Raw genomic sequence first — 144,179 nt, 5'->3', positions numbered from 1 at the left:
CTTGCTATATTTTCTAATTTTTTCCACAATGAACATGCATTACTCTGTAATAAATGTTTTAAATATTTATCAAAGTTATTAATGATTTATGAAATTATTAAGAAGACTGACAGGTGACCTTAAGATTAAATAACATGGAAATCACTGAGGACCTTGACAAAATCTATTTAAGTAGAGGGAGCAAAACTGAATGGAACTGTTTAGCAGTTCCACATAATGTTAAACACAGAGTTACTGTATAACCCAGCAATTACATGCCTAGGTACATACTCAAGGTAACTGAAAATATGTTCATACAAAAATTTGCACACAAACATTCATAGCAACATTTTTAGTAGCCCAAAGTGGAAATAATCCAAATATCCATAACAGATGAATGGAAAAACAAAGTGTGATACAATTGGCCCTCTTTGTCTGCAGGTTCCACAACAAACCATGCATCAAAAATTTGGATTTTTTTTTGTCTGTACTGAACACATACAGACTTTATTTTTTCAATATTTCCTAAACAATAAGGACAATTATCTACATAGAATTTACATTGTACTAGGCATTACAAGTAATATAGAAATCATTTAAAATATACAGGTGGAGATAAGTAGCCTATTAGCAAATGCTATGCCATATTATAAAATAACTTAATTATTCAAAGATTCTGATATCCCTGGGAAGGGTTCTGGAACCAATCTGTCACAGATATTGAGGGATGACTATATATTCATACAAGAAAATATATTCAGCAAAAATTAATGAAGTGCTGTTGCATCCTACCACATGGATGAAACTTGAAAATATTAGGCCAAGTAAAAACAAAACTAAACTAAACTAAAATATATTGTATGACTCCATGCAGATGAAATGTTTGCAACAGACAGTTTTACAGAAACAGTGGTACTTAGACAGGAAGGGATAATGAATGGGGTGATGGCTATGGTATAGGACTTGTTCCTGTTGTGTTCAAAGTGTATTGATGGTTGCACACCTCTGAACAGAATAAAAACCACTTTAAAAAGGGAGAATTTAATGCTATGTGAAATATATCTCAATAAAGCTATTTGTAAAAATAAAAAGGCAGCAGAGTCTAGTTGATGTACTTATTTCAATCCTATTCAGTATTTTTTGATTTACTATTTTCTCTGTTGTTGCCACGACACATTTTTAAAAATCTTATCCCCCCATATTTGCTAATCATTTTCTAATTCTTCTCTCTTCTTAATCTCTATCCCCACACTACGTTCAAACTCTCCAAAATTAAAAAAAAAAAGAAAAATGTATTCCTCTATTAAGAAAAACTACATTTCACAGTATTGATACTTTTTACACCATCTATATAACATATGTACATATTACCAAAGGGGGGAAAGGAGGAATAAAGGGAGAAGGGGGTGCTGCTGTCTAAAGACACATCACTTTAAGCCAACAATATATCAAATAGCCTGAATTCCAAATATTATTTTGGATTATATAAAATAACTGACAAATTACAAAACAGGTGTCCTTCCCTCTTGAAAAATGGTTAAATACTTAAATGATGCTGCTATACTATATTTTTAATGAAATTTTAAAAATCAACAATGGTAGGTAGAAGTTATCGTTATTTTACAGGTAAAGAGACCAAGAGAGTACTTTTAAAGTCAAAGGTAAATTTAGGTTTACTGCTAATTTCCTCTCTTGGACTGTAAAATTTTAATAGTACACACTAATTATCTATTGTTGGAGTAACACCTGAGCAATTTAGCTAAAGATACAACAATAACAAAAACCTTATATACAAATATTCAAACTTGGGAAGTTTTCAGTTAAAATAATAGAAAAATATAAATTTTTTCCTTCCAGAAAAAGGTATCTAAGAAAATGGTTCAGACAACTCATGTATATTATTCACAAGTCATACATGAATCACCCTCTTCTGTATTTCTTAAATTCTATAACCAACTGATAAAAAAACAGGTTTCATTGTCAAAGAATATGAACAGGTTTCATTTTCAGAATACATCTATAATTTAACAATATTGGATGTGTAACTGATGTGATTCTGCAATCTGTATATGGGGTAAAAATGGGAGTTCATAACCCACTTGAATCAAAGTGTGAAATATGATTTATCAAGAACTATGTAATGTTTTGAACAACCAACAATAAAAAATTTAAAAAAAATAAATTAGAAAATCAATCCAAAAAAAAAAAACAAAAAAAAAACAAACAATAGTCCCGCTGTTTATCTGCAGTTTTGCTTTCTGTGATTTTAGTTATCCACCATCAACTGCTATCCAGAAATATTAAAGCAGAACATTCCAGAAAGAAATAATTTATAACTTTTTAAAAAATTCTGTCATTTTGAGTAGTGTGATGAAATCTTACACTCCCCTGGCTCAAGACATAAATCCTCCCTTTGTCCAGGGTATCCACTCTATATCTGCTACTTGACCATTATTCACTTATGTAACTGTTATCAGAGTGACTGTCAACAGTATTACAGTGCTTGTATACAGGGTTCAGTACTATCTCCACTTTTGAACCTTCCATTTGAAAAGCATTCCTGGTAGATAAGGGTGGAATAATATACTAATACAAAAGTCTATTTAAAAAACACAGTTATTTCATATTAAAGTCTTTCAGTACATAACATTTTTATTATTTTTGGTGCATCTTCTTACGCATTTCTTCAAGAGCTGCTTCTTTCTCTCTTAGCACTTGTTTAAGTCTTCTTATTTTTTCATCTCGGACGGTTTCTTCTAATTCTGGTGGTGTCACTGGGAAAATATCTTCAGTATATTTTTTATTAAAGAAATTACTTTGTTCAAAAGCTGCATATGAACTCAATGCACCTTTCTCCTCCTTCTTGTGGGAATAGTGTTCTACTTCAGTTATCTTTTCTTCTCTGGTTTTGCTGCAGCTTGTGGGAATGTTATTTTTTGATAAGTCTGAAGTCGGTAAAACACTGCAGAGGGGTTGGGAACTGGTGACAATAGTTACCCCATTTATGACTGTGTTGCAGGTACTCTCGGTTTTTCTCTTCTTTGTGTGATCCATCTTCTTCATGTTTTTTGCTTTTCTTTTCTTATTAAAACCCTGTTTTCTCTCTTGTTCCTTCACCACCTTCTCTGTGTTAGTACTACTCTTCATCACACTGCTAAAGGAATCAAAACTTTTTCCAGAGTGCAAATGATCAGGAATTCGAGTAAGGCACACTCGCAAATCTTTAGTGAGACCAAATATCTTTTTAAATTCAGCATCGCTCTTCAGACATGATGCCTTAACACTATTTCCTTGAGAGACTTTCTTGTCATTTCTTCCTTGAGAGACTTTTCCTAATGTTGATGCCATCTCATTCTGTATCTTTGATTCTTGGTCTCTGAAAACATACTGTTGTGAAGTAACAGTTGTTGCATCAACAGAGGAATTTATTTTCTCTATGCTCTGGATCGTATTTCCTTTTCTGGGGGCATTCTGTCCTGTACTAAATCCATCTGGAAAGACTGGCTTTGTGAATAAAGTCTTACTCTGTTTTAGGTAGTTACTGGATTGATTCATGTTATGTGGGTTTGTGGTAGAAAGAGATGATTTTTCGAACATTTTATTCTTCTCTGCACTTAGATTAATCATGGAAGCAAGCTGGGTATTTGAAAGTGATTTTGTCTCCATCTGTAAAGATTTACTTTTAGCCAAAACAATATTTACAACCTCTCTGGATATTTCTGTGACTGGACTTGAACTCACTACCTGTGATGTGTTTTTTCTTAGTGGAATATCAGGAGAAACAGAATTCTGATGGTCAATTTGTGATGGCAAAATATCTGCCCCCTTTTTAGCCAACAGATAGACTTTCCCATTAAACATAACCAAAGCATTATCTTTAATTGGCACACTTATGGATTGTGTCCCACTAGGACTGATGGTACTCAATGGTGGCATATTTACAGTATTATCTCCCAAACTTTTCCTATCTACGAAAGTTTTTAAAATCTTTGAAGCCACATTATTTGAAGATTTAACAGGAACAAGAGATGGAGTACAAGGCCGTAGATTTTCTTGAAAAATCCATTTCACTGGAGCAGCTTGAGAATGCTGACCACCTTTTAATTGTGTCTCTGCAGCAACTTTCGATGGAATTTGGGTGGTATTTAGTATCAGTGGCTTTGCTATTTCTTTAACAGGTTTTGGATAGATATTTTGAAAGTTCTTGGTAACTATATTTTTCACTGTATTTACAGGAGATACATAAATAACTGTTGGTATTTGGGAGGACTCAACTGCTCCTGAGGTACTTGTGGTTGCAGCTGCAAGTATCTTTTGCTGAACTGAAGGAGGCAATGATGATGCAGGTACGGATTTCACTTCAGCATGGGCTGGAATTTGTAAATGATGCCCGGAAGGCAAAACTGGAGACTTCACAGTCATTGGAAGATTCGGGGTTTTGACTACAATATAAGATGAATCATTTTGTGTTGAGGGAGGAACAGCAAATGTTTGCATGGTGAGTCCATCAATTTTCACACCATGACTCTTAACTTTAGAAACTGATGAGGTAAAATTTTCAGTTCCCACAGAAGTAACTCTACCTTTTTCTGCTGTATCTACTGTTCTTGTAAGAAAATACTTTGAAGAACTGGCTGGCTGAAAAATGGGCAATTGAACTGATGCACTTGTGGAAGAGCTGGAAATCTGAGTCTGAAAAGTAACTTGAACTGGTTTTCCTGTATTCCCTTTCAAAGCATCAGACATGACTGAAGATTGAACTAGTGGGATAAGATTTCCAGAAGAATTAGGAATTGGAAGTAATTGCAGAAGATTTTTTCCATCCGAGCCAATCGTCTGAACTACTTGATACATGCAGCCTGAAACACAAAAGGCCTATTAAGCAGGGCACTGTGGTGCACAACCTATCCCAGCTAATTTGGGAAGTTGAAATGGGAGGATCACTTGAGCCAAGTTCAAGACCATCCTGAGCAACTGAGTGCGACTCCATCAATGTGAGGCGTTGCCTGAATTTTCCTCTGCGGGTTTCAGGAAGACCCTCTGTAGATTATTGGACATTTTAGAGGGTGGGGAAGGGACAGATCATCCAGTAAAGTGGGGAATGTGGGGCCGAGGTTCTCAAGGAAGCGAAAATCAGAACGAGAGAATATTGGGCTTCAGTTGCCCTGCAGCAATTGTGAGGGGTTAGATGCGGAACGGAGGGAGACCTCAGGCTCTCGAGAGGGCGTATCCCCAAGCTTCCGAGGGAGGTGGAGCAGCCACCCACAAACCGGAAGGCTCCGCGCTGCGCCTGATATTTCAAGTTTTAAAAGAGAATAATTGCTAGCCAAAATTGCCATACCAAGCAAAACTTTCTTTCATATTTGATGGGGGAATAAAAAATTTCCATGACAAAAATAAAACTAAAAGAATACATCAAAATCATACCACACCAAAGAATTCTCAAAGATAAATTATAGTACGAGGAATCACAATACAAAACCCAAAACTCTCAAATAAGTGAAGAGCAATCAAAGACTAATCAGCTGAATGAGAATCAAGAAAAAATTAAATATAACAAAAATCCAAAATATCCATATCCAAACACATATCCATAATCACACTGAATATAAATTGTCTCAACTCTCCAATTAAAAGACATAGAGTAGCAGAATGAATCAAGGTCAAACTATATGCTGTTTTCTCTGAGAAACTCACCTCATAAGCAAGAGCACACACAGGCTGAAGGTAAATGGATAGGAAAAAATATTCCATGCAAATAGAGTTTGAAAACAAGACAGAGAAACTATCCATTAATTTGACAATGCTGATTTCAAGCAAAAATTAATCAGAAGAGACAAAGAAAGCCATTGCATCCTGGCAAAGTGAGTAATCCAATAAGAAGATATAATGATAGTAAATATTTATGCTCCAAATTTTAGCACACACAATTGCGCATGCACGTGCTCACACACACACACACACACACACACACACACATACACACACGATAATCCTTGATGTTAAATCCAAGATAAACCCCAATATAATTTCACTTGGTGATTTCTTTTTTTTTAAAATTTTTTTTATTGTTGGCTGTTCAAAACATTACATAGTTCTTGATATATCATATTTCACCATTTGATTCAAGTGGGTTATGAGCTCCCATTTTTACCCCATATACAGATTGCAGAATCACATCAGTTACACATCCATTGATTTACATATTGCCATACTAGTGTCTGTTGTATTCTGCTGCCTTTCCTATCCTCTACTATCCCCCCTCCCCTCCCCTCCCCTTCCCTCCCCTCCCCTCTTCTCTCTCTGCTCCCTCTACTGACATTCGTTTGTCCCCCTTATATTATTTTTCCCCTTCCCCTGACTTCCTCTTGTATGTACTTTTGTATAACTCTGAGGGTCTCCTTCCATTTCCATGCATTTTCCCTTCTCTCTCCCTTTCCCTCCCACCTCTCATCCCTGTTTAATGTTAATCTTCTTCTCATGCTCTTTGACCCTACTCTGTTCCTAGTTACTCTCCTTATATCAAAGAAGACATTTGGCATTTGTTTTTTAGGGATTGGCTAGCTTCACTTAGCATAATCTGCTCTAATGCCATCCATTTCCCTGTAAATTCTATGATTTTGTCATTTTTTAATGCAGAGTAATACTCCATTGTGTATAAATGCCACATTTTTTAATCCATTCATCCATTGAAGGGCATCTAGGTTGGTTCCACAGTCTAGCTATTGTGAATTGTGCTGCTATGAACATCGATGTAGCAGTGTCCCTGTAGCATGCTCTTTTTAGGTCTTTAGGGAATAGACCGGGAAGGGGAATAGCTGGGTCAAATGGTGGCTCCATTCCCAGCTTTCCAAGAAATCTCCATACTGCTTTCCAAATTGGCTGCACCAATTTGCAGTCCCACCAGCAATGTACAAGTGTACCCTTTTCCCCACATCCTCGCCAGCACTTGTTGTTGTTTGACTTCATAATGGCTGCCAATCTAACTGGAGTGAGATGGTATCTTAGGGTGGTTTTGATTTGCATTTCTCTGACTGCTAGAGATGGTGAGCATTTTTTCATGTACTTGTTGATTGATTGTATGTCCTCCTCTGAGAAGTGTCTGTTCAGGTCCTTGGCCCATTTGTTGATTGGGTTGTTTGTTCTCTTATTGTCTAATTTTTTGAGTTCTTTGTATACTCTGGATATTAGGGCTCTATCTGAAGTGTGAGGAGTAAAGATTTGTTCCCAGGATGTAGGCTCTCTATTTACCTCTCTTATTGTATCTTTTGCTGAGAAAAAACTTTTTAGTTTGAGTAAGTCCCATTTGTTGATTCTAGTTATTAACTTTTGTGCTATGGGTGTCCTATTGAGGAATTTGGAGCCCGACCCCACCGACTGTAGATCGTAGCCAACTTTTTCTTCTATCAGACGGCGTGTCTCTGATTTGATATCAAGCTCCTTGATCCATTTTGAATTAACTTTTGTGCATGGCGAGAGAAAGGGATTCAGTTTCATTTTGTTGCATATGGATTTCCAGTTTTCCCAGCACCATTTGTTGAAGATGCTATCCTTCCTCCATTGCATGCTTTTAGCCCCTTTATCAAATATAAGGTAGTTGTAGTTTTGTGGATTGGTTTCTGTGTCCTCTATTCTGTACCATTGGTCCACCCGCCTGTTTTGGTACCAGTACCATGCTGTTTTTGTTACTATTGCTCTGTAGTATAGTTTGAAGTCTGGTATCGCTATACTGCCTGATTCACACTTCCTGCTTAGCATTGTTTTTGCTATTCTGGGTCTTTTGTTTTTCCATATGAATTTCATGATTGCTTTCTCTATTTCTACAAGAAATGCCGTTGGGATTTTGATTGGCATTGCATTAAACCTATAGAGAACTTTTGGTAATATCGCCATTTTGATGATGTTAGTTCTGCCTATCCATGAACAGGGTATATTTTTCCATCTCCTAAGATCTTCTTCTATTTCTCTCTTTAGGGTTCTGTAGTTTTCATTGTATAAGTCTTTCACCTCTTTTGTTAGGTTGATTCCCAAGTATTTTATTTTTTTTGAAGATACTGTGAATGGAGTGGTTGTCCTCATTTCCATTTCAGAGGATTTGTCGCTGATATACAGGAATGCCTTTGATTTATGCGTGTTGATTTTATATCCTGCCACTTTGCTGAATTCATTTATTAGCTCTAATAGTTTCTTTGTAGACCCTTTTGGGTCTGCTAGGTATAGAATCATGTCATCTGCAAATAGTGATAATTTAAGTTCTTCTTTTCCTATTTTGATGCCTTTAATTTCTTTCGTCTAATTGCTCTGGCCAGTGTTTCGAGAACTATGTTGAACAGAAGTGGTGAGAGAGGGCATCCCTGTCTTGTTCCAGATTTTAGAGGGAATGCCTTCAATTTTTCTCCATTGAGAATGATGCTAGCCTGAGGCTTAGCATAGATTGCTTTTACAATATTGAGGTATGTTCCTGTTATCCCTAGTTTTTCTAGAGTTTTGAACATAAAGGGATGCTGTACTTTGTCGAATGCTTTTTCCGCATCTATCGAGATGATCATATGATTCTTATTTTTAAGTCTATTGATGTGGTGAATAACATTTATTGATTTCCGTATATTGAACCAGCCTTGCATCCCAGGGATGAATCCTACTTGATCATGGTGCACAATTTTTTTGATAAGTTTTTGTATCCGAGTGGCCAGAATTTTATTGAGGATTTTTGCATCTAGGTTCATTAGAGATATTGGTCTGTAGTTTTCTTTCTTTGAAGTGTCTTTGTCTGGTTTAGGTATCAGGGTGATGTTGGCCTCGTAGAATGAATTTGGAAGTTCTCCCTCTTTTTCTATTTCCCGAAGTAGCTTGAAAAGTATTGGTATTAGTTCCTCTTTAAAGGTTTTGTAAAACTCTGCTGTATACCCATCTGGTCCTGGGCTTTTCTTAGTTGGTAGTCTTTTGATGGTTTCTTCTATTTCCTCAATTGATATTGGTCTGTTTAGGTTGTCTATATCCTCCTGACTCAATCTGGGCAGATCATATGACTTAAGAAATTTATCTATGCCTTCACTATCTTCTAATTTATTGGAGTATAAGGATTCAAAATAATTTTTGATTATCTTCTGTATTTCTGAAGTGTCTGTTGTGATATTGCCTCTTTCATCCCGTATGTTAGTAATTTGAGTTCTCTCTCTTCTTCTCTTCGCTAGCATGGCTAAGGGTCTGTCGATTTTGTTTATTTTTTCAAAGAACCAACTTTTAGTTTTGTCAATTTTTTCAATTGTTTCTTTTGTTTCAATTTCATTAATTTCAGCTCTGATTTTAATTATTTCTTGCCTTCTACTTCTTTTGCTGTTGTTTTGCTCTTCTTTTTCTAGGATTTTGAGATGAAGTATGAGATCATTTATTTGTTGGTTTTTTCTTTTTTTAAGGAATGAACTCCAAGCAATGAATTTTCCTCTTAGAACTGCTTTCAATGTGTCCCATAGATTCCGATATGTTGTGTCTGTGTTTTCATTAATCTCTAAGAATTTTTTAATTTCTTCCTTGATGTCTTCTATAACCCATTGATCATTCAGTAACCTATTGTTCATTCTCCAAGTGATGTATTCTTTTCCCTTCCTTCTTTTATCGTTGATTTTCAGTTCCATTCCATTATGATCAGATAGGATGCATGGTATTATCTCTACTCCTTTATATTGTCTAAGAGTTTCCCTGTGACATAATATATGATCTATTTTTGAGAAGGATCCATGTGCTGCTGAGAAAAAAGTGTAACTGCTTGATGTTGGGTGGTATATTCTATATATGTCAATTAAGTCTAGGCTATTAATTGTGTTATTGAGTTCTATAGTTTCCTTATTCAACTTTTGTTTGGAAGATCTGTCCAGTGGTGATAGAGGTGTGTTGAAGTCTCCCATGATTATTGTATGGTGGTCTATTAGACTCTTGAACTTGAGAAGAGTTTGTTTGATGAACATAGCTGCACCATTGTTTGGGGCATATATATTTATGATTGTTATGTCTTGTTGGTGTATGGTTCCCTTGAGCAGTATGTAGTGTCCCTCTTTATCCCTTTTGATTAACTTTGGCTTGAAATCTATTTTATTTGATATGAGTATGGATACTCCTGCTTGTTTCCGAAGTCCATATGAGTGATATGATTTTTCCCAACCTTTCCCCTTCAGCCTATGTATGTCTTTTCCTATCAAATGCGTCTCCTGTAGGCAGCATATTGTTGGGTCTTGTTTTGTGATCCATTCTACTAGCCTGTGTCTCTTGATTGGTGAGTTTAAGCCATTAACATTTAGGGTTATTATTGAGATATGGGTTGTTCTTCCAGCCATATTTGTTTATTTCTGTTACTAAACATGGTTTGTTTTCCTCTTTGATTATTTTCCCCCCTTTAGTGTCCTACCTCCCACTGTTGGTTTTCATTGTTATTTTCCATTTCCTCTTCCTGTAATGTTTTGCCAAGGATGTTTTGAAGAGCTGGTTTTCTAGCTGCAAATTCTTTTAACTTTTGTTTATCGTGGAAGGTTTTAATTTCATCTACCATCCTGAAGCTTAATTTCGCTGGAAACACAATTCTTGGTTGGAACCCATTTTCTTTCAGTGTTTGAAATATGTTATTCCAGGATCTTCTAGCTTTCAGAGTCTGTGTTGAAAGATCAGCTGTTATCCTGATTGGCTTACCCCTAAATGTGATCTGCTTCCTTTCTCTTGTAGCTTTTAAAATTCTCTCCTTATTCTGTATGTTGGGCATCTTCATTATAATGTGTCTAGGTGTGGGTCTCTTATGATTTTGCACATTTGGCGTCCTGTAGGCTTCTAGGATTTGGGGTTCTGTCTCATTCTTCAAGTCTGGGAAGTTTTCTCTTATTATTTCATTGAATAGATTGCTCATTCCTTTGGTTTGAAACTCTGTCCCTTCCTGTATCCCAATGACTCTTAAATTTGGTCTCTTGATGTTATCCCATATTTCTTGGATGTTCTGCTCATGGTTTCTTAAGTCTTGCTGAGCTGTCTATGTTCTTTTCAAGTTGAAATACTTTATCTTCATTGTCTGATGTTCTGTCTTCTAAGTGTTCTACTCTGCTGGTAGTATTCTCAATTGAGTTTTTAAGTTGGCTTATTGCTTCCTGCATTTCTAGGATTTCTGTTTGTTTGTTTTTTATAACCTCTATTTCCCTGTATAGTTGATCTTTTGCTTCTTGGATTTGTTTATGTAATTCATTGTTGAAGTGATCTTTCATTGTCCGATTTTGCTGTCTGATGTCTTCCTTGAGACTCCAGATCATCTGAAGCATGTATATCCTGAATTCTTTATCTGACATTCCATCTGCTGCAGCTATTACCTCTTCTAACGTTGAGTTGACCTGCAATGCTTGTGGTCCTTTCTTTCCTTGTCTCTTCATACTGTTCACGTTCCTTTCTACTTGGTGAAACTGTTGTGCTATTGAATTTTCCCCCTATATATTTATATTGGTCTTGTATAGTTGCAAAGTGTCCCTCACAGGCGCGGGCGGCGGCTCTGCCCCTCCTCCAATTGGGGCAATGTGCCTACCACGCCGGCAGGCCACTGGGCCTGCTCTGCCGGTCGGTAGCAGGTCCGCCGACCTTGCAGGCGCGGGCGGCGGCTTTGTCCCTCTGCGGGCCGCTAGGCTTGTTCTGTTGGTGGTCGCAGTTCTGTCTACTTTGCAGGCGCAGGCAGCAGCACTGCCCCTCTGCAGGCCTCTGGGGCTGTACTGCCAGTGGGTCGCAGGTCCGCCTACCTTGCAGGCGTGGGGGGGTGCGGCTCTACCCTTCCTCAGGCCACTGAACCTGTTCTGTCTCTCGGTTGCAGGTCTGGCCTGTTCTGATGATGGTCACAGTTCCCTCTACCTTGCCGGCGCAGGGGGAGGGGGCGGCTCTGCCTCTCAGCAGGCCGCTGCTCCTCTTCTGCCGGTGGGTCGCAGGCCCGCCTACCTTGCAGGAGTGATTGGAAGCTCTGTCCCGCCGCGGGCCACTGGGCCTTTTCTGTCGGTGGTCACCGTTCCACCTACCTGGGAGGCGCGGGGGGTGGGGGCGGCTCTGCCCCTCAGCAGGCCGCTGGGCCTGCTCTGTGCGTGGTCACAGTTCCCTCTACTTTTCACTTGGTGATTTCAACACACTCTAATCACCAATACACAGGTCAATGAAGCACAAAATCAGTAAATATATTTCCAACATAAATTATTCTATAAATCAAATGGATCTAATAAACATTTATAAAATATTTATCCTCAAACAGCTGAATTCACTATCTTCTCAACAGCTCATAGAATGTATTACCAAATAGACCACACTCTAGGTCACAATATAAGTCTCAGCAAATCCAAAAAGATCAATGTAATCACATGTATTCTATCTGATAATAATGGAATGAAACTAGAAATCACCAGAAAGTAAATAATAATAAACCACAAAACAGATGGAGATTAAGCAATACTATTTTAAATGAAGAATGGATCAAAGAAGAAAACAAAGAAGAAATCAATAAATTCTTAGAAAAAAATAAAACAAGAATGCAACATATCAAAATATTTGGGATTGTATGGAAGTAGCACTAAGAGGAAAATTCACTGCTTTGAGTGCCTATTTAAAAACTAGGGAGATTCCCCCCAAATTAGCTAATGATCCACCTCAAAATCTTAGAATAAGAATAACAAAAGAATTCCAAAGTCAGTAAAAGAAATAATAAGAATCAGAACTGATATTAATGAAATTGAAAATAAAAATAAATACACAGAATCAACAACAAAGAGTTGGTTCTTCAAAAAGATAAATATGATTGATAAACCCTTAGCCAAACTAAGAAGACAGAGAGAGAGAATGAAAGAAAACTTAAATCAGCAAAATTAGAGATGAAAAAGATATAACCACAGTCCCTTCTGAATGCCAGAGAATAATTAGAAATTATTTTGAAAAGTTATACTTCCATAACTGCAAAATTGACATATTTCTAGACACATATGGCTTGCTCTATATTAGGAAGATATAGAAAACTTAAACATACAAATATCAAGTAATGAATTTGAAAACAATTAAAAGAACTACCAACAAAAAACAGCCAAGGACCAGATGGATTCTCAGCAGATTTCTACCAGACCTTTAATGAAGAATTAACTTCGAGTCTTTGCAAATTATTCCAAGAATTTGAAGGGAAAGGAAAACTCCCAAACACAGTATATGAAGCTTGTATAACCCCAATTCCAAAGCCAGAGAAAGACCCATCTAGAAAACTACAGACCAATGTCTCTGATAAACATAGATTAAAAAATACTTAAAATATTATCAAACTGCATTCAAAAAATATACTAAGAAGCTAATACTCCATGACCAAGTGGATTTCTCCCACTTGGATGCAAGGTTGGTTCAACATATGCAAATCAATTCACCAATTAAATAGAATTAAGAAGAATCACATGATCCATCTCAATAGATGCAGAAAAAGACCTTTGATAAAATACAGAAACCACACATGTTAAAAACACTGGAGAAAATAGGAATAGAAGAAACTTACCTCAATATTACAAAGGCTGTATAAAGAAATCCAAAGCTGACATAAAACTGAAAAAGAGAAAACTTGAAAGCTTTTTCTCTAAAATTGGAAACAAGGCAAGGATTTCCACTCTTGCCATGTCTATTCAATATAGTTTTGAAACTCTAGCCATGGAAATAGGTAAAGGAAATAAATTGGAGGAAATAAAAATAGCAAAATAAGAAGTCAAATTATTACTAATTGATGATGACATGATCCTATATCCAGATGACCCAAATATTTCCTCCAGGAGATACCTTGAATTATAAATAAATTGAGCAAAATATTATAATATAATATTAACACTGATAAGTTAGTAGCTTTTCTATACTCCAACAATGATTCAACTGGGGATGAAATCAGGAAAACCACCCCCTTCATAAAACGTTTTTTTAAATGCCCAATAATTAATTAACCCACAAGGTGAATGATCTCCATCATGAAAGGTATAGAACACTTAAGTAAGAAATAGAAGACCTCAAAAGATGGAAAGACCTCCTATGTAATTAGATGGGCAGACTTAATATGGTCAAAATGGCCATACCACCAAAAGCAATATACAAATTCAATGCAATCCCATAAATATACCAATGACATTCTTCACATAACTAAATGAACCAGGACTAAAATTTATTTGGAAGAATAAAAGACCCAGAATAGCCAAAATAATTCTGAATAAGAAAAGTAATTAAAAAGACATCAAAAAACATGATTCTAAATCATTGTACAGAGCTATAAATACCAAAAATATCATGGTATTGGCATAGAAGTATACATGAAGACCAGTTAAATAGAATAGAAGACACAAAGATAAACCACTTTTACAACCATCTTATACTTGCCAAAGATACCAAAAATATATTGCTGGGAGCCATCCGTGAACTGTGTGTGAACTAAAATCAGCATGGAAGCCTTTGGGTAGAAAAGTTTGGTATTTGAGAACTCTCAGCAGCATTCTTTCTAGTGAGACTTCCCAGTACACCTTAAATTTCTATCTAGCTCTGCCAGGTTAAGCACTGCACTGGAGTTAGAGTAACCTATGGGAGCCACATAGACACACAGCCTCTAAGAGATGGGCATGGTTTGCCAAGATGCCAATCAACCACTTGTCTGCAAAACACCATGAATCAAGACTCCACCTGCTGAAACCTTATACCTGCCTTTGATGTACTCTCCCTTAAATAAAGGACTAAAGCCATTTTTTTAGTCGTTTGCTTCCAGCTCCTACCAAGGCTGGAAAACATATCAGGAACTTCCTAAAAACTATTTTTCTGACTGGTCAGGCATGGTGGTGCACTCCTATAAGGCTGAGGCAGGAGGATCACAAGTTCAAAACCAGCCTCAGCAACCTAGTGAGGCCCTAAGCAACTCAGTGAGATCTTATCTCTAAATAAAATATAAAAAGGGCTGTGGATGTGGCTCAGTGGTTAAGCATCCCTGGTGCCCAAACAAAACAAAACAAGCAAGCAGCAAACAAACAAACAAACCCTCAAAGATCTATTTTCTGGTCTGTCTCTTAATTCTTCACTAACTATTTTGACTGTGTTTTTTCTCAGGTGGTTTATTACATCCTAAGCAGGAAACTAATTACATCCTAAGCAGGAAGCCCCACAATAATATATGTTGGATCAGGAAGAGGAAGACAGTGAACTAGAGGTCACTTCCCTGGCAGCTCTGTCGCTTGAAACCAAGAAATGCAGACAGTCAGCTTTCTTTTCAGCAAGGTAGATAAATGAACAAAAATCAGGAGGGACTTTCCTAGAATTTAATACTGGACAATCAAAACAGGTTGGGGACTCAGAAGATCAAATATAATAAAACAAGGAAGAAATTCCCAGTGCTACTGCCATGACAGCAGCTGGAGGCACAAGCAAGAATTCCCTCCATGAATGCAGTAAAGCAACAAGGGAATTAAAGGAACCTCCACTCTCAGGATGATTGAGACATGTTGGGGTACGGAGAGTTTAGAGACCAAAGAATAAAGATAAAGAGGCACTGAATAAAGAGTAAGAGGTATTGCACAATACCCTTGAATGGGAAAGAAACTGAATCTTTCCTGGTGGCATGTGGAGGACAGCAGAAGGAACAATTTTACAGCCACTGCATGGAGTCCAGCAGCTGAGGAAGCCAATTTATGGTAGGCCCAAGTCTGGCTCAATAAACAAGCCAGGCAAACCCATGCTGCATGATAGAGTGTGTGTCTAAGTGACCAGGAGAAAATCAAGCATGGAGAGAGTTTTATACAGGAAATATGGTGGTGGAAACCCAACCAACTTCCCCTTTCCTTGCAGGACTGGTAGGAAAAAAAATTCCTGTCTGGGAATTCAAAAGGACAGGGGCAGGTTTGAGTCTGGAAACTGAATCAAAGACAGGAATCATGAGGTCTGCAGGAAACATAGTGGGATAAGAAGTAGCTCCTACACCACATGAATGGAACCCAAAGAGATTCCTGGGGTGACATCTTCCAGTGTGGACCAGCAATTTTTGGGCCCTGGAGGTGTGCCAATTTAAAATCACCAGATAAATTGGATGCTCCAGATTAGAGAATACCTAAGCCTAAACCTGCCTCCAGGAGTTCCACCTTTGTAGAGGTTCTGTGTTTGGGATTGAGGTCTCTGATAGCTTCATGATTGTGGATTGCTTTGCAGCTAGGAGGTTTCTGTGCAAAGACACAGAATGCCTATCTACTGTAGCTATGTCCTTCGTAAGGAGGCTCTGTGTTAGAGTCTTATCAGCCTCAACCTTGATCTCAGGCACACAGTTCCTGGGAATAAAGGAACTCTCTTGTTAGGCAACCACAATATTTCACTGAACCTAAACCTTCCCATATAACAGTAACTTTATACAATGGAATTTCTTGAGAGCTACACAAAGCTCCTAACATTGCACATTGCAACTCAGTATGTAATTGAGGAATAAGCTGCATAATGTTGCTAAGTCTGTAACCTACCTAGTAATACAATGACCAATATGTACTAATGTTGCCAATGACCTAAAGTATCTTTTGAACTACATGGAACAATTGATTAACTTTTCATTGAGAAATTTCCTTCACTTTTTCTTATTCTCTCACATTTCTACCATTGTTGAAAGTTTGTTAAGGACTAGGATGTCTGACTAGTATATTTCAGTTTTATTTTGTATTATTTAATTTCTAATTTTTTCTATTTTTAATTTTTTAAAATTTTTACTTTATATTTATTCTCTCACTTATCTGTTTCCATGATTATTTTTCTATCTTTTGCTCTGCTAACAGTCAAGATTTATTATTCTCATCTTTTACCCTTCTTTTAATTGTTTACTCCTACCTTCTCTCCTCCCTCTTCATAATCATCACATCATACACCACTCCTGTTCTTTCTTTATTCATCATTTGAAATTGTAAAACCCTTTGGCAAACTTACTCTTTTTATTGTAAGCAATAACTGAAAGTGTCATTTCTGTTTATTGGGATGGAACTGTAGATGTCTTAGAGCTATTTGGCTAAAGGCTGTATATTGTTTGCTATTATTATTTGTCTCCACACTAATGGCAAGTTACTGGAAACCTTCAAGGACAATATAAGTCTACAGAGTAGACACTGTACTGCCTGAGATCTACAATGCTTGATGGGTAGACACAAAAACAACATGAAAACACAATGAAACATATTGCCCTAAACAAACCAAAATACTCCAATAATAGAATCAATTGACACCACAGAGGAAGAAATATCAGAGTAGGAGTTTAAAATATACATAATTAAACTCATTCAAGAGGTAAAGGACAATGTATGAAGTGAAATCAGATAAATTTCAGGAGGTGAAAGATCACTTCAATAAAGAGATAAGATTCTAAAAGAGACCAAGCAAATTATCAAAAGGAAGTAATTAATAAACAAAATTAAAAATTTAGTGGAAAGCATGACCAACAGATTAGACCACTTAGAAGACAGAGTTTGGGCAATAAAGAGAAAATAAATTTGTCCATGGAGAAAGATGTTAAGAGATTAGGAACTGAACTTCCAAGACACATGGAATAACATAAAAAGACCAAATTTAAGATTTATTGAGATAAATGAAGGCTTGGGAATATAAACCAAAGGAATACATACAAACTTCTCAATGAAATAATATCAGAAATTTCCCAAACCTAAAGAATAAAATGGAAAAATCAAATACAGGAGTCTTACGACTCAAATATACAAAATCACAACAGACCCACACCAAGTCACATTATTATGAACATGACTAAGAGAGAATAAGGAAAGAATTTTAAAGGCTTCCAAAGAAAACTGTTAGATTATGTTTAGAAGAAAACTAGGCCAAATCTCAACTGATTTCCTAAACCAGACCCTCAAAGTTAGAAGGTCTTGGAATAATATGTACAAAGCTCTGAAAGCAAATGAATGCTGGCCAAGAATGCCACACCCAGCAAAATTAATCTTCAGATTTAAAGATGAAATAAAAACCTTCCATGATAAACAAAAGTTAAAAGAATTCACAACTTGAAAGCCTGCACTAGAAAATATTCTCAGCAAATTATTCCATGATGAAGAAATGAAAAATAAAAGTGAAAACCAGCAAAAGGAGGAACTACACTAAAGGAATAGTTAATCAAAGGAGAAACTAATTCAAATTAAAAAACAAGAAATAACCCCAAATGACTGGGAATATAAATCATATCTCAATAATAACTTTGAATTTGAATCATATCTCAATAATATCTTTGAATTTGAATCATATCTCAATAATAACTTTGAATTTGAATCATATCTCAATAATAACTTTGAATGTGAATGACCTAAACTCATCAATTAAAAGATATAGAATGACTGGGATGAGAGGTGGGAGGGAAAGGGAGAGAGAAGGGAAATTGCATGGAAAGAAGAAGACCCTCAGGGTTATACAAAATTACATACAAGAGGAAGTGAGGGGAAAGGGGAAAATAATACAAGGGGGAGAAATGAATGACAGTAGAGGGGGTAGAGAGAGAAGAGGGGAGGGGAGAGGAGGGGAGGGGGGATAGTAGAGGATAGGAAAGGCAGCAGAATACAACAGACACTAGTATGGCAATATGTAAATCAATGGATGTGTAACTGATGTGATTCTGCAATCTGTATACGGGGTAAAAATGGGAGTTCATAACCCACTTGAATCAAAGTGTGAAATATGATATATCAAGAACTATGTAATGTTTTGAACAACCAACAATAAAAAAATTTAAAAAAAAGATATAGGATGACAGATTGGATAAAAAAATAAGACTCAACAATGTGCTGTCTCCAAGAGACTCACCTCATAGGCAAAGACTACCACATACTGAAAGTGAAAGGCTGGGAAAAAACATATCACTCACATAGATCTCATAAGCAATCAGAGTTTTTAGCCTCATATCAGATAAAGTGTACTTCAATACAAAGTTAATCAGAAGGGACAAAGAAGGACATTTCATACTACTTAAAAGAATTATATATCACCAAGACATAGCAATCATAAATATTTAAGCCCAAACAGTGGAGCATCTACATACATCAAACAAACCCTTCTTGATTTCAAGAATCAAGTAACCACAACCCAATAATACTAGGTGACATTAACAAACCCCTCTCACCACTGGATAAACCTTCCAAACAAAAACTAAACAAAGAAATTATAGAACTAAGTAACACAACCAATAATTTAGACTTAACAGACAAATGTAGAGTATTTCATCCATCAATTGTCAAATACACTTTCTTCTCAGCAGCACATGGATCATTCTCTAAAATAGAACATATTTTATGACACAAAGCAACTCTTAGCAAATACAAAAAGATAGAAATAATATCTTGTATTCTATCAGATCATAATGAAATAAAATTAGAAATCAATAATAAAAATAAAAATGGAAGCCACTCTAACACCTGGAGACTAAATAATACACTGTTGAATGACAAATGGATAGCAGAAGAAATCAAGCATGAAAAAAAATACTTAGAGGTAAATGAGTAAAACAACACAAAATATCAAAACCTCTGGGACACTATGAAGGCAGTTTTAAGAGAAAAGTTAATTGCATTGAGCTCATGCATTAAGAGAATAGAAAATTGCCAAATAAATAACCTAACATTATATCTCAAATCCCCAGGAAAAAGAAGAACAAATCAACGCCAAAAATCAGTAGAAGACAGGAAGTAATTAAAATCAGAGCTGAAATGAATGAATTTGAAACAAAAGCAACAAAAATAAAACCCCCCAAAGCTGTTTCTCTTAAAATATAAATAAAATTGACAAATACTTAGCCATACTAATGAAGAGAAATAGAGAGAAAACTCAAATTACTAATGTTTATAAAGAAAAAGGAAATATAATAATGGACACTACTAAAATACAGAAGATAATCAGTCATACTCCAACAAAATAGAAAATCTTGAAGACAGACAAATTTGTAGAGTCACATGACCTATTCAAACTAACTAAGGAGGACATCCACAATTTAAACAGATCAATTTCAATCACTGAAAATTTCTAACAAATAAGAAAGGTCCTGGATCAAATTGATTCTCAGCCAAGTTCTACAAGACCTTCAATAATAATTAACACCAATACTCCTCAAATTATTCCACAAAGTATAAAAGGAGAAAACCCTTCCAAATTCATTCTATGAAGCTAGTATCACCCTGACACCAAAATTAGACAAAGTCACATCAAGAAAAGAAAACTTCAGACCAATATTCATGATAAACATAGGTGCAAAACTTCACAAAAAATTCTGGCAAATTTCATACAAAAACACTACAAAGATAGTGGACCATGACCAAGGGGGTTCACTCCAGGGATGCAAGGTTGGTTTAACATACAGAAATCAATAAACATTATTCATCACATCAATAGACTTAAAGACAAGAATCATATGATTATCTCAATAGATGTAGAAAAAGCATTTGACAAAATACAGCATCTCTTCATGTTCAAAACACTAGAAAAACTAATGACAGTGGGAACACACCTCAACATTGTAAAATCTATATATGCTAAATCAAAGGCCAACATCATTCAAAATGGAGAAAAAGTGAAAAATTTACCTCTAAAAACAGAAACAAGACAAGGGCATCCTTTTCCCCACTTTTATTCAAAATCATCCTTGACACTCTAGCAGAACAATTAAACAGAAGAAAGAAATTAAAGGGACATAACTAGGAAAATAAGAGCTCAAACTATCCCTATTTGCTGACATAATTCTATATTTAGAAGACCCAAAAATTCCTCCAGAAAACTTCTAGAACTAATAAATTAATTCAGGAAAGTAACAGGATATATAACTAACATTCATAAATCAATTGCATTCCTAAACATCAGTGATAAACCCTCTGAAAGAGAAATTAGGAAAACCACCCCATTCATAATAACCTCAAAAAAAAATAAATAAAATAATAAAATGTTTTGGATCAATCTTACAAAAGAGGTGAAAGACCTCTAGAATGAAAACTACAGGACACTAAAGAAAGAAAATGAAGAACACCTTAGAAGATGGAAAGATCTACCATGCTCTTGAATACGAAGAGTTAATATTGTTAAAATGGCCATACTACCAAAAGTGATAGAGATTTAATAAAATTTCTATTAAAATTCCAATGATGTTCTTCATAGAAATAGAAAATCAGTCATGAAATTCATTTGGAAAAATAAGAAGCCCAGAATAACAAAAGCAATACTTAGCAAGAAAAGTGAAGTAGGAGGCATCACAATATCAGAATTTAAATTAAACTACAGAGCTATAGTAACAAAAACAGTATGGTATTAGGCACCAAAACTGATAAATAGACCAATGGTACAAATACAAAAACACTACAAAGATAGAAAACACAGAGACAAATTCACATACTCATACTAAAAAAGGTGCTAAAATCCTACATTGGAGAAAGATAGCCTCTTCAACAAAGAGTGCTGGAAAAACTGTATTTAGTAAAATGAAATTAAACTACTATCTCTCACCCTGCACAAAATTCAATTTAAATTGCATCAAGGACTTAGGCATTAGGCCAGAGACCCTGCATGTACTAGATAAATAAAAAATAAAAACTAGGCCTAAATCTACATCATGTTGGCTTAGGAACTTACTTCCTCAACAAGACTCCTAAAGGGCAAGAAAAACAAATCAAGAATCAATAAATGGAATGGAATCACACTAAAAATCTTCTTCATAGCAAAGGAAAAAAATTAAAAAACATAAAGAGAGAGCCTACAGAATAGGAGAAAATCTTTTCTGCCTGCCCCTCAGATATAGCATTAATTTCCAGGATGTATAAAGAATTCAAAATACTTAACATCCCCAAAACAAATAGCCCAATTAACAAATGGGCAAAGGAACTGAACAGGCATTCCATAGAGGAAGAAACAAATATATGAAAAAATGTTCAACATCTCCAACAATTAGAGAAATGCAAATTAAAGCTACACTGAGATTTCATCTTACTCCAGTCAGAACACAATTATCAAGAATACAAGTGACAATAAATGCTGTCAAGGATGTGGGGAAAGGGTATACTCATACACTGCTAGTGGGACTGCAAATTGGTGCAACCACTCTGGAAAGCAGTATGGAGATACCTCAGAAAAGTTGTAATGGATCCACAAATTACCCAGCTCTCCAGTCCTCTGTATATAGCCAGAGGACTTAAAAATCAACATACTACAGTGACACAGCCACATGTTTATAGCAGTTCAATTCACAATAGCTAAACCATGGAACCAACCCAGACGCCCTTAAACAGATGAATGGGTAAAGAAAATGTGGTATATATACACAATAGAATATTACTCAGCCATAAAGAAGAATTAAATGATGGCATTTGCTGGTAAATGGATGGAAGTGGAGAATATCATGCTATGTGAAATATACCAATCCCCAAAACCAAAGGCTGCATGTTTTCTCTGATATGCAAATGCTAACTCACAATAAGGGGAAAGTGGAGGGAAGAATAGAAGTATTTTAAATTAGACAAAGGGGAATGAAGGGGAGGGAGGGGAAATGGGAATAGGAAAGATACAGAATGAATCGGACATTACTATTTTTTGTGCATATATGATTACAGGAGCAATGTAATTCTACATCATGTACAACCAGAAGAATAAGAAGAATAATATATGTATAATATGTATATGTATATATGTATAATATGTCAAAATACATTCTACTATCATGTATAACTAATAAGAACAAATAAAATATATAATAAAAAAGAAAAAATATATTATAGAAAAGACAGTCTTTTTAATAAGTGGTGCTGGTAAACTGTACATCCTTTTGTAGAAGAATGAAATTAGATCACTATCTTTCACCCTGCATAAAGTCAAACAAAAATGGATTGAAAACTTAGAAATTGGACCAGAATTTTACAACTGCTAGAAGAAAACACAGGGTCAACACCCTATCAGGTGCAGGTGACAACTTCCTCAACAACAAATAAAACCAAGAATCAATAAGTGGATGCCATCAAATTTAAATGCTCTGCACAGCAAAGGAAACAAGAGACTAAAGCAAGAATCTATGGAATGGGAGAAAATCTTTTCCAGATACCCCTTATATCCAGAATATATAAAGAACTGAAAAAAAAAACTCAGGTGCAAAAAAAAATAGCCCAACCATTAAATGGTCAAAATAATTAAACAAAAACTTTTCAAAAGATGAAACACAAGAAATTCACGGATTCTGAGATGGAGTTCTGTGTTTCTTTTTTTCTAAAAAAGCAATAAAACTTATTTTTCTTTTCCCAATAATCTTATTTTCATTATTGTATTGATATTGAGGAAAAGCATCAAGCTCTCATTATAACAAATTGGTGAACCAGGTTGGACCCAAGAGTAGCTCCTGCTCTGGATTTCTTGGAAAAGCCTCGCACTCTAAGAAATCCCACTTCTATACCAAGGATGTAATGTGTCTTATGAACTTGTTGAGAGCCAACTAATTGGAAGATGAGTGAGTTTGCTTGATGTCAACCTGGAGGAGCTATACTTGTGAGTAAATGAAGGCACTGAGCTACTATCCCAGCAGCTGCTGAAGCTCCTTTTCCTTTGAGGATTTACTGCCTTCTCTCCCTGAATGGTACAGGTTGCTACATCTTGATTCAGTTTGAGAAAAAGGAAACTGAATACAGTAAAGTCACAACACCTTGACCAGCTGGTAAGTCCCCTGGGGTGCACACCAAGATCCTTGATTCTATACATCTGGTTCCTCTTTGTGTGGACATCTGGACCCACTTAATCATGAATCTAGAACCTAGGAATTTTCCTCCCCTCTGTATGTTTTATGTTCTCATCTGTTTTTTGGCCTTGAGTTCAGAAATTTCTCTGGTTTTCAGTTGCTGTCTGTGTATTTTTATTTGTGTCTATTACTAGCCCTTTTAAGACATGAGAAATACTCTGTTGACCCTGTAGGTAGTCTCTTGGGAAAGATCTTGACTGAAAAAGGCATATATATTCATAAGCCTGTCTAAGAAAATGATGTTTTACTGTAACACAATCTGACCTTTGTGTGTTTTTCTCAATTATTCAATATTGCATTTGGAGTTTTTCTGTCAGAGGTAAAGTAAGTGGAAGCAATTCTGTGTGTACAGGTATTTATGCAGTTGTATGATACAGAGTCTGAATAGTCAGAAACTAAGTTGAGAGTGCAAAAAGGCACTGCTTCTGCTGTGCAAGGGTAGCAGAACACCATAAAAATAGTTTAAAAAAATTTAAATTCTTTCAATCCAGTACTGGCAGTCTTAGCACTAGCACTGCTTCTCAGCCTGGCCCTGGGAAGACACAGATCATCTCACTGGGGATCAGGGACACCATCAGTGGTCTGGAATAAAATACTAGTAAAGGTACCTGAGGCAAGAAGGACCTGGCCTCTGCCCTGTCCTCCAGCCCCTTTCTCCCATGGGGGATGGAGGCTACTGGCCACAAAAGATGTGGCAGTACGTTCCAGCACTGTTAGTTTATAACCTGGAGATAAAAATGGTCTCCCCAGAAAAGTAAAACACCTGAAGACAACTCATGTGTTTTGTTGGCAGCCTATAGAAAGGGATCTTCAAGGAAGCCTAAAGAAAAGAATGGAAAATGCCTCCTCCATTGAATATTGATAGATCTATTTTAAGAAAGAGGTCCCAAAAGAGTCTCTGGGTACAACTGACAGTGAAGAACTTACCTAAAGGTAATGGCATTGTGATAATAAGGGAGACAACTCAAGTTTAACAGTATCCTGTGCTTCAACCCCTTGAATGCACACTGGAAAAAATGATTAAGGTACCATTTTTTTGTATATGTCAAATTTTCAATTCCTTCCTGGAATGCGCAAGTTAAATGCAGAGATAACATTCATGCAGTTGAATTTAAGAAAGGGTCTGAAACTAGAAAAGATATAAAAGTTAGAGGTGTGGAAAATCAGAAAAAAAAGACATGCTTCTGGATGAGAAAGTATTTTGTATGGTAGAACAATATTTTTGTGCTAACATCAAAATGAAATGAAGAATAAAGATAAGGACAAAAACGAGTTGCAGAATGTCTAAGTAAGTTGCAGAAGGTAAACCTCAAAATGTTTGTGTATGTTATTAAGTTGTCTATAATTAACACAGTTAAAGTTATTTGAGGGTCTTTCTATGGTGGAATTTCAATGTACTGATATGAAGCAAAGACTAAAACATTGATCTTCTCTTATCTATCAAGATAATTTGTTGTGTCTGTTAAGTTTTATTGGGAAACTGTCTCAAAAGAATTAGGGCTTGTTCCTGTTTTAATGTCCTTTAAATGATAACTTTATAACTGGTTAAGTAAACAACTGTTATTTTTAGGTTATTGCAATATAGTTAACACCCTATATATGTGACTAGAGATATGTATCATATGAGAACTATGATTGTCTGAGCTTTTCTGATTGTTATGTTAAAATTTCTAAAGTGAAGGATCAAGTAATTTTCCTGGCAAGATAATCAATAAGTGCTCTCTTTTATACATTTTATCTGACATAGAAGAGCCACACTGCCATTTGAAGACCTGTCTCATGTCTGTTTGTTTTGACTAAATTTTTGACCATTAACACTGTTTCCTAAATGTACAAGATGTTTAAGGCTATTCTTTGATTTTTACTAACAGTCCTAAGTATGCAAAACTGTTATTATAGTTATTGTAAAGTATGCATTCTAAATTTTACCTTAAACATTAAAACTAGGTTAATGTAAGGATATCTGTATAGTCGTGATGCTACCAATTACTGACTTCTTTGTATATCTGAGGTACTCCTGTTATTTAGTATGCAAGACTTTTAAAATGTAAAGGTTTAAGAGAGCACTTTACCAAGTTGATTTTTTTCCAAACTAAAATCATCTGTAGCAAGTCTTCTTCAGATTTATATAGAAATAACAATTGTGGTTGGTGTTTTTTTTTCATTTAATGTTTTGTAACTAGATAAAGACATATTTTGTCAATAAGTTATGTATAAAATTTTGTTACTCTTTGCATTGGGAATTTGAATGTATTTTTGGAAAGTAGTAAAGAGAGCCTGATTTGTTCAAAGGTTGGTTTCTAAAAGAATTTCAAAAGAAAGTAAAACCTATATGCAATTAATTTGGTAAAAACATGGGACCTTTTTAGAGATACCAAAGATACATTAATGTTAATTTTGTGTTTTCTTTTTAAAAGGTTATAACTTTTGCTTATTAGTGTTTTGCAGAAATACTACTTCTAACAGAACAACCTGAGTTAATCCGAAACAATAACCCATCATTGAAACTTGATGGGAGTTTTCTTGAATCTGAATAGCACTTTTGGTAATAAGGCCACTTTGACAATATTGATTCTACCATATCATGAGAGGATTTTCATTCTTTTAAGGATAGATAGGATATAATGCTGAATTCCAGCACTAACGCCAACCATAATCAAATGAAAGAAGTAAGTAAAAATTATAGATATTAAAGTTTTCACCCATTACTCTCATTTTAAGACTGGTAAAACTGGCCTGCTGATTAAATCCCAAATCTTGGATACCAAGGTAAAGGAAGTTAAAAGGTCAAGGAAAAATCAGCTAATATTTTTGTCCTTGCCCTCTAATGTCAGCCAGAACCCAAATAATGATGGGACCCCCTCTAAGGGCTCCACAACTCTGGTGAGTCACCCAACCTCCCTATCAGGGGGATCAAGAGGACCTCAGATAACAGGAAGACAATCAGTGCACATTCTTCAAAGAAAAGGGTAATTATAGAGGGAAATGTCCCTGGTGGTTCCAAAAGAAGCCCTGTTTGCTCAACAAGACCCAGACCTATCCTGGCAGATGGCATTACTCTTATAGGAAGACTAAAGTATCCAGGGTGTTCCTCACATGTTCCCAAGAGTAATCTCTGAGGAATCCCTTCTGACCATAAGAACAGACAAGGTCAATTTTGACCAACTTAGTTTTAAACACCTTGCCAGGAGAGTATAATCAACCATAGCACTGTCATATATGGACATTTAAAGGAAAGACAATGGTTTTTCAAATGTAGCTTAAGATATACATGTGTGTCAGTCATACCAAAAGAAGTAAAGTTGGAGACTATAAAGGAAGGGTTTTTGTGTGCGAATGCCTAATAATAACTATCTCAAAGGACTCTAGAGTCACAAGATTGTCCTGAGTCAATGTAAGCATGATCTCATAAACCTACAAATCTTCCTAACCTCCTACATAGATAACCTAGGTGTTTTTCGCTGGTATGTTTACCTAACCCTGATACTTAGTCCTAAGATTGGTCTAAAATATACAATGTGGCACCCAAAAGCCCTAACTTAACTAAGATATCTCTAAATGACAAAGTTAAAGGGATAACTTTACTAAACATAGAGGTCATGCCAATGAGAAAGCTATATTAGAGAAATGAGATGACATTAGATATCTTAACTACAGATCAAGGAGACACCTCTACCATTATATTATCTAGATGTTATGTATGTTTCCAAAAGTTTGATGCTATTCCACTGATCCACTTTAAATTGAGTTTTGTGCAGAGTGAGAGTTAGGGGTTTAACTTCATTCTACTATGTATTGTTTTCCAGTTTCTCCAGCACCACTTGTTGAAGGGGATTTTTCCAATGTATGTTTTTGGTGATATTGTCTAGTATGAGATAATTATATTTATGTGGGTTTGTCTCTGTGTATTCTATTCTATTCCATTGATCTTATGCCTGTTTGGTGGCACTACAATGCTGTTTTTGTTACTATAGCTTTGTAGTATAATTTCAGGTCTTGTATTTTATGCCTCCTGCTTCATTTTTCTCCCTAAGAATTGCTTTGGCTATTCTGGGCTTCTTATTTTTCCTAATGGACTTCATGACTGTTTTTCCTATTATTGTGAAAAATGTCATTGAAATTTTGATGGGAGTTGCCTTGAATCTGTATAGCACTTTTGGTAATAAGGCCATTTTGACAATATTGATTCTACCTATACCAAATCATGAGAGGATTTTCATTCTTTTAAGGTCTTCCTCAATTCCTTTCTTTAGTCTTCTATAGCTTTTATTGTAAATGTTTTTCACCTCTTTTATTTAGATTGATTTCCAAGTATTTTATTTTTTGAGGCTATTGTGAATGGATAGTGTTCCTAATTTATTTTTCAGAAGATTCATCATTATAATATTGGAATGTGGTTGATTTATGGATGTTAATTTTGTATCCTGCTACTTTGCTGAATGCATTTGTGGGTTCTAGAAGTTTTCCATTTTGAGTTTTTTGATCTTCTAAATATAGGATCATGTCATCAGCAAACAGAAATAGTTTGAGCTCTCTCTTTTTCTATTCATATCCCTTTAATTTCCCTCCCTTGCCTAATTGCTCTGACTAGAGTTTCAAGAACTATGTTTAATAGGAGTGGTGAAAGTGGGTTTTCCTGTATTATTCCTGTTTTTAGAGGGATTTGTTTCAGTGTTTCTCTGTTTAGAATGATTTTGGCCTTGGATTTGTTGAATATAGTTTTTACAATGTTGAGATATGTTCCCTCTAGTTCTAATTTTTCTATTGTTTTAAACATGAATGGATGCTATATTTTGTCAAATTCCTTTTCTGCAACTATGGACATAATCTTCTATTTATTGTCATTAAGTATATTGAGGTAGTGAATTACATTTATTGATTTCCATATAATTAACCAAACTTGCATCCCTGAAATAAAACCTATTTGATCATGGTGCACTATCTTTTTAATGTGTTTTTATATGCAAATTGTCAGCATTTAATTCAGAATTTTTGCATTTATATTTATCAAGGATCTTGGTCTGAATTTTCTTTCTTTACTGTGTCTTTTTCTGGTTTTGGTATTATGGTGATACTGGCTTCATGGAATGAGTTTGGCAGTGTTCCCTCCTTTTCTATTTTGTGGAATAATTTGAGGAGAATTGGTATAAGTTCTTCTTTAAAGGTCTGATAGAATTTGGCTCAGAGTCCATCCAGTCCTGTTTTTTTTTTTTAACTTTTGATTGCTTCTTATATTTCATTACTTGAAATGGATCTATTTAAATTTTTCTATACCTTCATGGTTCAATTTGAGTAAGTCTGTGTCTCTAGGAATTTGTCAATATCTTCAAGATTTTTCTCTTATTGGAGTATAAGTTTTCAAAATAGTTTCTGGATTTCAGTAGTTTCTGTGGTGATATGTCATTTTTCATTTTGAATTTTATTAATATGAGTTTTTTTTCTCTTTTTGTTTTGATTAGTTTGGCTAAGGATTTATCAATCTTCTTTTTCTTTCAAAAAACCAACACTTTGTTTCATTAATCTTTTGAATTTTCTTATTCTAAATTTTATTGATTTCAGCTCTGATTTTAATTACTTTCTGTCTTCTACTGATTTTGGTGTTGGTTGGTTTTTCTTTTTCTAGGGTATTGAAATGTAATGTTAGAGTATTTATTATCTTTATATTCCCTAGTTGTGTAAACTCAATGATATAAAGTTTTCTCTTAGAACTTCCTTCATACTTTCCCAGAGATTTTAATATGTTGTATCACTCTTCTCATTCATAAGCATATTATTTAAAATGCAGATGTTGGAGTGATTTCTGTTTTTATCTTGTCATTGATTTCCAATTTCACTCCATAATGATCTGATAGAATACAAGGACTTATCTCTATTTTTTGTATTTGATAAGATTTACTTTGTAACCTAAAATATGCTTTATTTTAGAAAATGTTCCACATGCTTCTGAGAACAAAGTAAATTCAATGTTTGATGGATGAAATATTCTATAGATGCCTATTAGTTCCATATTATTAATTGTATTTTTTAGCTCTGTAGAATCTTTTCTTAGTTTATATTTGAATTATCTATTTAGAGGTAAGAGAGTTGTGTTAATGTCACCCAGTATTATAATCTTGTAATCTATTTGGTTCTTAATATTAAGAAGGGTTTGATTTATGTACATAGATGCACCATTGTTTGGGATGTAAGTACTCACAATCAATATATCTTGTCATTGGATCATTCTCTTAACCAATATGAAGTAGCTTTCTTTGTGTCTTCTGATTAATCTTGGCTCAAAGTCCACTTTATCTGATACTAGAATAGCTACCTCTGCTTGTTTACAAGTCCCATTTGAATGGTATGTCTTTTCTCATCCTTTCACCTTAAGTCTGCACATGTATTTGCCTGTGAGGTCTCTTGCAGACAGCATATTGTTGGGTCTTGTTTTTTATTATTACAATCTGCTAACCTACATCTTTTGAATGAAGAGTTCAAACCATTTAATTCAATGCTGTTACAGAGAGATAGTTTTTATTTCCTGCCATTTTGATTTATTTCCAATGTTTAAACTAGACTTGATTGTTTTTTGATTGACTATTCTTCTGGTGTAATTCCTCCATAAGCAGGCTTTCATTTTATTTTAATTTCTTCTTTATGAAATGTTTTATTGAGTATGTTTTGTAGTGTATGATTCTGTTTATGAACTACTTCAACTTCTGTTTGTCATGGAAAGTTTTTATTTCATCTTCAATTCAGAAGCTTAATTTTGTTGAGTATAATACTCTTGCTTGGCATCCATTTTCTTTCACATTTTGATATATATTATTCCAAGTACTCTTGGATTTTAGGGTCTGGGTTGAGAAATCAATCGAAATCCAGTTTATTTTACCTGTAAATGTGACCAGTTATTTTTCATTTGCAGCTCTAAAAATTCTATACTTATTCTGTTAAAAATTTTCATTATAAAGTGTCCTAAAGTAAACCTGTTCTGATTTTGTATATTTGGAGTAATATATGCCTCTTATATTTGAATTTTCATCTCATTATTAAGGTTTGGAAAAAATTCTGATATTATCTCATTGAAAACATTGTGCATCCCCTTAGCTTATATTTTTGATCCTTTCTCTACTCTAATGATTTTCATATTTAGCCTTCTGATGTCCAGATTTCTCAAACATTCTGTTCAGGGTCTTTTAACATCTTTTATTTATGGTCAACTTTATTTTCAAGTTTATATACTTTGTTTTTCAGGCCTCAAACTCTATCTTTAAAGTGATCAAATTCATTGGTGAAGCTTTGCATTGAATTTTTAATTTTGTTTATTTATTCTTTTATTTTTGGGATTTCCTTTAGTTCTTATTTAGAATCTCTATCTCTTTATTGTGTTCTCTTACTTCCTGTATTTTCTCTCTAATTCCACATCTTACCTCTTATTTTAGCTCATAGAACATTTTAACTATAAACTTTCTAAAATTTTTCCTCTAAAATTTCTTCCACTGTGTCATCAATGGAGTCAGTTGTTGAATCATTATGGGCTGTTTGGGTGTTTTTTTCCTTGCTTTTTCATATTATTTGTATGTCTACCCAACTAATGGGACAGTTTCTTTTAAGCCAAGGACAACTTTATGAGCTTCTTTCTCTTAAGTGCCCTGGATTGAGCAGATATCTATGTACTGATAAAATAAGTCAATGTGTGACTCTGATGGTTCCAATATCAGCAACACTTTGAGAGATGCCACTTTGCCCTATTTAATATATTTATTTCAGAGCCAAACTTCACACAATTCAACCTATGAGAACCAAAACCTATGGTTAACCAAGAACTAGACAAAGTGTCTGTAAATAAAGGCTGCTGTCATTCATTTAGTCCAAAAATTTATTGAGTGGCTAAGACATTCTAGGAACATTGAATGTCAAAATGAATGAAATACCAAACATGAGGAACACACAATGGGAATCTTCAAGAAGACAAGAAAATTCCAGGGACTCAAGATTATCTATTTTCTAAATGATTTGAACCTTGGCCCTCCCTAGTGGGCTAATACTACTTTTCTAAGGCTTTTGCTTCACAGAGCAAATACCCAGGACAAGACTCCATCAAATTTCCATTCCCAGCTTTTGTGTGTTCATCGGTGTTTCAGATTAATATTTCTTATAGTAGGAAAAACTTGAGAAGGATATGATGAGCAATGTTTTCTTTTTTTAAAAAAAAAGATGAGGAGTTCAGATATGGTTGGAATAGAGACATTAAAACTCTAAAAATAGTATTAATTGATCACAAACAATGTGGACAAACTGATTCTACTTGAGACAGACTTGCATCAGACACCATAGGACTTCTGTTTCTTGGTCTGATTTTTATGAATATGACTGAACCAACTTTCCTTCTTTCCTTTCACCTAATATGTACAGGTGAAAGTATTACATTGGCTTCAATATATAAGTTAATGGCAAAATAATGATTTTTCCTTCAGCTATCCTATAATTAATTACACATATACATGTTTATCCAACCGGGCAAATTTTACAACTATCTGGTTTCCCTTCAATGCCACAGAATGAGACTGAATGGAGGTAAAGATTGCAGCCGTGGTGAGTCTACAGCAGAAGATAGGACTCAGGCAAAGTATGCATGGCAAAAGACAGCTACAGCTAGCAGGATGATGCCGTTGATGTTCACTACTGTCCTCCACAAAGGCTTCTCAGAGGTGTCTGTCAGCTTCATCTTCATAGCTGCCTCTTCTTCCTTGGTCATCTTAGGTCCCTGGTCCAGCCCACAGAACAGGTCATAGGCCCACCTGAAGCACCCTTTTCTCTCCTCTGGAACTTCTGTATCAAGGGAAAGGCATAAAAGAATTATTGGATACAGAAACAGGAGAGATGAGAAGGGGCTTCCAGGAAGATGCTATACCATGAAGCATCTACATTCTGAAGAAATTTCCCAATTTTCTTGTTTTCGGGAATGGGAGTAGTATACAATTTTCAAATAAAGTTAAGTACAAGACAATGTTACTGAATGGATTCTACATCATCACAATCAACTAGCCTGAACTGCATATCAGACAAATGAAATGTATTTTGATTTAGAAAATTTAGATCAAGTGATAGTTTATGAGAGAGAAATGTTAACAATTGGCTGGTAAACTGTGGTGTGAAGAACATGGAAAACCCATCTGTGAAATATATAAACTCATAGCTCTCTGCTGTGTTACTGGAAAGCAACAAGGCTGGCATGACAGGAGTGAATTGGCTACATCTGTGAATTCTAAGCTTCCACATCAGATCCACCTGGATGGCAAAGAAAGGTCTGAACTGTTCCTGATGCAAAGTAGCAGTGATCAATAGTTTTGGGCCTTAAGATCTGATATTGCATATCAATACTGATGAATCAAACCATCCAACTGCCCCTTACACCCAAAGTGGATGCCTACCAAGGGAACTGATTCCCTTCTGAGCTCAGGTGTAGCACCAGAAGTAGACGGACCCAGTTTACAATCTCTCTCTTCCACTCACTAATATGAGATCAAACACACTATATTTTTGGCACCATCTTCAGAGAACACTCTTTTGCACTTTCTCATTTTCACAAATCTCAGACATTTTAAAAAGAGGCACAGAATTTTAGAAATGAGTGATCTAGGACATAAATGTATCACAATTGGTACCAAGTCCAGTCTCATGGCCTTGTTAATTCACTTCTCTTATCTTTTGGGTATCTGTAAAAGTGGATAAATATTGACTTCTTTATTGTATTAATGAAAATTTAATGAGATATTTAATTTAATGATTTAATGAGAGGGAACCCAGCACATAGTACATATTAGTAAGTAAAATCTCTTCCCCCTCTCTATCTTTTCTCTCATACAAGAGACATACCCTTTTGTACCTCTCCCATCTGTTGTATTCCAATGACATAGGGTCACTGACTAGCTCAGGTGACAAATAAGTACATGGTTATCTGAGTTAACATAAAGTTAAGTGGTCTTGGGAAACTCTCTATCTTATTTTTCTCATCTATAAAATTAGAAGACGTATGTTTGCATTATCTGCCTTAAACTATGATATGGATATGGATACAAAATGTATCATTAAATGAGTAAGTTATTTATAATTAAATGTTATGATCATGTCATTATCAATCATATGATAATGGTGGTGGTGATGACGATAAGGGGATGGTGATGCAATTTTATTCTCTTAATGTTACTAGAATCTTCCCCATAATGCTGTTTCTCAGAGAATGGTGCTTGTGACACTCAGTCCTTTTTCTTTTCTATTTTGAGACAGCATCTTATTTAATTGCCCACGATGGTCTCATATTTGCAATCCTCTTGCCCCAGCCTTTTGAATCACTGTGATTACATGTATGCATCACCAAACCCAGACCCATAAACTAGATGTGCAATAGTCTACTTTCTTACTCTGAGTTAAAATTAGATGGATCCTTGAGTTCATCAGTTTCATATCTCTTCTCTCATGCAAAAATTATCTCTTCTTCCATATTAACACTTCTTGATACTCAAGGCTCCTCATTCATGCCCTTCTAAAATCTGATATTCTCACACAGTAGGTAAACACGTTTTAAAGTAGAAGAGGAAAGAGGGCATGCTCACGGGCTAAGGTGTAGTTTTGTTGTACAGCAATGGTCTAGTAGGTGCAAGTCCTTGTTTTAATTCCCAGTACTACACAAAGGAAGAGAAAAAGAACAAGTATATGGGGGCATGCTCATGCCTGGCTGCTCCAGGAAAGCAGGAAGGAACTGCCTGATGTCAGCATCATGGACAGCTGCCTGTGGCTCCATGTTCCTCCAGACCCACAGAGATGCTGGTTTCAGAACTAAAACGTTCTTGGAGATTAAGAGCATATTGTATCAGGGCCAAGACCATTAACAGTCTCTCCCTCTCAGTGCCTCAATTTGTATCTGTAAAGTGAGATAAAAAAAATCATAAGACCTTTATGGCCCTTTCCAGAGCTAGAATTCTATGACATTCCTAATGGCCAGATTCAAAATTTGCTCTGCTTCATCTGGTGCTCTACTTCACAAGGAGTGATGAGCACTCCAGTCCAGTACCAGCAAAAGCATCGGATCTTGAGCTCCCCTACTTCTACACACCACATACATCCATTCTTCATGTGTGTATCTTACCCATATGGTGAGGAAAACTTCCAATATTGAAGCTAAAGAACACATTAATTTAAAGGGAAAGCTTCTAGGCACTAACTAAGCATCATCTCAGGCTTCCAGAGAAATTTGATTTTTTAAGTCATGTATGGTAAGACATAAAATCCCAATAGTCTCTATTTTTTTATTCTCTTTATGTTACTAGAATCAAACAAAGCTTCCTCCCCCATCTGTTCTGTTTCCAAACTATGTCAGAAGAGCCTGGCCCTTCTTTTACCTATGACTATGCCCCAAAAGCATGGTCAAGTCAAGGTGGCAAATTTCTCATGCACTGATTCACTGAGCACTGTAAATTTGAGGGGTAAGGCAGCTGAAATGGCCCTGTACCTGCCTCCCTGACCTCAACCAAGCCTCATAGTAAACTTTCCAAAATACACTTATCCATCTCATCTTTCCGCATTCCTCCTAGGGAAGGGATCTGAGCTCTGATGAAGGCATTTAGTGAGAGCTTTACATAGTCTTGCTGTTGTAAGAGTAACTTTTTTTTGGTACCAGGGATTGAACTCAGGGGCACTCGACTACTAAGCCATATCCTCAGCCCTACTTTGTATTTTATTTAGAGACAGGGTCTCACTGAGTTGCTTAGTGCCTTGCTTTTGCAAGGCACTTTGGCTTTGAACTCATGATTCTCCTGCCTCAGTTTCCTGAACTTCTGGGATTACAGGTGCGCACCACCACACCCAGCAAGAGTAAGTTTTTTATGGCTTGGAAATCAGTTTTGACTCATAAATCACCTATTTCAATGGTATCCTTCTGTGTTTCTTGGAGGTCCTCCTCTTCTGCATCCAAGTCAATACGTTCCTCTGTGCTGTTGCGCAGACTCCAACAGAGACGATAGAGCTGTGGGAAAACAGAGAAAAAGTTAACATAAAAATCCAGTGTCTTCGGCCAAGCAGTAGGAGAGCAAAGAGATAACCATCAAGAAAGGAAAAGGAATGTGGACTCTTAGTACCAACAAAGAACATAGATTACATTTCTCACCCACAGCATAATCTCTCAATATGTTGGAAATTTAGATGTAAATCATACCCGTGTATACAGAAGTTAAAGACTGCCTCAAATAAAGAAATATTTATTCAGTGATTGTTTTTACACATGATAAATGAATTGTTCCTTTTGGCACTGATACTAGGAAGTAAGATAGACAAAACAACCATTTGTCCAGATCAGCAGTGTGAGGTCATAATTTTATACTATGTCATATTACGAGGATAAGAATATGCAGAGGTATACATCAAGTTGGTAGAATAGAGACAGCCAGCACTAGTTTGCTCCTCCATGGGATGAAAACAAAGAAAAACATTGTGTAACTGCTCACAGAAGTAAGGAACTATGAGTGAACACTGGAAATTGATAGCACAGAAAATTAAACCTGATGAATTCCAGAGACAACAGAGAATAACAAAGCAAAGGAGGTAGAATACCTCAGCTCCTGGTGCCTGACACCCTGGTCAGGGGAAGGCACTGATTCCTGCAAGGAGGTAAAATCTACAGAGAAAGAGTCATGGCATGGCATAGAAGGATGCACCCTAAAGACTAACAGTTTATATAAATAGATGAACTGAAGTCTGCTTAGCAAGCTAGCTTTAAAGAAGGAACTCAACCGTATCTCTCAGCAAACCCTCAGGATGCTATGGCAAGGATCCATCTTGAGTAGGGTCCTATTGTGAGGGACTAAACAGCTCTGGGATCAGAAAACTCAGAAAAATCACATTTTAGTGTCCCTATGAACGTTCCTATGCACTGACTGGGTAGGCAGTGGCCAGTATAACTTGGGGGAGTATCCCTGACAAAAGTTTCTGAGAAATTTATGCAGGGGTTTATTTATGCTTTACTTATGCAGGGAACATAGACTACAATACATTCACGAGAATGGAGGAAACAGTAATTCAGCAGTTCTCCCTTCTGTTACTTGAAGTTACCCCAGAAGTATATTATTTTGTGTGGGAGCCAGGTCTGAAGTCATGAGGATAGAGGTCGGCAAATCGTTTGGTTTCCGTAACCAAAAGTACAGAACAAAGAATATTAAAGGCTGCAATAGAGCAGTGCAAACTCACATGTAAAGGCAAACCTATTAGAACAAAAGCAGATTTCTTGGTGGAAAATATTATCACCAGGAGGGTATGGACTGATGTATACTGAAAGAAAGTAAATGCCAATCTATATTAGTATACCCAGCGAAGTTATTCTTCACATTTGAATGATAAATAAGCACTTTCCATGATAATCACAAACAAAGGGAGTTTATAGCCATGAAGCCAGCACTGCAGAAGATACTTAAGGGACTTCTATACCTAGAAGAGGAAAAATGATAACCACAATCATGAGAACACAGGAAAGAATAAATCTCACTAAAAGAGTTGATAAGCAAATGAGAATTAGGAAAAAACTAAATATTATTAATATGTAAAACTACCAATCTTCTAAGATGAATAAGAAAAACAAATATAGAATATCCAAAACTACCAGAAGATAAACAAAAAATTTAGAAACCTGTACACACTTCTCAACAAAAATAATGAATGTAAATGAATCCTCCAATTAAAAAATACATACTGGCCAACTGGATTAAAAAACAAGATGTAACAATCTGCTGCATACAAGAAACTCATGTCATAATTAAGGGCATGAACAGACTGAAAATGAAAGGATAGAGAATGAAATTTCATGAAAATGAAATATGAAAGCAAATAGCAGTATTTATTTATGATTTACTTTTAGCAAGATTTGCAGAAGAGACAAGGAAGATCACTACAGACTTATAAAGGGAAAAATTCATCAAGAAGATATAATGATTATAAATATATATGCACAAAATGTCAGGGTTTCCAGTTTTGTTAAACAAAGACAATTGAATATAAACAAAGAGATAAGCTTAAATACAATAATAGTAGATGATTTCAATATCACACTCTCAGCAAGTGATAGATCATCCAGACAATAAACCATTAAAGAAACATCAGAGTTAAATTATACTACATATCAGGTGGACTTAATATACAACCACAGAAATTTCACACCAAAACTGTATAACACGTATTTTCATAAGTACATGGAAGATTTTCCAAAATAGATCATATATTAGGCCATAAATCAAGTCTTACAAATGATAAAAAGTTGAAATAATTTGTTATATCTAATCAGATCATAATTTGGTGAAACTAGAATTAAGAGGAAGAGGAACTACAGAAATTATATGAACACATGGAGATTGAACAATATACTTTTTTTGGTGGTATGGGGTTACTCTACCACTGAGCTACATCCCCAGCTCTATCTTTAATTTTATTTTGAGACAGTATCTCACTAAGTTGCCCAGGTTAACTTCAAACTTGTGATCCTTCCTGACAAGTATCTGGGATTATAGGTGTCCACCACCACACCAAGCTGATAATACACTTTTGAATAAACAGTGGGTCATTGAAGAATCTGGAAGGAAATCTAAAAATTTCTAGAATCAAGTGAAAATGGAAATATAACATACCCTTATCTTGCAGGATACAATGAAAACAGTATGAAGAGGAAAATTTAGAGCTATGAGTGTTTGCATTAACAACAACAACAAAACCATAGAGATCATAAATAAATAACCTAAACATGGCAAGGCCAAGAACAAACTAAACCCCCAATCAGTAGAGTACAGAAATAATAAAGATTAGGGCAAAAATAAATAAATTAGAGACAATATGAATGATACAAAGGATTGATGAAACAAAGAGTTGGTCCTATGAAAAGCTAAAATTCACAAGCCCTTGACTAAATCTACCAAAGATTATAAGATTAAAAAATACATACTGGCCAACTGGATTAAAAAATAAGACCCAAATAAATAGAAAGAGATAAGAAGGGGGATATACAACTGATACCATTGAAATTCACTGGATCATTTGGGAATATTTTTAAAAACTTTATGTAAAACAAATTAAAAAATATCTAATGGACAAATTTCTGGACACATATGACATTCCATAATGAACCAAAATAGAAAATAAAAGATAAAATTAAAATAAACAGCTAAATAGATCAATAAGAAATGAGATTGAAATAGTCATAAAAAGTATTACAACAAAGATAAGCTCAGAATAGATTCACTGCTGAATTTTACCAGACTTTTAAAGAAGAAATAATATCAACTACCAAAGCTCCTCAAAATATTTCATAACTTAGAAAGGGAAGGACCCTTTTAAACTCATTCTACAAAGCCAGTATCACTCTACTATCATAACATGATAAGGACACAACACATATACTCATAAGGAAACTATAGGTCAATAACCCTGTCATCATAGTGCATAAAATCTCAATAAAATACTTGAAAATTGAATCAACAGCACATTAAAAGATCATACAGCATGAGCAAGTTAGTTTTATTCCAGTGATGTAAGTCTGATTCAACACACACAAATCAATAAATGCAATACAGCACACAAATAGAACCAAAGACACATATCACATAATCATCTCAATAGATTCAGAAAGGACCTTTGAGAAAATTGTGTATCTCTTCATGATAAAAACTCTGATTACTTTAGGGATAGAAATATCATATGTCAATACAATAAAGGCTATATATCACAAGCCCATAGCTAACATCATACTGAAAGGAGAAAAATAAAATCATTTCCTCTAAAACTAGAAAAATACAAGAATGTCCACTCTTATTCAATATAGTATTTTTTTTAAAGAAAGAGTGGGGGAGAGAGAGAGAATTTTTTAATATTTATCCCCCAGTTCTCGGTGGACACAACATCTTTGTTTGTACGTGGTGCTGAGGATCGAACCTGGGCCGCACGCATGCCAGGCGAGCTTGCTACCGCCTGAGCCACATCCCCAGCCCATCAATATAGTATTTGAAATTTCATCCAGAGCAATCAGGCAAGAAAAACAAATAAAAGAGATACAAAGAAAAAAATGAGGAAGTCAGATTTTCCCTCTTTGCAGATGGTGCAATTCTATATTTAGAGAACCCTAAACCCTAAAAGCTTTTAGAACTGATAAACAAATTTAACAAAGTAGCAGATACAAAATCAAACATACAAAAGTCAATAACTTTTTTATACATCAAAAATGAACTTCCTGAGAAACAAATTAGGAAAAAAAATCTCTCACTTTATAATAAGTGAGAAAAAACAAATAAATAATATACCTAGGAATAAACTTGACCAAGATGATAAAAAACCTACAATGAAAATTTCAAAGCCCTGAAGAAAAAACTGAAAAAGACACTAGAATGTGGAAAAACACCACTGTACATGGATTGGAGAATGAATATTGTTTAAATGAGTATACTACAAAAAGTGATCTACAGATTCAATATAGTCCTCATAAAAATACCAATGACATTCTTCACAGAACTAGGAAAAACAATCCTAAAATTCATATGAAAGCACAAAAGACCCCTAACAGCCAAAGCAATCCTTGGCAACAGGGCAACACTAAGGGATGATAATTCCTGGTTTCAAAACATACTACAGAGCAATAATAATAAAAACAGAATGGCAATGACATACAAATAGAAAGGTAGTTTGATTAAATAGAATAGAGGACACAGAAATAAACTCATGCATCTTTAGCTAATTGATTCTCAACAAAAGTACCAAAAAATATGTTGGAGAAAAGACAGTCTCTTCAACAAATGATGTTGAGAAAACTGAATACCCACATGGAGAAGATTGAAACTAGGGTCCTATCTCTCATCCTGTATAAAAAATAAACTCAAATAAATAAATAAATAAATCCAAAATGAATCAAAGATATTAATGTAAGACCTGAAGCTTTGAAATGACTAGAAGAAAGCATAGATATTGCTACAAGCAACAATTTCCTTGAATAGGATTCCAATAGCCCAGGAAACAAAAGAAATAATTGAAAAAAAGGATCACATCATATTAAAAAGTTTCTGCACAATAAGAGAAACAATCATCAGAGTGAAGAGATAACCTACAATATTGGAGGAAACAAAATCTTTGCTAGCTATTCATTTGACAAAGAATTAATATCAAGAATATATAATTTTTAAAAGTTAACAAAAGAATAAGCAATCTAATCAAGAAATGAGCAAATGGTGTGAAAAGATACTTCTCAAGAGAAGAGTATGGATGGCCAATAAATATATTTTTAAATGATATATAATCTTTATTCATCAGGCAAGTGCAAATCAAAACTATACTGAGATTCCATCTGACTGAAATATAGTCAGAATGGCTATTATAAAAATTAATAAATAAATAACAAATGTAGGCAAAGATGTGGAGAAAAAAGAACCCTTTTACAATTTTGGTGGGAGTGTAAATTAGCTCTGTCACTATAGCAATCAGTATGGAGTTTCCTTAAAAAATTAAAAATAGAATTACCAAACAATCCAGCTATATCAATCCTGGGTATATATCCAGAGGAAATAAGTCAGTGTACCAAAGAGGTACCTGTACACCCATGTTTATTACAGCACCATTCATAATTGTAAAGATACTGAATCAGTCCAGGTGCTCATCAACAGATGAATGAATTTTAAAAATGGTATATATACACTATGAATATCATTCAGTCATAAAGAATAATGAAATCATGTCATTTTCAGGAAAATTGATGGAATTGGAGGATATGTTAAGTGAAATCAGCCAAAAAAAACACAAAAAACAAGTAGGGCATGTTTTCTTCTGTCCATTGGTAACTACCTTGCTTTCTCTACTTTAAAAGGAAACACAGAACTAAATGTGTTTGGGGCCACAAGTTTGAGGCATGGGGAAGCAGGTGATAGCTCTATGAAAGAAAGCCTGTGACAGATACAGTCAATAAACATCATGCTGATTTTGCAGTAATGAAATCAGTTTTTATTTGACATATAGATTTGTCACGGCTTTTGGAAATTTGGCAATGATGTTGAAGGTCTCTAATGGTCCTATAGTTCTTGTATTCAGGTATGCATAAATAAAGTATTAATAAAAACTTTTCTCTTTTTGTATGGGCATATATGATCTTGGGTTAATTTCTTATCTCTGTTCCCTTGGAAACCTGAAAAAGGTGGAATGCCATTTGAATTGGTTTTTCAGGCTTATATTGCTTATAGGCCCATAATTACTCATTTTTTCTAGATTGGGAGGGATACGAATGAACCCTAAACCAATGGAAGCATCTTTATTTAGAGAAGAGTACTTTTAATTTATGAAGTATTAAATCAATTGGACCTTGATATTGTGTTATGGTTTGAATGTCCCCTAGAAAACTTATGTTGAAATTTAACTGCCATTGTGTCAGTATTAACAGGTGTCAGCATACTACAATGATACAGGCACATCACAGTCTATAGCAGTGCAATTAACAATAGTCAAATTATGGAACAATCCCAGGTGCCCATTAACAGATGAATCAATAAAGAATATGTGGCATTGCTACAGGGCCTGACTCGGGCCTACCTGAAGGAATGTTTATCTTGCTCATTTTGCGGCAGGGAAGTCCTACCATAGAATGCTATGTTTTGGGACAGAGTGCTGTCACAACTCTGGCAAGTACCATTTCCTTGCTCCTTTGACAAGGAGTTTTTCCCCTGTTGGTTCAAGGTAAGCCTACATGGCAGTTTCTAACCTCTTGGTGTCTGGACTCCTGTAAGATGATATGTTGTGCATCACTTCTGGACTATTATTACTGTTATATGTAAATTGGCACACACCCACTATAAAAGCTATTTTTTCTGTGCAATAAAACAGACACTGTTTTCTGAAACCATCTCTGGAGGGGTTTCTCCATGCTCTCAAGCTCCCCACAGTTGACACTGGAAGGGCAGGACCCTCAGCATGGCATGTATACACAATAGCTTTTTAATTTTTTTTAGTTGTTGATAGACTTTTATTTTTTATTTATTTATATGCAGTGCTGAGAATTGAACCCAGGGCCTCACACATGCCAAGCAAGTATGCTACTGCCAGGCCCCAGCCCCAGACCCACAATGGCTTTATACTGAGCTATAAAGGAGAATAGAATAATGTCATTTGCTGGTAAATGGATGTAATTGGAGAACATCAGGCTAAGTGAAATAAGTCAGACTCACAAAGTCAAAGGTCAATTGTCTTTGCACACAAGCAGAAGTTAGAAACAAGGGGAGAAGAGGGTTGAGGAATCCCATGAAGACAGAAAGGAGATCAGTAAGGAAAAAGAAGGGGATTAAGGGTGACAGAGGATGGAAGGGAAAAGGGAGGAACTGCAGAATGAAATTGATCAAGTTATGCTATGTAAATATATGAGTATTCTACATTCAATTCCACCTTCATGTATATCTATGAAGCACCAATTAAAATCAATGAATAAACAGAAGTAAGTCCAGTAGAGTAGAGGAAGAAAATGGGCAGGGAGGAGACAAGGAAAAATGGAAGTACTGGGGATTGAAATGAAACAAATTATATTCCATGTATGTAGGCATATGTCAAAATAAACCCCACTAATATTTATAACTATAATGCAAAAATAAGAACATTTTTTTAAAAAGGGATAATTAGATAATGAGGAATCTGTTCTTATGAGTGGATTGAATCCACTATTATGGGAGCAATTTTCTGATAAAAGGATGAAGTTTGCCTTCGATTAATTCATATCCCTCTCTCATTCTTTATTGCCAAATAATACCTTCCATTAGGTTATGATGTGGCAAGAGGGTCCTCACCAGATGCACCCATAAATCTTAGACTTGAGGCTTCAAGGACAGAAAATGAAATAAACTTTTATTACTTATAATCTACCCAATCTGTGGCATTCTGTTATAGCAGCAGAAAACAGACTAAGATATATTGTTAGAAATATCTTAAATTTTATAAAAAACTCTTTGGCAGCTTAAGTGGAAAATATCAAAAGGTAAAACATACTTCTGATTTCCCTGAGTTTAGAAATTTTTGTAACCAGGTCTCAGAAGCTTCAACTATGGGACTGTTATAAGAAACACCAGATCCTATTTTGAACATAGGTTTCTGAGCCATGGTAGCCCCATGCTTGCTCATGTGATCTCATTTCCCTTGCACATGTACTATCACTCAGGGAGCAGGATCCAGAGACAACCCCCCTGGACTGAAGTGTGGACTGTCAAAAGATTCCCATTAAAAATGCACTCTTGAAACTTCCTAGCTGGCATACCATGTTTCCTGTCCTGCGTCCTTCTACACAAAACTAAGGGCAAATACAAATCATTTTATTCATGCAGGTGGGAGATGTCTAGTTGAGCTGAGGTCAATTGAGAGTGTTGCAACATGAATGTGAAACAAGGACAGACGAGGTCTTCTGAATGGATACTCACATGCACATCTGGAATGGGCTTAGTGAAGAGGGAGATGACCACGATGGTGATGATAGAAATGAAAAAGAGGAGAATGGCAAAATATAAGTAGTGGACCCCACAGATAATGGTGGGACAGTTGCTGGGCTCCACGCAGCTCCCAGTTCCATAGGCAAACTCAGTAATCATACGGGAAATCCCAATCAGAAATCCTAGGATGAGTCCCCAAAAGGCTCCCTGTGAAAGAAAATCCTGAATTAATGAGTACTGAACCCTCAAAACAGAATTCTAACATTCCAAGAGCTGAGTGGGCAGAGGCAAAGGAATAAAGCTGAGAGAAATGGTAGCTCTAGACCATCTGAAGCCAGACCATCATGGTGCAGGACAGGGCTGGGACTGTTAAGTCAGGCTTCCAGGGGGTCTCTCTATCTTGTTTCAGCAGCATGATTTCACCTGCATCATTAAACAAGGACTCATAATATAATGGGGTAAAGTGATTAATAACTCATATGGAATTTTAATCTCCTCTAAATTCCAAAAATTCCTTTTAACTTAAAAAAAAAATATTTGAACTCTCCACCTCAACTATTGTCACCACCTGCATCCAGATTTAGGTCAGTTCAGATATAAAGTGATCACTTGTAAAGCATTTTGTCTACCTTGAAGACACCAAAAAATTAATTAGGTATCTGCGGGGTAGAAAAAGTAACTTTTCCATATATAAATAGAATAAACTGGAGAGAATTGGGTGGGTTCACCCTCGTTGTTGTGGCCACAGCACTGTGAACACATGTCCACGTCAGACCAATTTTACTGCCATGCAATCACTCGTTCATTTCTCTGCCTCTACATTTTAACTGGGAATTTTTCCAGAGAAGGAACCAAATTTCATTCACTTAATGTAGCTAGTGCCTGGCATCTGAAATTGTCTATTAAATCAATAAATGAGAAAGAAAAAAAATTTCCCATAATGTATTCCTTTAAAAAATACTTTTATTTTAGTTACTATGAATAATGCTTCTTTTTTGGCAATTAATTTCTATTCCATTACTTTTAGTCTCAAGTGGCTTTTAAAAAATTGATAGCCATTGACCTTTTATTGTGCATTTTAGGATGTTTAGCATATCCTTGACCTCTAACCACTAGGTGTATGCAGGGTTCTCTGAAGCAGAATTATCAAAAATGTTTACAAACATTGCTCTTAAAGGGAGTGAAAAAACACCTCCAATATAGTATGACTATGGTCTATCTCAATTCATATTTTTATTTTTAAAAGTGCTGCCATTGCCAAATAGGATATTCTTGTGGCCTGTTGCAGTACCAACCTGGGCTTAGACATAAGTTTAAAATTTTATTTTATAATATTCTAGGGAACCAGCTTTCTGCTAATCCCTATTGTCCAAAGAAGTATGTGTATATATATATATATATATATATATATATATATATATATATATCCTGTTTTATTAATTTCTGGTTTAATTATGATCTTTCCAAGGTATCTGCGTGCCCAGTTTTGTGTAACTAGAAAATCTAGATTATCTTAAAGTAACAATGTTGATCTGCTCTTACAGAATTTAAAAAGAACTGGTTTAAGGATCAACATTATTGCTTTAAGATAATTGTCAACTTTTGTGTTTTATCAGGGTAATTTATTGTGTCTATTAGATTTTCATTACTTAGGGACACTAAGTCTTAAAAGAATTATGGTTTGTTTAAGTTCCTGACTGTTGAACACCTTTTAAATGATTGCTTCATAACTCTGTTTAAATAAACAACTGCTATTTTAGGTTATTTTATTACATCTAATACCCTAAATATATGTGACTAGAAATGTGCCTACATCTGAGGCTTAATATGTTTGTCTAAATTTTGTATAAATCTTATAGAGAAAAGCTTGTAGAATTAAAGCTATGTAGGTTTAATATAGGAAAGGTGACCAATAAGTGTTCTCCTCTATAAAATATATGTTGTATCTAGAAATTAAACATAAATGGTCAATGAAACTTTTGTATTTGGTCTGCATCTGCTTGCTTTACTAAATATATTTTTTGTTATTCTAAAAAAAGACTATACCTGTTGTGTTTTATGCACCTCAAAACTGGGTTACTCCACTGAGGTACATTCCTGATGCAGTATACATCTGTTTCTCTCCTTTTGAAATGAGGAAATGTCTCCAATGAAAACTATGTTATCAATTTTATTCTTTTGGATGGTAAGCTACATGGTCAGCACTGCTGCTCTTTCTCAGCCCTTCCCAGGTAGATAGATGGTTGGAAAGAGAGACAGCTGAGCAACACCCCAGTTGTTCAGCATATCCAAATACATCTTTCTCATTGTGCTTTAAAATCAGCAATGGCACACTACTGTTGGCTTATATTCTTTAACCTGGCTTTCAAAGTGACTATTCCTATTCTTTGACCTGCTTTTCCAGCTGCATCTTCCATTATCCACAGACTCTCTCTCTCCAGCCAGGTAAGATTCCTTGCAAGTCCCTTGCCTTCTCCTTCTCCTTTCCTTTCCACATTTGGGCAAGGCTCTTCTCTCTGTCTTAAATTCTCTCTCTGTCTTTTTAAATACCCCCCAGTCCCACAGTTTCCAAGGCACCTTCCCTGACCATTTTAGCATGTGTCGATTGATATAGCCTTTCCTGAATTTCTTCCTACTTAAATTTTAAAAAAATTTGTTTGTAGCTGTAGATGGACAGAATGCCTTTATTTTATTTGTTTATTTTTATGTGGTGCTGAGAATCGAACCCAGCACACTGCACATGCTCCCAAGTACTCCATCACTGAGCTACAGCCCTATCCCCTCTTTGTACCTACATTTTGAACCACATTTTTAAAATGCTTCAATTCTTATCTATCTCACATTGTTTTTCAGATAAAATGTTTGAGTAACAGGACCTTTTCCTTCACTGGGTCCTGAAGAGTGCTGGCTGAAAAACCAAGTTCACACCACAGCCACTGGAAGTAACTTGTGCTAGGATTTCCTGTGGAGCTGCTCACCCAGAGACTACAAACTTCATAGGAGGCACCAAGGTTGGATAGAAAATGTACAATATGAGTTGAGACCTTGTACCAAGAAGGACAGGGTTTTTAGAGAGAAAGAAGACCCAGTACTAACTCCTAAGGAGTTTATTCCAACTCTTAGAGAGTCCCCATGATCCATAGAGACTTTCCCATATAAACCTTTAGAGGTAAATTCATTTCTTCTTAAGATCTCTGGGAAATAGAATCCCTTCCACAGAGAATATACCCATAGAAAATTCTGTGGCAGACTGGCTTTTCTGAACACGTCAAAGCAATACCTACAGGTTCAGTGATTCTCTTCCAGAAAACAGCAAGCAGGAAGACAGCTGCAATGGGTGGTCCCAAGTAACTGGTAATGGACTGGATATAATCGAAGAGCTGCCCACTTTGCGCTGACTGCACAATGGGCACCCAGGCAATGCTGATGGCAATCAGAAAGAGAATGAACAACCTGAAATCAAATTCCACACAACAGAATGTTAATATAAAAATATATATTATTTTATATACCACACATATATATATATAAACATCATTAGCAAAAAAATATATATACATATATATATACATATATATGTATATATATACATATATATATACACACACATACACATATGAACAAATACACACATATATAACATGACCACAGCAAGAAAAATTAATAAACAAATTCATTCTTGAGTATTTTTTCCTCCCTCTTCATCTGTGGCTATGGGTAAATGAAACACACTTGGTTTTCAATAGTTATTTATTGAAATCATTCCCATACAAAAATCCCACTTAGGGAGGCAGTAGAGTACAGGGACAAGGTTATATACTTTGGAGCAAGACAGTCCTGGATTAAAATTTTTTCTATCCTTGTGTGATATAGGACACATTGCTGAGCTTCTCTCTAAATCTCAAATTTTCCAACTCTAGACATAGAAAAATGTGACTGACCACGAAAAATTGGAATAAGCATTAGTGAGAGTAAAATGCCTCACAAATAGTAGGAATTCAATAAATAGTTAAAAAAACCTAGTGTTATTATTTTCTCCTCCTTCTTCCTCATAATAAAATTTAAAATAAGCCAAAGAAAGTTTATAAAGGAATAGTCTAGATAGGAAGGGACACAATTAGGTATTTCCAGCTCTCTTCCTCTTGAGTTTTACCATGTCCTAAAAAGATTGGAGATTCTTTTATAAGCTCTTATTACTTGACTCTTTATTTAATTATAAATTAAAGGGATCTTGTGAAAAATAGAAGGAAGAACAGCAGAATAGAGAAAGAGGATTGAGGAGAGGAAGGAGGGATGGGAAAGGGGAAGAACAGCAGAATGAAATTGACCAAATTAAGAATATACCACAATGAAATTAATTTTGTGTATAACTGTAATGCTTCTCTTGAAAAAAAAAGAACAAGGGCTGGAGTTGTGGCTCAGTGATAGAACACTTGCCTGGCATGTGTGAGGCCCTGGGTTCAATCCTCAGCACCACATATAAATAAATAAAATAAAAGAGCCATTGACAACTAAAAAATGTTTTTAAAAAATCCAACAAAACAAATAAATGGAAAAAGAGCACTAGAATAGGAGAAGGGAATCAGGAAGAGGGAGAAGAGGAGGGAAAGGGAAAGAACTGGGGATTGAAATGCAGCAAATTATGTTATATGCCTCTAAGAATATGTTCCACTATTATCTAAAACTATAATACACTAGTAAAAGCATTTTTTTAAAAGCTTTGATTCACTTATCTCACATGTATTTAAGGCAAAAGAGTCTTAAACTGATATTCTTAAATTTGTGTTTTTATATATTTCTCACTCTGAAATTTCCTCCCATTGCCCCCTATTTACCCCAATTCTACCTACCACTTTGAACCCAGTTAAGGTTCTTCCTCCTCCAGGGCCCTTTCCCAAGTATGCCATACTATGCTCACTTTTCCCTTATCTGAGTCCCTGATTGCTCTTACAGTCCACACAGCAGAGTTTCAAACTGTTTCACATCACTGTGAGCTTGTACAGGAGACTGAGATAAGCCACAAGATAGTAGTTATGGGATGTAAGGAAGTGTGAGACCCAACATACTCTTAGGACTAGGGGATCCAGACCTGTACAAAGAAACAAAGTGATCTTCTTTTCCATTTTGCACTTGAGTCTTACAAATACCAAGGAAAGTTAGTAAGTGCCTTTTTAAGGGAAAGCCAGTCAAGGTAGTAGTACTATTTTCTATGATACAGAGTAATAGATTCTGAGCTGGTCATATCTCCCTTGGCTGCCTTTCTTTAGCCCAGAGACCTATGAAGAGACAGCCCATATCCCTCCTGAACTCATTGGGAATCTTTTATTTAACTAACATCCCAGGGTTTGTTCCACCTGACCTGACAAGAGTGCTTTAGCCCCATGAAGAGATATATCAGCAGTCAGGCACATACTGTAATCCCAGTAACTCAAGAGGTTGATTTATAGAATCGCATTTGAGGCCAGCCTGGACAATAGAGCAAGACACTGTTGCAAAATTTAAAAAAAACAAAAATGGTTGTGATAGTAGGTCATTGGTAGAGCACCCCTTGGCAACATTCCCAGTACTAGGGAGATTAAGGAGAGAGGGAGCTGGAGAGAAAGAGAAGAGACACATTTCTATGAACCCTCTGTCCAGAGCATTTGCTTAATGGCTAATCATGATAATGAACACACCTGATCCATTTGACAATTTTTGATATTTTCAGAGTCCTGTTGTGTTTATTAACTCATTTATGACAGTAAATGGGCTCAATCTTTATCACATATAAATAAATAAATAAATAAATAAATAAATAAATAAATAAAATAAAAGACCCATTGACAACTGGTTTGATGACCAGAGCAATTTATGACCTCCAATTCTCCAATTTAAAGTTAAATACCATTGAAGGGCAAATATAACAAGCCACCAATGTCACTCTACCAGCACCATCCAATCTTTCCTAACTGATCATTCTCTGATCATTTAAGCTTTTACATGATGGATGACTCTGCATTTACCTTCCTGCAATCATGAGCTCTTTCTCAGATGCTTGCTTCCGGATCTTCGTGTAGATGTCCATGGTGAAGAGGGTGCTGGCACTGTTGAAGATGGAAGTTAGGGAGCTCATGAGAGAAGCCATCATAACCGACAGCATCAGGCCTCGCAATCCTGGAAGACAAGGAAGTTCTGAGTGGCACATCTAGTACTTCAGCAGGACTCAACTTTTGTTTGCTTCTGAAACTGTGCCATCTTCTCCAGTTCATTTTTCCAGAAAGAATAAATGTTTTAATTTGGGCATAGTGGTGCACACCTATAATCCCAGTGGATCAGGAAGCTGAGGCAGTGAGGATCACAAGTTCAAAGCCAGTCTCAGGAATTCAGCGAGAACCTAAGCAAGTTGGAGAGATCCTGACTCTAAATAAAATATTTTTTAAAAGGGGTGGGAATGTGGCTCATTGGTTAAATACCCCTGATTAAATACCTGCTACCAAAACAAAATAAAACAAAAAGAATAAATGTTTTAAGAAATGGGCCATGGCTTTAAATTGTAATCCCATGACAACCTACAAAGCTCTAAATAAAAACCATATCTGAGGTAAATACTTTGCAATTGAATAATAATGATGGTGATGATGGTGGTGCTGGTACTTCCACTTGGGGTTTTATATGACCTCTCAATCTCAAAAGATTAATGATACAGCACACATATATTTAAATAAGGATTCAAAAGATAAGGTTATCAAGAAAATGAAAAGTCAGCAACAGAATGGGAATAAATATATACAAATCATCTATTTGGTAAGGACCTACTATACAGATCATATAATGAACTATCATCCAGATTCTCCTCCCCCAACCTGTGTGGGCCCAGGCCCAGGGTAGACACAGGTTCACCCCTGGCCACCTGGGAGCCCAGGCCTAACCCACTTCAATCTTGGGACACTGCAGCCAATTACATAGCCTTCTCCATGCAGTAGTCTCTACTTTGCTACAACAGACAAGGTCTAGAAGTGGCTGCATCTTGGAGCAGGCCTCCCAAAGCCAGTGTAAGGCCCACCCTTTCAGCCCTATTTCTGAAAGTCATAGCATCCATCTAGGGGCACTTCCATTGCTATCTTGAGTTTCCTCCATTATTGCTGCCACCACCTTTAGTTGCAGTGACATTTATCCTGGGACACCAGCAGGGTCTGGAAGCCCAACATCAAGGTGAGGTAAAGATAATCTGCATGGATACTATAAAATTATAGGATAGAAACTGTAATACCTCAGATTAACACTGCAAGAAAGGAAGACACATAGACAACATGAAAATACAACAGAGGAAAGTGCCCCAAACAAACCAACACACTACAATAACAGAACCCATGGACAGCGTAGTTGGTGAAATGTCAGAGAAGAGAGTTCAAAATGTTCATAATTAAAATGATCTGTGAATTAAAGAATAACATAAATGAGCAAATATAGGCAAAAATTGATTACTTCAACAAAGAGACAAGACAGCAAATATAGGCAATCATTGATAACACCAACAAAGAGACAATGGAACAAATATAGCCATCCATTGATCATACCAACAAAGAGATAACGGAGCAAATACAGGTAGAAAAAGATTACTTCAAGAAAGAGATAGAGATTCTGAAAAACAAAAAGAATTAAAAATCCCTAAAATGAAGGAAACAATAAACCAAATTAAATAACTCAACAGTAAGCATCACCAATAGACTAAATCACTTAGAAGACAGAATATCAGATAATGAAGACAAAATATTCAATCTGGAAAATAAAGTTGAACACACAGTGAAGATGGCAAGAAACCATGATCAGAATATCCAAGAATTATGGGATAGCACCAAAAGAGCAAATCTAAGAGTTATTGGGATAGAGGAAGAAGGCACAGAGTTTCAAACCAAAGAAATGCACAATCTCTTCAATGAGATAATATCAGAAAATTGCCCAAACATGAAGTATGAAATGGAAAAATCAAATAGAAGAGGCTTGTAGGACATCAAATGTACAAAATTATAACAGATCTACACCAAAGTACATTATAATGAAAATGCCTAGCATACAGAATAATGATAGAATATTAAAGGCCAAATGAGAGAGAAATCAGATCACATATAGGGGGATACCAATTCGTATCTCAGCAGATTTTTCAACCCAGACCCTCAAAACTAGGAGATCACGAAAAAACACAGCAAGAATTCTGAAAGAAATGAATGCCAACCAAGAATATTATATCCAGCAAAATTAAGCTTCAATTTTAATGAGGAAATAAAAACCTTCCATGATAAACAAAAGTTAAAAGAATTTACAACTAGAAAGCCTGCCCAACAGAACATCCTCAGCAAAATATTCAATGAGGAAGAAATTAAAAACAACAATGAAAATCAGCAGAGGAAGGTATTACACTAAAGGAAAAAACTAATCAAAAGAGAAACCAAGTCAAGTTAAATAACAAAAATAAACAAAAATGAGCAGGAATACAAATCATGTCTCAATAATAACCCTGAATGTTAATGGCCTAAACTCACCAATTCAAAGACACAGACTGTCAGATTGGATTTAAAAAAAAAAGACCCAACAATACACTGCCTTCAAGAGATTCATCTCATAGGAAAAGGTATCCACAGACTGAAAGTGCAAGATTAGGAAAAATCATATCACTCATATGGACTGTGGAAACAAGCAGGGTTTTCTATCCTCATATAAAATAAAGTAGACTTCAAGCTAAAGATAATCAAAAGAGATAAAGAAGGACAATACATACTGCTCAAGGGAGCCATACATCAATAAGACATAACAATTATAAATATATATGCCCCAAACAATAGAGCATCTACGTTCATCAAACAAACTCTTCTCAAGTTCAAGCATCAGATAGACCACAACACAATTATTCTGGGTGACTTTAACACACATCTTTCATCACTTGATAGATCTTCCAAACAAAAGCTGAAAAAAGAAATTATAGAACTCAATAATATAACCAAAAACTTAGCTTCAGAGACATAAGTAGAATATTTCATTTATCAATGAGTGAATACACTTTCTTAGCAGCACATGGATCCTTCTCTAAAATAGACCATATATTATGCCACAAACCAGCTCTTAGCAAATACAAATAATTAGAGATATTACTTTGCATCCTATCAGATCATAATGGAATGAAATTAGAAATCAGTGATAAAATAAAAAATAATAGCTACTCCAATACCTGGAGACCAAACAATATGCTATTGAGTAAACAATGGATAACAAGAGACATCAAAGAGAGATTAAAAAATTCTTAGAGGTAAATGAGAACATTGTTACAAGATATCAAAATCTCTGGGACACTATGAAGGCAGTATTAAGGGGAAAGAAAGTTCATTGCATGGAGTTCATTTCTTAAAAGAAGAAAAAGTCAACAAATAAATGACTTAATGTTACATCTCAAAACCTTAGAAAAAGAAGAACAAATCAACACCAAAAGCAGTAGGAGACAGGAAATAATTAAAATCAGAGCTGAAATCAGTGAAATTGAAACAAAAGAAACTATTGAAATAATTGACAAAACAAAAAGTTGGTTCTTTGAAAAAATAATAAAATTTATAAACCCTTAGTCATGCTAATGAAGAGAAGGAAAGAGAAAACTCAAATTACTAATCTCCATTATGAAAAAGGAAATATCACAACAAACACTACAGAAATACAGAAGATAATTAGAAACTATTTTGAAAATTTGTACTTCAATAAATAGTACATATCAAAGGCATTGACAAATTTTTAGAGTCATATAATTTGCCCAAATAGAATCAGGATGATCTACACAAGTTAATCAGATCAATTTCAAGCAAGGAAATAGAAGATGCCATCAGAAGCCTACCAATCATGAAAAGCCCAGGACCAGATTAATACACAGCTGAGTTATACAAGACCTTCAAAGATGAACTATCAATACTCCTCAAATTATTCCATGAAATAAGGAGGGAATACTTCCAAATACATCCTATGAGGCTAATACCACCCTGATTCCAAAACAAGACAAAAGCATATCAAAGAAAAAAAAGACATAAGACCAATATCTCTAATGAACATAGATGCTAAAATTCTGGCAAATTCAATACAAAAAACATATAAAAAATAATGCACCACAATCAAGTGGGGTTCATCCCAGGTATGCAAGGTTGGTTCAACATACAGAAATCAATAAATGTAATTCATCACATCAATAGACTTAAAGATAAGAACCATCTCAATAGATGCAGAAAAAGCATTTGACAAAATATAGCACTCCTTCATGCTCAAAACACTAGAAAAATTAGGGATAACAAGAACATATCTCAATGTTGTAAAGGCTATCTATGCTAAACCACAGGCCAACATCATTCTTAATGGAAAAAAAAATTGTTCGCATTCCCTCTAAAAACTGGAAAAAGACAGGGATGCCTTCTTTCACCACTTCTATTTAACATAGTTCTTGAAACACTAGCAGGGCAATTAGATGAAAGAAATTAAAGGGATATGTTTAGGAAAAGAAGAACTTAAGTTAGGACTATTTGCTGATGATATGGTTCTATACCTAGAAGACCCAACAAATTCCACCAGAAAACTTCTAGAACTAGTGAATGAATTCAGCAAAGTAGCAGGATATAAAAATCAACAACCATAAATCAAAGGCATTTCTGTATATCAGTGACAAATCCCCTGAAAGTGAAACAAGGGAAACTACTCCATTTACAATAGCATCAAAAGAAAAAATAAAATACTTGGGAATCAACTTAATGAAAGAGGTGAACGACCTCTACAATGAAAACTACAGAATGCTAAAGAAAAAAATCAAAGAAGACCTTAGAAGATGGAAAGATCTACCTTGTTCTTGAATAGGCAGAATTAATATTGTCAAAATGACCATACTACCAAAAATACTATGCAGATTTAATGCAATTTCAATCAAAATTCCAATGGAATTCTTATAAAAATAGAAAAACCAGTCATGAAATTCATCTGGAAAAATAAGAGACCCAGAATAGCTAAAGCAATCCTTAGCAAGAAGAGTGAAGGAGGTGGTATCGCTATACCAGATCTTAAACTATACTACAGAGCAATAATAACAAAAACAGCATGGTATTGGCACCAAAATAGACTTGTAGACCAATGGTACAGAATAGAGGACATAGAGACAAACCCACATAACCACATTTATCTTATATTAGACAAAGGTGTAGGGATTCTGATTGTGAAAATGTACAGGGAAGTGTTACCCTGGTGAGTAAACTCCCAGAGGGGTAACAGATACTCTCTTTCCCACCCATATATTGCCCTGAAATTTCTCCTAGGAACTAGTAAAATAACTAAATATATGTTCAATGTTTAGCTGGTATGGCAATATCCTGCTTGAAAATCTCTGTGTAGAAAGAGCCTCATTAGCCTTGACCTTGATCTCAGGCACACAGCTCCTAGGAATAAAGGAACTCTCTTGTTAGACAACTACAATGTTTCACTGAGTCTAAACCTGTACTCATAACAATAACTTTATACATTGGACTTTTTTGAGAGCTACACAAAGCTCCTAACATTGCGCATTGCAATTTAGCATGTAACTGAGGAATAAGCTGCATAATGTTGCTAAGTCTGTAACCTGCCTAGTAATACAATGAACAATATGTATTAATGATGCCAATGACTTAAAGTAACCTATTGATATAAATAAAGCTGGCAGTTTGGTCATTCTGCCATCTTTTTTTTTCTGCCTCTGCATCTTATCTCCGTCTCTCCCTCTTTATTTTCCTTACACAAAGGTGCCAAAAACATATATTGGAGAAAAGATAGCCTCTTCAACAAATGGTGCCGAGAAAATTGGAAATCCATATGCAACAAAATTAAATTAAACCCCTATCTCTCACCAGGCACAAAACTGAACTCAAAGTGGATCAAGGACCTAGGAATTAAACCAGAGACACTGTTCCTATTAGAAAAAAAAGTAGGCCCAAATCTCCATAATGTTGGATTAGGCCCTGACTTCCTTAATAAGCCTCCTATACTTCAAGAATTAAAATAAAGAATTAATAAATGGGGTGGATTCAAACTGAAAAGCTACTTCTCAGCAAAAGAAACAGTCAGTGAGGTGAATAGAGAGCCTACAGAATGGGAGAATTTTTTTTTTTTAACCACAGGCACATCAGATAGAGCACTAATCTCTGGGATATATAAAGAACTCAAAAATCTTAACATCATAAAAACAAATAACCCAATCAATAAATGGGCCAAGGAACTGAACAGACACTTCTCAGAAGATGATATACAATCAATCTACAAATATACAAAAAAATGTTCATCATCTCTAGCAATTAGAAAAATGCAAATCAACCTGGTTCATAGTGGTATAGGGAGCGGGAGCATGGAAGGAATAGATGGACTCTAGATAAGGCAGAGGGGTGGGAGGGGAAGGGAAGGAACATGAGGTTACAAGTAATGGTGGAATATGGTGAATATTATTATCCAAATACATGTATGAAGACATGAATGTGAATATACTTTGTATACAACCAGAGATATGAAAAAATTAAGCTCAATATTTGTAATATGAATTGTAATGCATTCCACTGTCATATATAAATACAAAAAATTAATTAAAAAAAGAATCAACAACAACAAAAAAGAAAAACGCAAATCTCATTCCAGTCAAAATGGCAGCTATTATGAATACAAACAACAATCAGTGTCAGCGAGGATGTTGCGGAAAAGGTACACTCATACACTGCTAGTGGGACTGCAAAGTGGTGCAGCCAATATGGTAAGCAATATGGAGAATCCTTGGAAAACTGGGAATGGAATCACCATTTGACCTAGCTATCCCTTGGTCTATACCCAATGGACTTAAAAATAGCATATTACAGGGACACAGCCACATCAATGTTTATAGCAGCATAATTCACAATAGCTAAACTGTGGAACCAACCTAGATGGCCCTCAGTAGATGAATGGATAAAAGATATGGTAAATATACACAATGAAATATTATTCAGCATTAAAAGAGAATAAAATCATGGCATTTTCAGGTAAATGGTTGGAGTTGGAGAATATAATGCTAAGTGAAGTTAGCCAATCCCCAAAAAACAAATGTCGAATGTTTTGATTTAAGGATGCTGATTCATAATGGGATTGGGGGGTGGGGTGGGAGGATTAGATGAATACTAGATAGTGCAAAGGGGAGGGAATAGAAGGGAGTGGGAATGGGGGTAGGAAAGATGGTGGAATGAGATGGACATCATTACTCTAAATACATGTATGAAGACATGAATGGTATGACTCTACTTTGTGCACAACCAGAGGTATGAAAAATTGTGCTGTATATATCTAATATGAACTTTAATGCATTCTTCTATCTTATATAACAAATTAAAATTTTAAATATCTGAGAAAAATAACTATCATAGGTCTATAATAAAAATACAAATAACCAAATAAAAGTTGCAAATGATCTGAATAGCCATTTTATATTTATATATGACAGTGGAATGAATAGCCATTCCTCCAAAGGTATGCAATGGTTAATAATGACATTAAAAAGATGCTTGACATCAAGAAAATTCAAAATGATTACTATTTCACACCAACTAGGATGGTACTTTAAATATATAACAAGTAGAGAAATGGAGACCTTCTGTTGTTGGTAGAAATGTAATATGACAAAGTTACTATGGAAAATTGGCAGGTCTGCAAACAGTTAAACATTTTGTGATTCATCATTTCCACTCCTAAATGTCTACCCAAGAGAAGTAAAAATGTACACCCACAGAAACTCATGTGCATGAATGTTCATGGCACCATTACTTATATCACCCAAAAAGTAGAAACAACTCAAATGTTCATCAACTAATCAATGATTAAACAAAGTAAACAACTGATAAGTGGATTATCATGCAATGAAATATTATTCATTAATGAAAAGAAATAATGTGCAAATACATGCTAAAACACAAACCAACCTTGAAAACATCATGCTATTTTTAAAAAGACAGTCACAAAGAACCATATTTATTATATGATTCCTTTTATATGAAAGGTCTGGAACAGGCAAATCTATAGACATAAAGTGTATCTCCGGTTATTTAGAACTGGGAGGTTGGGTTGAAATAAGAATGGACTGCTAATTTCTTCAACAGGTGCAGGATTTCTTTATTGGGTGATGAAAATTTTCTAAAATTGATTGGGATGATGGGCACTACTCTATGAACACACTAAAAACCACTCAGTTGGACACCTTGAATGGGCAAATTGTATGGTATGTTAGTTACCGCTCAATGAAGTATTTATTGAAAGAAGACAAAGCTCTATTTCCAACTCTGACCTTAAGCAAGTTATACAAACTATAGGCTTCATTTCTTGAGGTGTTAAATAGGGATACTATGACATCCACTCATGTCAGAATAAGAGGTGTTGTTTTAAAAGTTTTCCCAATCACAGAAAGCATGGTTGGCTATAATCTCTGTCATTCTTTTTATACCTCTGTGGGCACACAATTGCACCTGCTGAGGCCAGAAGGCCAGGGCGAGCTGAGGGCCCACCATCACAGCACAGATTTACGGTCTCAGAAGCAAAGTGACCTTAGGGATTACCTAGGTTTATCATCTACCTGCTACTTGGGTCCCTTCCACAACGCTTCCTGTTCCCAAAACTTCAGTAAGAGGAAATCTGCTACACTACAGGAAGTCTTCTCCCTCTTGGACTGTTCTGACCATGATGAAATATGCCTCTCTACAGCTTCAGTCCTTATGCAACTCAGTGAGAGAGGTCTTACCTTTCACCTCCATTACCTCTTTCATATATTTAAAGATAACTTGTGTCCCCTTGAGTTCTGTATTCTCTAAGCTAAATATCTTCAGTATTCCTACATAATTTAGGAACCCAACTATATAGAACTTGACTCATATTTATATTAACTTTGGTTTACTTATTTGCATCAACATTCATGCCTGTTATGATTTGGATCTGAAATGTCCCCGAACAGCTCATGTGTTGAAGGCTCAGTCTCTAATACAACTTTGTTCATATGTGGGGCTTTTGGGAAGTGATTGGATCATAAAGGCTCAAACCTCATCAGTGGATTCATCCATTGGTGGATGCATAATTTGGTAGCACTACTGGGAAGTGTTAGAAACTATAGGAGGTGGGTCCTCATTAAAGAGAGTGAGCCCTTGAGGCAATGCCCTTATGGTGGATCTTATCTCAGGCTGTTATGTACTTAAGTTCTCTGTTGGCTTACTAGTTGTCTGTCTGTGAGTACACTCACCACAGGAATGAAGTAGTTCACGCTTTTCTCTCCTTCTGACTGTATGAGGTAACTTTCCTCTGCCACACCTTCCCCACCAGGAAGTTCTGCCTCACCAAGGCCTAGAATCAATGGAATGAAACCTCTAGTGACTGAAACCTCTGAAACTATGAGCCAAAACAAATCTTTCCTCCCTCAGGTTGATTTTCTCAGGTGTTTGGCCACAGACACAAAGCTAATAAACACAATGTAACAGGCGTTTAACTCATGCTTTAAATATAGCCCTTGCTCCTCTGCAGTTGTGACTTATTTTTAAATGGACATGTTTTTTCTCTTCTTACCCTGCCTCTCCCTAATCTCTCCACTTCTCTAATCTTGGGGAAACAGGATTACCCTTCTTCCCTATACTAAGCCTAGTTGTCTGTCTGTAAGTACACACTCATCAATGGAATGAAGTAATTCACACTTCAGAGATGATACTAGATCTAAGAAATCCTTCACGTGAGCAAATGAATTCTGATACCCATCAGGGCACACCTGGAATGTAGCCTTTGAATCACCTATTTCAGAGCTCTCCATTCTTCCTGATGGGAAGAACCACAGCCTCTGGGACAGGAGTTCTGTGTTTCTTTTTTTTGCTTGCAAAGTATTAAATCTTCTTTTTCCTTTTTCTCAAAACCTTGTCTACTTTATTGAATTGTCATCAGGGACAAGAACTGAGCTTTTGGTAACAATAATGCCTCTTGAGATCTTTTAGGAGCATGATTCTCTTATTCCTTATTTGGCATCTATAAACAATTTTATGGTTTCATATAAATTGTCTAGCAATATGGACTATAAAGTCTGCCCATTCCAATCTCTTTATTTTTTAGAAGGATTAAAAAACATATTTTCTCCTGAGTTTATATAATATAGATCATAGACTATACTGGAGCTATAGGAGTTAGAAAGACTGCTTAGTCTGATTCTCTCATTTTTCAGTTAATAACTCTATTTCAAGGAGTTATTAGGTAGGGCCTTCAGCAATTGGCTCAGGGTTATTTCATCAGTTAATTGCTTAACTAGGACAGAACTCTATCCTCTCTTTCACACTCATTTCAAACTCTCATTCATTTATTCACTCAACAAATATTCATTGAACATAATTATATAGCAGTGTGGACAAAAAGTAATGTTATATCAGACCAAAATTTTAGAGGGAGAGGAAGATAAGAGCTATTTAGGAGACACAGTGATAGCATTTGATGTGGACTGCCAGGAAAACAATTTACTTGTGAGATGATACATAAAGAAGCTACGTAAGAATATGGAAAATGAGAAACAGGAAGAGTGGACAGGAGTAGGTGTGTCAATCTAAAGAAATAGCACACTCACCCCCACAGAGACCAGTGTAAAACACAGGAAGAGCCATTGTGACTCTTACTCCTCACAACCTTAATAAGCAGCCTGGCTCCCTGGGTAGTTAACTATTACTTTCTTATTTATGTCATTTGAATGCAAATAGTTTGCCCAAGGTCATGCATGAATTCTGTGGTTTAAAAGAAAAAGGACCTTCCCAAATTCCTCAATTCCAGCCTTGAGCAGAGTTAAGCAAGCCAGATGGCAGACAGAGTTGCTGTGTGCCTTGAAAAGGTCACTTTCTTACTGGAGGCCTCAGTTTTCCCAACTGTGAAAAGAGATTAACCAAGAAGCCTCTAAGTTTCTTTTCAATAATAAAATTTTTAAGTTTATTCTACATTAAGATATTAATATTTATAAATTTTTTATTTCCTAAGACCCTCCCTGTAAGATATGGAAAATGACAAACTCCAAAATAGTGTGGACTGGGAAGGGGGAGTGAAAAAGAAGGCAATGCACTGATAAAATTGATCCTTTCCCAATATACCCTTTTCTAGAGATAGGACACTCCCTGGAAAGGAAGCAAACATCATCCAGTGACAAGACAATCCCTGGGAAGGAGATGTCCATCAGGCCTAGAATGACAGTCTCTGGGAGGAAGCCAAAGCATTGATCCTTCCCCCAGATAAATCCTTTCCCAGTGAGAGTAAATGGGACCCTGAAGGGAAAGAGATAAGCATTGAACAGTGACCCAGGCCCTCCATTCTTCCCCAAGTAAAAATATTGCCCAGTAAAAACAAACTTCAAATTCTCCCAAACCTGTTTCCTGAGTGCCCAAACCGTCATGCTCTGTCAATAATTAAGTCATCGTTCAGTGTAGCACATATAAGCACAGACTCCCCCTTGGTCATTGATTCATTTTCTATTAGGAAAGCGGGTCCATCAGATGCAAGATTTCATCACTGAATAAAGGCTGTGCTGATCCATGAAGTTTGCACCCAGCTCGGTTATTTTGTGCTAACATTCCTAACCTAACCAGATTTTCAGATCTTAAGCCATAATTATGAGAATTTTTTTTCTCCAACATGAAACATGAACTACAATCTCACAGGTCAATCCCCAAACTTTAGCTATTGTAAATTCAGGATTCAATCTTCTAGGATAACATATTCTTTTTTTTTTTTTTTTTGTACTGGGGATTGGACTCTCAGGGATGCCTAAATACTTATCAACAGCTCTTTTAAAAAATATTTATTTTTTAGTTATAGGTGGATACAATATATTTTTTTTTAATGTGGTGCTGAGGATCCAACCCAGTGCCTCACAAATGCTAGGCCAGCGCTCTACTGCTGAGCCACAACTGCCCTGTCAGTATCAACAGCTCTTTTTAATTATTTTTATATTGATACCCTGTATCAATATAAAAATAATTGCTTAGGGGCCTACTAAATTGCTAAGGCTGGCCTTGAACTTGTGATCCTCCTGCCTTTCCTCCAGAGTTGCTGGAAATATTGGCATGTACCACCATGCCCAGCAGGGTGGGGCTCACCTGTAATTCTATAAGTTTGAGATAACATATCCTATATGATAAGAAGCCACACTGAAATCTATCCATCTACAAATTATCTATGATTTCAAACTCTTTCCTTCTAGCACTAAAATTCTGGACTTTTTCCTCCTAACATATGTCCTTGAAATGATTTAAAAGTAAATTCATTCCCCAGGTAAAATTCTCTTATACTTCGGAGGCTTAGTTAAGCCTTCATTTTAATTTGTTGGAGAGCTTTATTTATTTTTAATGGATAGAAAAAATATTTATATTTATCATGTACACCATGATTTTTGAAATATGTGTAGATTGTGGAATGGCTAAATCTAGCTAATTATCATATCAATGACCTCACATACTTACCTTTTTTTGTGATAATTTACTCTTAGCAATTTTCAAGCACATATTGTTAATGACTATAGTCACCACATTGTACAATAGACCTCTTGAACTTATTCCTCCCAACTGAAATTTTGTAGCCTGTTAACAAGACTTCTCCAATCCATGCCAACCTTTATCTCACTCCCTGGTAACCACCATTCTATCTGCTGCTATAATTTTAACTTTTTAGGTTCTGTATTTAAATGAGATGTTGCAGTATTCATCTTTCTGAGTCCGGCTTATTTCACTTAAAATAATGATTTCCAAGTTCATCCAAGTTGTCATAAATGACAGAATTTCCTTCTCTTTTAAGGCAAAACAGTATTTCTTTGTGCATATATACCCCTTTTTCTTTATCCATTAAAGTGTTGAGCTCATGAATTGATTTCATACTTTGTCTGTTGTGAGCCATGTTGCAATGAACATGGGAGTGCTTCTATTTCTTCCACATACCGATTTCATTTCCTTCAGATATATATACCCAGTAGTGGGATTGTTAGGTCATATGGTAGTTCTATTTTTTTTCAAGAACCTCCATAGTGTTTTCCACAATGATTGTACTAGTTTGTATTGCCTGTGTTGAAGATTTTAGAAAGATTTTCTAGATGATTATGGAAGAGCCATGGTTTTACTAATAAATTTTCAGGTCATCTCTTTTCCAAGCCTGACTGATGGACAAGTTCCAGGACTCATAGAGCCTAACCAAGTCATATGTCTTATAGACATGTGTAAAACCTGAAAACACTTAGAATGAAACTTTCCCTACTGACCTACTAGATTCAGAAACTGCTTAGGCTCAGAAGGCACCCAGGAATTTAAAGGGAGTCTAAACCCAATCAGCCTCTCAAGAAAGACTCACCATCAGGCATGAGCTCCACTACCAAGGTTGGGTAAGCGATGTTAGTGCAGCCAACTGGGGTGCCAAATACTTTTTACATTCTGAGGGAAGGACACAGGCAATTTTTTCTGGGGAGAGACAAAGAATCATGTCAGCAAACACACATTGGGGGAATACTTCTAAAATCCACCTTCTTAAAACAAGGTGTCAAATATAACATTTATGCCCAGGGCCCGGAAATGGTTCCACAATGAATGTAGATTGCAGTGAGCATCTCCATCCCATGCTCCTATACTTCTTGTCCTGATATACCCCCAACCTCTGACTGGGGAGGAAGGATGGTTCTTAAGTAGAGGAAGATGGGGAAAAAAAGAGGGATCGGGAAGTTAAGAACTTTAGAAGTGGTCCAGAGGTAGAGAAATGAGTATGGCCTGTGAGCCTGCCAGACATTATGCTTAGGGTGAGATGGGGAGGAAGCACTTCAGCTAACAGTAGTGATAATTACCTTGTTTTCTCCTGAAAAAGCACAGTTGTTTGTGGTTCCTAATTTTTAGGTTTATTTGAAACAGCTCTTAGATGTAGAGTCAAATGTCTAAATAACTGAGGAAATTTCCTCAATGACAGGATTGTTGAATACCACTTCCAAAATATGGGAAATCTGGGTTACAGATAAAAAGTAAATAGCCTTGGAGGGGAAGGAACATAATCTAGAGCTTAGAAAGAATTCAAGAAATGTGTATAGGATTCAGATCAAGAAACATTTGTTTAATACTTGCTATATGAATATCTCATTTAGTGCTGCTCTATATTCAACCATAGCACTATTTTGTAAACAAGTATGTATAACATGCATTAGAATATAAACTATTCAGTTAGTTATACAGCCTTCTCACAGTGTCCGTGGAGGGAACTGGTTCCAGGACACTACCTGACACCCAGTGGATACAAAACCCTGCAGGTGCTCAAGTACCTTATATAGCATAGTATAGAATTTGCATAACACATGCATATCTTCCTGAATACTTTAAATAACCTCTACATTACTTATAATACCTAATATGATATAAATGCTGTGTAAACATTTATGGTAACATGTTGAATAATAGCAAGGCAAGAAAGGCTACACATGTTCAATAGAGAAAATTTTTTTCTGAATATTTTCAAATCATAGTTGGTTGAATGCATGGACATGCAAGTCATGAATATAAAAGACTGACTGTATTTTTTTTCACGACAGACAAGCCTGGGGTGAGTGTGGGAGCTATAATTGAGCACATGTTATTAAATTGAAGAGGCAAGTTGGATGCATATTGTGACTTTAAAAGATCTGAAAAATAAAATGAGAAAACAATTGACAGCATAAGAAATCAGGGAACACAACCCCAAACGTCTTTGCCCTCAAGTTGCTCATTGTTGATAAGAGGGGAAAATGATGCTTGGTAATCATGGCAAGAAGAGGGCAGACTACAGGGAGCAGGAAGTTAGGGACTTTAGAAATGATCCAGAGGTAGAGAAATGAGTATGGTCTGTGAGTCTCACAGAAGGTATTACCTGTGTAGAGAATGCGGCTGATCATCCCTGGCATCACCATGAGGAACATGGGCAGCAGCTTCATGTACCCACACAGGGTACAACCAGCCTTCACATGAGACATATTCTTGGCTGAGAGGCAGCGCTGCACAATCACCTGCCATGGAAAGCCCAGTGAGAGAGGGGTGCAGCCCAGAATTCTCATGACACTTTACAGTTATCCCAGCTTCCCCATCCTGGGTCCTTGGCCTGAGACTCCCATATCATAAGGGCTCAGCCACTCAAGACCATGTGAGGCCTCCCCTATGTTTCCCTGCCCCACAAGCCACAGGTAGGCAGGAATCTCTGCAGTGCCCTGGGGATATTTTATTTACCCTGCATATCCAGCTTGAGTACCTGATCTGTGCACCAGTACCACAAGGCGAGGATGGCCAGCCCAAAGATGAGCCCAGGCCATGGGAGGTCTCCCTTCAGGGGATCTCGGAAGATGTGGAAGGAGTCTTCCCTTGGGGTGTAGCATTCTTCCTTGATGGTGGTGTTTCCATCAGAAATTAAGGTTGGAATGGCTTTCATATACTTTTCCATGAAGGCTTCATACCCTCCCACTTCACTGAAAGCTGGAAAACATTGGTACAAAACAGTCTGAAATTTCCAACTCTTCATAGAGATTTCATCTCTGGGGCCTGAGAATTTGAGAGGACACCACCACCAGAGACAGCCCTTACTGTGTGGTCTTGGGCAAGTTATTTTCCCATTCTGTGCGTCAGCTTTCTCAACCGTAGAATGGAATTATTAACCCTGCCCAGCCCCCTTGGGGGCTACTAGGAGGATCCAAAGCAAAAACTGTGAGAGTGTTCTAATCACAAACTTCTTTACAAAATGAAAGATATTTCAATAATTTAAAGGAAGTTCATAGTATTGGATCACATGCAAAGACTTCTTCCCTCACTCCCTGTTGTTTGCCATGGTCCTTGGAACTCAGATCACAGGCTTATAGACTCTCAGTGACCAGTAGGAACCTGGACAGAGACCTACCACCTCTGGTCTCAGCAGTGTAATTCAATAACCAAGAAAATGAGGAATCTGGAACCCTGCCACCTTTCAGCTATGGGTTCTTTACAAGTCATTCCAGCCCTTATCTTGCTGACCCACAGGGTCTACTTGGGAGCTTTTATACCAAATGAAAGTTCATGGAAAACTGAACACTACAGAGAACATAAGAGTCTTTGCAGGACACATAGAAGTTCTTGTGCACCTAAAAATGAAGTGCATTTTACGTCCTCTCTGAACAAGTGTCAATAGACATAAGTTTCCACTGTTGTCTTTAGGATTTTCTAGGCAAGTAAAAACCTCAAGAAATGAGAGGGGCCCAACATTAAGTGGCCAATTTAGTTTTTTTTTTCCATTGAGAGGAAAATTGTCACATACTGTCAACAACTCATGAAAGTGGACATTTAACTTCAAAATGTAAGGAACATATAAGCTAAAATTGAAAACACAAAACTTGGATATATTTAACTTAATGGGTATTAAGTCTCATCTTTTCATCTTTTTCCCCCCTCAATTTCTCTGCAGACAAGAGGCCCACAGGGGGGTCAACTGACTGAGGCTATCAAGGGAGAACAGGAGCCCTAACATGAGTCCTCCTCAGTGATGGCCAATGTGGGTTGGACCACTGCCCTTCAAAGGACACTGACTGCCCCAAACTTTCTTTGCCTGGCTCTGTATATCTTCCCCCACCCCCTCCTCAGCCTGCCCTTCCCCCACTTACCAAACCCAGTCAGGATAAAAGACCCCACCAGCATAATTGCTGTCTGCAAGGTGTCCGTGTAGATCACAGCTGCCAGGCCCCCTAAGCAGGCAAGAAGACAATATAGGTGACCTCATGTGGAAGATAGCCTATCTGCCTGCTTCCTCTTCCTATTGCCCATCATGACCTCTACTTCTTATACACAATCTGAGAAGCAACCCCATCCCCAGTCACCAACCTGCCTTTTCTACCCCCCGCCCCTGCTTTTCAGTATTCTGCTATTTAAAAGTGTGTTCTCAACCTCCGCTTTTCACAGAAATGTTCTCAAAGCCTTAGGGAAAGGAGAATGTTTCTAAAGAACCTGATTTGACCATGTTAAGCCAAGGGATGGCTCAAAGGAGATGGCTGCTCTATGGTAAGAAAAAGCAGCTTCCAAATGAAGGCAAAGAAGAGCAAATTGCTGATAAGGAGATGCCTAGGAACATTACCAAATTGCCACATTTCAGAAGGCCACTTCTATGTCCATTCACTATTTCTCAGACTATCTGAGTAACTTTAGTCCTCAAAGATATGGAGCCCCAATTCAGCTGTAAGTTTCATTGCTGGTCCTGACCTTCCCAAACTAGGCAAAGTATCACCTCTGCATCCCTTTCTCCCTCCTGCAGTAGCTCTCAGTCCCCAGAATATCAAATCCAAGGCCTTTGAATTATCAAGCCTATGGCCCACACTCACCCTCATTACTCCTCAGTTGCCACTCTCCTTCAGCCAAGTGCATCCTCTTGCTTACCTTGCCTCCACCTCATGGCCTACCATTCCTACCTCCATTCTCAGCTCGCACATTCTTGCACCTGAAACTCCTCTGATCTTCCCAATTTAGTCACATTGTTTCTACAATTTGCAGGGCCAAGCTCTCCCTGAGGTCCTGTAAGAAGTTGCCCTATCCCAGCCTCTACTGGAGATTTCTGAGACCACTCAGGTAACTACTAGTAGATACCCAGAAAATGCCCATTCTCAAACTGTTTCTTGGGTGCATCTCTCTTCTTCAAGAAATGCCTAATACTGAGCTGAACTTGAGATGCTGGTTCACTTGAACAGACTCACCTGTGATTGTGTAAAGCCCAGTGATTGCTAATAAGAGAAAGATGGCCAGGTATATATCCAGGCCCAAAGCCAGATTGATGAATATGGCTCCAGCAAAGATGGATGCCTAGAAGAAGAGGAAAGGCAGAGTTAGAAGTGACAGAAGCCTGTTAGCCACAGGATGCATACTGTATTCCCATGTTTCCAAACTAGCTTTATTCAGGATGATAATTTGTATTCCAGAAAAAGGATTCCATGGTTAAAAATGCCTGGAAAATGCTGAATTAAAAAGGTTAAGGCAATTACTTTGCCACACAACTTCTCTGAATCTTTAGTATATACCATCCTCTGTGAAGGTGAACATGAGCACAGAACACAAACTTCACCAACTTATTTAACTTTGAAACTTTTTTTGCCAAGGAATAACTATTAACACCTTGATGTTCCTCCTAACCCACCTGTAGACTGCTGTTCTTAGCTATTATCCATAATTTATACCTCAATGTACACAAGTCTGTCAGCTCTATTCCCAACCACAAGTTTTAGTGCTACAGAATCCATGAGTGGAAATCCCAAACCCAACCAAATAATGAAGAGAACTTTAGAAAGATTATAATTTTATCTCTCTTATTTGGCTCTATTATTTGGTCTAATGTCAATTTCATGCTTACTTGTTAATGTTTGAGCCCTGGAGAATGAATTAACCCCCAATACCCAAGATGGGCTTCTGAGGACCCCATGAATTAGCTCCAGTCCTCCCAGATCTTCCCTGAAGATTCTCATTCCAGAGATCTAATGCCATCATCATTCTTGGTGAAGGCGGATAGGCAGAGCTAGGAGGTTGGAAGAGAGAGGGTGATTTAGAAAGAGACCCCATCACTGGAAGCTGGTGGTCAGAGGACCTGAGTTTTAGATACCATCACTAAGTACCCTTAGGCAAAACATTTTGCTTTTCCACTTCTCAGTGTCTTCATCTTTAAAGCAGGAAGTCCTGACTCCAGGTGCTTATCTCAGGGGCTGGAAATGGGAAAAGCCTGCAGCCAAGAAAAACATTCCCCAACCAGGTCCTGGATGGATTCATCCTGCCCTCTGCAGCAGCCCAAGAGGAGGAAAGAACCCCTGCTGTACTCTATGCTTGCTAAATGCAAATGACCACTTTTTCCTGACTGCACATGAAGCCACTTGAAATTGTGCTGAATACTCATAATGCCATCTCATGCCTCCAAACAGTTACACAAAGTTATACAAATTAAAAGGGCCCCATTCATGATTACAGCAGGATGCTGTCAAATTCATACACTTTTGATTTGGTGGAATAACTAACAAACACAAATGAGTTATAAAAAGAGTTCAAGGCTGCTACTATTTCCTTAGAAATGCTCACAATTGGCTTATTTTCCAAGGAAAGGTAATTTTTAGTGTTTTATGATAACATGTCATGGTAGACTGTGATTCTCTTATTAATATTTGCCTTACTGTCAACAAGCTCAGATAAAGTATTACACAACCCCAAGATAATTCTATAAATGAAGCTTATAAAGACTTCTTGAAATGTTGATCTCATATAAATCTTGTTTTATGACATTCTATTTCCGTCTAGTACAGATAAAGAATTCTAAGCAAATCTCCCTGGCAAATAAATTCTTCCTCCCATGAGTCATTCCTACCTCCAAGATAAATTCTGCCCTTGAAACCCCAAATGCCAGCAGAAACAACTGGGGATATGATAGCTGAGTTCATGAAAGTGACTGTATCTGAGTGAATTCACTTTAGCCTGGGGTTTCTGGCATTAGTCTTTGGGTCTCTCTCAATGAACCAATTTTTCATTCTTCACTGCTGGATTGTTGTTGTTGTTGTTTTAAAAATACCTTTATTTTATTTATTTATTTTTATGTGGTGCAGAGGATCGAAACCAGTGCCTTGCACGTGCTAGGCAAGTGCTGTGCCACTGAGCCACAACCCCAGCCCCTGGCTTTTTTTTCTTTCTCCCTTCAATTATAGGAATTTTATAGTTTACTAAGGGCTTTCAGATGCACATGTTATTTTGATCCTTAAAACAACATTGAAAAGTAAAGAATCACTTTTCTGTAACATTTTCTGCTAAGTCATTTTAACCAATTTTTAAAATTGACTTTAAAACAAAATTTTGAATAAAATAATGGGTGTGGTTTTAAAACAAACAGCATGGAAAGTTATATATTGAAAAGTAAAATGTTAAATGCTGAAAAATCATCACTCTTCCCAAAGGCAAACACTGTTGAGAGTTTTTTTGTCTACTAGTTATTTTTAAATAGTTTGCTGAAACTTAGATATCAACAGTTATGTTCTCCATCCCCTAAAAGTAATGATGCTGAAGTTAAAAATCAAAAAATGTGTAAAATTTTTGCTAAGAGCAGGGGGAAATGAAACAAAATGGTGTGGGTACTTTTTGTGTGTGTATGTGCACGAGGTGTTTGCTGGGGATCAAAACCTGGGCCTTGCACTAGCTAAAAAGTGCTCTGTTTCTGACTAAATCCCAGCCAGTGTGCACATTCTGATTGAAATTTTATAATAAAAGAATACACAAAATATATAAAAGATTGAAATATGGAAATGAAAATGTTTGTATTAGAGGATTATCGATGTTTCTTCACCCTAAGATTTTCTTAAATGCCTTGAAGTTTCAAAAGTAGAGCAGAAATTTTTAAAATGTTCTTTAAGGATAAATGGGTGTGTGGGGGTATAGCAAAAATATAAAAATAAAGATGGGAGGCTGGGGTTGTGGCTCAGTAGTAGAGGGCTTGCCTCCCAGGCATGGGGCACTGGGTTCAATCCTCAGCAACACATAAATAAATAAAATAAAGATATTGTGTCCATCTACAACTAAAAAAAATTTAAAAAACAAAGATGGTAAGAATACATATGAAATTAAAGTTAGCATTTACCTCTTAGGAAGGAGGGAACTAGGATCAAGAGGAAGTACGGAGAAAAGGGTGCAGATACGTTATGTTTTGTTTCTTTTTAAAAATGTTAAATTGTGTTAGTTGTGTTGGCACACACTTGTAATCTCAGTGACTCAGAGAATTGCAAATTCAAAGCCAGTTTCAGCAATTTAACAAGACTTTGTCTCAAAATAAAAAGAAGAGCTAAGAGCAGGGGAGAAGATGTAGCCCAGTGGTAATGCTCCCTTCCATTCAATCCCTAATACCACAATAAATTAATAATAAATAGTTAGATCTACAAAATTTGAGTGGATAGATATCAAGGTGTTTGCAATATTATTATTCTTTGTTCTTTTCTGTATGTTTTAAATATTTCATTGAATTATTTTTATTTAGAAAAGCAGGGGACTATATAGGAAATACACCATGATAGTGGTATAATAGCCCTGAGAACAATGGTGATAATAGCACCAGGAAAAACTTTGCTGTCTACCACAAATTTCATGCATGCCAGATTTCTGTCTTCTTAAAACATTCCTGACAAGTCTCTGGTTATTCCCTGTCTGTACATGGATCTCGCAAGGCCTTCTCTCCTCTCTTCTTATCTATCATAAACCATCTGTGCACACACACACACACACACACAACGCTCACTTATCATGTGTAATTCATAAAACTCAGGCTTTATCTCAAGTGATCATGCTTATTTGAATAATATTTAGCTTTGATATAAAAGGAGTTTTCTATAATCCTCTGTTTTACAGTAATCATCCCAAATTGCTCCTTTCCTAAACTACTGTTAAATGCCTTAAGAAAAAAAGGGATAGAGAAAAAGAGAAAGAAGGAAGGGAAGGAGGAAAAATGAAAGGAAGAAGGAAAGGAAAGAAGCAAGCAAAGAAAAAAGGGAGAGAGATGGAAATTTCCCTGATGTTGCTAAAAAAAAATCAACTCAAAGTGAAATAGAAAAGTATGGTCCTCTAGGTTCAAGGATTGGCAATTTTTTCCCATAAAGTCAGGTAAGAAACATTTTCAGCTTTGCAAGCCATACCATCATTCCAACTCTACAGGTAAAACATGAAAGCATCATAGACAACATAAACAAATGGGCTTCTCTGTGTTCCAAGAAAATGTTATTTACCCAAGCAAATAGTAGGTTGGTTTCTCCCAAGGGCTTTGAAAGTTTAGTTGATCAGTTTCCATGGGACTCTTAGGAAACAATAAAAATTCAGACCCCAGCTAGAAAATCTTTAAGAGAACTGAGTCTCTGATTTTGATGAGTCTTGTGTGGGTTGTTTGGCTTCAGTGCAGAGGTTTTTAGGATGCTGTGATTTGATATGTGTGTTTGCTGTCCATTCTGGTTCTAAGATGTATCTGAGCACCCAGTAAATCCTACCTGGCAATGAGGTTTCAGATACAGAAGCATTATTATTCAAATTTCTCTTTCCATTTGTGAAAGTGAATAGCCCAGGTAATAAGCATTCAAATCTTAAGCAAAAGCCAAAGTTTTTATTTTTACCCAAGGATCCCAAATGGACAGCAGAGTCACTGTTTATTGCAGTCATGATCTGTGATAATAGCCACGGGAAATACAAACAAGGACATTCAGTTATCACATGTAATTCATAAAATCTGATGCTTTATCTCAAGTGATTGCACACATTTGAATAAGATGCACCATGCCAGGAAACCTTACATAACAAAATGCTTCTCGGAGTTTGATAAGGCAGGTGCTCAAAGGAACCAATAAAATGGAGGAGTTCATGGAGAGACATCAGTTCAGGGTCTCTGATCTGGAAAGAATATAACCTCAAGATGGCAGTCATAGCAAAGGCTCCTCGCCACCACTACCCACACACCTGCAATATGCTTTGCTGTCTACCTCAAATTACATGCATGCCAGATTTCTGTCTTCTTAAAACATTCCTGACAAGTCTCTGGTTATTCCCTGTCTGTACATGGATCTCACAAGACCTTCTCTCCTTTCTTCTTATCTATCATAAACCATCTGTGCACACACACACACACACACACAAATTGGTTAATCTTTGTTTGTGATACACACTATACTTACCTAGTCACTTTGTTAACTAATAGTTCTTTTCTTTTATCCATGATCCCTGCACTCCTGTGTACTGGGCTCCTAGCAGGTACAATTGACATCAAGGTATTTCTTTTGTTTTCATGTCTGAATTCTGTGTATGTATTTCTTTATAAATTTTCAAGTTCTACACCCCATGGTAAACCTGAAGCCAGCCAAATGTACAGCGAAAGCCTTGTCTCTCTCCACACACCTCCCTCCTTCAGGACCTCCAGACACCCAGCGTACAATTGATGTTCTTCACAGTCCTTTCAGATCTTTCTCTCACCAACTCGTTTATATTATGAGATTCATTTAACTGCTTCCCTTAATTTTTCAAGCAGTCTTAAGTTTTAACGCTCTCTGTACTAGAGGAATGAAAGATAGAAGACACATAAGGTCAAAATATTTAGATTAGTGTCAGGAAACCTGCTTTTCATCCTGGTTCTGCTCCTCTTTAACCCCCCAAAGTCTCTTTCCCTCCCTAAACCTTATTTGCCCATATATAAAATGAGAGCTTAGGACATACTACTAGCTGATTTATCCCATTTCATCATTCTACACCTTCATCTTACCTAAGCATAAGACAAAAGTGTGAAACCACAGACTTTGAGACTAGAGAGACCCAGATTTCAATCCTGCCTTTGCCTTATGCTAGCTGGGGAAAATTACCTAACTTCTCTGAGGCTTCATTTTCTCTTCCATAAAGTGAAAAGTAAAAACAGAAACCCCTACCCGTGCCATTCACTTATGAGAACAAGAGATAATGGAAGTAAAGCCCCTGACACTGAATATACTGGCACTAAGTGGAGCTATCATCCTTCTTCAACATTTGTCAAGCGATCATGTTTGGGCAATGGATGGAACAAATATGATGTTTATTAGGGCCTCTAGTAGGGAGTACAAGAAATCATACAGAGAGGCAACAGACAATGCCATATATGATTCAAAAGCAAAATTTAGAAAAAGCTGATGCTAGGAAACATTCCTCATCAAGATCTGAGCAGGAAGAAGATGCCCCTCACCTACCTGGGGACTCTCAATCCAAGGAGGTTTAATCAGTAACCTGAAAAATAGGTGGGATGATAGGGAAGGTAGGAAGAGAGGTTGGACATTTATTTATATGACTACCCCTATACCAGCTCCAAGGGCAAAGAGTGCCCTTTCCATGGCAACTGCAATCAACAGACTTTCACCAGCTTGAACTGTGGACTTGGAGAATGTTTGCCTCTGAAAAGGGGAAACCCATTACCCTTCTCTATGTGCTCAAGAGACTGGTACCACCTCACAAACTGAAATCTAAGGGACAGTTCCGTCACCAGCTTCCTGCTACTTTTAGAGTGACCTTCCCACCCTCTTGCTTATCTACAGTAAAGGCTCACTTCAATTTCAACCCATCTCAGATATTAGCCAGGGCAGATCTTTTACAAAATTCTAAAACTGGTTTAATCTCTCCTTTGGTGTTGGAAAAGGTAGAATTTAAAAAAAAAGGAGAAAAACTTGCTAAGCCAATCACATGCTTTTTTGATAGAGCAATAAGTACTTTGTATCTGCTGGAAAGGGGAAAAGCCAGAGCCACTCCTAGGTGATATCAGAAAATGCCAATTCTCTCTCTGCCCTGCTGTATGAGAGCTGAAGCCTCTGTCAATCAGTTATGTTTATCATCGTCTCTTACATTTCAGTAACTTTATGCTTTCAAATGAATTCACTGAATCCTAACTACCCACCACTCAGTGAGGTCAACAAGGCAATTATTATTCCCAGTTTCTTCATGAAGAAGGGACATCTAAAGGGTTTATGCCATTTGCTCCCAGATCACCTGTTAGTGAGCAATGAATGGACCAGGAGTCCAGCTTCCTCCGATTATACTGCTAGGTGGTTTGTCACCAAGGTCATACTGGTCCTATTTTCATTCTCTTATTCTTTATTATTCAACCACTGACCCACCCTTCCTTCCTTCTTTTTGTTCTTTCCTTTCTTCCTTCCTTCCACTATTGCTTTAACCTTTATCAGGTAATTACTTTGGAGATAGAAAAATGCCAAGCAAAACCTATAAGCAAGTTTTCCTATCTTTTTTGGACTGTCAGTATCTTAGAACTCAGAGGTTTCCGAGGTTGGTTTGGAAGAGTTGTTTTGTTTTATTTTTGGATTTTTGCTTGGTTTTGTTTTACCATCATGGCGAATGGACTTGAACGCTTCCAAGAAAGGAAAAGTGAAGTGAGGAAGGAAGAGGAGGCTTGTTCCGGTAGGCCAGTCAAAAGATCTTCTCAGCTTTCAAATGTGCCCAGTGGCCAGCCAATCCCTGAGAAATCTCAGCCTACAAACTGGAGCCTGCAGTTCTAGGCTGGCAGGGAGGGTAGGATAAAGGGCCACTACTGGGAGCATCCCAGTGGTTGGGTTTAGAGAGAATAAAAGTCCCCCAGAGGTTTAGCAATGAAAGGTCCAGGGAACTGATTCCAAGTGAATACTAGGAGCCTCATGCAGTGAAAAGGACAGTGAACTAAGGCACACAGAGCTGGTTTTTATTCCCGATATAGGATTCTGAGAAGTACTTTACATCCCCAGGTTTTTTCATTCCCCTTTTGCAGAGGATTGCATATCTCCCCTTCAAAACTCATGTTAAAACAGTCCTCAAAACCATGTTATAGTATTTGATAGTATTTGGAGGTAGAGCCTTTGGGAGTAAATTGGGATTAGATAAGGTCATCAGGGCCAGCCACTATGACCAGGGAAGGGAGATATGAGCTGACTCATACTTGCTCTGTTTTGTTCTGTAATACCTCCTGTCCTGTTAAAGAGGTCTTCATCAAATGAAGGTCTTTTGATATTAGGCTTTCCAGTCTCCATATTCATGAGCCAAACAAACTTCTATTTTTATAATTAACCAAGTCTGTGGTATTCAGTTATAGCACAGAAAATAGAACTATCAATTAACAAAGAATGTCACTGTTCCCTTTCAAAATTGGTATTGACTGTCTATGTTGAACAGTCTCAGAAATATCACATGGAGTCAGATTTTAACTTGATAGGACACAAATTTTCATGGCTGCCTCAGGTTGAGGCCAGTCCTTAGATGTTCTTAACTCCCTTTTTAAAAAAAATTGAGTAATAAATATTTAACATGTTTATCCTGTAAACCATGATGTTTTGAAATGGGTATATATTACTTAATGGTTCAATAGAGGCAGAGAGTAAGGGTTCAAGATCACTTTATTTTAATTCAAGGGACAGGGAATGATGAATCATCACCAGTTAGTCCTTATCTAGCCCCATGGAAGTGTTGGTCTTCTCAAGAGAATACCTCCCATCCAAGGAGCCTTGGGGCTGCCTTAATTCTACACAGGCCTGTTTGGTGCCTGCTAATCCCTACCCTCCAGCACCAGCCTCCTTACCATCATTCCATTGGGGTATAGCCAGGATTCTCTTACAAAAAGAGTCAGTCTCCCCTCTTACCTCTGCTTCCTATTCTGGGGGTGGGGAGGGAATCAGTGATATTGGAGATGACTAGTTGCTGTTTTGGGTTTGAGTTGCATTTGGATATAAAACAATCTTGTTGGAAAATATGTGGGGAGGAGGGGAATGGGGGAAGGCCTCTTCCCTTACATGTCAAGATACATCCCAGTTGGTCTCTGATCTTGTTTGTAAGGAAGAGTTTAGGCCAGGTGTGGTGGACATACCCGTAGTTCCAGCCACTAGGGAGGCTGACTTAAGAGGACTCCAAGTTTAAGGTCAGCATCAGCAACTTAGTGAGGTCAGAAGCAACTTAATAGGACCCTGTCTCAAAACTAAAAAAAAAAAGGGGGGGGGGAGGGGGTTGCCGCTGGAGATGTAGCTCTGTGGTAAAGCACCCCAGGATTCTACGTCCAGTAAATACCCACCCCCAAAAAGAAACTGTTCAGGATTTGACAATAAGCACATTAGAAACAGAGGGCATTATACTACTAGACAAAAATAGCTTTAAAAATTGGGTGGGACAAGGTATACTTCAGCCTCTTGTGAAATGTGGTCCCTTGAGAAGCTGTTTTCATTTGATTTGAGCCTCACATATGTATAACCTCCCAAATATGTGTGTATGTGAGAACAGTCAAAATCAGTTCTCTTAGCAATTCTCAAGTATATACAACATGTTGTCATTGACTGTAGTCACCATGCTGTACAATAGATCTCTTGAAATTATTTCTCCTGTTTACCTGAACTTTTCCATCCTTTGACCAAGATTCCCCCTTCCCACCAGCCTCTGGTAACATTATTTCAGATTAGGTGGTTTTTGTTTTTCTGTGTTCAGCTTATTTCACTTAACACAGTATCCTCCAGGTTCATCCATATTGTCACAATTAAAAGTTTCTTTCATTATTTAAAGAGCTAAATAGGATGTATTCTGCTGTCATATAAATAAAAAACATTAAAATAGAGCTAAATAGTACTATATTGAGTGTACATATACCAAATTTACTGTACCCATTCATTGGTTGATGGTCACTTAGGTTGATTCCATGTCTTGACTATTGTGAATCATGCTGCAATTAATGTGGGAGTACAGGTATTTTTTTAAACATATTCATTTCATTTCCTTTAAATATATACCCAGAAGTGAAATTGCTGGATCATATGGTATTTTAATTCTTTAACTCCCTCTCAATCTTCTAATAAGAACAGCTTTTACTGAAACTTTGTAAACCAGTTATGTTTCCAACCTGTGCCACAGTGGGGAACAAGAAGTTCCACTAAACTTCACTGGCTCTTTGATGCATGAAACAGGACTTTACCCTGAGAAGCAAGAAAGCTTATGGAACCAAGTTCATAGAGACACATAGAGCTGCCTCTTGGTGAATGACAGCTTCTGAGGAAGCTTCTGAGGCATCCAGGGCCCAATCCACAGTGCAGCATACTCACTGAGATCTTAGTAAATATATAGAGCAGCAAGGACAGAACAGAAAGGTAAATCTGGATCCGCTTGCCTCCAAACCTCTTCCGCAGGTACTCTGGCATTGTCACCACCTGCATGAAATGTAAGAGAGGTCATCACCAGCTAGAGTGACCAGAGAGCCCAGAGGACACAGAAAAATGAGAGCCACAATAGTATGGTCAAGGATTCATTATCCTTGTTGGCCTGGGAAGTTTGCAAAGTGGCCAGGTGACCACAGACATTCAGCCATTTGCTCAATTCAATCTCACCTGCCCTACCACTATAGGAGTAGCTAGGCATTATTCCAGTACATAGAAAGTGCCAAATAAACACCTGTTTTTGAATGAATACATAATTGGACTTAACTAAGGAAGCAGATCCTTGTCCTGGAGAGGAGGGGAAATGTATATAGATATATCTATATATAGGGAGATATATTCCTATATAGAGCACCTACTGAAAAACAAGACATCATAACATTGATGGCATATTGCCAGTGTACCAAACTAGTCAAGTAGGCTGGATGTGACCTTCAACATGCTCTTCACATAGGCAGTGCCAAGGATCATAGCTATAAGTCTGCCCAAATATTTCTGATATTATTTCCTCTACCCCAAGATTGTTGTCCTCTGGGACAAAACATGTGTCACCATCAATCTGTGAGTATCCAGAAGATGTAGCACCTTCCCTGTTTTTCCCATATTGCTTTTAGCTCCCAATATGCAAATTTACACATAGGAGGTGCTCAGTATATCTCACTAAACAGGTGATACTAAAGCTAGCCTATGTAAAATATCAGAGAGACACAGTCAGGATACCAAGCATGCATTTGATAGTTGAGTACCAGCTACATGCTCAGCAAACAAGAACTACTGATGTACATAAATAAAGAGAAAATACAGTTCTTTTTCTCAATCTGCTTCCTTTCTGAAGGCAGAAACTTGACATAGTTGTACATCAAGAGCAAATGCATGGCCATTTAGTAAAGGGAGAAACCCAGAGCGAGAGGACAGGATGTTTCAGAGGGGTTTGAATAGTGTGGGATTTCTTAGGAAATCTTCTTAGAGGGAAGAGTCATGAGTCTTGACAGAAAAGAACCAGGGGTGCTGTTCAGTGCCACAACAGGGAGCCAGGAACTATTTTACAACCAAGAACTAAAAGCAAACACAGGTTATCTTTGCCATTTATTCCACAGAGTCTCCTCTGTCCCCCAGAAGGATCAAAGTCACATATATATTTGTCAGCAGGGAATGGAATAACAGAATGAGTACTTACCCCAGCTTTAATATAAATGGGAACAAACACCCAGCCCAGCACAACCACTAAAAACAGGGCCTGAAACCAAAACAAGAGGTGGATTCAAATCAGGAGGAACCTTAACCCATCCCTACTTACCTGAAGGACCCCTCAGCTGCTGCTGCAAAAAGTCACCCAGCACTTTCTTTTTTGAACTGAAGAACAACTCTTAGGTGGCCATTAGAGACTGTAGGATGCCTTAGTTGCCCAATTGGCCCAAAGAAACAGAAACTGGGCAACAGCAGAGGAATCCCAGGAAGCTACTGCTATCATCACAACCTTGGGCCACAACCAGAGGACTGAGATCTCTTTTGACTCTTCCCTATATTTTACAGGGGGTAAAATACCATTTAGAGAATAATAATAATAGATGGTGCAATGGGTTAGACATCATTACCCTGAGTACATGTATGAAGACATGAATGGTGTGAAAATACTTTGTGTATAATCAGTGACTTGAAAAATTATGTTCTATATGTGTAGTATGAAATGAATTGCATTCTGCCATCATGTATAACAAATTAGAATAGATAAATAATTTAATAAGAAAGAGAATAATAACAATAATAATAATTGGTGATAAGCATTTCCAAACTTGTAACATGGCTAGAAAGGTCTGGGGCCTCATCTTTTTAACACCAAAGGGAAAGAGAAAAAATACTCTTACCATCCTTCCAGTGTTATCTCCCATGCTACTCTGGTGGAAGGAACGCTTGGGCTCCTAAAACCATGCTCCTCCATCTGCATCCCAGGATGGCTATGAGCAGTCAGGTACTCTCTCAAGCTCCTCTGGACACAGACTGGCCCGGCTAAGTGCTAATATTCTGCTATAGTTTGGGTATTGTTTAGCATGTCCCCTAAAGGTTCATGTATTAGAGGCTTAGTCCTCAGCATAGTGGGAGGTGGTAGAACATAGAATGAGGTGGAGCATAGTATAAGGTTCTTAGGTCACTGTGGGTGCTGTTCATGGAGGAGATTAAGGTAGTTCTGAAGTGACCCCCTGGAAGTTACAGAAAGTGTTTACCTGACTCTGGCCCCACCCATCTCTCTGACTTCTTATTTTGGGTGATATTACCTCTCACATACAATGCTGCTATTGTCTTTCACCAGGAGATGCCACAGTCAAGTGGGTCCCTCACAAGGACCTGCAACATGCTGCTTGGACTTTTGACTTTCAAAAACATGAGCTAAATAAACCTCATCTTCAGCTGACATCTGGTATTTCATAATAGTCACTCAAAACAGACTTGTACAGGCTCTTTTCCACTTCTATAACCCAGTAACACTGATGCTACTCACATTCCATTCAAAAGCCCCAGTGGCAATCCCTGAAGCTGCTCCAGTCCCAGCTAGCCCCACAAAGTGGTCACTTCCAATGTTACTGGCAAAGAGAGAGGCTCCAACCTGGAAACATAAAGTCAGGAGAGAAGTCAGGAGCAACCCAGTGACATGATTCATGTTCTTCTCTGTAATTTCCTCCCATGTCCCTTCTGAATTTGAGATTGTAGACTTTATCTAAAATTTCTCCATTTTGACCTTGCTTGTGACTCATAGCCCTCTTCATCCCCTGATGGGGTGCAAAAGGCTGTTATAAACACTTACACAGTTTTACTGCCACTACGCTTGAGGATCTGCATCAGACCAAACTAAGCAGGTTTGATTAGATGGTAATTGGGGAAATAACATGATGTCATACCACAAAAGGCAAAAAGACCATGTGCGTCCTTTTCCCTTTAGGCAGTTTGTGATCACATTTGGCTGCTTACATTTCCTGTCCAACAAGGTTGGCAAAAGAGAATATAGAAAAATTAGAGAATTTCAGGCTAGGGATGTAACTCAGTTTCTAGAGTGCTTGCCTCACATGCACAAGGCCCTGGGTTCAATCCCCGGCACCACAAAAAAAGGAGAGTGAAATTAGAGAATCTTGCAGAATTTGATGGATCCAAGCATATCAGCTTGAGGCCCTCTTGCAATACCTGTGCATACACAACTCTAACAAGAACTTCCCACCTTTCCAGGCAGCTGAATCTATGGTAGAACATTTAATTTTTAAAAATTAAGACCCTCTTTACCTTGAGCTGAAACCAACCAATGTCCTACTTTCACCCTAGTGATATAGAACAAATCTCTCTTCCACAAGCTCTTACTATATCTAAAGACAGAGGTAATGCACTCCCCTCTTATTCCCCAATCCAAACTTCCTCTTATTGTATGTTTGCTTCTCCTTAGCCATGGACTTGAATCTCATCACCCTGTTCTTCTCTGCTTCCCTTAGCCCCATCTTTCTCCCCAAGTGGGTCTCAAAACCAAGTAGATTAATCTATACACGAGCTGTCCAGAATGAGACAGGATGCCCTTCTTGCCTTTCCATCTGGCTTTAACATCCTCCAGCTCCAAATTCTTTTTTAAAGCTTCATGATTCTTGGCAGTACTGAAGATTGAGCCAGTTCCTCTAATTTCTAGCACTATTGGAGGATCAGCCTCTAAATTATTTGGAAAATTTAACATGATCATTTTTTTTCTCCCAACATTTGTGGGGAGAAATGATTTGCCTGGACGTTTTCTTTTGTGATTTAATTAGTTTTCCCTTTAGAGAAGGCTCACAGGAAGCCATCCAAACTAGTGGGGATTGCATCTATCTTTTGAACCAAAGATAGACATTACTCTATTTAATAACTCCTTCAGTGCTTAACTCAGTCGTAGAGATGTGTTCCCAGAACTTGTACTATTCACAGTGCTCTGCAAACCAGGGACATGGCTTCCCTTTGGAGCTTGTGAGAAATGCAACCCCTCAATTGCCTCCCAGAGACTTAGTGAATGAGAGTTATACCTCTCCACTCCACATGATTCATATGCACTTTTAGGCTTAAGGAGTCTTCCCTAATCTGTATTAGAAGTCATCATTCTCTCCTTAATGTTGTTTTGCTCTCTCTTGGGAAGCAGAAGTGCAGTCCCTAGCTATACAATTACAATGCTAAGATCTGGAGGACAAAAAGTTTGGGGTGAAAGAGGCTGTCTCCAAAGTCTCCTGTTTTACCTCCAGAATTTTAAAGGTCTGTTACCAGGGCATTTATCCTTCCCAGTGGGAGATACTATAACTCAAACCACGTGTCAAGATATGGCATGAGGACTGAACAAAACTTTAGCCATCTCACCTCTAAAATCCCAGAGTTGACAGACTCAAATTAAGACTCCAAGGATATCCTATGTCACAGTAAAGTTACTGAGATATCCAAATGGAAAAGTCAAAGACTTTGTGGGAAATACTTCCACAAACAATTTAGCTCAAGAAATAGGATCATTAGGAGCTTCCAGATGGTGATCCCAACCACCAGAAACAACAAAAATGGGCTCTGATATGACATGGAATTCACAAGAGGAATAATAGGCACTGAAGCCTCTTCACAATCAGGACAATCCTACTTTCTCCAACCCCAGCAGCCCTGCCATGTCCTGTCACATCCTCTACCTTTTGGCAAAATCACACCAACTCAGTCTCTTAGACATGCTCTGTGTGCTTTCCTGACTCCTGTGTTAATGTGTTTTCCTTTCCTGAAACTCCCTCTCTGTTGAGCTCTGCCTTCCAAAACACTGTGTCAGTCATCAAAATGAGGCATAATCCCATCTCTCCACTGATACCATGCAGAGCTGATCTCTCCCCCCTCTGATCTCTTGTCCCACATGCTGTCTGTTCCACTCTCCTGGTGCATTGCCCACCCTATGCTGGTACAGTAGTGCCCCCTTATTCATGGTTTCACTGATAGCAAATGTTTGAATGTTCCTCTTGGGAAAACAACAGGAAGCATTGCAACCAAATGCCTTGCAGTTGCATTTTTTTCCTACTGGCTACATGAAATTGGGACTTTTCACAGGAATATGCCAAGGTACTCAATCCTGAAGGAGAGGCAATAAACTTGGCCTGCCAGGCTTACACGGGGCTCATAAGGCCAGCAGGGCATACTAGAGAAATGTCTCTATGAGATGTCAATCTGGCAACCTGTTTACCAGTAATAAGAACAATACCACAAGTGGGGTGGGGGAGATCTGATATTATGAGTTATTTTCTATCAAACAGACAAAATATTTTCAATGATAATATTTGGTATTGGTAAGTAATTTTTTTCCTTATATTTCTGGTATAATTCATCTTCTTATACTATATGAGGACTTATACTATTTGGGGGACTCTATCTTAAGCAAATTATCTGACATGCAAAGATTTATTTAGACAGATTTCATTAGTATGTTCATTGCCATGCAACCTATACACCATATGATCCCTGAAATTTTAAAATATATGCATGTGTGCATATTTGTACATAAATTGACAGAAATATCCAATTTAACAATGGCTACCTTTGGAAAAGAAAATAACAAATACATTGTTTTACTTCTTTATACTTTTCCAATTTTTTTCATGATGAGTTTCTGTAATTTTATAATCATAACACAATTCTTTAAACCTCTGACAATGAAACACTACAATTCCAAGGCTTCTATCCTAGACTCACTGGCAGAGTCTAAGAACTAAAAACAAAGTTATGTATTTGGAGGGATATAGAAAAAGATATGAAATGTCACTAAATACTAACTATGATAAAGTTTTCTGTGACAGGAAATAGAAGATTTACATCTTAAACCAACTTATCTGATGTTAGAGATGGAATTACCTTGGAAAAGACTACAGTCAACATTATTTTCAAATGAAAATAAAATTATAGCCCAGAAAAAGAACATGGTTTAAGTTTACACATGAATGTTATGTTTACTTCTAACCTAGGGGCCAAGAATTACCCAAGGAAATGGACAGGATTATGTTTGTCTTCCTATCTTAAAAATTAGGAGCATTAGTGGCTTGGGATGCTGGGGCAGGAGGATCGTGAGTTCAAATCCAGCCTCAGCAAAAGCGAGGCACTAAGCAACTCAGTGAGACCCTGTCTCTAAATAAAATACAAAATAGGGTTGGGGATGTGGCTCAGTGATTGAGTGCTCCTGAGTTCAGTCCTTAGTACCAAAAAAAAAAAAGTGTTGGGACAAGTGCATGGAGTACTGTATACATGGCATACTTTAAGGGCATGTGATGGCAAACCACTTACCCTGTAGGTACAGCCCTGAGTATGGGCTGCATATTGCAGTCCCTGTGCTTGCTCCATGGCCCACTCCTCTATTGGTTGCTGCAAGGACAGTTGGCCAGAAATTGTATTGGTGGCTGCCTGTAATCTGCTTAGCTACTACTTGAGTATATATACATGGTACCTGCGCAATAAAATCAGACCTGCTTCCTGCTTTGTCTCCAGAAATCTTGATTAGCGACTATACAGCCACACTCTCTTCTACCCTATACTGTGGACCTCCTTGCTGGACAAGAGAGAGCCCACACAAATAGAAGCATTCAATGGATTTGGGAAAGTATGCTAAATGTTTCAAAAAAGTGAGTAGAAAGGATTTTGAATGTTCCCACACAAAGAAATGATAAGTGTTTGAAGTGATGGACATCACAATTACTCTGTTCTGATTATTATACATTTTATGTATTTATTAAAATGTCACACACTGTGCCCTATAAATATGCATAATTATTCCATGTCAATTAAAAATAATAAAAATATATATCTTTTAAACTACCCTGTATCAAAACTCATGTTTGAATGCATTAAAGGCTTCCCCTTCCCCTTCTTCTAAGCACACTGGGAACCTTTCAACCAGGTTCTAATCTTGGCTCTGCCATCACAAATTATGTGACCTGACCAGTCACTTTTGTGCTTTGAACCTTAGTTTCCTCCATTATAAACCAAGAATAAGACTCTTCCTTCCCCTAACCCACAAGGGTATTGTTGTGCTTAAATGAGATGACAAATGTAAGAGACCTTTAAGAAACATTTGCCCACAAAGCCATACTACTCTGAAAGAATACATGACCTGTGTTTTTATGGAGTGCCCCGAGTTTCATCAAAGAGCAAGAGTTGTCGGTTTCTCTTTGAGGGAAAAAGATCATAGTTCAAATGGAATTGCTCTCAACAAATTTCAAGAAACTACTTTCTTCATTAATTAAGCTTGTAATTTCAAGAATATCCAGGACACTGAGATGGCACCCTGCTCCCTGCTTCTGTCCTCCTCTTTAAGGACAGGACTGCTTCTCCATTCCTTGTCTGGGCTGTGCTAGACACATCCATTGGGATGTCCTCCCAAAAGTGATTCTCAAACTTTAGCACACATCACCATATGAGATTCCAAATTAAATATGCATTTCACATAAGTAATGAATATGGTTTTTAAAGTATAAGTACATCCTGTGCAATATTTGGGATAACTTATCCTACAAATGCATTCATTGTTTGTCTGAAATTCACATTTAACTGAACTTCCTGTATATTTATTTGTTAAATTTGGCAATCCTAATTAAAATCACCTGGAAGCTTTCATTGCTCTGCCTGATTGTCTAGAGTTTTTGATGCAGTAGGTCTAGGTTAGGGCTGGACAACTAACAAGATCTGGGTACCTCACTTAGAGAGTCCCACCCTGGGAAAATAAGAAAATGAAAGAGGAACACCAACTTTAACAGTGCCTCCAAGTGTTAGGTCATGAACTTAGTTCACTTTATCTTATTTAATGCCCACAAAGTTTGGTAAGGTTGGTATTATTTATCTTAATTTTACAGATGAGATTAAAGATCAGAGGAGTGGAGTGACTTGCCCAAGGTCCCATAGCCAAAAGTTCTTAAAGTCCAGGAGGCAAAAGAAATGCTTCAGTCCTCCACTGACTTCCCCCTTTTCTAACAGTTTCTTCTAATTTCCATGAAGGGGCACCATGGGAAGAGACCCTCCTCTCTACCATCTCACAGTAAACTCAGGAGCAACATGTGCTCCACTGCATCATCTTTTATTTCCTCCTTCACCTTCTCAGGAACTGTTAATATCTCTGTCCCTTTAGTAGCTCTCTTTTCAATAAGGGGAATTTGAAAAAGTTTAACCTTTGACACTGGCCATCTCTCAGGAATCACACTTCCTGGATTGAAACAAAAGAAATGTTTCAGCCCTCCACTGACTTCCCCCTTTTCTGACAGTTTCTTCTAATTTCCATGCAGGGGCACCATGGGAAGAGACCCTCCTCCCCATATCTCACTGTAAACTCAGGAGCAACATGTGCTCTGCTGCATTTTATTTCCTCCTTCACCTTCTCAGGAACTGTTAATATTTCTCTCCATTTAGAAACTCTCTTTTCAACAAGGGGAATTTGAAAAGGTTTAACACTGGACAGTGGCCATCTTTCAAGAATCAAACTTCCTGGATTGAAACAGGAAAAAAAGGTGGGGTTTGTATATTCAGAATATTTTATTTCTGAGTCTCTGGTAAATATTTAGACACAAGCTTTGCTCCAGAGTCATCATAACCTCTGTTTACTCTACATCAGCTCATGTGCCCACAGACAATGGTTGTCTTTCATTCATTACATGCATGCACATCTCTCCCCTGACCAACAAATCAAAGTGATGAGAAGTCAGGAAGCCACTGCCAAAATTGGTGTTTTCCCACCAGTTTTTGACACAAAATGCAGGTGAGGTCTTCTGCTGGCATTTAGAGGTTGAGGGGACTGGACACCAACCCACCCACCAACAGATAGACCCATCTTCAGAACTGTCAACAATTCAAGAGGCCTGATCTAAATGTACCATATCTCTCCCATGCTGCCACTTTTCAGTCCTTTATATACCCCCACCTTCCTTTCTATCACAGTGCCTTTGGCCATCTGTTTTTTTTTGTTGTTGTTTGTTTGTTTAGATTGCTCATCCCCCAATTTTCCTTACTTTATATTTTTAAAATTTTGATTAATACATAAATGTACATATACTTATATGAAAAAAATGTGGTTTGTCAATCCATGTATACAATGTGTAATGATCAAACCACAGTAATCATTTCAATCATTTCTTGTTTCTGAATGAGTTCTTCTGATCCTTTAGGTCTTAGCCTAATTGCCCAGTCCTCAGAAATTTCCACCCTATGTAGGCAAGGAAGACCCTTCTTCTTCCCACCTACCCTTAATTCAAATTCTATTATTTCTAAATACTTAACCATTACTTATAATTTCATATAAAATATCTTGTGGAAATATGAGTGACATACACACACATACATGCATATATATGGACACCTATCCCCCAGAATCTGGCACATAGTAATCACAAGTAGTTGTGGGAAAAAAAGAATAAAAAAGCATAAATAGATAAATGAATAAGTAAATAAATGAATTCATAGCTAAAGGGAGAGGTTCTGCAAATTTGATAAAATAATGATGATAATGATGGTAGACAACCCTTGATTAGTACTGACAGTATCCTATCATAAGATATTCACATGCACTAACTAATTTAATCTTCACAATAACTCTACAAGGTAGGTACAATTATCTCTATTTTGCATTTGAGAAATTGGGGCACGGAGAGAGTCACTCACCCACAGCCATGTAAGTATGAATGCATGGAGCTGGGGTTTTAACCAAGACTTCTAACTCCAGAGTCTGTATTTTTTTAAGAGAGAGAGAGAGAGAGAGAGAGAGAGAGAGAGAGAGAGAGAGAGAGAGGATTTTTTAATATTTATTTTTCAGTTTTTGGTGGACACAACATCTTTATTTTATTTTTATGTGGTGCTGAGGATCCAACCCAGTGCCCCGTGCATGCCAGGTGAGCACGTTACTGCTTGAGCCACATCCCCAGCCCTGTATTCTTAACTATAACTTTAAATCACCTCCTTAATATAAAGTTTGCCCAAAAATATTGATATAGTTCCCTCTGACTCACTTTGCCACATGCCAAGATAAACAAGGAAAGCCCAGATATATTTCTTAATGCAAAATCCAAAGACTTCAACTTAGCTAATAGTTTTAGCACTCTTCTGGATTTGACCAACTGGAAACATTGATTGAAATTTGGTTTGTCCTTTCTGTCTACAGAAATGTTAATTTGTTAAAAAATACTTGGAAGGTATCCAGTGGGAAATCTGGGAGCTTAGGTACTAACTAGATGACAGAAACTTGGCTACATACTAGTTGACTGATGCCTAGGAACACAAAGAGTACATGGGGAGGTGATTAGCAATACATTTCTCAAAGAAGCTCCTCAGCAGAGACTGAGATAAGAAGAATGGGAGGCAAATTTCTCTACCAGAAAAAAACAGTGAAGAAGAATGAGAAGGAGAGAAGGAAGATGAGAGGAAAAAATAGGAAGAGCAGGAAAAGGAGAAAGCAAGAGGAAGAGAATAAAGGAGGAGAAGTCAGTGGAGGAAGAAGAAAATGAGAAGCAGCAAAAAAAAAAGAAGAAAGGAAGAAGAGAAGGAGGATGAGAACAAAGGAACCAGGTTATTTAAGAGCAAAGCAGGAGTTGATAAAAATTTTCACTGAAAAGGAGATACATATTATGAGAACTTTCAAATTTTACAAAAACGACTCAAACTGACAAACAACCAAAGTCTTGAGACAGAGAGGAAGCATGGTCCTACCAGACTTTACCAAGCTGTCCAATGTGGGCTGAAATTAGATACTCCACCACAGGCTCATGCCACTGCACCTGGCATCAGACTGCACCTGTGGGAGACCTTGAGTGAGTGATTGCTGGTGGCTTGGCTTAGTTCACAGAGAAGTTCATGGAGGAAGCTTCATTAAGGAAGCGGATGGGCAAAGGACCCTGCTGACATTCATTGTTTATTAATTATTAAGTTTCTAATGAGAAAAATAACAGAACCAATGAATGGCAGAACTATCAAAATGACAAAACCATTAGATATAAGGAGGACCATTGTAGTTTCCTCATTTAGAAATGGTCAGAATAATAATAATAATAATAATAATAATAATAATAATAATAATAAATGTAGAAATGAATATCTGTGAATGTACCACAAAAAGGGAAGCCTCAGCAGGAAGAGTCACCTCATCAGGTATCAGAGAGTTTATTCTAAAATATCTATTGTTTCACTTAATCTTATAAAAATAGTTTCCTTTAGAAATAACTTTAAGGAAAATTATTTTGTAGATGTTCCAAGTTTGATGAAAAGATTAGAGAAAATACTCAACTTTAAATGATAATAGAATATAAAAGTTTTTTAGTGTATAAATAAATTTAATCATGGCTTCAATGGAGTCTACTCTGCCAATGTATCATTATGACTAAACTCCTCTCCAAAATGAGAGTTCTCCCTGGGATGTGCCTCTGGAGGCCTACTTCTCTGAGTAATTTCTGCTTCCTCTAGCCAGGGAGTAGGAAGTTCTCTTTCAAAACTCAGTCCATGAGTTTCCTAGCCTTCCTGCTTTCATATCTTCCATGTCCCTCAAATGATCATCACAATACAGCACACAGGCAGCTGCTAGTTAAAAGTGCCAAAACAAGGACTATATTGACTAGAAGTGGTGAAAGAGGGCATTTCCTCTTTAATGTTAGGGATCAGATGCGGGGACTCAAATATCAGTTCTCCCAAAGACATTATTACAGAAGCCAGGTTTTGGCTTGTTATTTTGCTCTGGGAGTTTCCTCTTTAATGTTAGGGGACTTCATGGGAGCATGGAGCACAACAAGGCTGGGCCATCCCCTTGGGAACTCTTTCTACTCAGAAGTAAGGATTCCAAAGGGCAGGGAGTGAGAACTGCACAAGGAACCAAAGGACCTGTCTTATCCAAGCCTTGTGACATTGGGAAATTCATTAAACTTCTCTTAGGCTCTAGGAGTTTCCTCTTTAATATTAAGGGTCATATGAAGCATCTCAAATATCGGTTCTCAAATGTGCTGGCCCAAAGACATCATTACAGAAGCCAGAGGCTCTTCAGAGCTGGCATCTCTCTTCGCCTGCTGGCCACAGCAAAAACATTCATTGAGTCTCAAAGGCTCTTTCAGGATTGAAATTCTATGTATGCCAAAGAGGAGGGGGAAAGTACAGTTTTTAGAGTTTTTGTTCCAGTTTTAGAGGGAATGCTTCCAATTTTTCTCTGTTTAGAATGATGTTGGCCTTGGGTTTAGCATAGATAGCTTTTACAATGTTGAGATATATTCCTACTATACCTAGATTTTTTCTAGTGTTTTGAACATGAAAGAATGCTATATTTTTGTGATAAGTTTTCTCTGCATCAATTGATATAAATATATGTTTCTTATCTTTAAGTCTATTGATGTGAGGAATTATATTCATTGATTTCCATATGTTGAACCAAACTTGCATCCCTGGAATGAACCTCCGCTTGATCATGGTGCATTATTTTTTAAATATGTTTTTGTATGTGATTTGCCAGAATTTTATTGAGAATTTTTGCATCAATATTCATCAAGAATATCGGTATAAAATTTCCTTTCTTTATGTGTCACTGCCTGGTTTTGGTATCAGGATGATACTTGCTTCATAGAATGAGTTTGGAAGGGTTCCTTACTTTTCGGTTTCATGGAATAATTTGAGGAGTATTGGCATTAATTCTTATTTGTAGGTCTCGTAGAACTCAGCTGTGAATCCGTCTGGTTCTGGGCTTTTCTTGGTTGATAGGGTTTTATGGTGTCTTCTATTTCCTTGCTTGGAATTGATCTGTTTAAATTGTGTATGTCCTCTTGTCTCAATTTGGGTTAATCATATGGCTCTAGAAATTTGTCAATGTCTTCGACATTTTGTATTTTACTGGAGTATAAATTTTCAAAACTGTTTCTAATTGTATTTTGTATTTCAATAGTGTCTGTTGTGATATTTCCTTTTTCATCACAAATTTTAGTAATTTGAGTTTCTCCTTCCTTCTTTTCATTAGGGTAGCTAAAGGTTTGTCAATTTTATTTATTTTTTCAAAGAACCAACTTTTTGTTTTGTCAATTTTTTGAATTGTTTCTTTTATTTCAATTTCATTGATTTCCACCCTGATTTTAATTATTTTCTGTCTTCTACTACTTTTGGTGTTGGTTTGTTAGTCTCTTTCTATGGCTTTGAGATATAATGTCAGGTCATTTATTTGTTGACTTTTTCTTCTTTTAATGAATGAGCTTAATGCGATGAACTTTCCTCTTAGCACTGCCTTCATAGTGTCCCAGAGATTTTGATTTGTTGCATCAGTGCTCTTCTTTACCTATAAGAATTTTTTAATCTCCATTCTGATGCCTTCTGCTATCCACTGTTCATTCAATAACATGTTATTTAGTCTTGAGGTGTTGGAGTAGCTTCTATTATTTATTTTATCATTGATTTCTAATTTAAAACCATTATAATCTGATAGAATGCAGGGTCGTAGCTCTATTTTTTTGTATTTGCTAAGACTTGCTTTGTGGCATAATATATGATCTATTTTAGAGAAGGATCCATAATGGGGGGGCATGGAAAAAATGGAGGAACTTTAATTGGGCAAAGGGGAGGGAGAAGTGGGAAGGAGGTATGCGGGCAGAAAAGATGGTGGAATGAGATGGACATTATTACCCTAGATACATGTATGACTGCACATGTGATACAATGATACATTGTGTACAACCAGAGAAATGAAAGATTGTGCTGCAATTGTGTAAAATGAATCAAAATGCATTCTGCTGTCATATATGCTTAATTAAAATAAGTAAATTATTTAGTAAAAAAAGTTTTAAAAAAGTGCCAAAACAAGGTGCCACCATAAAAGGGAATCCTGTGCTACAATTACATAAACACAACTTTATGGTTTATGTTACTCAGTTGAGTTGGCTTGGGTTGCTTTAAGAGTGATTTAGGCTCCTGCAGGACCCCCTGGCTGTGTCTCTGTGAAAGCTACTCTTCATGTAATGTAATTTTGGCCCTGGAGTCCTTGCTGTTTCCCCTCTAACTGTCCCTCACTTCTATCCTTATCCCAAGGTACAAATTCATTTCCTCTTTGACTTTTTTTCTCTATGGGACTCACCAACTTTTTAAGAATAAGGCTTGTTTTTGGAGTTCTTAGATTTTTGCTTGTTGTACATCATAGCCACTCTTTCCAAAGCTTCCTTAAGTCTTAGGAATGCCCAAACCACCCTCTACTATACCCAGTCTCCTTTCAGACTTTATGAGCTGATCTCCTTCAACTTTTCTTGTGGGTGACACTTGAGCCCTCCATGCCTCAGGTACCAACCCAGGGTCAACACAAGTCTCCCTTCCTAAAATCTCCCTGGACTATCTTTCAGAAGCTCATCTGGCTGTATTCTCTTTATGCAGCACAAAACAACAGGGCAAAAGGCAGAAGGAAGGGGCACAGGGCCCCATTGAAAGTTTTTGCCACAGCCACCAGGCCAAGAGAGACATCACCTCTGGAGAGCCTTTGATTCTTTGGGCCAGCACATTTGAGAATTGATATTCTGGTTATGGACTGATTGATGATGTTGGAAAATTTTCAATTTTGGAAGGAAAGTTCTTAAGTGTGAATTTTCTTGTATTCTGTGTTTTCCTTTAATTTCTTCTTATAGGTTTATATTGCTATGTGTTTTAAAAAAAAGCATTTTTAGTTCTAAGATGAAAATCATTGCACTTTGTTTTTCCAAAGTAGCAGTTTTTAAACTTTGCTAGGTCAGCAGAGTATTGTTTTTTTAAAAAAAAATGTTAGTGGATCCCCCCTATATAAAATAAATAAAAACCAAGTTTCTGGAGAGTAGAGAGGAGAAAAGCAGCTCCTGAAGCATTTCTGCAAAGCCCAAGTGTTGTACTGAACTTAGTATAAAAACACTTTTTCAGAATGCAACCATATTTTTTATTTGTTAGTTATACATGATGGTAGAGTATATCTTGACATATTTACACAAACATGTAGTACATCTTAAAGAATGTGACCATCTTTGTGTTAATCAGCTTTGATTGCTGACTAATACCTAAGAATAATAACTTAGAGGAGGAAGGATGTATTTTGGCTCATGGTTTCAGAGATTTCAAGAGATGTTCAGCTGGCTTCATTGTTTTAGGTGAGATAGAACATCATGGCAGAAGAGCAGGGTGGAGGAAAGCTGTTCAGTTAATGGCAACCAGGAATCAGAGAGAGAAGGACAAGAAATGCCCTGCTAGGGCACACCCTCAACCACACCCACAGCCTACAGTTTCTACCACCTCCCAGTAGTTCATTCAGTTAACAATGGATTAATCCACTGGTGAGGTCAGAGCCATCATGATCAAATCAATTCCCAAAGCCACCATCTCTGAACATTGTTATACTGAGAATCAAGCCTTCAACACATGAACTTTTGGGATACACTTTAGATCCAAACCATAACACCATATTTTAATGCATCTAAGATACCAACTATCAAAAATGTATTATATAATACAAAGAGAGAAAACAAACATTGTCACCTAACCTATAGAATGCCACTGATTGGCTTTGAGACAAAGCCCAACACAAATTAACATAATTCATCTGTATGTATTTATTTTTATTTATACTCCTGCCAATCATCAAATCATTTTAAAATACAGTCAATGTGTACCTGGAATTGATAATTTGCAGGAGTATAAGTAAATATGCATATAAATCATTTCAATTTATTCACACAATGAACCTAAAAGTTAAATTTAAGGCATCAGTAGCAATAATTTCAGGGAAACACTAAGCTTCCCTTTACAGAGCACTACTAAATACCATGCACCAGACAGATGCCAACTGAGGGAGTTGCCTCAACACTCTGGATCTTTCTTCTATTTCTTAATGTTCCCTTCTTACCTTTTTGCTACCCCCCCCCCCCAGTGCTGGAGATTGAGTCCAGGGGCACTCTACCACTGAGATGCATCCACAGCCCATTTTATTTTTTGAGACAAGGTCTTGCTCAGGCTGGCCTCAAATTTGCAATCCTCTTGCCTCGATCTCCTGAGTAGCTATGGCACCTGGCTAATATTCTCATTGACTAATCTCTGGAAAGGCACAGTGTTGAGTGCTAACTTGCAATAGTTCATGTGGTTCTGATACATGGACAGGTTTAGAAACCATTTACATAATCAGTGTTAGATGAAAAGTGGTTGGGAGAAGAAGACTCGAATGAGAGCCTCATCATTGAAGCAGTGGATTCTGCACAAAACTATGATGCCATGCATCTCTTCGGTTATAATAATCCAGTTCTGAGATATGCAGATATGTTCTTAAGGAAAAGAACACCCATGGGAAACACCATATGAACCATTGAACCCTACCTGCTTAGGGTGGGGCTAATTCCTCTAATTAATCAACCATCAGCCCAGATCCAGACTCAGACAATATCAGGAAGAAAGAAATAATTGCTGGCCAAGATGTGAAGTATTCCCAGACCCAGGCCAAACTAAAATGCAAATCTCCTATGGGTGATTGTGCCCCATGCATTCCCTCTCATTGGCTTCTCCAAGTCCCAGAAATTGGAAACTGAGGTATCACACCAAATAAAACAGTCCTAGAGGTACAAAAATTCATCTTGATTACAATCAATAGAAGGGAAAATAGCTGTATAAAAAGGCAATGATTTATCTTAAAAGTGGTGAGTTTTCTATCATGGGGGGTATGTATAGGAGAAAGAGGAACTGGGAACAAACTGAGACTGGATGAGTATTTGGCAGGCTTGCTATAGGTAGCATTGAGGCATTCGATGGAGTGAGGAATACACTGTTTTTAAAATACTTAAACAAACTTCTAAGTCCTGTTTAGCTCTCTAGTTTGGTAAATCTCAAATCCACTAAGATTTCATGCTAGTTTGCATATGAAATCCATAGTGTGGTAGCGTCCAATAGGAATGTCTATGATTTTGGAAATGTTCTATATCTGTACTATTTTATATGACAGCCTTTTCCACAAATGGTAATTAAGCACTTGAAATATGGCTAAGTGACCAAGAGATGATAATTTTATCTAATCTTAGTTTTATAAATTGACTATTGATTAGTGGTTACCACATTTGTCAGGACAGCTTCAGAAAGGATACCCAAACCTTGTCTTGAACTTTGGGATTTGAGCTGCCTCTTTAATGCTTGATTTTAGGAAAGTACTAAATTCTAAACATGAAAAGATTAAAAAGCATTGACACAGACCTGAAAGGAAGCTTTAGAATAGGTGTGCTTCTGCCCACTAAGGAGTAAAAGAAAGACCACCATGAGGGACTCATCACAAAGTCAGCATCTACCCAGTATTTTGGCCAGTATAAGGATAAAATTCACATTCCCACTTACATTCAGAATCTAAAAGGGTTGGGCTAATAGAAACAGAGAATAGGATGGTAGTTGCCAGGGGATGATGCATAAGAAATTGGGAATGGATGGGAAGATGTTGGTTAAAGGGTAAAAACATTTCAGTTGGTTTGAATCAATTCCAGAGATCCATGATACAGCATGGTGATCATAGTTAATAATAATGGATTGTCTACTTAAAAATTGCTAGGAGGGGCTGGGATTGTGACTCAGTGGCAGAGCTTTGCTTTGCACTTATGAGGCAAAAACAAAAAGCAATCCATCTACAAAAATAATTTTTTTAATTGCTAGGAGATTAGATCTTTTTTTAAATTTTTTATTGTTGGTTGTTCAAAACATTACAAATTTCTTGATATATCATATTTCACACTTTGATTCAAGTGGGTTATGAACTCCCATTTTTACCCCATATACAGATTGCAGAATCACATCAGTTACACATCCATTGATTTACATATTGCCATACTAGTGTCTGTTGTGTTCTGCTGCCTTTCCTATCCTCTACTATCCCCCCTCCCCTCCCCTCCCCTCCCCTCTTCTCTCTCTACCCCCTCTACTGTCATTCATTTCTCCCCCTTGTATTATTTTTCCCTTTCCCCTCACTTCCTCTTGTATGTACTTTTGTATAACCCTGAGGGTCTCCTTCCATTTCCATGCAATTTCCCTTCTCTCTCCCTTTCCCTCCCACCTCTCATCCCTGTTTAATGTTAATCTTCTTCTCCTGCTCTTCGTCCCTACTCTGTTCTTAGTTACTCTCCTTATATCAAAGAAGACATTTGGCATTTGTTTTTTAGGGATTGGCTAGCTTCACTTAGCATAATCTGCTCTAATGCCAACCATTTCCCTGCAAATTCTATGATTTTGTCATTTTTTAATGCAGAGTAATACTCCATTGTGTATAAATGCCACATTTTTTTATCCATTCGTCTATTGAAGGGCATCTAGGTTGGTTCCACAGTCTTGCTATTGTGAATTGTGCTGCTATGAACATCGATGTAGCAGTGTCCCTGTAGCACGCTCTTTTTAGGTCTTTAGGGAATAGACCGAGAAGGGGAATAGCTGGGTCAAATGGTGGCTCCATTCCCAGCTTTCCAAGAAATCTCCATACTGCTTTCCAAATTGGCTGCACCAATTTGCAGTCCCACCAGCAATGTACAAGTGTACCCTTTTCCCCACATCCTCGCCAGCACTTGTTGCTGTTTGACTTCATAATGGCTGCCAATCTTACTGGAGTGAGATGGTATCTTAGGGTTGTTTTGATTTGCATTTCTCTGACTGCTAGAGATGGTGAGAATTTTTTCATGTACTTGTTGATTGACTGTATGTCCTCCTCTGAGAAGTGTCTGTTCAGGTCCTTGGCCCATTTGTTGATTGGGTTATTTGTTATCTTATTGTTTAATTTTTTGAGTTCTTTGTATACTCTGGATATTAGGGCTCTATCTGAAGTGTGAGGAGTAAAGATTTGTTCCCAGGATGTAGGCTCCCTATTTACCTCTCTTACTGTTTCTTTTGCTGAGAAAAAAACTTTTTAGTTTGAGTAAGTCCCATTTGTTGATTGTAGTTATTAACTTTTGTGCTATGGGTGTCCTATTGAGGAATTTGGAGCCCGACCCCACCGACTGTAGATCGTAGCCAACTTTTTCTTCTATCAGACGGCGCGTCTCTGATTTGATATCAAGCTCCTTGATCCATTTTGAATTAACTTTTGTGCATGGCGAGAGAAAGGGATTCAGTTTCATTTTGTTGCATATGGATTTCCAGTTTTCCCAGCACCATTTGTTGAAGATGCTATCCTTCCTCCATTGCATGCTTTTAGCCCCTTTATCAAATATAAGATAGTTGTAGTTTTGTGGATTGGTTTCTGTGTCCTCTATTCTGTACCATTGGTCCACCTGCCTGTTTTGGTACCAGTACCATGTTGTTTTTGTTACTGTTGCTCTGTAGTATAGTTTGAAGTCTGGTATCGCTATACCGCCTGATTCACAATTCCTGATTAGCATTGTTTTTGCTATTCTGGGTCTTTTATTTTTCCATATGAATTTCATGACTGCTTTCTCTATTTCTACAAGAAATGCCGTTGGGATTTTGATTGGCATTGCATTAAACCTATAGAGAACTTTTGGTAATATCGCCATTTTGATGATGTTAGTTCTGCCTATCCATGAGCAGGGTATATTTTTCCATCTTCTAAGATCTTCTTCTATTTCTCTCTTTAGGGTTCTGTAGTTTTCATTGTAGAAGTCTTTCACCTCTTTTGTTAGGTTGATTCCCAAGTATTTTATTTTTTTTGAGGATATTGTGAATGGAGTGGTTGTCCTCATTTCCATTTCAGAGGATTTGTCACTGATATACAGGAATGCCTTTGATTTATGCCTGTTGATTTTATAGCCTGCCACTTTGCTGAATTCATTTATTAGCTCTAATAGTTTCTTTGTAGACCCTTTTGGGTCTGCTAGGTATAGAATCATGTCACCTGCAAATAGTGATAATTTAAGTTCTTCTTTTCCTATTTTTGTGCCTTTAATTTCTTTCGTCTGTCTAATTGCTCTGGCCAGTGTTTCGAGAACTATGTTGAACAGAAGTGGAGAGAGAGGGCATCCCTGTCTTGTTCCAGATTTTAGAGGGAATGCCTTCAGTTTTTCTCCATTCAGAATGATGCTAGCCTGAGGCTTAGCATAGATTGCTTTTACAATATTGAGGTATGTTCCTGTTATCCCTAGTTTTTCTAGAGTTTTGAACATAAAGGGATGCTGTAATTTGTCGAATGCTTTTTCCGCATCTATCGAGATGATCATATGGTTCTTATTTTTAAGTCTATTGATGTGGTGAATAACAGTTATTGATTTCCGTATATTGAAACAGCCTTGCATCCCAGGGATGAATCCTACTTGATCATGGTGCACAATTTTTTTGATATGTTTTTGTATCCGAGTGGCCAGAATTTTATTGAGGATTTTTGCATCTAGATTCATTAGAGATATTGGTCTGTAGTTTTCTTTCTTTGAAGTGTCTTTGTCTGGTTTAGGTATCAGGGTGATGTTGGCCTCGTAGAATGAATTTGGAAGTTCTCCCTCTTTTTCTATTTCCTGAAGTAGCTTGAAAAGTATTGGTATTAGTTCCTCTGCTGTATACCCATCCGGTCCTGGGCTTTTCATAGTTGGTAGTCTTTTGATGGTTTCTTCTATTTCCTCAATTGATATTGATCTGTTTAGGTTGTCTATATCCTCCTGACTCAATCTGGGCAGATCATATGACTTAAGAAATTTATCGATGCCTTCACTATCTTCTAATTTATTGGAGTATAAGGATTCAAAATAATTTTTGATTATCTTCTGTATATCTGAAGTGTCTGTTGTGATATTGCCTTTTTCATCCCGTATAATGTAATTTGAGTTCTCTCGCTTCTTCTCTTCGTTAGCATGGCTAAGGGTCTGTCGATTTTGTTTATTTTTTCAAAGAACCAACTTTTAGTTTTGTCAATTTTTTCAATTGTTTCTTTTGTTTCGATTTCATTAATTTCAGCTCTGATTTTAATTATTTCTTGCCTTCTACTTCTTTTGTTGTTGTTTTGCTCTTCTTTTTCTAGGATTTTGAGATGAAGTATGAGATCATTTATTTGTTGGTTTTTTCTTTTTTTAAGGAATGAACTCCAAGCAATGAATTTTCCTCTTAGAACTGCTTTCAATGTGTCCCATAGATTCCGATATGTTGTGTCTGTGTTTTCATTTATCTCTAAGAATTTTTTAATTTCCTCCTTGATGTCTTCTATAACCCATTGATCACTCAGTAACCTATTGTTCATTCTCCAAGTGATGCATGATTTTTCCTTCCTTCTTTTATCGTTGATTTTCAGTTTCATTCCATTATGATCAGATAAGATGCATGGTATTATCTCTACTCCTTTATATTGTCTAAGAGTTGCCCTGTGACATAATATATGATCTATTTTTGAGAAGGATCCATGTGCTGCTGAGAAAAAAGTGTAACTGCTTGATGTTGGGTGGTATACTCTATATATGTCAATTAGGTCTAGGTTATTAATAGTGTTATTGAGTTCTATAGTTTCCTTATTCAACTTTTGTTTGGAAGATCTGTCCAGTGGCGAGAGAGGTGTGTTGAAGTCTCCCATGATTATGGTATGGTGGTCTATTAGACTCTTGAACTTGAGAAGAGTTTGTTTGACGAACATAGCTGCACCATTGTTTGGGGCATAAATATTTATGATTGTTATGTCTTGTTGGTGTATGGTTCCCTTAAGCAGTATGTAGTGTCCCTCTTTATCCCTTTTGATTAACTTTGGCTTGAAATCTATTTTATTTGATATGAGTATGGACACTCCTGCTTGTTTCCGAAGTCCATATGAGTGATAAGATTTTTCCCAACCTGTCACCTTCAGCCTATGTATGTCTTTTCCTATCAAATGCATCTCCTGTAGGCAGCATATTGTTGGGTCTTGTTTTGTGATCCATTCTACTAGCCTGTGTCTCTTAATTGGTGAGTTTAAGCCATTAACATTTAGGGTTATTATTGAGATATGGGTTGTTCTTCCAGCCATATTTGTTTATTTATGTTACTAAACATGGTTTGTTTTCCTCTTTGATTATTTCCCCCCTCCTTTAGTGTCCTACCTCCCACTGTTGGTTTTCATTGTTATTTTCCATTTCCTCTTCCTGTAATGTTTTGCCGAGGACGTTTTGAAGAGCTGGTTTTCTAGCTGCAAATTCTTTTAACTTTTGTTTATCGTGGAAGGTTTTAATTTCATCTTCCATCCTGAAGCTTAATTTCACTGGATACACAATTCTTGGTTGGAACCCATTTTCTTTCAGTGTTTGAAATATGTTATTCCAGGATCTTCTAGCTTTCAGAGTCTGTGTTGAAAGATCAGCTGTTATCCTGATTGGCTTACCCCTAAATGTAATCTGCTTCCTTTCTCTTGTAGCTTTTAAAATTCTCTCCTTATTCTGTATGTTGGGCATCTTCATTATAATGTGTCTAGGTGTGGATCTCGTATGATTTTGCACATTCGGCGTCCTGTAGGCTTCTAGGATTTGGGATTCTGTCTCATTCTTCAAGTCTGGGAAGTTTTCTCGTATTATTTCATTGAATAGATTGCTCATTCCTTTGGTTTGGAGCTCTGTACCTTCCTGTATCCCAATGACTCTTAAGTTTGGTCTCTTAATGTTATCCCATATTTCTTGCATGTTCTGCTCATGGTTTCTTAACAGTCTTGCTGAGCTGTCTATGTTCTTTTCAAGTTGAAATACTTTGTCTTCATTGTCTGATGTTCTATCTTCTAAGTGTTCTACTCTGCTGGTAGTATTCTCCATTGAGTTTTTAAGTTGGTTTATTGCTTCCTGCATTTCTAGGATTTCTGTTTGTTTGTTTTTTATAACCTCTATCTCCCTGTATAGTTGATCCTTTGCTTCCTGGATTTGTTTGTGTAATTCATTGTCGAAGTGATCTTTCATTGTCTGATTTTGCTGTCTAATGTCTTCCTTGATACTCCAGATCATCTGAAGCATGTATATCCTGAATTCTTTATCTGACATTCCATCTGCTGCAGCTGTTACCTCTTCTAAAGTTGAGTTGACCTGCATTGCTTGTGGTCCTTTCTTTCCTTGTCTTTTCATACTGCTTGCGTTTCTTTCTGCTTGGTGAAACTGTTGTGTTTTTGAAATGTTTTTTCCCCTATATATTTATATTGCTCTTGTATAGTTGAAAAGTCTCCCTTGCAGGGTCGGGCGGCGGTCTGCCTACCTTGCAGGCGCGGGCAGCGGCTCTGCTCTGCCCGTCCTCCAATTGGTGTGAGGTATCTATCATGCCCGCTGACCCCTGGGCCTGTCCTGCTGGTCAGTCGCAGGTCTGCCTACCTTGCAGGCGCGGGCGGCGGCTCTGCTCTGCCCTTACTCCAATTGGGGTGTCGTGACTACCACGCCGGCAGGTCACTGGGCTTGTTCCGGGCACGGGCGGCAGCTCTGCTCTGCCCCTACTCCAATTGGGGTGACGAGTGTACCACGCCGGCAGGCCACTGGGCTTGATCCGCTGGTCGGTTGCAGGTCTGCCTACCCTGCAGGCGTGGGCAGCGGCTCTGCTCTGCCCCCCCTCCAATTGGTGTGACTTGTCTACCACACCCGCGGACCGCTGGGCCTGTTCTGGGCGCAGGTGAAGGCTCTGTTCTGCTCCTACTCCAATTGGGGTGACATGCCTACCACCCCGGCCGGCCACTGGGCCTGTCCCGCTGGTCGGTCGCAGGTCTGCCCACCTTTCGGGCACGGGTGGCGGCTCTGCTCTGCCCCTACTCCAATTGGGGTGTCGTGACTGCCACGCCGGCAGATCGCTGGGCCTGTTCCTGGCATGGGTGGCGACTTTGCTTTGCCCCTACTCCAATTGGGGTGACGTGTGTACCATGCTGGCAGGCCGCTGGGCCTGACCTGCCAGTCTGTCGCAGGTCTGCCTACCTTGCAGGCGCGGGCGGCGGCTCTGCCCTGCCCCACCTACCATGCCCGCAGACCGCTGGGCGTGATCTGCAGGTTGGTCGCAGGTCTGCCCACCCTGCAGGCACGGGTGGCGGTTCCGCTCTGCCCCCACTCCAATTTGGGTCATGTGACCACCACACCGGCGGGGCCTGATCCAGGCGCGGGCGAAGGCTCTGCTCTGCCCCTACTCCAGTTGGGGTGACTGTGTACCATGCTGGCAGGCCGCTGGGCCTAACCTGCCAGTCTGTCGCAGGTCTGCTTACCTTGCAGACGCGGGCGGCGGCTCTGCCCTGCCCCTCCTACCACGCCCATGTACCACTGGGTCGCAGGTCTGCCCACCTTGCGGGCGCGGGCGTCGGCCCGGCTCCTCCCCTCTGGCTCGACGACAAAGCGAGAGAGACTCGGATGTCTGTGACTCACCCTCCCTACCAGGAGACCAACTGTTTCTGTCGCCACTGGTATTGATGAAGTTCTCTCCTCCGCCGCTTTCTGATGACATCAGATCTCTGCCATGTTGGTATCCTATGGGAATGGCAGCATTTTGTTCCCTTTGCCGGGTGACCAAAGCAATGGGTGAGTCCTGACCGGCCCTCACAGGCCCCTTCTCCATCCTGTTGATACTGCCCACGAAGGCTTGGTTGGTATTTACCTCCACAGTACTCAGCAGGACCCGGACCGAGAAGCAGTTTCTGCGGGCTCCTTAGCCCTGGGCCAGAGCAGTTCCGGGAGCCAGAACTCGGCCGCTCCATGCTTGGTGTATGCTCTGATAAGAGCAGGCTCCAAAAAGCAGTTTCCGCGGGTTATTTAGCACTGAGCCTGAGTAATCTGTCTGCAAGCCGCAGGCGAATGGCAGCCTGAAATTACCTGTTCTATGGCTGAATGAGCTGAGGTCAGTCGAAAACAGGGATGGTGACGTCCGCTCTCCAAGATGGTGGCCGCTGGCCTCCTCTGTGGTCTGACCGGTGTGGAAAACCGAATTGGACTGCTTCCTTCCCCCGTCTCGAACCCAGAATTCAGCACTGAGTACGGTGCTTGCACGGCTGGCAGAAACTACAGCGCTGTATCCCTGTGTCGCTATCTCCTCGTTTCCCAGTGCACGCTGCAGACTCTAGCCGCGGGGCGATTTGCTGAATAAGCAGCGTTACCCTCCATGCGACAAATCTCTCGCGTTTGAGTCCCTGTAGCCGATCCTCGTGTGATGGAAATCCTTCCTCCAGGTTCCGGAGCACCCCACTATTGCTGGAAATTCCTAAAAAGATAGCCTTTAGCCGTCCTGACTCGTCATACTCCCACACAGTGACGCGGCACATGGGGGCAATGCACTCCCCTCGCCGCCATCTTCCTGTCCGAGATTAGATCTTAAATGTACTTATCACAAAAAAGTAAGGTGATGGGTTTATTAGCATGTTCGATTTATTTATATGTGTGTGCATATATATATATATGCATATATATATATATACATATATATGTATATGTATATATTATTTATCCCTTGATGAATTCCAAGCATTACTTATTTAAATGCTATTCCATTAAAACGAGATTATAAATGCCTAGGAGACCTGGTGAGCATGTGACTCATACCAAGAATTTAGGGAAGAAGGAAGAATCACCACCAACAAAAGCCAAGAAGAAAATACCTAAAAGAAATACCCCAGCAAACAGAATTTTAGAGAAAACTTACCGGCCACCACACCATACTTCGGCCTGCCAGGAAAAAACCTCCAACTGTCCCACGATTGGTGGAAAACATAGCCTAAGGAAGAAAGGTCCAAAATTTAATAGAAAACTAGAAGAGTGACCTTACCAGCCTAATGACACACCTCCTCATATTGGCACTTTCATTAGCCACTCCACTTTTTGACCTTCTTCTTTCACTTTCCTATTCCCCTGGACTCTCAAAATATTAAATGATGGAGGCAGGGCCCTACAGTTAACAGACAAGGAAACTGAGGCTCAGAAGGCTTAAACAATTCCCCTAGTGCCAGTGAAACAAACTGAAATTAAGGACAACTTCCTGATAAGTGGTTTTTTTTTTTCCATTGTGTATTTCCTCATACTGGGAATAAAGTCTCTAACCTGGGGAATGCCAAAGATGCTGAGAATGGAGATCACCCCCTGCCCCAGTCTGTCTAGTACAGGTAACTAAATATACATATGTATGCCATCTGGCTTTTGTTTCTACAAACTATAACCATTTCTGTGGGACCTGCAGATAAACAACCTCATTGCTTCTCCCTAGTTTGACCAAACTGCAAAAAATTCATTTTCATTTTCCATCTTTTGCCTATTGTGTGGGTGGGTGGTCAGATCCAGCCAGTCAGGATCCAGGCAGGATCTCTGGGCTAGGCTGCCAGTAACACTAGCTCACTCTGCAATTGGTTCTGAACAAGCCCCTCCACCTTTTGTGTTTGCTTTTGTGTTAAATTGGAGGAAATGCAACTCTTTTAAAATTTTTATTGGTGCATTATAATTATACATAATAATTTTACTATTATATACACACATGCACAAAATATACCAAGATAATTTGGTCAATTTTATTTCCCAGTACATCTCTTCCCTCCTTTCCCTGATCCCTTTTGGAAATGGAACTTTTTATGTGTTTCTTACAAGAATATCAGAGTACCTAATGACATATACTTTTGAAAAGTACTATATGGTACTTGTATGGAATTGTATCTCAAAAAAGCTATTGTCAAGAAAAAGAAAATACCATAATAGTTCAAAATGCTAATACTACATATTACATTTAAAAACAGATGTTCAAACTCAATACAAATTTATCCCTCCCTGAAGATGTAAGTAGGATCTTGCTGGAATTGTTTTTTGGCAATATATTGTGACTAACGTAAATACACAGGAAGGGTGCAATTTCTTCTAAAAAGAGGACAAGATAGAAGGCTTCCCAGAATGAGCAGCATTTCAGCAAATCTTAGAGGAAAAGTGAGGTTAGATTAAAGGACAAAAAGGGAGGGGGATTTCAGGAGTTCAGTAATCCAGAGGTGGAACTATACCCAGGCTGGGGAGGGAAGGAATGGCAAACAGTGTTAGTTGTTGAACTTGACTGAGGCATATGAATGGGGAGAGTGGTGAGAGGTGAGCCAAGATCTCAAATGCCAGGCTAAAAGTTACAGGCTGTATTCATAAGCAATAAGCAGTCACTGAAGTCTTAGGAGGAGAAATATGACATGTATGTTTAATGAATGATGACCAGCTCTTCTCAAGCCTTCTTTGGAATGTTGTTTCTGAGACTGCAGCTTATTTCTGTTTGAGCTCAGGCCCAGGCCCAGGTCCAGGCTTTTAGCGTAAAATGGGGCAGTGTTTCTGCTCTTGTCCCTGGACCTCCTCCCCCTTCCTCTTTTCTGTCACTGGCTTTCTCTCAATAGATGCTTGTTAATTTCCCTGAAAATGTTAATGGCTGACAGGGGCTTATCCCTATAAGATGTGTTTGTGTTTTCATAGTTGACCATGAGGCTAAAAGGCATCACTGGTCTAAAGAAATTAACCTCTGATGATGACATTTCAGGCATTTATGAACTTGCCATTCATTCAGCAAACAAGTCTGCAGTGGATGACGCATTGCTAGGTTGTCACACTGCAAAGAAGTATTGAATAAAGTTCTTTAAGAAGCAGGATCATTTATGCATCTAATTAAATAATATAGATTTGTTGAGCATCCCTGTGTGCTTTGCAGTACCAGGGAGAGTGCATCAGGGCTTTCTGGACTCCTAGCAGTGTCTTCCATCCCATTGGACATACTCTGAGGACTCTATAGTGGATTTTTTGAGAATAACAGGACAGTCAACAGATCTAAAAAGAACCAATAGAGAGAGAGAGAGAGAGAGAGAGAGAGAGAGAGAGAGAGAGAGAGAGAGAGAGAGAGAGAACACCAACAGACCTAAAACATATGAAGGTCACTAGGGCTGAAATAGAAATAAATCCAAATGACTTAGCCTCCAGCAATGGGCTGGAAAATGATCATTCTGAAATCAAAGAAGGTGATATTCCCCAGCCTGATTAGGGAGACAGGAAAAGTGGGTTGAGGTCCAGACACAAATATTTCTCGGTTGGTCACAAAAATGAAGAGCTTTGAGGAAGAATATGAGTGTAGGGTCTAGAGTGGGGAGCTATAGTAATTCAGAAAAGATATTGATGTACCAAAGGTAAAGAGAGGTGCACCTCTGCAAGGCCTTTCCTCTCCAGCATGGTTATCCTCTCCTCATCTCTGCTTACCCATCCCTCAAGGCCTCTCAAATGTCATCTTCCCTGTGAAACCTTACCTGACACTCTCCCCATGGAAATCTCTTCTATGAACTCTTCCCTTCCCCAAACAAAAATAATCTCTCCCTCCTCTGAACACCTAGAGAACTCTATTTTTACCGTGTTCAAAGTCCTTACATGTTTTTTTACTTTGTGTTAACATATTACAAATTTTTAATCCCTATAGAACCTAGTAAATGCCTTATGCATAGAAAGGCACAAAGGAAACTTCAAGGTCCCAAGGTTCACTTTGTAAACCATAGTGTTAAATTCACACATCTACCCTACAACTAGAAGAGAATGAACTCACAAGAGCAAAAGAAGAACAATTAACTCACAATGGTTTTGTTTTTGTTTTGTTGTGTTGTGTGTGTGTTTTTTTTCTCATTGAAATAAAAATATCATTGAACAAAAGGAAGGAAGTTTAGGCCTCAGTTTAAATGAGAAACAGATTAAGAGACTGGAGATGTTGGGCCTGGGGAGAAGACTCAGGTGTGGCCTATTATCTTCTGATATGTAAAACAGGACAGTCACACTCAGTGCATCCTGCATATGGCATAACAAAAAATGGGAGAAGCCCCAGGATGTCAGGTTGAAGCTGGGTTCCAGCTCCTTTTTATCAGAGCTGTTCAGAGATGGCAATGGGGCCACTGGGAAGATTTTCTGCTGAAAGTATTCAAGTCAAGGCTGTTGACAACTGGCCAAAGTGATTTTGACAAATGGCTTAAAGAAGAGATGTAAATATAAGATGAAGAAGATTGAAGTCAATAAATTTAGGTCTCATCTTTATGAAGATATACACAGAAAAAAGAAATTCAGAACCACTGGGACACTGTCCAGCAATGCTTTGGTTGAAAGGTCAAAGGAGAGAGTATTCCAAAAAAGAACAGTGTCTTAGAGGGGGCAAGAAAGAATATTGGACCTGGGTCCTAATCCCAGTTCTATATTGATTCACCTGATTGACTTCTAGCAACCCTCTCTGATCTTAATCTGTAAAATGGAAAGCTAGGGTTCACCCATTTCAGCTCAGGCAGTCAATGATGCTGTTGGTTCAACTTAGTACTGTAAGGGTAAAAGAAATTGAAGTTAAAGAGTAAAAGTTAAAGGGTAAAAGACCGGGCATTGTAAAATTTCTAAGCTGCAAGGTCTGAGTTAAAATGTAAAGGATTAGGTATTGTTAGGTTTCTATGCTACCTGCAAAACCTGAAATTCCTGAGGCAGTTAAGACAATGCCCTACTGGCTATTTAGTTGATTTATAGCATTCAAGACCCTGTGCAGCTTGTCACGTAGGCATTGCAGGGCCTGGACCAATCAGTTTGAATGTAACCCCCTCCTTAGGAATGACCTATCACTCCAGCCTGACCTGTTCCCGCCAATGAATGAACTAATCATGTTTAGGAGTTGTTGTTTGATTTTCCCACGGTGTATAATGATTTGTTAAAGGAGACTGTGATGTATGTAAAATCCCCACCCTCCCAAAAAAAGTGTACTTAAGCAGTGCTCAGCCCCTGCTCGGGGGTCTGGGCTGTTCTCCCTTCTTGAGTGGGCATGGAGCCCTAGCATGCTAGATCAATAAATCCCCTTCTGCCAATTGCATGAGTGGTCACTTGGTGGTGTCTTTCTCCGACGTTTTGCCGGACCCTTACAGTGCATAACACAGGGGTTGTTAAATTTATTCTGTAAGGGGAAGACTCTGATAATAAATACTTCATATTTTGTGGGATACATGCTGCCTCACTGTTTTTTTTCTTGTTTTGTGTTTATGACAATTTAAAAGTGTGAAAAGCAGCTGGGTGTGGTGGTGTATACCTATAATCGCAGTGGCTCTAGAGGCTGAGGCAGGACAATCACAGGTTTAAAGTCAGCCTTAGCAACTTGGTGAGGCTGTAAGCAACCTAGTAAGATCTTGTCTCAAAGTAAAAAAAAAAAGGTAATAAATAAAAAAGGCTGGGGATGTTGCTTGGTGATTAAGCACCTATGGGTTCAATCCCTGATGCACAATTAAATGAATAAATAAATAAAAGCATGAAAAAGCATTTTTAGTTTGTGCATCATACAAAATCAGAGTGTGGGTCAGATTTGGCCCATGGACCATAATTTTAACAAACCCTGGCTTGAGAGGATTACAGGATAGTAGAAATGTTTCAGGATAACAAGGATAGAGATTCATTTTCAGAAGATATAAATCCCCCAAGAAGTCACCTGGGAGGAAATAAAAGTGGAAATAAATACCAAAGAAGCCACAATCCAAAGCTCAAATATGATCGAAAGAGACACAGACGGAAGAATATGAAACTACTGAAGAATACTGGAAGTGACAGGATAGTGACAGAGGGATGCTGCTAAAATGGGCCTGGACCCTTGTATCTGTGCAATCCAGGGATTAGGCATGAGTCAGAAGCCTATCCCAAAGTCACTCTTAACCCTTTCATAGCAAAAAGGGGAGTCTTGACTGGAAAAAAATTCAGCATGTTAAATGATCAGGGTCCAGGGGCACTGCTAATGGGGGAAGATTAAATGTGTCGACAAATACTAGTAGGCTCATTAACCAGCATTTAAAAGGACAAGTGGTACTGATTCACAGATATTTCAGAAGTGCAAATACCATAAAAAATGTAAACATCTGTAGTACTGGCAGGGCTAAAGAGATTGGTTTACAAAACTGAGATTATCGGGATTGTCAGGGAAATGGGCAGTATAGCATGGCTACCAAATGATAGATTCACATCTTGGCTATAGTGTATATAAGCTGGGGAGGAGTGGGAGGTATTAAGGCAGACACAGTGACAGTGTGCCTGATACCTTGAGAAACCAGGAGTCATGATAACCTGAGTTCCAGGAACAACCCCATGTATTGCAAAATCTTAGGCAAATCACAACCACATGGGGTTTCAACTTCCTCTTTTGTAAATTGGGGATTAGCATTTCCGTCTTGTGGCTTTTTGTAAAGATGTTCTACCCAGCTGACCATTTTTCCCATTTTACTTAACAGGACCAAATTATTCAGAGTCTGGGTGACACCCTGCAGGGAAAATGAGATTCAAAAAAAATTCCTAAAGACTGTAAAAGTTTTCAGATTCATCTCTGCAGATCCTTACAATATCTTTGAGAAGTCATAAGATTAGATGCAACTGTACTTGTCTTATTCTTGGGTAAACTGAGGCTGCAGGAAGCTATCCTACCTGGTCATTTGATTCTAACCATGAGAAAGCCAGTACCAAACTTGAGTATTCTGATTCCTACTTGAATATTTCCCACTGTTTGGAGGAAGCTAAGAATATTGAGAAAGAGTAAGCCACACCAACCCCATGTGACACTTGAGGAGTCTTTCTATTAAGAAATTTCTATTTCCCCCCCAAATCCACACTTCCTTTTACTCCTGAAAGTTTCAGTGCCCACACTTCCCTCTAAGTCTAAAGAGTTCAACACAACCAGGTACCATTGGCACAGTAGCCCCCTCTGTCATCCCCACCCAGGACAACACTTGAAAGTGGTTGGAATATTTGCATGCTTTTAAAACACTTTCTCTTTTAGTGTTAGGTGTGTCAGAGTCTGTCACAAAAGAACTTTCCAAGTTCCAGGATGCAGAGAACACGTTTCTCTAGTTTGGTGTGTCACCAGAGTCCCAAGGGGAGACACATGCACTTCCCTCTCTGCAGCACCAGGACACCCTCTGGTCTTCCTCCTCTTCTTCCACATAACTTCCCCATTCCTGATTAGCTCCAGCCACTGGAATTCCCTGGCAAAGGCCTCTTGTTTAATCTTCCGCAGGAGCAGTGACATTGGTCAGCCACACTCACAGATTGCCCCAAGCACCTGAGCCTGACAGGGTTTGTGACTTTCTGGCTTGAAACCATTTCTTTCCCATTTAAAGTTGGTTAACTAAGGTAGGAAAGTAGTCACCTGCCAGGGGACCCTCTCTACCTCTTGGCTTTTTCTTTCTTTCTCTCAGCAATCCTCCACCTTCCTTCTTTGCTCCCAGGTCCCAGGAATCTCCCTTGGCTTTCCTGATGCTCCCCTGGGAACCCGTCTGACAGAAGTTCATGCTTGCTTTCCTGCCACACATTGTGCTCCTCAAAACCTCTCAAGGGTTTCCAACTTTCCCACTTGCCTCAATAGACAGATAAACCCATCCGCCTCTTGGCAGCTCATGGACACCATCCCTTTGTGCGCCCCTCTTGTCCCGTCCTCTTCAGCTCCGGTCCCAGGACTCCTACATACCCATAACCCAACGCCATCACAACCACAAAGTAGATGACAATGACAGAGATGTCTGCAGCATTTTTGATGCGCTCCTAGGATTCCACTGGAGCAGCAGTGGTGGTGGGTGATGGGCTCCAGGTGCTACTGTCCATGGTGATGATGGCAAATCCCTCCCCCACACCCGGACTGCTCACTTCTTATTCAGCCTCTGAGTTAATTATCAGCCTTAGGGGTGGGGATCCGCGATGGAGGGGCAGCAGGGCAGTGAATTAAAGCTTCTGCACTGCTGTTGCTGCTGCTGCTGCTGTTGCAGGTGCTCTGCACTGTCGGCCAGCAGCACCAAGATTGGAGTGCTGAATGAGGAGTCAGCCGAGCTGTTGGCGGGGCGGTGTCCTCCAGAACAGATAAAGGCTGTCCCTCGAGCAGGGAGGGGCCGGCCAGGAGGTGGTGTCCCCGTGGCACAAAGGCCAAGGTCCTCTAGCTGCGGGAAACCACCAGGCTGCCACGCCTGGCCTGCCATGGGATTCCACCTGGGACAGAGCAGGAGTGGCTTAATAGAGGGATCACCGCCTGGGGCCAGGGACCTAGAGACAGTTAAGAGCACCTGCCAACTGCTGCTCGTGGACAAGTCCCAGCCCCTCTCTGGACCTGGCTTCTCCATGTGTAAAATGGGCACAGAGCTCTTCTAAGAAACTCAGCTAAATTCTTGGTCTTGTGGAGAACATTCTGGGAAAATGGGAACTTGCTGGATGCATAATCATAATCCCTGGCCACAGGCATAGCCAGTCACTCACATTCCTGATTCCACCTCCACAGCCCCCAAGGACACTGTTACCCTCCTATAGGAGGAAGACACTGAGACTTGAAGAAGGGAAGCATTTCCTTACTCTGTGTCTCACCAGGTACAGTTAGCCCTGCATATCCCAGGATTTGGCATCCAGAGTACAGAATTTTTGCTTGCCATTATTCCCTAAACAATACAGTATAACAACTGTTTACATAGAATTTACATTTTATTAGGTATTATAAATAATATAGTATTTAATACATATGTGAGGATATACATAGGTTATGTGCAAACCCTGAGACTTCCTGGGTACTCAGCCTGCTCATTAGGAGACACATATCTAAGCCACACCCTGGGCTCAGAAAAGAGATGGTTGAGAAAGGAAGCATGACTTATCCAAGGTCACACAGTAAGGGAGTGGCCCTGCAACCCAAGTCAGGTCAGGGACTCTTTCAGAGGGATTCTTGGAAAGATATTCTCAAGGGGTGACCCTGAAGGCTTAGAGCAACCAAAAGTGGCTGTTCTGGGAGAGGAGAGCCTTGATCCAATGAGAAAGTACAAGGAGGAGAAAGGACCACATAAATTCTACCAGGACTCTGTTCTTCCCTGGGTCCTCCCTGCCCTCAACTAAAAACCATTCACTGCTAATATGTAAACAGACTGCAAATTCCATGTCATTTTATATAAGGGATTTGAAAATCTGCACATTTTGGTATCTACAGGGAATAGTGGAAACAATCTACCACCCAGGTACTTAGGGATAACTGCCCTGTGTTCCTTTGCACCTTGCTGTCTCCAAGTTCTGCTTCCTCTCCTCCCTTATCAGCACTTTTTCTTCCCACCTTAGTTGCAATCAGAAAATCATTATTTAGACAGCATCCATGTAGCTCATCTTTTCCCCAGGACTGTAAACTGAATAAGACTATGTCCAGGGCCCTGCTTAGTGCCAGTTCAGAAAGATCAGGAATTCCTCTTCTAAGAAATTTGCAAGTAGAAACTTTCTCCATGGATGCCTCCAACACTTAGAGTTTAGCTGTCAATCACAGCAAGAAGGAACTCTCCTTTTATCCATACTCCTTTGTTAATTCATTCATGCATTTAGCAAAGCTTTTCCACTTGGCTCTGTGCCAGGCAAAGTCCCTGCCTTCTCCTGACAGTCTAGGAGCTCCTCCTCAGCAGTTCTCAAATATGCAGTGTCTGGGGCTGGGGTTGTAGCTTAGCAGTAGAGTGCTTGCCTAGCATGTGTGATGCACTAGGTTCAATCCTCAGCACCACATAAAAGTAAATAAACAAAATAAACAAGTCCATCTACAACTAAAAAATTTTTAAAAATATGCAGTATCTATCTTTCACTCTAAATTGTGCTTCTGGGTAAGGCACACAAAGGTGGAATAATCATGAAACACTGAACTCTTAGGGCACAATAAAATCAATAGCATAAGTACAGAGACAGTGGATTTAGGGAAGAGGGGTGGAGGAGGGACTTACATGGTCAGTTTGAATCTGAGCTCAGTCACCAACCAGTAGACCATGGAAAGCTCACTAGACATGGTGACCCCCATCAAAATGTCTATACTATGGCATAGAAAGTACTGACTGTTTCAAACAATGGGTCTCACTGACAGAGAGACACCAGCAAATGTGAGGAGAATAGAAGGACACTATGATATTTTTTCTCCCTTTCCTTTTCTTTCTTCTGAGTTCAGGTATGGAAAGTCCAGGGAAGCAGGGTGTTGATCAGCATATAATTTTTCTGTGGCTGCTGTAACACATTACCACAAATTTGGTAGCTGGAAACAACCGATTTTGTTTTTCCTCAAAGTTCTGGAACACAGGAGTCCAAAATCGGTTTCACTGAGCTAAAAATCAAGGAGTCAGGAGGATCAGACACCTGAGATTCTAGGGAAGAATTCTTCTTTCTCTTTTCCAGTTTCTAATGGCCATGGCATTCTTTGACTTGTATCACATCACATTACTCTAATCCATAGATGTATTGTGTGTGTATATATATTAAAATATCCATAGCATAAAATTTACCACCATAACCATTTTTAAGTGTGCAGCTCAGAAGCATTAAATACAATCGCGTTGTTGGGTAACCAACATCAGCATCCAACTCAGCCAGCATACCCCCTCCCACTCCCACTCCGCCGCTTCCTCCATTGTCTCCTCCTCCTCCTCCTCCTCCTCCTCCTCCTCCTCCTCCTCCTCCTCCTTCTTCTCTCTCTCTCTCTCTCTCTCTCTCTCTCTCTCTCTCTCTCTCTCTCTCTCTCTTTCTCTCTCATCTTTCTTTTTTTCTACCTGATATATTTTCCAGAGAAAGCAGCATTCAAGATGATTTGTGAGGTTGGCGTAGGGAGAAGGTGCTGCTGAAGGTGATTCCAGGCCTAAGGATAAAAACCAAAATATTGTCAGGAAAAGAGGAAATAGAGAAGAGTGAGAAGGGTCAGGATAGAAGACTATTGAGTTCACCTGAGCCTACCCCTAGACTGTGGGTGAAGAAGGTGAAATAGAAGGAAAGATAAAAAGCAATAAAGGTAAAGTGTCCCTGACCTTCCCTCTAAAACTGTAATCAGGGAGGGATTGACCCCTGGTGGGCTTCATCTAAGGATCTGAGCATCAGTTCAGCCCTTGACTTGCTGGGTTAGCTTGGATACACCCTTTAAATTCTCTGAATATCAGCTCTAAAGTAGAGAGAGACCCAATTCTTTTTCAAAATCTTTTATTGGTGCATTATAGTTATGTATAATGGTAAGATTCATTGTTAATATTAGTTCATGTACACAATAATAATATAATTTAGCCAATATCCCTCCCCAGCGTTTTCCCCCTTCTTCCCCTCCTCCCACCCCCTAGTCCCTTTCCTCTATTGTATTGATCTCCCTTTGCTTTTCACGAGATACCTCCCTTTCTTTTCCTTTCTACTCTCTTGCTTCTACATATGATAAAAACATGACCTTCTGCATTTGGCTTATTTCACTTAACATCATAGTCTAGAGACAAGACTCAATTTGATCTAACAGATTTGCTGAGTGCCCACCATTCATGCCAGCTTCAGGTTGAGTCCAGAACTCAGGTTGCTTGATGGAGGGCTATAGCTCTTTCTTCTGGATACTAAACATCTGACTGGCTTCAGAGAGGAGTTACAGAACAAAGAAGGAGCTGCAAGACACTCAGCCTGCCTTCCCCAGAGCTCTTCACAGGACATTGCCTCAACTTTGACCTCAGCCTGGTGGAGCAGGAAGAGTGCATGGCTGGGAGTCAGGACCCTCAGTTCAGATACTAGTTCCTCTGTCAAGTGACCTTACAAATCACTTCCCCATCTGAGATTGTTTCCTCTCCAGTCTTATTGCCAGAATTTGACTAGTTGGTCTCTTAAGAAGGCTCCTGGTGCCCATTATAACTCTAGCCAGGCTCCTGAAACTCCCTGGGCCTCCAACTCTTCTCCATCCAGTGGTAACAAGCCCTGAATAGTTGCATGACAGAGGTGTGTCACCCTCACTTCATCCTGAGTTTCATCTCCTGCTACATCTGCCAGATTCAGAGATGATATTTTCTATTGCTCACCAGCATTTCTAAAGTAGAAGTGGGGAACATGACCATTGTTTATAAAGCATCAAGCTCCTCCTTGGATGTTCCTCACCCAGTGAGCTCAGAAGTGGCTGTATAGTCAGTGCATACCTGATTAGAATTCTAGCTCCTTCTCTCATTAGTGAGGAAACCTCAGAACAAGTTATCCAGCTTTGGTGTGGGAGCTTGTTTTCCTCACTTGCAAAATGTGGATAATAAGATTTAAGATATATCAAAGAACATATGGAAAACACTTCAGCATACTGCCACATACATATTTAGTGTTCAATTAAACAGCTGACTTTGGGGTTAATAAGGGTGTAGCTGAATGATACATGCACAAGGTCCTGGGTTCAATTCCAAGCATGGCAAACACTGGGGTGGAGGGCGGTTAACTTTTATCTTCTTAATCCTGGTCACCTTATCTGGACTCAAAGATGAGTGGTCCTTATCAGGCCCCTTCCCTCCCAGGACAGGAGACAGATATGAAAAAAATACTAAGCCTAGAGGTTGTGACAAATTGTACAACTTCAATTTTCTTCATAATGATCCTACTGTTTTCCCCATTTTATGGGCAAGTACACTGAGACTTAAAAGGGTTAAGTAACTTGCCCCATGGTCCATCAGCTGGTAGATGGCCAAACTGGCATTCAGCCCCATGTACCCAGTGGTACAGTGTCACGTTTTTCACGACTAAAACACTTAGGGTCACTCCAGGGGAACTGGGCTGCACAAAATAACCACACAAGAGTCAGAGATACCTTTTTCTTTGGGGTCCTGTGATGGCTCCTCTGACCTTAAGGGTCCACAGAAAGAGAGAGTGAGTGCGTGCTCAACCCTTTTGTTGAGGAGAAGCCATTCAAATGAGGCAAGGGGTCAGGTTTCAGGGGGTTGAGTCTTGCTTTGTAATGTCTGCTGTCAGCAGGTTGACTAACATCTAGGAAGGCCACACCCAAAGGTAGAGCAAGAGAAGGGGACACACAAAGGGTGTTTCCATGGAGCATTCTATCCCAAACAGGGCAAAGGGGTAATATCACAAAGGAACAGGTGAGCATAGCTCAATTTATGGGGTGAAACACCTATGTCTGAAGACATGTCCTCAAACTTCCAGGACCAGGGCAATGTCCAGGTCACTAGGAGATGTAGTGACGGCCAAAGCCTCTCCATTCTGGGAAGGAGAATGTGAATTATTCAGACTGGCTCCCCACATATTATATATATATATATATATATATATATATATATATATATATATATATATATATATATATATATATATATATATTTAAAAACTGGTGAATTATATTTTTCAGTCACTGGATTCTTGGTCCAAGGTCATCATGATTTACAATTGAAACACAAAAGGAATTAGTAGAAAACATATAATTTCAATAACACAATCAACTTGGAAGATCCAAGTTATTGTTATTATTCTGCTAAACGCTCATCAGAAGATTCCTAGTATTTTCCAGATTTTATTGGGATGCATTGAGTTTGGCCATAGTAATATAAACATTTTCATTGACATGGCATTTAAGCCTTTCCATAAACCATAGAGCAGAGGGAGGGCTCATTCACATTATTTATTACAGTGTCTTTTTAAAATTTTTTTATTTGTTTTAATTAGTTATACAATGCAATGGAATACACTTATATACTTTGATATATCATACATAGATGGGATATAATTTCTCATTTTTCTGAGTGTACATATTGTAGAATTACATTGGTCATAAAGTCACATACACACATAAAGTAATAATGTCTGTTTCATCCTACTATCTTTCTTATCCCCACATCCCCTGCTTTCCCCTCCTTTCACTTCCCTCTACCTAATCTAAGGTAATGCTATTATTATTTTTTTTGCATTGCAATTCTTAATTCACATATATACCACAGTTTTTGTATCTCTGTTTGTATATAAAGTATGTTGACACCCAATTCAAGTCTTCATACACGTACTTTGTATAATGATGTCCATCAAATTCCACCATTCTTGCTAATCCCCTGCCCCCTCCCTTTCCCTCCCACCCCTCTTTCCTATCTAGAATTCATGTATTCCTCCCATGCTCTCCCTCCCAATCCCACTATGAGTCAACCTCCTTATATCAGAGAAAACCTTCAGTATTTGTTTCCTGGGGATTGGCTGACTTCACTTAGCATTATCTTCTCCAACACCATCCATTTACCTGCAAATGTCATGGTTTTGTTCTTTTTTAATGCTAAGTAAAATTCCATTGTGCATATATGCCACATTTTTTTATCCATTCATACACTGAAGGACATCTAGTTTGGCTCCACAGTTTAGCTATTGTGAATTGTGCTGCTATAAACATTGATGTGGCTGTGTCCCTGTAGTATGCTGTTTTTAAGTCCTTTGGGTATACTCCAAGGAGAGGAATAGCTGGGTCAAATAGTGGTTCCATACCAAGTTTTCCAAGGAATCTCCACACTGCTTTCCATTTTGACTGCACCAATGTTCAGTCCCACCAGCAATGTATGAGTGTTCCTTTTCCCCCACATCCTCGCCAATATTTATTGTTGTTTGCCTTCATAATAGCTGCCATTCTGAGTGGAGTAAGATGGTATCTTAGAGTGGTTTTGATTTGCATTTCTCTGATTGCTACAGATAATGAGGTTTTTTCAAATATTTATTGATTGACTGTATATTGTCTTTTGAGAAGTTTCTGTTCACGTCCTTAGCCCATTTGTTGATTGGGTTATTTGTGTTTTCAGTGCTTAGCTTTTTGAGTTCTTTATATACCCTAGAGATTAGTGCTCTATCTGATGTGTGAGGGGTAAAAATTTGAATCCAGGATTTAGGCTCTTTGTTCACCTCACAGACTGTTTCTTTTGCTGAAAAGAAACTTTTTGGTTTGATTCCATCTAATTTATTGATTCTTGGTTTTAATTCTTATGCTATAGGAGTCTTATTAAGGAAGTTGGGGCCTAACCCCACATGATGAAGATTAGGGCCTACTTTTTCTTCTGTTAGACACAGAGTCTCTGGTTTAATTTCGAGGTCCAAGTTCCATTTTGAGTTAAGTTTTGTGCATGGTGAGAGATAGGGGTTTAATTTCATTTTGTTGCATGTGGATTTCCAGTTTTCCCAGCACCATGTGTTGAAGAGGCTATCTTTTCTCTGGTGCATGTTTTTGGCACCTTTGTCTAATATAAGATAATTGTAATTTTGAGGGTTATTCTCTGTGCCCTCTATTCTGTACCATTGGTCTACCAGCCTGTTTTGGTGCCAATACCATGCTGTTTTTGTTACTATTGCCCTGTAGTATATTTTAAGGTCTGTTATAGTGATACTACCTGCTTCACTCTTCCTGCTTAGAATTGCGTTAGCTATTCTGTGTCTCTTATTTTTTACAGATGAATTTCATGATTGTTTTTTCTATTTCTATGAGGAATGCCATTGGGATTTTTATCGGAATTGCATTAAATCTGTATAGTGCTTTTGGTAGTATGGTCATTTTGATAATATTAATTCTGCCTATCCAAGAGCAAGATAGATCCTTCCATCTTCTAAGGTCTTCCTTGATTTCTTTCTTTAGGGTTCTGTAGTTTTCATTGTTTAGATCTTTCATTTTTTTTGTTAAGTTGATTCCCAAGTATCTTATTTTTTTTTGAGGATATTGTGAATGGAGTAGTTTCCTCATTTCCTTCTCAGATGTTTTTTTGTCACTGATATACAGAAATGCCTTTGATTTATGGGTGTTAATTTTATATCCTGCTACTTTGCTGAATTCATTTACTAGTTCTCAAAGTTTTCTGATGGAGTTTTTTTGGTCTTCTAGATATAGAATCATATCATCAGCAAATAGAGCTAATTTAAGTTCTTCTTTTTCTATACATATTCCTTGAATTTCTTTTGTCTAATTGTCTGGCCAGTATTTCAAGAACTATGTTGGATAGAAGTGGTGAAAGAGAGCATCCCTGTCTTGTTCCAAATTTTAGAGGGAATGCCTTCAATTTTTCTCCATTTATAATGATGTTGGCCTGAGGCTTAGCATAGATTGCCTTTACAGTGTTGAGATATGTTCCTGTTATCCCTAGTTTTTTTGTGTTTTGAACATAAAAGCGTTCTGTATTTTGTCAAATGCTTTTTCTGCATCTATTTAAATGATCATATGATTCTTATCTTTAAATCTATTGATGTGATGAATTACATTTATCGATTTCTGTATGTTGAACCAAACTTGCATCCCTGGGATGAATCCCACTTGATCATGGTGCACAATTTTTTTGATATGTTTTTGTATTTGGTTTGCCAGAATTTTATTGAGAATTTTTGCATCCATGTTCATTAGAGACATTGGTCTGAAGTTTTCTTTCTTTGAAGTGCCTTTGTCTGGTTTTGGAATCAGGGTGCTATTGGTCTCATAGAATGAGTCTGGAAGTACTTCCTCTTTTTCTATTTCCTGAAATAAATTTAAGAGTATTGGTATTAGTTGTTCTTTAAAGAACAACTAATTAGTTGTTCTTTAAAGTTCTTGTAGAACTCAGCTGTGTATCCATCCGGTCCTGGGCTTTTCTTCATTGGTAATCTTTTGATAGCTTCTTCAATTTCCTCATTTGATATTGGTGTTTAAGTTGTGTATATCTTCCTGACTCAATCTGGGAAGATCATATGACTTAAGACATTTTTTGATGCCTTCACTGTCTTCTAGTTTATTGGAGTATAAATTTTCAAAATAATTTCTAATTATCTTCTGTATTTCTGTAGTGTCTGTTGTGATATTGCTTTTTTCATCATGTATGCAGGTAATTTGAGTTCTCTCTCTCCTTCTCTTCATTAGCGTGGCTAAGGGTCTGTCAATTTTATTTATTTTTTCAAAGAACCAACTTTTAGTTTTGTCAATTTTTTCAATTGTTTCTTTTGTTTCAATTTCATTAATTTCCACTCTAATTTTAATTATTTCTTGCCTTCCATTGCTTTTACTGCTGATTTGTTCTTCTTCTAGGGCTTTGAGATGTAGTGTGAGGTCATTTAATTGTTGACATTTTCTTCTTTCGAGGATTGAACTCAATGCAATGAATTTTCCTCTTAGTACTGCTTTCATAGTGTCCCAGGGATTTCTATATGTTGTGTCTGTATTCTCATTTACCTCTAAGAAAATTTTAATCTCCTCCTTTATGTCTTTTGTAACCCATTGTTCATTTAATAGCATAGTGTTCAGTCTCCAGGTGATGCATAAATTTTTATTTTGTCATTAATTTCCAATTTCATTCCATTATAATCTGATAAAATACATGGCAGTATCTCTACTTTTTTGTATTTGCTAAGAGTTGCTTTGTGGCATAGTATATGGTCTATTTTAGAGAAGGATCCATGTGCTGCTGAGAAGAAAGTGTATCTGCTTGATGCAGGTTGAAATGTTCTATATATGTCAGTTAAGTTTATGTTATTAGTTGTGTTATTGAGCTCTATAGTTTCTTTATTCAACTTTTGTTTGGAAGATCTATCCAGTGGTGAGAGAGGTATGTTAAAGTCATCCAGGATTATTGTGTTGTGATCCATTTGACTCTTGAACTTGAGAAGAATTTGTTTGATGAACATAGCTGCACCATTGTTTGGGGAATATATATTTATGATTGTTATGTCTTGTTGGTGTATTTTCCCTTGAGCAGTATGTAATATACATCTTTATCTCTTTTGATTAACTTTGGCTTGAATTCTACTTTATTTGATATGGGGATAGAAACCTCTTCTTGCTTCTGTGGTCCATGTTAGTGGTATGATTTTTCCCAACCTGTCACCTTTAATCTGTGTGTGTCTTTTTCTATCAGATGAGTCTCCTGATAGAAAAAGCATATTGTTGGGTCTTTTTTAAAATTCAATCTGCTAGCCTGTGTTTTTTGATTGGTGTGTTTACGCCATTAACATTCAGAGTTATTATTGACACATGGTTTGTATTCCCAGGCATATTTGTTTATTTTTATTATTTAACTTGACTTGAGTTTCTTCTTCGATTAGTTTGCTTTTAGGGTACTATCTCCTTCTGATGATTTTCATTGTTGTTTTTCATTTCCTCTTCATGGAATATTTTGCCAAGGATGTTTTGAAGTGCTGGTTTTCTAGCTATAAATTCTTTAACTTTTGTTTATTGTGGAAGGTTTTTATTTCATATTCAAATCTAAAGTTAATTTTGCTAGATACAAGATTCTTGGTTGGCACCCATTTTCTTTCAGAGCTTGATATATGTCTTTCCAGGATCTTCCAGCTTTTAGGATCTGTGTTGAAAAAATTGACATTATCCTAATTAAATTTCCCCTATATGTAATCTGATTCCTTTCTCTCATGGCTTTAAAAATTCTCTTCTTATTCTATATGTTGGGCATTTTTATTATAATGTGGATCTGTTGTGATTTTGTACATTCGGTGTTCTGTATGCTTCTTCAATATGGATTTTCAAGTCATTCTTCATGTTTGGAAAGTTTTCTGATATTATTTCATTGAACAGATTCTTCATGCCTTTGGTTTTGACCTCTATACCTTCCTCTATCACAATAACTCTTAAATTTGGTCTTTTTATGCTATCCCATATTTCTTGAATGTTCTGCTTATGGTTTCTTACCATTATCACTGTGTGGTCTATGTTTTTTTCAAGATTATATATTTTATCTTCATTGTCCAATGTCCTATCTTCCAATTGGTCTACTCTGTTGGTGATGTTTTCATTTGAGCTTTTAATTTGGTTTATTGTTTCTTTCATTTCAAGGATTTCTGTTTGGTTTTTCTTTAGAAACTGTATCTTCCTGTTGAGGTCATCTTTTGCTTACTGGATTTGTTTATGTAGCTCCTGGTCAAAGTGATATTTCACTGCCTTTATTTGCTCTTTCCTATCTTCCTTGAATTCACAGAACATTTTAACCATGTACATCCTGAACTCTTTCTCTGTAATTTTTTTCTACTGTGGCTTCCAATGATTCTAATGATGTGGTGTCTTGATTTGTTTGGTATACTTTCTTCCCTTTTCTTTTCTTTTTTTACAGAAACAGTCAACATTTATTTTCAGAAGAGATTGTCTATTTTTAAATAATACAAAAATAAACTGTCATTTGTCTCAAGACATATTTTACATAAGTTAATTTAAATACACATTTGTCTAAGGTTCTCTTGTCTTTTTATTTTCTTGTGTGTCTTCCTTTCCAGCTCTGTGGGTCTAGGGGTGTTATTGTTTTTATCCTATAGGTCTGTAGTCCTCTTATATGGTTCCAAGATCCCTCCTTTGTGGGGAAGGACAATGTTAACAGATCCCAATATCAACAATATGCCACCTATGAACAATTTGTTGTTATTAAGACATTTACAATTTAGTCTCAATGTACAGAGATGTTGGATTCAATTATTATCTAAAATATAATCAGTAGTTTTGTAAAAGTTTACAGTTTCTGATGGTGGTCAATGAACTGGGAATGAGGCACAGGATAATATGCTGAGGAGGAAGGATGTGAGGATATAGAGTTAATATACCTTAGGAAATGTGAAAGAGAAAACTAATTAAGAAGGTTAGTAACATGAGAATAGACCAGAAGTAATTTAGGGTTGAGAAGTACATGAGAAGACTGTACAGTACATAAAGCAAACACATGTGTATTTAGAAAAATACAGGATGCTCAAACACTAAAATTTGGAGTGGAAAAGAAAAATGAAAAAAAGAAAAAAGAGGGAAAAGGGTATATACAACACCTCTATGTTATATTATTCAGAGACTCAGTCCTCAAAATCCTATTTCATGCAAAGTTCTTGGTTTCACCTATGTTGAGGATGTGAAGGCCAGAGGATAGAGGGGTAGAAGAGAAAGATAAAAAAAAAAATTCAAAAAAAAAAAAAAAAAAAAAAAGAAAGAAAGAAACCAGGGTTGTTGCTAGTTTTAGAGATCCATATATTTTCTGTTTCTCTTCTCATCCAATAGGTGGCATTGCCTGTTGTAAGCTGGTATCTCTGCCCTCAGGATGTTGTAGGTAACCAGGGTGGGAAGACTGGTCCTGGTATAGGACATCTAAAAGTGGGGAGTGCCACCCTTCAGTCCCTGCAGAGAGATTGCATTTTATGGGTCTCTTTTTGGGACCATTCATCTGACTTGTGCACCTGGTATTATCTCCCTTTATTGCATGGAGGTTTCCCAGTTCCTGGTCTCTCTGTTAGGCTCTAAACTTTAGTCCCATCTCCCTCTTACTTAGCAGTTCCCAACTGCTGGATCTCTCAACCAAGGCTCACTCCAGGTGGGCGGTGCCCTGGTCGCATTGCACACCTGCCCAACTAAGAGCTCTTTTTCTGTTGGGTGGTCACCATTCCAAGTTATTGCCTCTGGGGTGGGGGGAGTTGGATACCTGGTACCTGGCCAGATGGAGATCCATTCTGGGAGCTTCCCTTTTTCTCACAAAATATGGTAAGAAAGTTTATCCGAGATGGAGGCGGTCTGCTTCCAGCACCGGGGTGTCTGGTGATGTTAAGGGAGCCAGGTGATGGCATTGTGCTGTGGGTAGGTAGTAGCCAAGTGACCTACTGGGAGCAGAGCACAGTCTGGATTTCTGCTAGAGGTGCTGATCAGTGACTCTGATAAGGTGCTTGCGATCTGAGTGTGGGCTAGAACTGCGGACTTTGGTTTTAGGGAGACAGGAGTCCAGAGTCCTATTTGAATGCTGAGACTCAGAGCCCTGTGTGGGGATCACAGCGCTGGTGATTCTGCAGAATTCAGCTGTATAGGAGTCCTCTAATAATTTCTGAGATGCAGTATTTTGACTAAGTGAGATCTGGATCATTGAGTGACAGAGAATGCTGCCTCCTTCTGGCCCACCATCTTCCTTCTTCTAGGAGTGTACTCTTATATGTGACATCATGTGATGTAGCTTAAATAAGATTTTTATGTATACATTTTTATTTAATTTTTGTAATTATATAGTTAGAAATGAGAATAGGATTTTTTGTCTATGACAGGAATATTATTGGCTTTTGTTCTTGTGGCGAGCAAATGTATTCCCTTTAAAATTAAAAACAAAATATAAAGATGTATGTTTGATATCTCTTATCAATAAAACATTATTTATAGCACAATTATAGAAAAAAATCATGTTTTTTAACTCAAAATTAACTTAAACTTAGGTCTGTAACATAGAAACCTGCTGGAATTAGAAGATTTTGTTTGAAAAAGATATATTTTTTTAATATTTACAGGTGAAAATTTTAAAAAATCCAGGCTCTGGGTAGCTCCAGGCAGTAGGTCTGAAATAGGAAGTACAGGTTAGTGGCTAGGAGGAAGGACCAGAAGTTCTGTCTGAGTGACAGTGGAAGGACCAATGGGAAGACCGCTAAAATGTAGGAGGTGAGACCAGGATGTCCGCTCCTCCAGACATGTGTTGGGTGGTTACCATGGTGATGGAAACAGCATGGAGCCCATAAGCTGCCTGCGTTTCCCTAGATGGTTGCACTGCATTTGATTTTGTCTGTATTTTCCCCACCTAGGCAGTATCCTATGGGTGTTTTGCAGCTTACCTTGTCTCTGTGACCTGTGACCTGTAGTTTGTGTTCTTTTTAATTTTGTATTCTCCCTTGCAGCATGTGGGACTTCAAAAGTGAGTTTTAGAGGCAGATGCCAGTGTTACTATCAGATCTTAAGGCAGTCTGTGTTTGGCACCCAGGTCAGCTTGTTTAAGGGTTAAAAGTACTGCTGGTGGTGCATCTAATTACAGACCCCACAGGCAGTAGCAGCTAAAGCCTTTTATCCACAGTGGCTGAGTTGCAGCCATTCTGATCTGGTAGGACAAGAATGTAGTAAAGAGGTTTAGTATAAACTTTCTGAGTATTCACAAAAAAAAGAAAAAGAAAATTAAAATTTACTTTTCTACAGGTAAAGAACCCTTGTATTAAGTCTCATAACAAAAATTTCTTTCCCTTTTCTCACTCTCCATGTGCAAACTTCTACTACATAAACCCAAAAAGGCTTTACCTAATATTTCAAAATGCAAAGATTCACAAAAACAATCTGTTGGGAAAAGTATAATGGCATCTGCACCCCAGAGGGGGGAAAAAAACATGGCACCTAAGGACCTTCTCTTCCTACTTTCCCCTTTTTTTCACTGGCGCGAAAAGTTCCTGCAGGAGTGAACTCTTCCGCCAGACCCAATTTCAAATCTCACTGGCAGGGAACTTTAGCCCCAATAAGAACTAATTCCTGGGCTCCAGAACTGATATCTGGAAGAACTTGCCAATAAACGGGTGGCCCACCTTTTATCTAAGCCCTGCCATCTCTCCTTAGATCTATATAAGCACACAGCCTTTTGCAATAAAATTGGAACTCTCCCCTATGAATTATCTTGTGCGGAGGATTCTTTCATTCTGGTGCCAAAACCCGGGATACGGGTGAGCTCATTCTAACAAGAGCCCCGTCCCCGGCTCCGCCAAGACACTCCACCCTCATCCGCTCTTTCAGACGCTGGCTCCCTGCACTCACCACTGATCTGGCTTAGGTAAGTTCCCCCTCCCTGGCTTGCCAACTCTCTTTGGGCTAACAGCAGGAACTGTGACCGTGATCATCCGGCACACTCCTGACACCTGGTTGGAAGGAGGGAACCCACCCCACTAAGACCTTCACAGGATGCAGTGGACCCTCTGGTGACTCACTTCCCTTTGGGGTGTGAGGCTTCTGGGTTTAGACGAGAGACTCCTCGGTTTCTTCCTCCTCCGCTCGTTCCGCCGGAGCTGCATTCCGCCGGAGCTGCGTTCCATCCGGAGCGCTCCGCCCAGAGCTCCATTCCTCTCATCTCTGGCTCTTTCGTTCCAGTCGAAAAACTTTCCTGACATCAAGTTGCCCGTGGCTCCAGCCCTATTTGGGTCTCACAGATCGCACTTCACTGGTGACAACTGGGTAGTGCCCTCTGTATTTCCTCACAACAGTTGGTCATTTTGGGGATGCCCACTTGATCCTCTGTTCACCCTGAGCCTCCAGGAAGCTATTCCGGCCCGGGTTTCTCTCTCTCTCTCTCTCTCTCTCCCCCTCTCTTCCATCTCTTCCTCTGACCATGGGTGCCTCCTCGTCTATACCTGAAACATTGCCCCTCAAATATCTAATAAAAAATCTGACCACACTCTCTCTCACACCAGATATTAAACCCAAACTTCTGATCAAATTCTGTACCCAAGATTGGCCTACATATCCACTGGATAATGGCAATAATTGGCCTCCAGAAGGCTCATTAGATCCAAATCTCCTCCAGGACCTTTTTAACTATTGCCAGCATCTGAAAAAGTGGAGGGAGATTCCCTGCATTGAAGGATTTAGTCTTCTTGCACAACACCCTGCTCTGTGTTCCCCCTGTTCTTCCTCTCAAGTCCTCCTTGCTTGCAAACCCCTCCCTTCCCCTACTTCTACTCCTGACTTCACAGATTCTTCCTCATTTGACCCAGCAGATGAACCCCCACCTTATCCCTCAGCCCCATCCGCCCCTCCTCTCCAACCATCCCCTCCTCTTCCTCCGCCTGATTCCACGGATCCTCAGCCTTCCGTTTCATTCCCCTCCCCTCCACCCTCTTCCGCCCACTCCACCTCCTCCTCCACAGAGACATCCCCTTCCCCTCCCTCTTCTTCCTGTCTGTCGCCAACTGCCTCTTTCAGTCCTCCTGTTACCAGGTCTAAGGGACTCCTTCCCACCCCCATGACAATCACACCCCTTCGTGAGGTTGCTGGTCCCGTGGGTGTTATCAGAGTACATGTGCCATTTTCCATGTTGGACCTTACTCAGCTGGAGAGGAAGTTAGGCTCATTTACCACTGACCTCACCACTTACATTCGGGAGTTTCAATGGGTCCTGCAAGCATATAGCTTCACTCATCACAACATTGACATGCTCCTAGTCAATACACTTCTCCCTGAGGAAAGGTGACGGGTCTGGGAACTAGCCCAGGCCCATGCTGATGAAAATCATAGACCCAATCCCAACCACCCTACGGGCCCACACGCTGTCCTGGAGCAGGATCATCTATGGGATTACAACATCCATGGAGGCTTATAGTCTTGTGACCTTTTTGCATCCTGCCTCTTGGTGGGCCTGAAGAAGGCTGCCCGCAAGGCTGTTAATTTTCAAAAGGTGCAGGAGGTCATTCAGAAGAAGGAAGAAACACCTTTAGAATTCCTGGATAGACTAACCAAGGCCCTCCAACAGTACACAAACCTTGACCCAGAAACCCCTGATGGCCGTCATGTCTTAATGACATATTTCCTGGCCCAAAGCTACCCTGACATTAAAGCCAAGCTTAAGAAGCTTGAACAGGGCCCTATTACTCCTCATACCAAAATCCTCATGGTTGCTTTCAAGGTTTTCCATGGTAAAGAGGATGAAAGCGAAGGCTGCAGGCAGAGGGCTGAAAACGCCAAATTCCAAATGTTGGCCCAGGTCATTCAGAGGTCATCACCACTCCGTCCTAATAAGACACCCCCTGGAGTTTGCTTCAAATGTGGTAAGGAGGGACATTGGGCCAGGGATTGTCCTTCACCGAGGACACCCTCTACCCCCTGCCCAAAATGCCACCAAAGGGGGCAATGGGGGACAGACTGCCCAACAACCTGGAGGGGAGGTTGGTCAGCCACCTTGCAACCCCAGCCTCTCCTGGGCTTGGCAGAGGAGGATTGACGGAGCCCTGGGCCTTCCCTTCCAACTATTACCATCAAGAAGCAAGAGCCTAGGGTCACCTTCCTGGTGGATGGATGTTTCATTACCTTCCTCTTGGATACTGGTGCCACTTTTTTGGTCTTGAGGGAGTATTGGGGTCCTACCACACCCTCAAAAACTCCTATTGTCGGGGTAGGAGGTAAACAGATTTTCCCTCAACCCCCCCCCTCTTATCATGTTATATCCCTTTTGTCCTTCACACACTACTTTCTTGTTATGAGCTATTGCCCCATTACCCTTCAGGGAAGGGACATACTCTCACTATTGAAGGTCACCATTCACATATCACCCTTCATCTCCCCTGCTTCTCATTTCCTCATGATGATCCTAGGGACAGATACACCTCCATCATGCACTCTCCCACGACTATCTAAACCAGTTAATCCTGAGGTTTGGGACACAACTACACCCTCTATGGCTAAATGCAGTCCTATTCATATTTTCTTATGGGTCCCTTCAAGATATATTAGTCAACCACAATATCCACTTACAACCACAGCCCTCCTCGGATTAGAACCCATCATCCAGGATTTATTATGGAAGGGGTATCTTAGGTCTACACACTCTCCTTTCAACACCCCCATTCTGGCAGTTAAGAAGCCTAACGTGTCCTACAGCCTGGTTCAAGACCTTTGCCTCGTCAACTCCTCTGTGGTCCCCATCCACCCGCTAGTGCCCAACCCCTACACCCTCCTCTCTCAGATCCCCACTACTACTACCCATTTCTCAGTCCTAGATTTAAAGGATGCCTTCTTTTCTATTCCCTTGTCCTCAGAATCTCAGGATATCTTTGCTTTTACGTGAACTGATCCTCGCACCCGCCATTCTCGTCAGCTTACCTGGATCATCCTCCTGCAGGGATTCAGGGATAGTCCCCATCTCTTTGGCCAAGTTCTTGCTCAGGACCTCACATTCTTCCACCCCACCTGTCCTGACTCTACCCTCCTTCAATATGTTGATGACCTTCTTCTATGTAGTCCCTCTTGGGAACACTCTCAATTCCACACCGCCCAGCTTCTCAATTTCCTAGTGGATAAGGGATATAGGGTGTCTCCCCCCAAGGCCCAGGTTTCCCAGTCTACTGTCACCTACCTTGGTTTTCACCTTGCACTGGGAAAAACGGAAATAACACTGGATAGGAGGCAACTCCTCTCTAATCTTCCGGTGCCTCATACAAAAGCTGAAATACTATCATTCCTAGGACTAGCAGGATATTTTAGGACCTGGATCCCAAATTACTCTCTTCTAGCCAAACCCCTGTATGACCTAGCAAAGGGACCCCCTGGTGAATCTCTTGCCTCTTCCCCCCGCTACCACTTCTGCAGACTTCAGCAACTCTTCTTAAAGGTGCCCACCCTTCACCTTCCCGATCTTTCAAGACCATTTCATCTATATGTCCATGAAAAAGGGGGGCAAGCACTTGGGGTTTTGGGTCAAAACTATGGGCCTACATTTGCACCTGTGGCATATTTGTCCAAGCAATTAGACCCTACCATCTGTGGGTGGGCCCCTTGCTTAAGAGCTCTGGCTGCTGGACAAATTTTACACAAAGAAGCCTCTAAGCTGACTTTCGGGGCCCCATTAACTATCCACTCCCCACATCATTTGAAGGATCTTTTAGCTTATAAGGGCCTTCAAACCCTTCCTCCATCCAGAGTCCTGTCGCTCCTCACTTCCTTTCTGGAAAACCCTAATATTACGTTCCTCCCCTGCCCTGCACTGAACCCTGCCTCACTGCTCCCAATGACCCCCACACCTGACACATCAGCTCATAATTGCTTGGAAACCTTGGATGATTTCCTCCCCTGTCATTCTTCCATTTCTGAGGAACCACTCAGCAAGCCTGACCTTATCTGGTTCACTGATGTCAGTTCCTTTAGGCAGAACAGAACTCATTACTCTGGATACACCATAGTTTCGACCACTGAGATTATAGAGGCCAAAGCTCTGTCTTCGGGAACTACCAACCAGCAGGCCGAACTTGTAGCAGCCACTCGTGCCTGCCTTCTAGCACAGGGCAAATCCCTCACCCTTTATACTGACTCAAAATATGTCTTCCATATTCTATTATCCCATGCTGCAATATGGAAGGAGCGAGGCCTACTTACCACTAAAGGTAATGCGATCACTAATTCGGCTCTTATAACCAATTTGATAGAGGCCTCCCACTTACCCACCCAGTTGGGAGTTGTCCTTTGTAGGTTCAATCAGAAAGATGGCTCTCTTATCCCTGAGGGCAATGCCAAAGCTGACCAGGTGACACGGATGGCTGCTACCACTTCCAATTATGACCCCCCCGGGGGACATATAATGGCCACTTTAGACTGTCCATCTTTTTGAGTTCCTCCATACTCTATTCCATTCCAATTCTCAGTCTTTGACCCTCTTTTTACAGAGCTTCTTCTCCCTCACCCCCTCTGACAAAGCCATGCTACAGAATATAGCCTCTAATTGTCAGATCTGTCAGCGGACCAACCTTCATACTCCTTTAAGGCCTAAAGCGTTTCCCTCCCACCAAGCCTGGGGACATATTTCTGCTGCTGACTGGCAGGTAGATTTCACCAACATGCCCACAGTACGGCGTACTAAATATCTCCTTGTCTTTGTGGACACTTTCTCTGGTTGGGTTGAGGCATTTCCCACTTCCAATAAAAAGGCTTCCACTATAGCTTCAATCTTACTGACAGACATCATCCCCAGGTTTGGTATGCCCACTTCCCTACAATCCAACAATGGCTCTGAGTTTATTTCTAGGATCACACAAAAGGTCTCTTAAGCCCTCTCCTTCAAGTGGCATTTCCACTGTCCATATCGCCCCCAGGCTTCAGGGAAAGTGGAAAGGGTAAATTGGACTCTGAAGGAAGTCCTTACCAAATTGACAATGGAATTAAACTTAGACTGGGTCAAACTCCTTCCCTTGGCTTTGCTTCTGATCAGAGCTCTCCCTAAGAAACCATATTTACTGTCTCCCTTTGAGATAATGTATGGAAGACCTCTTATACCACCTGGGTTGGTCATTTCACAAGGACCTCTCACACAAGATTTGTCTTTACCTCTCTTGTTTCATCTCTGCTCGGAACTCTGGAAATATCAGGACTGGCTTCTTCTGGACCCAGACTCCTCTCCAAACACTCCTCCCTTAACATCTGGGAGTTTAGTCTATTATAATACTCCGGAGGAGAAAGGGCCTCTTGCCCCAAAATGGGAAGGCCCCTATCCTGTCATTCTCTGTACCCTCACAGCCGACAAACTCTCCTTATCAGACAACCGTCTCAACCCCTGGATTCACATTTCTAGATTGAAGCCATATCACCAAGAGGCATCACCTGCTGATGACGGGACCACCCCAGAGGAACTCCAAGAGTCACCTCCTGAACCTCCCCTTTACTCCTGCTCTCCACACCCTTCTCACCCCTTTAAGTTGTGGCTCACACGGTGTTCCCCACAGCCCAATTCCTCTTAAAGAAGGCACAATGAGCTGTCCCAACACCCTAGTCCTCTCTCTCTGTTTTTTGTGCTCTGCTTGTTTTCTGTGCTCTGTCAGGACTGATCTTTACCCTCCTCTCCTACCATGTACCAATTCACCCTTCGGGAATGATACTCGGAACATGGCATGCAGAACATCCGCATAGTGGATGTAACTACTTGCTTCATCCACAACTGCACCTCTGTTTCCCTAAAATTGTCACTTTCCAGGACCTTCATTTCAGGTAGCTGTAACTGGCCTTTCATTTGCTTCCTTTTTGATCAAACCAAAGACTATTGCCATTGGTGGCCTGAGATATATAATTGGTGCCCCTATTGATCATGCAGGCTCCATGATGAACGTGGTAGTTATTCTTACCACTCACTTGGCTACCCTGAAGGGTGGACTTCTAGTTACCTCAAATGGCATAAGGGCTCTTCATCCAATAACAATGGATGGTATACTTTAGATATACCTGACCCCAAGGCCAAACGTTGGGACTATGTTGAGTTTGCTGTCTATGCTCGGACAACCTCAGCCAAACCCACAGAATGGATGACTGTTGGCCACTCCCTGATAACACCACCTAAGGCAACCATCCAGGTAGTCAAACACATCAAGGAGTCAGAATCAAAACATCGAGATCTCATCCATAGCCCATCCAAAGAGGATTCAGAGTCTTCAACCACCTCAGGCCTGCCTCCCACATGGCTCAATTTGCTACACCAAACTCTCCAATTATTAAACTCCACCCCTGTTTCTGTGCCTTCTTCTCAGTGCTTCCTCTGTGCTTCACTTAGTAGTCTGCTTCTAGCAGCAGTCCCATTAGCAGCAGGAAATATTTCAGCAAAAACCTACAATTTCTTGAAGAAAGGACAACCCCTACATGTGGCACATATCCCACTATGGGAAAGTTATTCCACCAGTACTTCATTTCCTTTCATCTGTTTCCACCTGCCAACAATGAATCCTTTACCCATTTGTTCCTTGAGCTATAGCACCCCATCGGGCCCTGTGTTTATGCAACCTGGACATTTCCTCTGGTGTAACGGGTCTTTAAGTACCTCAATGATCAATGTCTCTGGCACCTGTTTCTTGGTTACTGTAGTTCCTCAGCTGTCTTTGTATACTCCCACTGAATTCTGACAGTTGGCCCTACCTTCCCACACCCATAGGGCAGTCTTTCTGCCAGTTCTTGTAGGCTTCACTTTAACAACTTCAGTGGCAAGTCTCGGACTTTCTGGTGGAGCTATAGGTCATGCTCTATGGGTATTTGTCCCGACCGGCAGGATACATCAACGTGGGCAGCGAACCTAGATGGGGAGGAATGAAGGGACAAGAGACACAGAAGGATGACAGCAAGACAGGAGTTCTGATCAAGCTGCAAACTTTTATTGTTCACACAGGGGTATTTGTATGCTGGGGATGGGGAAGCTCTCTTATCGGCAGTTGCTGGATGTCTGCACAAGGTGAGATAACCGCAGGATGTTTCAGGAAGATAGGTGGCCGCAGGATGTCTCAGGGAGATAGATGGCTGCAGGGTGTCTCCCAGGCAGAATGTCTCCCAGGGGGCTGTTTCTTGTAACTGTCAGGCTATTCTTTGAAGGAGAACTCCCTTCTAGTCCCTGGCAGGTATTCAATGACCTTCAACAAAAACTGCAAGAAGCGCTCGATACCACTGCTGAGTCTCTAGGCTCCTTGCAGCGGCAGGTTACTTCATTGGCACAAGTGGCTTTATAGAACTGAAGGGCGATTGATCTCCTCACTGCAGAAAAAGGGGGTACATGCCTGTTCCTCAGAGAGGAATGTTGCTACTATGTTAATGAGTCTGGGCTAATAGAAAAGAATGTTGTTAAATTGCAGGAATTATCGACCCAATTGCTCAAACCCACCTCCCCTAATCCCATAACGGGGTTCTTCCAATCCTCTCTCACCACATACTTGCTACCTCTCTTGGGGCCCCTTATTGGGATTCTCCTTTTTTGCACTCTTTTTCCCTGCATAATGAAGTTCCTTCAAACCCAATTACAGAAAATTTCTAATCAAACTTTCAACCAGCTTCTGCTTAGGCACTACCAGCCTCTGATGAGCCATGAACCCCCAACATCTTCAAGAGAACAGCTCACTCAGTGCTGAAGCTCACCACCAGGCATGATGGAATGCAACGGACATTGGACAGTGGGAGACAATGAGCCTGGAGAATCTCTTAATCTGCCACCCTGGATTCTTGAGCCTTTATGTCCTTTTAAGCCTCCTCATGGCCCTTGGCCTCTTCTCTGTCAGTCCCCCAACATGGAACTTCTGCCCAAAACTGACCTTTGCTTTAATTTTTATCTTCATCCTGTTTCTGTTCGCACTGATCTTCTTCAGGTGCTGGTGATGCCATGTCGAGGCAATGCTTTCAATATTTCCTAGAGTCTCTGTTACAGGACCAGTGGCTGATACCAACAATCTCCTCCATCCAGGACTGGTTCAATGCCATTGACAACTTGTGGCTTCAGGGAACCTTCATAGACTTCACCCCTACGGAAGTAGCTGTCTATAGCCACTGGGTTTTTTTTCTGGCTGCCATGATATCCTCAGACCCGCCCCCCGAACATTCCTCCACTTCCCCTTCTAGGCCCCACGCCACCCCCCACACAGCAGGAAGCAGCCAGATCTAAGAAAACAAAAAGGGAAGAATGTTTGGAAAAGTATAATGGCAGCCGCACCCCAGAGTGGGGGGGAAAAAAAACCAACATGGCACCTAAGGACCTTCTCTTCCTACTTTCCCCTTTTTATCACTGGCGAGAAAAGTTCCTGCGGGTGTAAACTCTCCCGCCAGCACCAACTTCAAATCTCACTGGCGGGGAACCTTAGCCCCAATACGAACTAATTCCTGGGCTCCGGAACTGATATCTGGAAGAACTTGCCAATAAACCCGCCATTTATCTAAGCCTTGCCATCTCTCCTTAGATCTATATAAGCACACAGCCTTTTGCAATAAAATTGGAACTCTCCCCTGTGAATTGTCTTGTGAGGAGGATTCTTTCACAATCCAAAAAAGTTCACAAAAGCACTTTTTTCATGGGAGAAGACTCAACTGAACAACATAGCCCATTAATCAACTTAATAACTCTTACATTTATTTAGAGTCTCTAGAATTATAAAAATATTTTTTTCTAAAGACAAAATATTCTTAAATATTAAAAAGTTTAAAATCACAGATTTTTCTTCTAATTCACATAGTTTCTACAATTTAGCCCACAATACTCTGCAAATGAAAGCATACTTCTGGAGAGAAATTTCAAACCCACTAAATTTTTAAAAATCATCCTGGAGTCCCTGTTAGGGCTCCAATTGTCATGTTTCTCATGACTAAAACACTCAGGGTCACTCCAGGGGAACTGGTCTGCACAAAATAACTACACAAGAGACAGAGATACCTTTTTCTTTGGGGTCCTGTGATGGCTCCTCTGACCTTAAGGGTCCACAGAAAGAGAGAGAGAGAGAGAGAGAGAGAGAGAGAGAGAGAGAGAGAGAGAGAGCACATGCTGACCCCTTTTATTGAGCAGAAGCCATTCAAATGAGTCAAGGAGTCAGGTTTCAGGGGGTTGAGTCTAGTTTTGTGATGACTGCTGTCAGCAGGTTGACTGACATCTAGGAAGGCCACACCCAAAGGCAGAGCAAGAGAATGGGACACACAAAGGTTGTTTCCATGGAACATTCTATCCCAAACAGGGCAAAGAGATAATATCACAAAGGAACAGGTGAGTGTAGCTCAATCCATGGGGTGACATGCCTACATCTGAAGATGTGTCCTCAAACTTCCAGGACTGGGGCAATATCCAGGTCACTAGGAGATGTAGTGATGTTCAAAGCCTCTCCACTCCAGGAAGGAGAATGTGAATCATTTAGACTAGTTCCACACAGTACAGAGAGGAAGGGATGAAGCAAGGACAAGTGAAGCCTTAGTACTGATTCTGAGCCTATCTGAGCCAGCCACTCTCTATTCCTTCTTCTAGTTTGGCACTGGGCCCCAGTTACCCACAGACAGAGGCATTTAAATGAGTCATTAGTTAAAACAAATGCAGGCAAAAGCCAACGCTCTTTTAGGCACCAACTTCTACCAAATACCTTGGTTTGCTGAAAACTTAGAGCTTAAGAATAATACCCTCTTGGATCCTGAAGAAATCAGCTCTCTGAGAGAAAAGGTTAAGTATTACTGGCATCCCAGGTGTCCCAATTTTCTCTATGAGATGAGATAAAGAAGCTCTGGAAAGGAAATGGCTCAGAGACCTGAGGGCCCTGGCTGGATAACTCACCAAAGCTCTCATCAGTTAATCTTACCCCACCCTGCCAAGTCACCAACCAAGGCTCAAAAATCCCTGGGCAATTCCATTTATATGAGATAGTTCAAGGAGTCAAAAAATAGAGACAGAAATTAGTACAATATTTGCCAGGAGCCACAGAGAGGGAAAAATGGGGAGTTATCAATGCTTTCTTTTCTCAGTGCCGAGGATCCAACCCAGGATCTTGTACATGGGAGGCAAACACTCTACCACTGAGCTACACCCCCAGCCTGGGAGTTATTGTTTAGTGAGTACTGAGTTTCAGTTTTACAAGACAAAAAGTTGTGTAGGTATATGGTGCTAATGGTTGTACAACACTATGAATGTACAGGTTTAAATAGCCAAAATGGTTAATTTGTTGTTATATGTATTGCTCCACATTAAGATAATAAATTTCTAGTGATGTGTTAATATATTATAAATAACATAATTAAGAAAAAATCTGAGGGCTGCAGATGTAGCTTAATGGTAGAGGGCTTGCCTAGCATAATTGATGCCCTGGGTTTAACTTTAGTACCAGAAAAAAAGAGAGAGAGAAAAAAAAACTTTGAACAATAAAAAGACCCATGAAGATAACAGTGGAGTTAGGAAGTTATTTGTGTATTAAATAAGGACTGGTTAAGCACTGGTCTAAACACTAGGGGATCAGAGTGAACAAGGCATTTAATACCTACCTTCCAGGGCTTAAAATTTATGCAAATGCTTAATGAGCAATGCAGAGAGGAAGCCATTTGGGAAAGATAAGAATATATGGGAATTAGATAGAGATGATAGTTGCACAACTCTATAGATGTGCCAGACACCTCTAAATTGTGTATTTTACAATGGTTAATTTTATGTCATGTGAATTTCACCTCATTTGAATGAATAAATCAATAAACAAATAATAAACAAGGTACCTGGCCTAGAGATAATAAAAATCAAATTCCTCGCCCAGATAATTTTTCCTTGATTTGTTGACTGGTTCTAAAGTTTTCACATATCTTTTTTTTTGTTCAATAAACGCACCATTTGACAAGAATAAATAAAAAGAATCATCAAAAACATGACTCTTTATGTCATCTAGAGACCCACTTGATAATTCTATACTGAGAAAAATCATTCTTTCTTTCGTTCATTCATTCATTCATTCATTCATAATATTCACTCTATGTAAATACTGGTATTACAAACTGAATAACACAATTCACTGCCTCAGACCCTCCTGGTCCATCGAGGGAAGTTTGCACACGATATGCACCTGCTGTGCAAGGATGCTTTCCCCTTGCCTCTTCACTAAGTCTCACCAACATTTACACTCAATTAAAACTTATCCCAAGAGGTTTTCTGACATGTGCTCCACCCCTAGCCTAAAGACATCCTTAGAAATTCCTATTCTTCCTACAGTTGTCTCATTTTTAATTATGTTTATTTGTATAACTATATGTCTAATGTCTACAATCCCCCACTAAGCTATAATCTGCATGAAGGTAGCACCAGGATATCTTAGCCTTCACTGTGCCTAAGCCTGGAGTTGGCATATACTAGATGCTCAATAAATATTAACTGGATGAATAGAAATAATGAACATAAGCAATTCCAATGCAATAGATATTCTGATAGTGAGGCAGGACATATTTGACTTTATCTTTCCAAGGGAGAGAGTGGCAAAAGAAACAATTATGAAGTGGTGATAGTTGTACTTAGTCTTAAGGGAGAAGTAGGAACCCCTGATGCATCATAGCTGGAGAAAGGTAGGGAGGTGTGAGAGCACATGGTGTGCATGTTCAAGGAGTGGAAGCATTTGTTTTCTGCGTGACTGGGGAGAACAGTAGATGATAATGCAAGAGATATGGATAGGACTTGGACCACAGAAGAGCACATGCAGTTTGCCAAGCTTGCTGGAATTCACTCCATAGAATAATGAGGAGCATGTAAAGGAGGGATTCCTGTCATTAGACTCATGGACCATTCAGAAGTTGGTTTCAGACATCCATTAACTCCCTAAAATTGTATGCCCATATAAACATGGGCATGTAGGTATTTTTTTATCCTTTTTGAAATAAAGAGTAAACAAAGGGGATGGGAATGTTGCTCAGTGGTATAGCACATAATTAGCATGTGTGAGGCTCTGGGTTCAACCCCAGGCACCAAAACAAACAAACAAATAAGCATAGTCACACAATGGTGGATGAATGAATGGGGGCCTGGATAGCTTTTCGATGGAAAGAAGAGTGATTAATGAATATACAATTGGGGGATGGAGAGATGGATGAATAATGGAAGGATAGATAGATAAATGAAAGCACTCTGAATTAAACATTAGGAGAGCTGTTCCCTATCTTTGCAGGACACTTTCTAGTGTCTAGTTCACCCACCAGGTATCAGAGATACTGTGAGATAACAGTGATCCCATAGTAACAATGGCAGTAGTATTGTATTAAAGGGAGTTTCAAAAATATTTATAAAGACAAGTGACTCAGTGCTAGTCTATGATCACAATCAGCATAAGTCAATGAGAGGATTGTGTACTAGAACTTAAGTTGTTGCTGACTAGGGACATTGAAGTTTTCCAGAATGTTATTCCTGGGAAAGAAGGAAATAACTCAAGTTGAGTGAAACTTCACTCAGTATCAAATATGGAACAACCAGAACATCAGTCAAAATAGCAAAAGCAGAATCAATGAAAACTCAGGAACATGAGCCACAGAGGATGCTGGCAGTGCATGGGTCCAAATGCCAAGGAAACATATATAAATGAAGAGTGCTCAGGGAGGGAATTTTGAGGATATTGAGCCCTGCTCTGGCCTATACTATTTGCTGATCCATAGTCTCATTATTTATGGCTGTTGTCAGAGTTAACCCCAACGGTTAAAGGAACAAAAAATGTAAAGTTATCTCATATAAATGGAGATATAAATAGTACATAACATTAAAAGCTGCCAAAAGTATTTATTACTAATAAAAATGCCAATTAAAACTAGTGAGATAATATGTTTAGCAGACTGGAAAAGATTTTAAATAAATGGATAATACATTATTTTTGTGAGGAAGTATGTACTCTCCCACACTGCTGATAGGGGACATAATTTTGTGTCACTCTAGCAGTAATTTGAGACCATCTATGAAAATTATACCATGAGAATAGATAAGACGCAGACTAGGAGAAAATATTTGCAATAGACGTATTTGATAATCTACTCTACCAATATACAAATAACTTTAAACCTCAAAAATAAAATTAACAATCTGGTTTTAAAATGGGCAAAAGTAGCTACTATTAGCTACTCAGGAGGCTGAAGCAGATCAATCACAAGGTCAAAGATAGCTCTGGCAACTTAATAAGACCCTGTCTTAAAAATAAAATTAAAGCCATTCTTGGGATACATCTCTAGACCCCCTTTCCTGTGTTCAGAAGACCCATTTTACTCTTATGTGCAAGTATTGGAAAACCTATAGGGAGAAAGCAAGAGATTATGAAAGACATAAAATGTAACTGTCGACATTCAGGGATGTGGCTGTTGATTTCTCTGAAAGGGAATGGGAATGCCTGGAGCCAGCTCAAATACAATTTATATAGACATGTGATTTTAGAGAACTACTGAAACCTGGTCTTCCTGGTGAGGATAACTTCCCTTCAGACTTCCTAATTTGCTATTAATATTTAATTTATTTAGATTATTTCTTTATTTCTAAACAGCACAGCACTAGGATAGAAACATCAATAGTTACAGGAAGGATCCCAATGAAGAGTCATTCCATTTTCCAATAAGCAAGTCTAAGCCATCCCTCACACCTTTCTGAAGCAAAGAAAAGAGCTCTGGGGAGAAAAGAAACAGTAGCCAAATACTCAGATGTGCAGAAATGAGTAAAACCGAAAACACAGATGAGAAGCCCAAAGGCCAAGGAAGATCTCAGAATGGTAGTTGAAAATGTATAATGACTATTTAAAATGACTATTTAGAAGTCTAAATTTATTTCTCTTGATACTATAGAAGAACACTTCCTGCCTTATGTTTATCATTCTTTCAAATTCTTTACAGTTTCCTCCTCCCACTCCAGTGATCTCTGAGTATAGTAAAAGTAACAGCAAAAATACTCCCCTTTGGGAGTGTCTGCATGATCTGACAGCTTTTCCATTGCTTAAGGTGGTCTCTAGAAAATCTATGCATATTTCTGGAGACCTTTAGATAAACTAACTTTTATATGCTAACATCATTAAAAAGTTTCTCTAATATTTATACATTTTTGAGTAATATTTTCTCATCAGAAGTGTTTATAAACTCTTATAATAAATTTTATGAGAAATTTTTCTGCTGTATAATTAATGTCAATGATTCACAATAGTCATTGTGGGTATATAGTCACATATGAAAATTATAGTTACTCAGAAGGATTTTAAAAGTAATACATCTAAGGTTATTAAGGGTTTTGTAAATTAAAGTTTTTCTTTTTCTTGACTCCTTTTCTGTATTTCATTTATGAAATAAGTTTTATGTTATAGAATAGATTCCCTCATATACTTTAATAATGTTTTTATATTTTAACCTACATATTATGATGGATAGCAACTGTTATTACTTCACAACAATGTGAGTTTAAATTAAAATATGAAAAATCCTGTGTCTACTGACAATAAAAAATATAATTGTCCTTACTTGCTCTTATAAATATCACCCCTGATTTGCTTATGACTTGTAATTTTGCCTCACTTGGTTTTGTCTAGGTGTGCACATGAAAAGTTATAAAAATTATCTTATTTTTGTATATATATGTATATGTATGTATATGTATATAGCCGTAAAAGGAATGGAAACCAGGGAGTAGTCTAATACTGAGCTGTATCCATAGCCCCTTTTATTGGGAGAGAGATTCTCGCTAATTTTTGAGGATGTCTTCTAATTCTCCTGTTTCAGCCTTCCATTAGCTAGGTTTACATTCATGCCCATAATCTGTATATTGATGACTCTGTTCTTATGTCCAAAGAAAGATTTTATCATTTTAAAGACAACTTTAAACAATTTTTGTAATTCTGTTTGTCTTTTATGTAGTGTTTGAAATTTTGTGATGAAAATCATTCTTAATAAACTTACTCTCTTAAGTATTTAAAAAATTAAATTAAAAAGATTGGGGAAGTAGCTCAGTGGTGGAGTGCTAGGACCTGGGTTTAATCTCCCTAAAGCAATAATAATAATAATAATAATAATACCAATAATAATAATAATAATAATAATAATAAACAAAAGAGCTGAACAGACACCTTACCAAAGAAGATAAACAGATGGCAAATAAGCATATGAAAATATTTGCAACTATCTGCAACATCGTGCCATTAGAAAATTGCAAATTGAAACAGCAATGAGATATCACTATGCAACTATTAGAAAAACCAGTAGGTGGCCTAACTACTGAAAATACCAAATGCTGGTGAGCATGGGGAACAATAGGAACTCATTCTTGGCTGGTGGGATGCAAAAGTACAACCACTTTGGATAAAATTGAGACAGTTTCTTACAAAGCTAAACATAGTTTTACCATAACTTCTATCAATCACCCCCCTTGGTACCGACTCAAATAAGTTAAAAACACGTCCACACAACAACTTGCACAGAGATGTTTATAGCAGGTTTATTCATAATTGTCAAAAACTAGAAGCAACCAAAATGTCATCCTTCAATAGGTGAAGGGATAAACAAACTGTAGTACACCCATACAATGGAGTATTATTCAGAGAAAGAAATGAGCTATCAAGCCATGATAAAAAGTGAAGGAAACAAAAAATCATGTAACTAAGTGAAAGAAACCAATCTAAAAAGTCCACATACTGTATGTTTCAAACTATATGATATTCTGATAAAGGTACAACCATGGAGATAGTACAAAGATCTGTAGTTGCAGATTTGTAGCCCAAAGGAAAGAATAAATAGATAGAATACAGAAGATTTTCAGGGCAGTGAAACTATTCCGTATGATACTATATGATGGATTTGTATCATTACACATTAGTCAAAAGCCACATAATATACAACACCAAGAGTGAACCCCAATGTGAACTATGCACTTTGGTAGATGATAAGGTGAGAGTGTAGGATTATAGATTATAACAAATGTTCCACTCTGGTGTGGGATGCTGATAGTGGTGTTTGGGTCAGGAGTATATGGGAACTTTCTGTACTTCCCACTCCATTGTTCTTTGAACCTAAAGCTATTCTTGAAAAAAATAAAATCCACTTTTCAAAATTATATATGCATATACCCTTTGAACCCAAAATATACTTCTAATAATTTATGCTATAAATGATTCACATAAGGACAAAATAACTTATGTAAAATTTTCATTATTGCAGCATTATTCATAGTTTAAAAAGATTAAAAGCAATGTAAATGCCCATCCATTCGTTTATGTGATTAAGTATAACATGGTATATACATTTAATGGAGTAATACTATGCAGCTGTTTTTAAAAATAAATTTTTTGTGTGTTGATATAGATTGATCTCAAAGATATTTTGTTAGATTAAAAAAGCAAAGCATGTAGAACAACATAGTTTGTTAACACTAATTTAAAATTTTAGGGGTGAGGAAAGAATATAGATACATATTTGCTCATTTATATATTAAACTCTTGAATATACATGAAACTGGCTAAATTGATTACCTTTAGGGAGAAAATTTGAATGAGTGTGAGATTTTTCTCATTACCTTGATTAACACAGGGGCAATAATTAAAACTCTGATATTTAGCCTAATGTTCTAAGTTAATGTTGACCAAAACATTATATAACACAATATGGAACCAAATACACACGAATATATAAATATCCCCCCACATAGACAAATACACAAATATCAACCCTAAAGCACAGAATCAGTCTGACTTGAAAAGCTATCAATTCTAAACTGGCTTCACTTAGATAATGTGACCCACAATGATGACTCAAAATGCAAAATCCTAAAATCTCTGACTTTGGAGTGATTTTTATTATTGGAGAAGGGCCCAATGACTGACTCTTCAGCTTTACTTTGGCTCCTTGCTACCTGGAGAGAAGAAATGGTTTGAGATTGTGCTTTGAAAAAAGCAAAGAAGTCAAGTTTTAATATGGGCTTAGACTGTGGATACAACCATAGGGCCTCATTTTTCATGGAAGACCACTACAAGGCCCATTTGCTCTGTTCTCCAGCCACCAGTTATCCCAGGTCCCAGTTTCATCCCTTATTTTGAATTATCCTGAGTCACTCACTGTTTGCTTCTCACTTTCATTACTTGAGAAAGCACCTGGGCTGAGAGAGTGCAAAGTATACTCCAGAGTAATTATTCCATGTGAAAGAGCTGTGATCTCTTTGGGGCAAAGGCCTCTTTAATCTACAGTTGTTATTGTGATTACCCCCACATGACCTTGATACAGAAGGACTGCCTGTGGCTTCTTCTTGTCCCTGAGCACAGGGAGGTACAGTGGCTTGGGGGTCAATTTCTTCAATGTCTGAATAAGGCACATGTCAGGCTTTGAATTTCCAAAACCTCTAAGAATAATAGACTCTTCACATTGAAAATAGTCAAACACATTCAACCAACCTACCCCACCCCTCATTCTATGGTGAGGAAATTGAGACCCAAAGAGTAGGAATGACTAGTATAAAGTCATGGTCTGATCTCTGAGAAACTAATGCAATGCTCTTTCACCTCAAAAATATTGTCAACACGAATTCTTAGAATGTCTTGTAAAGTTTAATCTACATTTACCCTATGACCTAGGAATTCCATTCTGAAGTGCATATTCTAGAGAAATTAAAACATATCTTTCAGAGGGAAGATGGCTAGCAGCTCATTGGAAAGTTCTTCTGCCCAGAGGAATCCAAGCCACACTAAATGGCAACCCTAAATCTTAATATCTCAAATAATTAACAAATAATGAAACACAAACACTCAGAAATGTATTTACAAAAGGGAAGCCCCTGATGGACCTAGTCCAAATGGGTTCTTGAACTAGACAAAGACAAAATGGCTCTGGTGGTTTATTTAAGTGGGTACATCAAAAGTAGGGGTAAGGTTTCAAGGATAGAATCTTGCTTTGTGATGTCCTGCAGTCAGCAAGTTGACTCGGCAGGTCACACCCATCTCAGGTGCTGTGCAGAATCTTAGGCAGAGCTTGAGGGGGAAGTTCACCTGCATCAGGCTGTCAATCCCTATGGGGAGTGTACCAGGGAGTTCCCAGTGCCAGACTTATCCCCTCAGGAGGCTACACACACACACACACACACACACAAGTATTCATAGCAACTCTGTTTATAATAGCCAGAAACTAGGTACCACCCAAATATCCACAGTAAATGGATAATCAAATTGTGGTTTATCCACTTAATGGAATAGAACACATCAATAAAAAGAAACAAATTCTTGATACATACAATGTCTCGCAGACATTGAATTGAGAAAAGAGGATACACTTTAAGCATAAAAGAATATACACATATTTTAACATTTATATGTGACAGTACCACAGGAAAAAGTAATTCATCTTTGGAGATAAAAAATAAAAGAAAGTGACCCCTGCTCCCCAGGGGGGATGGGACAATTACAGTCAACACAGGAAGCCATGCTGCCTCTTGCCCTGTACAAGCCTGGGCCAGTCTCTAGAGTGCCAGGACCCCAGGCTCCTCCCCACCGAGGTGCACCACATACTCCCCAGGTGCCAAGGCTGGAGAGCACCCCACAAGTTATAACTGGTCAGTCGTGCAGTCTCTATCCACCTTAGGCTTGACAATTTGGCCTGAATAAGGTGTATGGGATGGGTGGGCCAGTGTCCTTTGTGTTCCTTGTTAAGCAAAAGAAGTTAGTAGCTAATTCTATTGTGGATCTTCTTGTCTGGGTACAGTCTTTAAGACATTACAAGGGATTTGCTTTCTTAGCTGTCAATAGAATCAAGCCCTGGGAGCCTATAGCCATGGTCTGAGCTACCCTCTGAGAGGGACGCAGGTCAGGCAGCCCCCTGCTCAGGATGATGGGTCCTTTCCGTTTTCCTTCATGCCTTACAGTGCATTGTTTTTCTACCTGCTTGTCTTATTATTAGAACAACTTAGAAAACAACAAAGACTGTTTTCCTGATGTTGGTATGAAACCCCTTGTTCTAAATGGAGACTGCCCAGGGTACCCCCAAGCTCCTTGCAGCTGACTTCTGT

The 144,179-nt window shown here is 38.4% G+C and overlaps 2 protein-coding genes across 3 annotated transcripts; both read right to left on the bottom strand.

The window, feature by feature from the left end:
- Positions 1 to 1,316: 1,316 nt before the first annotated feature.
- LOC124089429 (ligand-dependent nuclear receptor-interacting factor 1-like) lies at positions 1,317 to 5,239 on the bottom strand. 2 transcript variants are annotated; one of them, XM_046439450.2, is made up of 2 exons: positions 4,563 to 4,699; positions 1,317 to 3,339 (listed from the first exon to the last, which is right to left on the bottom strand). In XM_046439450.2, the coding sequence occupies exon 2, from the start codon at positions 3,325 to 3,327 to the stop codon at positions 2,635 to 2,637; it is 693 nt and encodes a 230-aa protein (XP_046295406.1). In that variant the 5' UTR covers positions 3,328 to 3,339; positions 4,563 to 4,699; the 3' UTR covers positions 1,317 to 2,634. The 2 variants fall into 2 exon arrangements, with proteins under 2 accessions (XP_046295406.1, XP_046295408.1); XM_046439452.2 differs by adding an exon at positions 4,973 to 5,239 and having other exon boundaries at positions 1,629 to 4,849.
- A 26,074-nt stretch (positions 5,240 to 31,313) lies between these two features.
- On the bottom strand, positions 31,314 to 114,144 carry LOC124089423 (sodium/glucose cotransporter 1-like). Its single transcript, XM_046439441.2, is given in 17 exon segments — positions 31,314 to 32,560; positions 35,648 to 35,753; positions 44,191 to 44,406; positions 47,484 to 47,652; positions 50,202 to 50,352; positions 63,568 to 63,633; positions 63,636 to 63,674; positions 65,098 to 65,233; positions 65,473 to 65,693; positions 66,848 to 66,928; positions 67,928 to 68,033; positions 77,798 to 77,902; positions 79,086 to 79,145; positions 80,406 to 80,510; positions 103,409 to 103,480; positions 113,280 to 113,365; positions 114,019 to 114,144. Coding segments are annotated over 17 exon segments (1,938 nt in total). The 5' UTR covers positions 114,026 to 114,144; the 3' UTR covers positions 31,314 to 32,348.
- Positions 114,145 to 144,179: the final 30,035 nt, after the last annotated feature.

The sequence above is a fragment of the Marmota monax genome, unplaced genomic scaffold (assembly GCF_021218885.2).
Source record: "Marmota monax isolate L192 unplaced genomic scaffold, Marmota_monax_Labrador192_F-V1.1 WCK01_AAM20220418_F8-fsc00253, whole genome shotgun sequence".
Classification (NCBI taxonomy): domain Eukaryota; kingdom Metazoa; phylum Chordata; class Mammalia; order Rodentia; family Sciuridae; genus Marmota; species Marmota monax.
This window is presented reverse-complemented; position numbering and strand designations above follow the sequence as displayed.

Coding starts and splice junctions, on each gene's coding strand:
- LOC124089429 (XM_046439452.2), bottom strand. CDS start 5,037: ATGTCCAATAATCTACAGAGGGTCTTCCTGAAACCCGCAGAGGAAAAT. Junction 4,850..4,972: donor AATTCAGGCAACGCCTCACA/TTGATGGAGTCG, acceptor TTAATAGGCCTT/TTGTGTTTCAGGCTGCATGT.